Here is a 126,658-nt window from a genome sequence, read left to right as displayed (position 1 = left end):
TATCCTGGTTGGTTGGATTCAAGCTGAAGGGGTCTAGTCCTACATGTTTATAGGGATGGAGTGGAAATGCTTCTAATGGTGAAAAAATGAGCTGGTCACAAAAAACCCATTTCCAGTCCATGGAGTAAAGGAGGCACTTTTAAGGTGAAATTGATCTCATCCAAAGAGGTAATAAAACAGATCAATGAATCATAATGTAGAAGAGCTTGATTCTCTCCGTTGGCTCTAAAAGACGTCTAGACAAATGGGTCAGAAGAACTGAATCCCACTCTTGCTCTGTAAATTAGAGTTCTGAGGAAATTTCTGTGGACAGGCACTCCTCTAAGTTAAGACCCCCAGCATTTACGTTTACTGTTAGAAACAAACACTGCATAATTATTCATCATATTCAACCACTGAACAAATCTTCCCCCGAGAATTCCTTCTTCTTGCCTAAGCACCACACCAGGGATTGTGATGAGAAAGGTGAAAGCTGTGCTGTAAAAGCATTCTTTGTATTCATCACTGGGTTTTGAGAAGGTGGCAAGGTGCAGCATTGAAAGTGTGGTTTGTATGGGATCACCAAAACCTTTATTTTAAACCAAGCTTTATTTTTTCCATGGGAACATATATGGATATTAGTTTCACCAGCCCAAAGAAGCACTTGGTAGTAATGAATCTTGTCCTGAGATTATCTCAGGCCAGCAATGATCAAGCTACAAGACACAGACCATTTAATCCAGACTTTTCCCCCTCCAATAAATTACAAATATTCTGAAGGCTTTTTATGTCTCAACAGTGAATAATTCAGTGGGAGTGTTTGTTAAAAAAAAAATAGTTCAACAACAAAGCATTTTCAGGCCTGCTGAATTTGAAGGGAGAGGGAAAAAATGTACAGGCTAAGCCCTGTTTGCACATTGATAAGACTTCAGAACTCTTGGTTTATTTTATTTTAAAGAGAAAAATCCAACTCTTCTGAAGAATTGAATTGTACAAAATGTAGGAGAGGCACAAAATGACATAAGTCGTAAGTATAAATTTATAAATAGGAATCATCTGGAGGAAAACCGTGGGTCATTTATAAATCTAGAGGTCTATGAAGACTTCTCAGAAGAAAATTATAGATGGAAATCAAGGTGTTTTTTTACTACTGTGGGTCTCTTCCCTGAGTTCAGGAAGCCGTCAAGAATCAGCAGGGCCCACTGCAGAATCCCAGAATAGCTGGAGTGTAGCGTTCTCCAAGCTCAGCCTGTGGCCTTTGGATATGCCTGTGCCTCTTTGGATCCCATGGTGTGTGTCTCTGCTCTGGTGGTTCTGGGTAAAAACAGGATAGTTCTGTTTGATCGCCTTCCTGTGGCCCAGAGGAACTTCTCATGTGAGAGAAGTCCTGTAAACCAGGATCAGAGCACGGTGGAAGTAAGAAGGGATCTGTCACTTTTACGAAAAGGTCCTGGAGCTTGAGTATAGAGAGTACAATTTAGTACAATTTGAGTGAGCAGCTACATGGTACTTAGTTGCTGGCTGGGGTTAAACCACAGCACAGTTGCACATGTATAATCTTTAGGAAGGACTTAGGATTAAGTTTTGAATGAGAACACTCAATAAAATGAGCAGTTGCATAAGGTAGTTCCTTAGATCTCCCAGAAGTTATATCCGCACTGCTGCAATTTTGAACAAATCTCTTTCCAGTGCTGACAGGAATGTAGTTAGACTGAAGTTAGGAAACATTGGGAACCAACAATTTACTGTTTGTTTTGTATTATATGTATCCTGTGCTGAATAAGGAACTCTCTATTTTCTAATGGTTCATTTGCCATTGTGCTATTCTCATAAAATTTTTAATTCTGCAAGAGCACAGAGTTTATAATTCAATGTAATAATAATCCAATATTTTCTTCTCAGTCAGAAGTAGTCTTTTACTACTTATCAGGAATTGTTGTCCACTGACATTGGAAGCTGCATGACTGTCACTTTGCATCACATGTTAGATCCAACAGGTGAAATTTAAAACATTTTTTAAGAGAAAATTATTTTCATTTTCCTTCAGTCAAAGACGGTGCATAGGAAGAGCAGGAACAGAACAACATATGGTTAATAACACTATCTTTGTAAGGGCCTCTTCTCTGAGTTGTGAAAGCAACTGTAGAAAAGCAATTAAAACAGAAGTGGGCATTAACTTGACTTGTGAAATTTAATAAGCTGCTGCCATTTGTACTCCTGACACTGACGGAAGTGTGAGAATAGGATTTGAGGAAGACAGAGCAGATTACTTCAGGGTGTGTGAAGAAGGAGGAATAAATCACTTACAGGATTAACTTTAACCTAGCGCACATGGTTTTGCAACAAGTTATTTTTAATAGTGTGTTCACATCATTACTGGCATGAATATAAAAATATAAAACCTATGACAAAAAAAAGCCCACAAACAATAGGTAGAGGCTGAATATTTTAAAGCTGGCTTTCCTTTTACTTCAGATTTTCTTGAACAGTGTCTATATAAATCAGACACAAGAACACAATCTGACCCTCAGTTATCTCCTTTAATTAACCTTCTTTTATCTGGTAACACTCTTTCTGTGTTGTCTGATTTTCACATTCTGATTTGTGAGAACACAGTTCTTTCAGCAAAGAAGGACAATACCTTTACACTCACATTACCCCACCTTTTACAATTTGTTAGCACTAAAATATCCTAGCCGCTCAGTATTTAAAGAAGATGAGGAAACACACTCAGGTTAACTGTCCAAGCTCATTGAAGCTGAGCCAGAGAATCACAGAGTGAAAAGCAGGGGGAGCTTGAGGAGCACAAGAGAATCTTCCTCATCTGGTGTCTGGTGTAAAGCACTGAGCCCACACAGCACAAAACTGCAGTTTCTGTGCTCACCAGAAGCTGAGACATTGTCCTTGCAGGCAATTTCTCCAGGGAAATTAGCTATAAACTCTAAGATATTTCTCCTATTATATCTCTAAGATATTGTAAACTACATATTTTCAAAGATTTCTTTCTTAGCATGTCCCAGATAGGAAGGCCACCTCCTGACAAATTTCATTAATTGCATGCTCCAAAGCTTGGGGGTGCTAGAGCAGCTCAAAGAAAATATCACTATTATTTTTTTAATATGGTTTAGTTATTTTCTTTTCAGAAACAGTTGAATTGTTGGCTGACCTTTTCCAAAAACTTTGAGCAGGCACCAAGCTTGGAAAATGGCAGGTTAGAGCTGGCAAAGTTATAAACAATGTAAGATGGGGCCTAACTATGGGAAATGCATCCTCATTGATTTTTGGTGTTTTTCTCCTTATGTACCATGTATGGAAAAAAATGAGGTAGAGCAGCCCCTATGCTGTCATGTTTCCCTGTCTGAATCCCAGTGGCAGGGGTTGCCACTGTACCACTGTTGTTGCCGGCCCAGCCTGTGATTGGATGGCATGGGTAGTCCGAGGCAGCGGTGCATGGACCCTGAGAAAGCTCTGGCTATGCTGGACTGTAGGACAGATGCCTTCCCTGGAGGTCCTCAGCCCTTTCCAGTTAAAATCAGGGACCTGCCTGGAGCTGTGCCACAGCTTCCAGCTGACGCAACTGGGTTTCTCCTCCATGGAAATGAGAAGTCCAGGAAGGGGACAGAACCTGGAAGGAATAGGTCTGTTGTCCATATATAGGGTTGGCTGGGTAGTAACTTCTGAGTATCCAGGTCACAGGATCACAGAATCACAGAATCAACCAGGAAAAGACCTCTGAGATCATCAAGTTCAACCCATGACCTAACACCACCCTGTCAACTAGACCATGTCACTAAGTGCCACATCCAGTCTCTTCTTAAATACCTCCAGGGTCAGTGACTCCATCACCTCCCTGGGCAGCCCATTCCAACGCCTGATCACTCTCTCTGTAAAGAATTCTTTCTAATGTGTAACCTAAATCTCCGTTGGCACAGCTTACAACTGTGCCCTCTTGTCCTACTGCTGGTTGCCTGGGAGAAGAGACCAACCCCCACTGTGCCTACAATGTCCTTTCAGGGAGTTGTAGAGAGTGATGAGGTCTCCCCTGAGCCTCCTCTTCTCCAGGCTAAACAACCCCAGCTCCCTCAGCCTCTCCTCACAGGACTTGTGCTCGAGTATCTTCACCAGCCTCATTGCCCCTCTTTAGACCTCTCCAGCACCTCAATGTCCTTCCTGAACTGAGGGCCCAGAACTCAACACAGTACTCAAGGTACGGCCTAACTTGTGCCAAGTATGGGGACAGAATCACTGATCTGGTCCTGCTGGCCACACTAGTCCCAATACAGGCCAGGATGTCATTGGCCTTCTTGGCCACCCGGGTACACTGCTGGCTCATGTTCAGTTTCCTGTTGATTAGAACCCCCAGGTCTCTTTCTGCCTGGCTGCTCTCCAGCCACTCTGTGTCCAGCCTGTAGCGCTGCATGGGGTTGTTGTGGCCAAAGTGCAGCACCCGGCACTTAGTCTTGTTAAACATCATACTATTGGATTCAGCCCAATTATCCAGCCTGTCCAGGTCCCTCTGCAGAGCCCTCCTACCCTCCAACAGATTGACACTCCCCCCCAACTTGGTGTTGTCTGCAAATTTGCTATTGATAGACTCGATCCCCTCATCCAGATCATCAATAAAGATATTAAACAGAACTGGGCCCAACACTGATCCCTGGGGGACACCACTAGTGACCGGCCGCCAACTGGATGCAGCCCCGTTCACCACCACTCTCTGGGCCCGGCCCTCCAGCCAGTTCCTAACCCAGCACAGAGTGCCCCTGTCCAAGCCATGGGCTGCCAGCTTTTTCAGGGGAATGCTGTGGGAGATGGTGTCAAAGGCTTTGCTGAAGTCCAGACAGACACATCCACAGCCTTCCCCTCATCCACCAGGCGGGTCACCTGGTTATAAAAGGAGATCAGGTCGGTCAGACAGGACCTGCCCCTCCTAAACCCGTGCTGGCTGGGTCTGATCCCTTGTCCATCCTGTAGGTGCTGTGTGACTGCACTTAGGATGATCTAGTCCATAACCTTGCTAGTCACTGAGGTCAGGCTGATGGGCCTGTAGTTTCCTGGGTCTTCCTTCATTGTGAGGGTTACTGAGCACTGGCACAAGTTGCCCAGAAAGGTAGTGAAGATACCTATCCTTGTAGATAGATATTCGAAAGCTGTCTGGACTTGATCCTGCACTGCCTGCTGTAGGTGATATTGCTGGAGCTGAACCAGATGACCTCCACAGGTCCCTTCCAACCTCAGCTGTTCTGTGATTCTGTTAAATTCTCTGTCAGCTTCTTTTAAACTGAGGTAGAGAAGTTACCGAGTGAACTGTTTACCATTTGAATGTTGGTAACACATTTCTTTCAGTAACTGGATGCATTTGTGCTTTTAGTGCATTTTCATTTTAACACGGATTTTGTGATTATCGTCACAGTATATAATCACATTCATATTTAAAATTAATAGTCCTTAGTGCTATTTTGTTTTCCATTTCCAATTGTTTACCAGAATTACAAGACTTTAGAATGAAGTTAACATCTTCATGTAATTTCTTGGTCCTCATATTTAGGGCTTTACAACAAAACTCGATGCAGAAGTTGCAATAATTCTAAGATGATAATGCTGTATCACTGATACAAGTTGTTTAGCTTGGACAAGTGCATAAGCCTCATCCAGACCAGGACTGAAATGACCATTTGTGAAGCAGCTGAGAATACTGGCATGTGAACTGCAATCTCAAAGTATATCTTGGAGTATGACCTGTCCCAGTGAGAGGAATGGAACAGGTCATATTTTTCAGAGATGATACTCCAGGCAATCTGCAGATTCATGGACCTATCTTGCATGTAAGCTGTTTATGGGGAACAGACCCTTGTAAACAGTAACTGCCAAAGCATGCATTATAATCCCAACTGAGAGTTTTTGGTTGAGGCCAGAATTGTTCCAAGGATCATTCTAGTAATTTAACAGTTGCCCTCCAGTGCCATTCATGGCATCATCCAAGTAAGCAAAGTAGACACGGCCAAAGTTTGGCAGAATGTATTTATTTTTAATGAAAGACTAGATTCCTCTCAATCTGTCTGAAGCCATTAGCAGCTTCTAAAACAAATTTCATAATCACAAATCAACATATTTTTGTTTGTTATGTTTTCAAAGAGGCAGGACAATTGACAATTTCATAAGTCAAATCAGCAGAATGCAAACAGTGAAAGAGAAATTTTTCCTTGAATGATATATCTGAGCAAGAAGAGTAATTACGGGTGTCTACCATCCCACTCTCAATTTCTGCAGAGCCGCTGAGGCCTCATCTGTTAAACTGATTCCTGGAACCTGGATATCCTCCCTCCCATCTGGCAGGATAACTCCTTGTTGATTTTTGGCCTCTTATCATCTTGTGGAAGTTTGGTTTTCGGAAGATGTGTAAGATCAGCACTTCATTTATTTCTCTAAAGCAAATGTAAACAATTGTCTCAAATAAATGTTCCTTCTCCCGGTGAGACCTGATGGAATGCCTTGTAAGATGAGGACCTTCGTTTCCTGACCTCGCATGAAACGGAGCACAGTTCTGTTTTCACCTTCTCAACTATTTCAACTTTCCTCTTAGTTACTTTGGGTACTTTTAAATCCGTATGGTATTTACAAGTGATGGTGCCAGATACAAGGAGAATTCTGTTCCTGAATTTTGCCCTTAACATTACTATGAAGAATGCTTCCAAAGTGCTGAAATGAGTGTAAAATTACTCTAGGACTGAAAAAAGATCATACATCAATATTTTAAGATTACTTGCTTTTGAAGATTGAGAGGTAACTCTATGCATGTGAAGGTACCTTCATAGAGGTAAAATACTTGGTGCTAACTGACTCTCCAGCCTATCACAAAAATGTGTTAACAAAAACCAGTATCTGGAACTAAAAAACATACAATGTCAATTAAAAAATCACAACTTTTAAACCTGCAGATGACTATCATAGAATAAACTTTCAAAGAGAAGTAGTCAATTCTTTATGGCTTAATGCTTTCCAAGTAAGATTGGCTGCATTTCCAGGGGTTGTAGCTTCAGGTGACTATAATTACCAAGTGCAATACATGAGTAGCCGGGTAAAATGAAGTGGTTTCTTTTAGGTATTCAGATAAGATGAATGAGGTTCTTTCTGGACCTGAAGTGAGTGTGTCTGTGAGAAGCAAGACTAAACCATTACCGGTCTATTAAATCCATTTCTCTTCTGGTTATAAGCATGAGATTATGAAGCTGTACTGCCCATACCAGAAATATTGTTCACTTCTTTCGCCACTCAAGAAATTAAGAAAGAGCCTAGAAACACAGAGCTCTCCAGAACAGTGTGACATGGTAACAATACCCAGCCACTTCCACCTGTCACATGGAGTGTGGATGAGTTTCTTCAGCAGAAGCCAGAGAAAGTTAATAGAGGCACAAAACCACCAACACCACTATCAACACACAGGCTTACCAGCCCAGCCTCTTAGAGTTCAGCTTTTCATATATTGCATTGAATGGTTCAATAAGGTTTGCAGGAATAGTAAAAATAATACAATACTAGACTAATTAAGAAAGTTTACATGATCGAGTAACCAGGTAGACTGTTGCACGCTTATGTTTATATACCTACTTGTAAACTATTGAAAGCGTTTAGTTTAAATAGGGAATTGGTAACAGTAAAGATCCTGTGATGTAGAAGCAGGAAAATCAGTCTCCTTTCACTGTTTATGCTAGAAGCTGATATCCTTGATTATATCTCTAATTGTTTCTTAGTGTATTTTGTTATCCTCACAGTTTGTATTAATTTTTGGCTCAGTTACTACTTGGCATGGTCTAGTAAGAGAACACCACATGCTGCTGTGTTGTAACTTCTGAAAGCCTGGCTGCAGAATCACTATTTGCCAATTTCTACTAACTTTCACTTCTGTCAATATAACAGGCAGTGGATAGACCCTTATGATAGTATAATGCAGAATGAGAATCAGTTGTGTCTGGCAGTTACAGTAAGAATCAGGGTAACGCACCATCTGGATAATGAAAGACACCCAGCATTTAGATTTCTGTCATTACAGCTGAAGATCTGCAGTACAGTGTCTGAAATGCCAGCAGGAACCAGAGGGGAGACACAGGGAAGGTCAGTCATGGATTGAGCAGAGGGCAGTGGCTGCTAAAACTGCATGTAAATGTGAGGAAGGACAGGTGTGTGATGTGGGGCAGAGCATCTGTGTACTGAACACTTGATTAAATATATTTGTGGATTCAAGCAGGATGTTTGAAGTACCTCAAGTATGAAATGCTCAGTGAAGAGTTACCAGGTGACAAGATGTAGCAAAAAAGACTGCTCCCTGAATTGTAAGCTAACACCAAATGCTATGGCTTTTTTTTTTTTAATGTACACATCTATGGTTTTCATATTTTAATCAGTATAGCCTCTCTCTACCATGTACTTATTCTCTGTTATTCTCATGCCTCCTCCCCACCCCTGCAGTTCACTGAGATTACTTGAAAAGACTCCTTTTGACTTCAGACAGGTTAGATGTGGCCTTTTCTTAGATTTCAAGAGATCATTCTACCAGTAATTGACTACCATTTTGTGTCAGATTTCATCAGTACCATTCAAGGGGGGACCCTGGGGATCTGTATTTTCTCATATTGTTTCTTCATAATTTGTTGCTGTCTTGAGTATATGCCTAAGGAGAAAATAGAAGTTTAGCAAGAGAAAGAATGGTTCAATATTTTACGCGGCACTTGGGAGATCTACATTCACTTCTCAGATCTGCCAGAAATGCCCCACGTAGTTTTGAGCAAGTTATTCAGTTACTTTTTCCCTCAGTGCCTGGCTTGTGAAATGGCAATTATGGCACTCCATTTAGTCACGATTCCCTACCTTGTGAGAAGGCTAATGTGTTCAGGACTATCACTTTCTTGAACACTACAGTACTATGAGCTCCTTGCTTAAAATCGACAGCAAGGAACTGAAATGAAGGAAACGTGCATCACCAACCCTGCAAGACCTTGTTGTTAGGAACAGTGCTTTGTGGCTAAACCTGTACATGTGCCTTGGTGCACAAAGCAAGCTGTACCTGTGACGGAGCATTTCCGACTCACAGTCTGTGAGGCTGACACATTCCTGGCATGACCTCAAGCAACATGGGCCACAGTTTTATGACAGCTATTGAAACATAATTATTCTATTTTACTCACAGCAGCATTCTTTTAGGAATGGTTTGTCATTTTTCTTATTTATGTTATAAGCATCATTGGTTGTTCTGATATTTCCCTTTTGTGTGCTTGCAAGCCTGGTACACGAGTAGGGATAATGGAGGGTCCATAATACTCTTTATCTCTGTTTTGACAGGCCGCCCTGACTATTGTACAGGAAGTAGAAGTCTCTATGTTCAGTACTTCAAGCGTTTGATTGCTTCCTTTCTGGAGCTGCTGAGTGTGCCTACCTAAAGGATTGGCTGTAGCTAAGGGATGTGTCAAGCTCACGTGAGCTGTTTAGGTTACTATTTTGTTCACTAAGCTCCTGTTGTGTCTCATGAGGGTGTCCAGTGACATCATCCACCCTGCTGTCCATTTGGGAACTACAAATTGCCCCAGCTCTCACAGAGGTTCTTCTACCCAATACTGATATTCTATGCTCCCTGCAACCATGCTGCAGAGCCCTGTGTAAGGTTCACTGCCCAGTTTCTTTCACTAGTCACTGAGACTTGTAGCAAAGGTGGGGCGAGTGGAAAGGAACAGGAGTGAGTAAACATGTGAACCAAAAATGGCATTTCTGGAGTAGTAGCTCTAAAGTCATATCAACCTCGTAAGCAGATTTTCACTTATGTAAAACAGGGTTGCCAACAGCCAACTCCTGAGGCTTGGGTCAGCTTGGACGCTTGAGCAGAACAGAGTGCTCCTTCCTGCCAAAACTCCTCTTGGGTCACAGTGGTGCAATCTGTGGCTTTCCTCCATCATCTCCCTATCAGCTATGCTCTCCCTTCACAGTGAGCTTATAAGCCTGCTCCAAAGCCAACACAGCTCAACAGCACACTGAGACTTGGCATGGGCTGGGGGAAGAGAAGGATATATAACCTCTTTTTGCAGGTATTCTGACATTTTCTTTGAGTCGTACCTCCTCCATGGCTGGAGACAGGGACTTGCTGGTTGGGAGTACTGGAATCTAACTTGTTTCAGAAAGGTGGCATTTGCCATTCCCCTGAAGATCCACATACATTTGTTCAAGTTAGAAGTATTGTTATTATTAGCTAGAGCTAAAATGAAAATTTATGGCTCTTATTAAGAGAATATAAGATCAACATAATTTTGGAAGAATTAGAGGACAACTCTAGCTGAAGTGCTGACCTACATACAGAACAAACTGAGAACATTTTCACTTGGCATCAGCGACAGGAGAGAAACAACTTTGCCTACATTAAGCCATATGCCAAGTACCATAACTTAAGAAGTTCTACATATTGGCAAGCATACAGAACTCATACACTTTTAAAACTAGCAAATGTCTACTTTCAGCTTTATAGAAATTCTAGAAATGTCTAATTGTGATAACAAGTAGAATATGAATTCAAATGGGCTAACATTAAATTTCTAAAACTAGAATGAGCACTTAAACTAGTACATAGCTAGGAACAACTTAAAATAAATTTTAGTCACTCTTAGAAACACATTCTGAATTCATTTATTATGTATAAAAGTAGCATGTATTTTTACAAATACTCAGGCAATTCAGCATATGAGAAATTGTAAATATGTGTTCCTACATAAATTCCATCAGCCCCACTGAATTTATCTAATTGTTTACTGTTATCAAGTGAGTGGCTGAGGTGACCTGTGGAGTTGTATTGGTTCAGTACGAAGCCATGCATTTTCCTTGCTAGAAGACAGACCTGCATACAGAAATATTTACTTTTCTTGGACAGGCAGAGTCTGGCTGTGCTGTCACCAGTCAGCTGTCTGACCACCTATGTCAGCTGTAGTTTAGTTATTGCACATAGCTAATAGATAGCTTCTAATTGTATTAAGAACTGAATGAGAACTTATCCGCATGCAAGACAGAATATGAACTGGAACCAGCTCATTACTCTGGAATTAAAAGACTATGATAGGAAGCCTATGGGGAAAAAAAATCTGATTTAACCATGACATTCAAATTGAGCACTAAAAAAGACAAACATTTTCCTCTGAAACTAATCGAGCTGCCTCAAAGACAATCTGCACAATTAGGATCTGAAGAGCCTAATTCAGAGTAACTGAACCTTTGATGGCTGAGTTGATGGAACCAGTTTCCCAAGTAGCAGTTTGCTTTGGGTGTTGACCTGCTGACCATTGAGGAGGGATGGAGGCACCCACACTCCTGTCACACACCATATGTGTTTTGGAAACTCCATGAGAAGGGAGAAAAAGATCTTAATTAATTTTCAGATGTGGGATGGAGGCTATTCAGCCATTTGATGGAGATCAAGTGTATTCAGCCTGCTGGGAGGGACTAGTGTCCAAACCCAGACAAGTGTTTCACTATAGTTCAGTGGTGACTGGCACCAGGTTAAATCACTGCCACGGAGGGATTTTTTATAATTTACAAACAATTTTTGAGATTTTTTCCTTTACGAGGGAAAGGACATTAATTTTCCTTTCATTTCATCCTCAGAAGGCTGGCATCTTTCTCAGAATTATATTTTGAAGGAGTTTACCATAAATTACAATATTTTAACTAAAATACTTTGTTTTTCTTAAAACTGGAGGGAAAGGTATTGTTTTTCCCATATGAGCAATGTCCCCAAAAGTGCTGAACATTTCACCTATTCTTTTAATCAGACTTAGGCAGATACCAAGAAAAAATAGCAAGGAAGAAAATAGGTAAGTGTCAGCAACACTAAGCAGAGGCATTATAATTGTCAGTGCTTGTAATGGCTTCTGGAATAGTAGAAACAAGCTGGATCTATTTATCCCCTTTTCTACTCTACTTATTTTATTTTACTTAGACAAATTAATTTTCTATATCTATATTATAATATGATAATTTGAACGGAGAAGATATACTGCTGAAGTGTTAGAGACAACTACAAAGGAGCATAGTAGTGACTGAAGATTTCTTTCCCCATAGGAAAATAAAAAAAAGTTTTTTATTGATATTGTCCCTTTTCTTTTTTCAAGTTTAATGCATATTTTTTCTCAAAATAATTGGAAATAATTTTGCTGCTTCGTTAAGAGTTGAAAGCAAAATATATAAAAATGTCATGCTGATGTATATACATTGTTCTGGCATAGCCTGGGCTGAATGTCCCACTTTTCTCTGAACATGATTAGCATATGCCAAAAAGGTCATGGATGGCCTTACGCAGGATCAGACTGTATAACAACCTTGAGGAGTCTTGCCATGGAGAGATGTCTCCCCATCAGCTTCTTCCCAGCAATAACAAAATGTTAAAATATATCAAGAGTGGTAAACCAAATGTGGAAGAGCAGCCATTTCTGAAATGCCCCCGGTGTTGTGGAAAAAACAGGCAACTGCATTAGATCTGTACCAAAAAATAAGGATAATATAATCTATTCATCATCATCATAACATCTCCAGTAGAACTCATCTGAAAAAGGAGTGTTACATTAGGACACACAACAATGGTACAAGAAGTTTGCCAGGAGATTTAACTGGAAAAATGCCTTTCCATTTTCAGGCACTGCCCGCAATGGCAAGAGCAAAAAGAAATTAAATTCAAAAAACTGAAAAAAAAAAAAGGGGGGGAAAAAACATTTTATCTGGCAGTTCTGCTAGCAGTTGGCTAACATTTTTATGCCATGTAGCTATGTGGTTTCTCTGTTCTGGTAACCCCTGCCTGAGCATGGCCTATATAAAAATGCTTGTTGATCTCATGAGTCATTCCCAGGAGATGGCAAACATGACTAAAAGACTGGAATACAAGACACATGCTACAGTACGAGAACCAAAAGACCTGGAGGGTGATTGAAAAGCTGTCAAGGGATTAACTGTGCAGTGACTGTGCAAGGAAAAGGACATGAAGGAAAGATGCATGATCACAGTACCCTTTTGCTTCTGTTCCCCTCCAAAGCTGCTGCTTGAGTGTGAGGAGTCCATTGCAATCCCACAGAGAGCTGAAAGAAGAGGCAGTTTTCTCACTGGTCCCAAGCCCAACACAAGAAGACCACTAATAGTCCCTCTGGCATATAACTACCATTATCCACTACACACATAATAGTTTGCTTGGCACAGGGTTGACATTGTCTTGCTATTTATGAAATCAATAAAAGCTTTTTTGTTTATTGAACATATGTTCTTGGTTAAAAGGTTTATTGAAGCACACTTGTCCTTCCTAAAACATGTGGATGTCTTTTGGGAGAAACAGGCAAATTTTCACTGTCACAGAAGGTCATGTTCAACTAGAAATACCATAGCATATTAACAACACATGTACAGCAGCTTCGACATTGATAATATGCCATAATAGCTATTAAAGTCCATTAAAAGGGTTGTAGACTTTTTGTGAATTGGTGCATGAAGAGGTACTGTGTCACATTTAATGTCCCTGTACCCTGCTTTTGAAGATATAAATGTCTCCACACACTTGCCCAATAGATGGAGGTACTGACCACTCACCTCTCCTTCTCTACTCTGCTACAAAGAGCTTTCTGCTATTCTGCCACCCAATGAGTAGGCATTTGCCTTTAGAAATGTCTAAACCAAAATATGCATTGGTAACACAAGGCAGAAATTTCTCACATGTTTCAAGCCATGCCCTGACACGTTTCCATTTTTCTTTCCCTATTCTAGAATTCATGGTTATTATTATATATTGGTCTGTAGCTCAGAAGACATTTTTCTCAGATTTCCACTTACTGAGAAGCCTACCACCATGAGAGCAGATAAAATCAAAATAACAGTAGTAGTAACAGACTGTGTAATGTCCACAATATGGGACTGTGGAAAGTGGGGGAGATGCAATACATATGCGACCAAATGAGTTTTGAAACATCTTGCTATCAGAGACTACTCCAGTACTTTGTAAACCATATAGCTTAAAGCATTCAGGGAGAGAAATATGGAAACGTGTTTTTAGGTTCTGTTCAATATTTCAACAGAAGAGAAGCAAATAAAGAGAAAAACTTAGTCAATATAGGTCAATTACGCTTTTAAAAGAGTATGCTTTCATTTAAAACATAAAAAAACCCTAAAGCTGCTTAAATCTAAAAGGCATAAGCTAATATGTCATTCAAAAATTTTAAAATATTCTATTTTATCTAGTTTTTGTTTTATTGAAAAAGAAAAGCCACAAAACTAATCAATTATTAGTATATGTCTACCAGAGGCTGGCTGCTGTATGACATGTCCTATTCTCTTTCTTTCAGTTTTAACACATTTCTGTACTTAAACTCCATCTTATTATCTCCCTCTGATTCTGCACCTTTCCTTTTAGATTAAAAAAAAATTGAATTTTTTTACTTACCCTGAATCTAGCAGTAAAGGGTGATAAGAAGACATTTCATATAGATGTGCTTGTTTGTTTGCTTGGACAGCAGAGATAACATTCTCAGCTATGTTCTTTAAACAGCGTTCCCAACCCAGAATTGTGTAAAAAAGCAGCATACAGGTTGGTATTGAAAATTAATTCTACGTTACCAAGACCAAGTTTTAAAAGCACAGCAACCTATTCTATAGCAAGTTATTGTAGTGAATAACTTCAGTAAGTGTGGGCTGTTTGACTTTATGTTATAAGCTTTTGAAGCTAAAAAAGTACACTAAACATATTAGCGATAAATATATTACCATGGATTTATTAATTTTATAATGTGGATCAGATGGCCAATTATCATTTCATCTTTCTCTATGCAAAACTTAGTAAGAACAAATTGTAGTGGACCTAAGCAGTTGCTTAGCATTTATTTGTTAGCACAATTACATTCAAAGACTTGTCTTCATTTCCTAAAGGCCAAGTTATACATGTGTTCAGCCACAGCATCACTGAATTTCCATTTCTGTCAGTAGTACAGTCAATGGAAACTTCACTATATTCTTGCATTTTTCTGTGTGGAAGAAAGACAAGCAGATTTGGCAGTAAAGGAATGTTGCAGCAGAAAGGTTTACAAGATAGGAGCTGGATAGAAACCAAGACTGTCATTGTACCAAAAAAGTAATCTAAATGGGTTTTATTTTAAATTTAAAATGTGTTTTAAATTTAACTGCAGTTTCAGGCAAGAATTTCTTTGCTTTATGTAACAGTGGCTAGTAGTAGTGAGTTTTACTTTGGAGAATTCAACTTGAATTTACTTTGGGTTTGTGAAGACTTTTTCCTTACCTTAGCACTCTCAGTATGGACAAAAGAGAGTTTCTTTTTAAAAAGCATCAAAGAAATTGTCATTTCTTTACAGACTGGCATCTAGCAGCGACTATTACCAGCCAAACGTTAAGCAAACTTCTCCACCGCACAGAAATTTCATTTTTCTAGTTGCAGCAATTTCTGTGACATGTATGGTAGGATGCCGAAGTAAGGTTTCAGATTTCCTAGTTATAGCAGATGTTAAACATACGATGACTTCGTATCTTTAGGTTTTTTTTTTCTGAAATTACAGAGCTTTTAAAAGTATTTTCTTCTGGATTCTTAGGAAAATCTGAGAAAGTCTGACCTGAGTCCAGCAGGGATACCTGTTTGGGACAAGGCATCTGTGTACTTCAGCTTTGTATTCCTGGAGCAGTGACTCATGAAATACATGTACCTACAACATGCTGGCTCTGGTGAAAACCCTGCAGACTCCCTCCCTGTAAGCTTCTCAGTGGATGCCCAGACCTGAGGTTCAGTGTGTTGATGCGTTGACCACAGCCCCTCATGCTGACCAATGGACACTGGGTACTTATGGATCTGGGAAACCTGGCAGCTGAGTTCTCCTAGACCCATGTAGATTTGCCCTCCTTTCATGAGAATATTTTTAAGTTGATATTCCTTCCCATGTCAGAAGCAAACAGGTTAACCTTCCAAAAATAAATTGCCTCTTTCCAGTCATTGCTATTAAAGAAGTTGGAAAGAGTATAGGAAAGCAACATGCCATAGTGTCAATGGATGTTAGTGAGGAGCGGGTACCAAATCACTTGAGGTGCCTTGGAAAATCCCAGACACTTATGAAATCAAGCAGCTCAGCTGTCATCACACGCTCCAGCAAAGGCTGTACGTTTCTCATTTGCAGGCTCCAGACTGTCTCTTGTTTTAGCATGGGAACAGTGCTGCTTCAAGGAACAACAGCACGTTCCTGGTGCATTACAATGTAAAACTCTTGCTGGTCTGAAAGTGCCTATGGCCTGAAATATGGGGACAACAGATCCCACTGAAGATAGGTTCATACTCTGGCTGTCAAAATGTTTCTCAGGGACTGGGCTTCCTGTTCAAGCTTTTGCTATATTCCCTGTTTTGCATTTTGCCACTCATTTTTTCCATTCTTCCACTCCTAGCTATTTTTCATTAATATCTCTGGTCAGCAGGAACCTACCCTGCTTCAACTTTACAAGAATTTTGACAATTGAAATTCACCCCATCATGTGTGTCAAAGAAAATCCCAACAATTCTTCATCTATTACTAGCTGTGAATTGCTGAGACATCTGACACAAATTATGGATTCAGCTGGCAAGAACAGAAATTTGCTCAATGAAAATTAGTTCCTCACAGAGTCTTTTTCATCCATGTAATATTTATAAATGTAAGTTTGAAGATTGGTAAGAATTCTTTGTTATCACTTATTATCAACAAAAGCTTGATTTCTTCTGCTGTTTTCAAAACAGATGGAAAATTAGTTTCCCTGAATTCTCATTTTTAATGGGATTGTATAAATTCTGATACAAAATTGCAAAATAATAGTACTTGAATGACTTAGATTGAAAGATTACAGCCCAACTCTATCAGTTTATTTTCAGTCTTCCCATTTCCCTTTCATTGTTATATTACATTTTTTTCGTGTTAGAAATGCTGCTACTGGGTGGTTTCTATGTCTATGAGATTCAAAATCCAAGAATTTGTCTTGGAATTGAATTTTTTTTTCACCAGCTCAGAATGTGATCACAGCTGAATCATCCCAGTAATTGGTCTTGTATCTGGTCTTGTATCAGGTTCCAAAGAACTGCAGTTCATCTCCATCTGCAGAGAGATCTATCTTTACTATCTTCATCTCAGGCTGTCTGAACCTGTATTAGTACCCATCTGCCATACTGAGGAACTTTTACTGGGGGTCCATATGACTCTAGGTAGATGGAGTGCAATTACAGATCATCACTGATTTCAGCTCTAGGGTGCCTTCTGCCAACATTTCCTTAGGATGCAAAACCCCATATTTCAAGCTCTTCCAGGTACTGAAACTAGAGTCACAGGTCACTCAGTGTTCTTCCTGACTAGTCTCACTTCCTGGAGCTCCACCTATGCATGGGAACTCACACTTCATTATTTATTTCCTCCAGGATAGCAGAGTAGAAAAGAATGCAAGGCCAGTTTAATATCTTAGGAAATTATACACAGAAATATGTCTCCACAGCAGTTCTCACCCCCGTCTGTGAGTCTGAGACAGCAGACACAGCAAGAGCTGTGATGGAGACCTTGCTGTACTGCAAATCCCCATTTACATGCCCTCTGGATATGCACAAGCTCACTGAAAATAAACACAGTTCTGCAATGCCTGCTTATAACCTCAGGGTCTGACTGTGTCCCACATCTCTTTTTTACTGGCATCTCAGTGTCCCAGTAGTTTGCCCTGGGTTTCCACAGAAGAGTGTGCATCTTGTTCAAACACTGTGCTTTGTGACAGCAAACAACTCTTAACAACACCTTGTAAAGTCTTATGAAAGCTGTACTGTCAGATGCACCTTGTTAGCTGTCCAAAAAACTGTAGCCTTAGGAAGAGACTTGATCCAGCTGCCATAAATATTAATGTAAATGTAGTAGAGGCTGCCACAGTGTACAGCCAGGGTTGCTGAGAGGCCACCTATGCCCAGAGGTGGAGAAATATCAGCATCAACATTTCATAGGTCTGTGCCTTCTCTTCAAGGCAGGATATCATTGTGGTTAGAGGAAACCGTGAAGTACAGGAAGGGTGGAACGCAGATCCATAAGCATAGTGTCTACTGCCATTTTACATGCAGTTTGTATGTCTCTCCCTCTCTCGTGTGCCTGTTTACCCCATTTGTCTTTAATCCATCTGCACCAAACTCCACCCCTCATGCCATCCCTCATGCTTTCACAGCATGAGTTCCCCATCAGCGATAATGTCCTCCTTGTGCACCAGACCAGGTGTTCATCAATACTCTCCCTGCCTGTGTGGGATAAAATCTTTCCACATCATGGCTTGTATGCCAGGGGTCATCATGCAAATGACAGAGGTTGTGGCTGGAACAAAGCATGGTATTTGGTGACACTACTTGCATTTCTCTTTTTCCAACCCACCTCAGTGGTTCTGAGTGCCTACCTTGATGTATGTGGTTATTCTCAAACCTCTTTCAGAAAACAGTTGCATTAAGCACAGACTTAAGAGCTATACATTTTCTTGTTGCTGAAATCATAAGGTTTAAAATTTATTTGCTCAAGCAAATTCTTGTACCAAAATGTCAGTATTATGTTTTAGCCAAAAGCTGGTGCCATGTCTTACCTCAATCTCCAAGACAATTTTCCAACATGTTATTTAAGAGTGAAGGAATTGCTGCATAGATGAAGGTTCAGAGTCCTTTGGCCCTGAACAGCATCTGCTTCTGGGTGCATCAAAGAAACCCTGAAATTGGCACTCCTACCACCCACACAGGGCTTCTTTTGACAAGTGAGATGTGAGAAGTCTGATTTTAAAGGCAAGGCCTAAGGATGCTGCTAACTTCTCCTGTGGTTAATGTTAATGAAAGTGTTTTTCAGATGTGTCCACTCGGTGTCTAACCTGTGTATGAGTTGTGAGTTTTTGGTCTGAGTGAAACCATCTTGGCAGAGGGTTACAGTTCCGAGTTTGGGAGCAGGGAATCAGGGATGCTTTTGCCCTCACCATGCCCTGAGGAGGATATGCTCAGTTGCTTTTTTGGATGAATCTGAAGATGGGATAGGGGTGATATTTGTTTCTGGATTTTGCCTTGTTTTACTTACCTGATGAATGTATTGTGGTGCATATCTCTATAACCAAAGTCTGGTAATTGGAAATTATACAGGTCAAAGAGAATGAGAGCTGCTGTGTGTGTTGGAACCATGATGATGCTGGGGATTAGTGACTATCAACCATTTTAGTTTCAGCAGTTTTTCTGAGGCTTGGTAGTTGATTCTTTTTCAGTCTCTGCAAAAAGTGTTTTGTGAAAAAAGAATGGGTCTCTTCATAGTGCATATTCCAAGAGCTGATGGATTTATGTTTTGTGCCAGAGGTGCACTTGGGTAGACACAGTTACACTGACTGGTTTACTGTGTAGGGAAGGGAAATTTTCCTTAGTTGTGGTGTAGAGCTTGCAGCTCTGGCTTCATTTTATTTCTGTTCAGGAAGTTATTCCAGGTTGTTTTATTGGTGTTTTGAGTTCCTCTTTTGATCAACATAATCTTTTCTTTAATTAATGTTTATCCTTCCATAAGGATAATCTGTTCTTTGGGCAAACTATTTAATGACTTTTTATTCTGGGGGAGTGATTTGAAACGCTCTTAACTAGATGCTACATGGAAAACATTTGGAACTGCATTCTCTCTGCTCAGTAATTTAGCCTTGGCTGAGGTTTGGTAACATTTCCCCCCCCCAGAAAGACAGTGTAACTCACAGCATTTAATGCCATGATCTTTGTGGCCCACTTGACAGGTTTTATTACAATGGTAGATAATTTATTTTCCATCTTTATTGTCTCTAACAGAGCTGTAGATAAAGAGTTTGAACTGGTAGTTCATGGCTCATGTTTTATTTCAAATATTTTCCTCCCATGACTTTCTATGACTCACCCTATATAAAACATGTAAGTTTGGTACTGTTGCAAATTTCTCCTAAAGAGATGTGTTTCTTGTGAGGGATAGTTTCTTCTCCATTTAAGCAGTACTGGGAATTAGAAAATGAATATTAATTTTCAGTAAGCAGCACATGGAAGTTCTGGGATCCACAGAACTAACAAAATCAGCCTTTTGATGTAACCTTAGGTACTACCAAGAGTACAAAATAGCAAAGAACAGTCATATAGGAAGTGTGGTATGACAAAATTTGGAGTAAGTGGTCTGGGCTTGGCTCCTGAGTTCCCAAATTTCTGCACCAGCTCCCTTCTGCTTTGCTCTGGGTTGAAATGTGGGACACAGAGGGCAAGTGGCAGTGTCAAAGCCTTAGCAGATCAGCTCTTCTTAGACCTATATTTTGCAGAATATGTATCCAGTGGTGATTATTCAGATCCCATCAAGACCCTCACAGAATCTCAGCTTTGGACCTGAATGGGTTGGACAGGAGTTGACTCTCTCCAAACTGACCCTTGACTGAAGCAGCTTTGCTCCTGGGATGGCACCCAGTTCTAGTGGTTTGCCACTTGAGTTTCACAAGACCTGTTAGTTTCTTTTTTCAGGCCCTATGAAAGAGACTTTGGGAAAAGTTTTGCCACTTAGTTATCACCAGGCCTTTACCCTGAGGCTTACAGAGAGATAGACAAACCTCTAGGGAATGGGGCAGTGCAGAGTTCTGTCCCATCTCTGGCTGTCATATTTAGGCAAAGAATTTGACAAATAGACTGAAAACTGTGTGGTTTGGCTGTGAACCCTCATCATTCCTCCTTTGTTCTCAGTTGGGTTTTCTCTCAGAGCATTCAGCATTCAACTTTTGCCTAAAACATATGTGGTTCTTCCACCAGTTTGATTTCTGTTGATGGTAGATGTCTTTTTACTATGAGAACTAGGGGTTCTTGGTCTGTATTCCAGGTGCTTTTGGAATAAAGGCTGCATTTGTCTCCTGTGTTCAGTTATTGTATAATGCCTAGGAAATGAGACAGGGCTTGGCCCTCACTGAGTCTCTTTTCAACTGAGTCTTTGTTAGGAATGTTGTGAAATTTCTGGCCTTTCCATTTTGCTTGTTCTCTGCATCTGAGTGAGCAAATGTATCTGAAGCAGGTATCTGAAAAACTTGGAATCAGACGCAAATGAGAGTTTTCACTCCAAAAGATGCAAAGCAAGACCTAAAAATTATTCAGATTATTTAGAAGTTTCCAAGATAAATTTTAGCCTGACCCTGAAGATCTGGTGGAAGTAACTTCAGAATCATGCAATCTCTGCAGACCCACAGAGGGCAAACAAAGTGGTCTAAAGATGATACAATCAAAAATGTAGGGAATAATTTTAAAAAGTGTAGAATGGAGATGGGAAATTATCAACTGACAAAAGGAAATTTTCATTGAAAAGATCTTGATGGAAAAAAATGAACAAACTGTATATGGAAGACAAAGATGATGCATATTGGCTAAGATAGGTTTGTCAAGTATAAATAATGTTAAACTGGTTTGTTTTCCTTCTGCAATAGGGATAACATACGCCCTTTCCTTTGTGGAAAGGGCAAAAGCAAGAGTTTCCACATTCCTTTATTCTAGTCAGGCCTTCCCTAGCACTATTTCATATTAAAATTTAGGGAATCATGGTTTAGATGACTGGTTTTTAGTTTTTTCAAATGTAGAACCATGAGGAACCTCACAATACTCCATAGTAAATTTTAATTACTGAGAATATGCCTATTTCTCCCTGCTACGTTTCAGAAGCCCCTTAAAGGTAGCACATATCAAAGCCTAAAGACAATAGTTTCAAAATCACTGGTTTCCACAAAACTACCACAGGGACAGGGCAAAACTGGTTGTACCTATGACTACAGAGTAGCCCCCAGTCCACTATTAAATGTAAAACATACAGAGGTGGTTTCTCTGGAATCTCACCTAGAGCTGCTGTGCCACTAGGTAATGAGCCAAAAGTACACAGGCCTCTGGAGTCATAAATCATTACTGGGAATGCTAGGAAGCATTCTACAGAAATTATCTGAGAGGATTAATAAGCTAATTGAAGAAGTTGAACTCTGTTCAACACTGTTGTTGAACATATCAACACTGTTCTTCTGCTGGCAATAAATCAAATACTGTACTTGTAAAAGCAAGACTATAGACTGCAATACATAAGAAATGACCATTCTGTTCTACTCAGTGCTGGGTAACTGATGGAGAAAGTCAAGAGAAGAGCAGCACAAATGACTAATGATCTAGAAAATAAAACTTATGAAGGAGGATTGAAGGAACTGGGTTCTCAGACTGAAGGAAAAGAAGACTAAAAAAGTCAGGAAGATCTTTTATGTCCTTAAATACATGTAAGGTTGCTTTACAAAGGAAATTAATAAATTATTTCCCATATTTGCAATGAAAAATAATAGGGTTAAGTTACTGCAAGGGCTATTCAGAATAAACACTAAGGAAATCATTACAATATTAAGGGTTGCAAAGTGTACCCTTTGGGTTCCCCAAGACTGCAGATCTTTGAAACACAAGTCTGTCAGGAAAGGCTCAAGTACACGTGATTCAGCCGTAGGCCAATGGACTGACTGGTCTCAGAAGTCTCTTTACAGCCATTATTTCTAGGAGCCTGTGAAGTTGCTCAGCTTAAGCTAAGCTAATATCTGATAGTGGATTTCAGCCAACCCATGTGGCCAGCTATCTTCAGTTAAAGAGATAGGATAATTTACAATAAGCAATTCTTTATAATACTGATTTATAGTACTATTTCACTTGAAAATTACGTGGATGAGACTATTTATAAATCCAGATTGTAACTGTTATTTGTTTTGCACCTGGGTTATATTTTATTTTTGTCTTAAACTTTTTGTGACTTTGTCCATTTTTACTGTTATAGATCTGCTTGTAAATCATTATGTGCCTTGAAAATGTTGACTGGACTCAAATGGGAATAGTACATCTGAGTAGCTTTTTTAGTCAACAGATTTTGTTGCCTCACTTTTCACACACTTCTGATTGTTTATGTACACACTGAAGAGCACAGACTCCACCATTGATTCCTGAGGGATTAAATGGAAGTCCTTTCTCGATTGAGAAAATTTTGTTTTCTATTATCCAATCAGACACCAATATATAAATTATCTTCCTTCTAACCCCCTGGCAGCTTAACCCTTTTGAAGAGCTTCAAAGGAATCCAAAAGACACATTGTGACTTTTCTCTACACAGTATGGGACCTTTTCTAACATATCACATTTATCTCTGTAACTACTGGTCTTAGCCTGTGCCATGTCCCTGAGTGGAAGTCAGGATTGCTGATCTGTTTCCTGGATTAAAAATTAGTGTCACATCTATCATCATGCATTCCTGTGGCACCACAGCTGAGGTATTATGTCTAGATGGATTATATATCCAAGTAGTAATTTCATGACTCAATATCTGAGTTCTAGCTATATTCAGAACCCTAGTCTGAATACTTTCTGACCCTGCCAACCAGCCATTATTCATGCTGGGACCTCTGAAGTCTCATTTACTCATTCTCTAGTTTTAGGAAATTTCTCTGCCATAAAGGCTAAAGTCCAACACAGTGGACACTAAAGCTTTCCTGCAGCCTTATTGCCATGGCCTGGTTGCCTGTCTTCCTTGCTCATTTTAGTCCTCAGTATCATATTAGTCCCACAGACGTTTGGCTGGTTTCCATTAGGGGAAAATACATCATGCTCAATCTGACAGCTTGAGGGAGGCAAGTGTGCCACAGCTCCATGCCTCAGGTCAAACCAGTAGTGAGATTGAAAATGTATTCCCAGTAGGTATAGGCACACAAAGCACCTCAAGTCACTGAAATCCCTGCCTTTTCCTTCCTTTTTTTCCTCCTCTAAACATCTTATCATAAGTCATGAGCAATTCCAAACAGCTCTTCCAATAACATGTCCTACAGCCCCAGACAGTGACTCTCACAGTTCAAAAGGAGATCTGGAGAGCTGCTTCTGATGACACCTTGTGATGGGTTTCAAGTCTGGACACTGGGGCTGAAGTCCTCTAGGTACCGCCCTGAGAGGAGGCTGGAACCATGGCTCCTTCATTCTTTGGGGATCCTTGATTTGCCCTTGTGCCTCTGTGCTCTTCTGGCTTCTGGAGATGGACCTCTGGGAGGCTGATGGTCCCTGTGATGGGTCTGGGAGAAGCTGGGCAGGGCGTTATATGCCCCCCCACACCCTCTGTCCTCTATGGGTGTGCAAATGAGCTTTCCTTGCATAATCTAATAATTTTCTGCTTCCGATATATTTAAAGATATTTAATATTAGCTTTTGCCTCTGGTCACTTTCTCTCGAAAATCTTTTATCTTGTCCAAACTTATGTATGTTTTCACATTTAATTTGACAGACATCGCCTTTATTCCTTGCTTGAAATAACTTTTTTTTTTTTTTCTGGTAAACTTTTGTTAGCTTCTGCTGCTTAACTACATTGACTTCTTTGGCATATCGGGGTATTTCAGAGTTTTTATTAATTAGAGAGACATATTTATTCTCAATTTTAAAATGGTGTCCTTAAGAAACTTCTGAGATGCCAATAAGCATATTATCCTCAATTTCTTTTAAATTTCTTATCAAACAGCCTCTTCACTTTTTCATAAATCTCTTTTAAAAGTAATAATTAAGTCAATATTGTGGGGTCTGTGTGTGTCTTTGTCTCTTTTGTTCCTGCCAGCAGGCTGGATTTAATACATTATGAGCCTTTGTATGGAGTTCTATGTAAATAGTTACCCACTGAACCACATGCACTGCTGTGCCTTTGCTGCAAGTCCTCTAAGGTCATGGCTACAGCATGACTTTAATCACTTTAATTAGTTTGTGACAACACTGAAGAGGATGGTCTCCCTTTTTCTCCCTACTGCTGCTCCTTCCCTCTGGATCAGGAAACAGAACTCCATAAAACTATGTAACACTTAACAATTCCATTTGAAGCCCACTGCCTTTCACTTTGGGAACAGCGTGTTAAGCAGGGAGTCGAGCCATCTAAAGCTCCAGTTCAGCTCCCTTTCAGGTTTGGCTGGGGCTGAAAGTGCTGCCATGAGCAAAACTTTAAAAACAAGACTTAGGCTCAGCTCTCATCCAGGTTTCTGGTCCCAGCTTACTGCAGACCCATTGGGCAACATGTCCTTTCATTCATCACTTGCCATGCTTAAGCAAGAGGGCCTATAACTGGCTTCTAAAAAAGCCAGTAAAAAAGTAGAGGAGGTTTATCAGGAAGAGGTTCAGCACCTGTTGGAGGAGCAGCCTTTCGCACTCTTCCACAGTTCCAAAGGAAAGGCTTTGGCCTCTGCAGCTGGTAATTTTATTGCAAAGACAAGGAGATTGAAAACAGCACACTTCTTACCAACTTTGGCAAAAGCAGTCGAAAACAACTTCAAAGAAGGACACTCCCCCTCCAGGCTCAGAGTGCAAAACATCCCTTTGTAGGGAGTTAAACCAGACCAATGAAACGGGGGAGAGACATTTTCTTTGATCATTTGTTGCTCAGACAAACTCCTGGGTAACAGTTTCTAGGTTAATTAAATGTTACTTTGTACTGACAACAGCTGAGCTTGTGTTCAGGCCTAAGGATTTTTTTGCATGGCTGAAAGCTTGAACTGCCTCATAGTCATGGCATAAACCACAAGCCTTCCAGCTACGTAACACACAAACACAACAGCAAACAGCAAGGTATGAGACTTGCCTTCTTGGCTTGAGTATTGGTTTTAGGGAATGAGCTTCCCATGTCAAGAACTGGTTATCATCTTCTCAAAACCCATTTCTTTTCTTCAGGGAAAGAAGCATGCATTCAGTTTTCATAAACTTTCCTTTTTTTTTTTTTTTTTCAACTACTCAATGATCAGACTGGCTCAGTCAACTTGCTTTCTCTACAAGAAGGAAGAAATGGGAAGGGAAGAGAAAACAAGTCTTGCCTATTCCTTTTATGATTAAGATTATGTATGGAGGGCTCTGGTTGCTCTGCTACTTTCCTGTTGCTTTCCCATGTCTGTACGTCAAGTCTTGCAAAGCTTAATGATAGTACAAAAATCCTTCTGTTATGGGAAAAGTGTTGTTTCTATGCAGCACTACTTAGCCCATGTGAAATAGTTCCTGTCATAGCACAACAATTAAGACAGAAGTTCAGCTGTTTCTTGGGCAGCCCTCCTCTACCTGTACTTTATTCTGTGCAGTTGTTCCAAAGATTTCAAAAGGTCTCAACCACTGGAATGAACCGAGCCCAAAAATACCCTGTGGTGCTATGTATGTCAAGCCTGACTTTGAATGCTACCTCTTGAAAACTGTTTCTTTCTATAGACAAAAGCTAGAGACACTACAGGTAGCATTAGATGCTGTAATGCAAATACTAATTAATGTTGGGCAGCATCTCCAGACAGACCCAATGCAGCCAGATATGTGGAGGTTTAACTGACAAATGGATGTTGGAGTTCTAATTTCTAATATATGCATGTGGCAAAGCACATGCTAAGTGACCTAGCATATGCAGGGTACTCCTATTCACAGATTTGCCAACTACACATGTCCAAAAATCAAAAATCAGGCTCTTTCTTTGTTTAAAGGGGCTAGTTTTAAAATAATTGCATTTAAAAAAAATGAAAAACCCATGACCTTTCGCTTGTTTGAACCCTTTAATAAAAACCAAATGACAATTCCCAGCTTCTTTTTAGCTCCTGACAGCTAGAATCTGAATTACTACTTTTAATCAATTCTGCGATTGTCCTGTGTCCCCTGGGCTGTGGGAGTCAGGGCTCTAAGAGACCCTCTGGTAGCATGACAATTACAATAAAATGCCTCAGTTCCACAGAGCACACCCTTGGCAGCCAAAAGGAGGTCTGCTTGTGAATTTCCTTCTAAATAGCTGTTGGATTAAATTCTCTTCTGCTTCAGTTATTTACATTCAGAAAATTGTGTGTTTCTCTAGGGATGGGCTCAGGCCTCTCACACCAGCACAGGCAGCCCTGCTTTCAGTCTGACCAGCAAGGGCCACAGGAAAGCCTTACCAAGGTTTGTTCCCACTACAACACAAGATTTCTGCTGTTCTTGCATTTGGGAAGGTACAAACAGCTGACACTGTGGTTTCACACAGGACCTTTTCCAATGGGGCCACTCTCTTTTAAGGTATCTGAGTGCTTTGCAACCCTTTTGAGCTGGTATTTCCAGAGAGACAAACTGCAAGTCAACTTTTAATTCAATGGGGGGGGAATGAAAGCATCCTGATGCTGTGACCACCATGTGTGTTTCTACATAGAGACACTGAGCTCAGGATGTGTATTTCAGTGGAGGTGAAGTGCTGGTAATTTTTACCATAAAGACCATAAAGGTAAAATGTAGGCTGTGTGAGCATGTGGCCAACCTTAATAACTCACACTCAGTTACACAGCACCCCACCTCTGTGAGGTCTCTATCAGGGCAGTTTTATTCCAAGGTAATAATTTTAAGTATCTGTCACAGGACCAGGACCCTTGGGCAGAGACAGTACAAATGCAGCTCTCCAAAGCACAGAAGAGGAGACGAGGCTGGAGGAGGCATAACTCAAAAGGCCAGTCTGTGTTCCCAGAAGTATTCTTGCTTTTTATCCAAAGACTAGAGTGCAATGTGTAAGCAGACCTGCTCTCTGCCCTGAGAGCACTCCCTCATCCCTTGGCTATGGGCTCTTTCTTGCTGATTTTCTCTGATGTGGTTTTGAACATCCTCCAGCTGAAAGCTTAAAAGGTATGTGTCTCATTTCCTGAGCATGTGCTCAAACTGCTAATTTAGAATTTAAGCATTACCACCAATGCCTTTTTTTTGCTTTTAAAGGATGCAATGAACACGTTTGGTTCTGCAAGGCAAGATGCCTTGCACTAGCCCTCAAAAGAGGACCCAGGTTTGGGTGACTGAGGTCTGGAGGAGGGGACTAGCTCCAGACCTTTCCCAATATGTCTCCTGGTGGCAAACTGCAGAGGCTCCCTAACCCACAGTATCCTCTTTAAAGGGTGTCAGACTTTCCCTGTCTGCTGCATCAAAAGTATGAGCTTCAGGTTCTGGCTTCTACGGCAGGAGCCCTGACTGATGCAGCCTTGCAGTCCCTTAACATACTCAGGAATTCAGAGACAGTGGGGCAGGTAAAGTGTGATGGACCATGAATCCACTTTCAGCCCCTCAGATTCACAGACCAGCACTCTGATGGCTTTCCCTCAACATCCAACTTGGAGTGAGGTTTGGCTTTGAACTTTGGAGCTATTACCTCTTGCTGCTAGGGAGTGACAACAGAGCATTTAAAAGGAAATTAAGAGTGGTTTAGAGCCTTCAAAATGATTCAACTGAAATTTAATAGAAATGATGCTTCTGGTATCAGATTCTCCACGATTAAAACACCACCAGAAAAATACACATTTACTGAAATTACACATTTTAATAGACTGCTATTGCATAGCAAGAGTCTGATTAGTTTCTTTTTCAATAAGTCATCTAAGACTTTTCCACTCACTGAAGATGCTAATCTGACTTGGCAGTCTCAAAAGAGAAAGCATGTTTTTAATGCAAAGCAGTCTTGCATAAGGCTTTACTTTCAGGACACTGTTTTTATAGGAAAAAAAATTGCCATTGCTAAGAAAACCTTGTGTATTGTCACACTAAATAACAATCTGCTTGCTGAAGGAATACTAAGTACTCTGTTCCAATATGTAGGACGAAATAATATTTTTACTTTAGTATGAAAAAATTCTCAATCCCTTCATGTTTCAAGGTAAGACTATCATCTTGCCTGTTGCAGATAGAAAGAACTTTTTCTGAACTGACATTAGAAGAATATTTTCTCATTTCAGGACAAATATAAAAGTGGCGTTCCTCCTGAGGTTGAGTATTTGATGAAGGCAAAAGAAGAAGATATAACAAATATACATTTATCTTGTCACAGACAAAGTGTGCTTTAATATCTCAGTATGATATCACATCCAAATAGCATTTCAGATTCCCTGAGCAATGTAACAAGCCAGTCAAGTCGCCAAAAACTTCTAGGGGAATCACCATACAGGTCAGCATGGGAGTGGGATTATGCTCTGAAGATGGTAAAATCTATGTTTATTAAAAATTCCTGGGCAACTCTTTGCTGCAGGACCTCTCCTGCCTTTTTAACTTTTACGAAGCTGATGCCTGCACAAGTAACATTGCTCCATGATCATCTGGACTGATAAAGCCTGGTTTCATGTGGATTCACCTCCCTAACTGAGCCATTCTGCAGATTTTCTAGAGGGTCCCCATCTCCTCCTTCCTCTTCTCCTGTACTGCAGACGTACAGCCCTGCTTTGCATTTTGTGCTCAGCTTTCCCCCACTGCCATCTCCAGGCAATGCCTTTGGCACCCCAAGTCACTGTGGCAGCTGGCAAGAGCTTCAGCCCTTTGCAGCAAGCTGGATGAGTATAAAGTTGCTAGTCCGGTGGGAGAAGCAGCATCAGTGGTTGTACCGAGCCAGGCACGCTCAGATCCAGGATCTTCAACCCTGCTTTTCCATCAGTGACACCCTCCCTCATATCAGGGAACGAGGCAGATACTGATATCATACCTTCCTTCAGCACTAGCCAGAGCCTGTGTGAATTTGTCTGTGAGGGACACTGTGCTTTGTTCACAGGATTCTTTGTCCTTAGAAATATTTCACAACTATGAAAGGAGAAAAATTGCTCATACTATGAGTTCTGTCTGCAAACTCTCTCCCTCTTCTTGGCAGTGGAATTTATTAGTGGTGCTTTGGCACCATCATGCTCTCCTAGGATGAAAAGATCAGTTGTTTTAGTTGTTTCTAATTAATACACAATTTTAAATAAGTTTTCCACATAAATTAGACTTTTACACTCTTCAGTAGTGCCAGATGGACAGAGCCATCTGTCAGAGATTAACACTCACTGAAGGACCACTAGTATTAAAAAAAAAATAATAATGTAACATCCCAGAAAATTTTTGCTTTGTACATTGGTTGAACAAACAATTGCATGTGAAGATGCTCGTTTTCAAAGATCAGCATTTACGACTGCTTGTATAACACTATTGAATTTGAAACAAGAGATTGTTGGATGATTAACCCATTTTTACAGCTTGGAGACATTTCTGAGACATCCTCTGATCTAGGATGATCCTGCAAAAAAATTGGAGAGCTAGAGATGGCATGGCCATCGTACAGCCACGGACAAGTCACAAACAAATCGTGGACTTCTGCGAGAAAGAGTGAAGCCCTGAATAAAGTGTCTTTCCCTTTGAATTGAGAAGAGAAACCTGTATAAAAGTTAGCAAAAACTTTGTTTAGATGATGAGCATTGCCATTACCCTTACAGGTTCCCTCCCGGAGATCTTGTTTGTATTGTTCCTCCTTGCTGTTCCATCACCAGCCAAAGCTTTGCCCCAAGGGAGGACAAGTTGAAGCCTTGCACCTCTCCCCCTTTGCACTAAGGGCTGAAGAAGAGGCTCTTGGGCCACAGCAGCCCACTCTTGGGCCACACTCTTCAGGCCACTGCAGTCACTTTCTGCCTCGGGGACTGTTTTCCCTTTCCAGCCATAGCCCATTTTGCCACCCTGACAGTGGTGCCTGGATGCTTGCAGAAGCTGTCCATCCGGCGAGGAAGCAGCCAAGAGCATGCTGGTGCTGCAGCCAGGAGTAGGAACTTTATCCTCTGTAATAGGGGAAGGCAAAAGGTAAACCCACACGTCTCCAAAAGCTCAGCCTCCCTTTGCAGTGCTAGCAGACCAAGGTCAGAGCTTCCTGGCAGGAACTTGTTAAAGCAGGTTTGGCTTGTTAGGCGCTGAGATCTGCGTAGTCTCTGCATGATGTTACACTTTATGGCCATGGGAGATGAGACTTACTGAACCGCGTTGTCCTTTCCCTTCCTCTGCTTCTGTTACCTTAATCTGTCAATGTCAATAATTACACTGGTTTTTTTTTCTGTTTCCACTGAAGGGGCAAAGCTGTGATTGGACAGCTAACAGAACTGCCATCAAAACACTGAGATTTCAGGGTACTAAAAAAATGAAAGCTATCTAGATTTATCTAAAAAGACCATTTAGATAAATTAAATGTTTTCAAACTGGTTATATCTAATGACACAATACCTACTCCATAGGTATTTCCACCACTGGCAGAAGCTATATCAGAACTGGCTGAGATTACCTGAGAATTTGGGGCGGTGACCAAGGTCACACAAAACTGATCAAGGGTAAATGGAGTGATGAGCTTAATAAAGGGGGGGCAGAGGAGCAAAACAGTTGCAGACCAGCTGGCTGAACCTCAGTGCCCAGAAAAACACTGTAAGAACAAACCAGGCTACTTGCAAACACATGACAGGTACCAAGCAGATGAGTGATGGTAAATGCAGATTAATGAGGAACTAATATTTCAAGCTTTTTAAGGTTCCTTCTGTGAGACAATAGCAGTGGAAACCATCATTCTACACAAGCAACTGATGTGCTTTGACTACAGTAAAGCTTTGACATTTTCTCACATGGTGTGCTTCTAATGGGAGGTGACTTGAGCCAACACGACACCATCATAAGGGCAGCTCAGAATTGTTAGAAAACTTGTTTCTAAGAGTCATTGTCAGTAAATTTCTGGTCAAACTGGAAGGATGCGTTAATCACTGAAGCCAGCCTGTGGTACTACACTGTATCTTCATTAATGGATACTGAGTTCCCAAAGTACAATTATTAAATTTGCAGATGGTGGCTAGGGTAGAAGGGCTTCCAATACACAAGAGATAGCCTAGGAATTCAAAATGATCTAGCCAAACTGGAGAAAAACAGAAGCCAGTTTGATAAGGACAAGAAAAAGTGCAAATCTGGCATGGGTTTCTGGATAAGCAAACATTTGACAAGGCAACACCTGGTTACAACAGTTGTTCTGTTGAATTTAGGTGTTAGCATGTGTCACAGTGACTTGCTGCTGCAGTCAGTGAGCATCATCCTGGGTCACACCATGCAGTGGTAAGATGTGTGAAAACAAGAAGTTACACTCCTCCATGTTTGGCACCAGTCAAGTCTCAGCACAAATGAGTCATTTGGGATGCTACAGTTTGAGGAAGTGTTGTCCAGCAGCCTGGAAGAAAGCAGTAAAAAAACTAGCCATGGTGTAGAAAAGAATGGAGATAATTCAGGTTGTTCCTGCCAGGGAAGAGAAAAATGAGAGGAGATGCAATAAGGTTTTCATAATCAAACCCAGCAGCTACAAAGCAGAAGGGCGAGCTTAACAAGTCTATTGGGATAGGAAAACAAACGGGATAAATTGCAGAGAAGAGAACCTAACACAAGCGCCCCCCCAGTCCCTGGCAGGACCACGCCAGGGGACAGGGGGTCACCTTGGAGAAACATCTGCCACAGGCAATTTAAGTTTGTGCATCTTGAATGAGAGATGGGGTGACAGACCTCCCAAGCGTCACATGATGTAACACCACTATCTCTCCAAATGCCTGCAGGCAAGGAAAGACCCTGATAGATGTGGTGGAGGTCATTAATGTCTTTCTGCTACCAAAAGGAAGTAAAGTATCATAGTTTCTGCTATAAAGATGAGGAAACTTCAAGCACAGATCCTGCTTGGACAAAAGTTTGGCATTTGGTCAAGCATGGAGCTGGGCAAGAAGGCCAGTGCGCTCTCATCCAGAACATGCAACCCTGTCACCAGGATCTGGTGGAGCAATTGCCCAGCTGCAATGACTTTAGATAAAATTAGCAGGGCTCATTTTTGTGTCAATGTTATGTTGCTCAGGGAAATACTTATGAAAAACATTGTGTTTCATTTACAGAATAGTTTAGAAAAAGTTTAATCCCTTTCATGAGGTGTATACATAAGAGAAGCCTGAAGATTTCACTGCATTTCATTTATCTGGAAAACTAATGTATCCCTCTTACTCTCCAAGGGGGTCTTTTTCCCCCCTGCACATTTCTTTCCAGAGTTATACTTTGCAGAAAATGAGGTATTTGCCTGTTATGCCGAAAGGAAGAGGGCAGTTAAAATCAGACTTAATTCTGATTTGTAGATGGGAGGGCTTAAGCTTTGACCTCCCCTAAAAAAATCTCAGGAGGGCAGAAACTGAGAGCTATTCCTAAAATATCCTTACAAAGCATTTTGAAACCTTGTGATGAAAAATACCCCATGGCAGTGACTGTACAAGTACCTAACTGTGCTGTATCAGTGAGACTGCAGCCAGCAGATTTAAGCGATGCAACTATCCCACATCACTTGACACAGTGTCCAGGTGTGATCTTTCCCAAAGGTCAAGAGGGACATTAAAAAACTGGGGGTAGCCCAGAGGGTCTGGGGAGGGGGGGTAAACAGCCCAAAATGGTTATAGGGTTGGAGACCTTGGCATGTGAAGAAAGGCTGAAGGGATTGGATTCATTCAGCCTAGTGAAGTGAGGGCTGAGGGGGATTTCATTCCCGCCTTTCAGTGATAGACATGTAGAGATGGTGAAGGCGCTCTCTTCATGAGGAGTCGCTGTGATGGACAGTTAAGTAGTTTCAGGCCAAATGTTGTCTCCAGACATAAGAACTTCTCCACTGTGAGACTGACTAAAGGCTGGGATCGGAAACCTGGAGGTATAGGGAAATTTCCCTAGATGGAACCCACTGGGCTTTGTTTGGCAATGCCCTAGATCACCTAACCTAAGGCTCTGCTTCCAGCATGCACAGGTACAACTGCTCTCTCTGGCCATGGTCAAGCTGGGCTTTTCCTCAGTTTTTGTTTCTCTCAGTACAGGAAGATGGTGGAGACTCCAAGAGACACTGTCTCTTACCTCTGTTTTACCTTTTCTCCTATGGAGATACAGCTCAGCACTAGCAATAGCTGGCAGCAAAAGGGCATCTTCAGCATCCTGTCAGCTACACCCATGCAAAGCAACTATATACACAATACAGACACAGTAGCTACACTGTCCATTTTGGCAGGCATCTTCCTGTTCCGGGAGGCAGAGCTACACCAGTGCTAGGTCTGCAGTGGCATGTCCTTAGGAAGGACTAGTGATGGCACACGAGGAGGTGCCAAGGCCTCGATGTTCCCTGGTGACAAAAGCAACTCAGCAATGGAAAGTGAAGAATACAAATTCCAAGATTTCTTCCCTGGCCCAACTCTGTTCCAGCTAGAGAGATCGAGGGAGGAGGAGGGGGGGGGGGCAGAAAAAAAGTAGACATTGTCTCTTTTCTATTTTTGTCTTTTCCAGCCCGACTTTTTAGACCCTCACCTTCTGACTTCATTCTGGAATGCTGCTTAAGTATGAAATAAACTGGATCTGGCCGAGATTTCTCTCTCAGATAAAAGAAACTCTAGTCATGGAAAAGCTCATGTGTCAAGGAAATAGAACCTCCTTTTTTAACGAACAAAACAATCTTGTAAAATTAACTGAAAGATCAGATAAACAAAACTTCTGCTTGGGGTTAGAAAGCATGGACATTTGTCTCCAGATACAATTTGAGTGCATCTTCATCTCTGGTTTTGTTCCACTGCACAAGCTGCTAGTACCATCCTCCCACAGCCTCTCCCTAGGTTACAAAAGCTGAGACCTGGCTCCCTCACCACTTTCTTGAGTGGTTCCAAATCTCCTTAACAAGTTTGATATGTCTCCCATCGACTTCAGTGAGAGCTTGATCAGACACAGATATTTTTTCAAGCTTTCAAAAAATAAGTATCTGTGCAGAGGTAGGATGCTCTAAGATACACGGCCCAGTGGGTGCCTCCCCCTCCTCATGGGTGGGAACCCTCCACTTGCCAGGCAAAACCAAAGCACATGGACTAAGGTCTTGGAGTGCAAGGCTGGGAGATGTCACAGAGGATGCTCATATCCCTCCTGCCATCCCCAGCTCAGGCAGGGCAACAGCTCTAGCTACCTTCTTGAGCCCACGCTGCTGAAACCCATCAGACCATCACCATCACCCTTTACATGAGCAGGAGCATGTGCTGAATGCTTCCCAATTGTGATGTCATTTGCAGTGGAGCTTGGGAGAAACCCTTCCTTCCCTTTCCTCACACAGCTTGTAACCCAAACCACCACCCTGTCCTGAACTGAAGAACACCTTTCCTGAAACACCAAACAGACCAAGTGCAGTAATTTGCACAGGACTTGCAAAACACAGACAGATTAAGGCAGAGCAAGTGGGCCTGTGCCCAGAGGCACGGTGGGAGCTGAACCATCACTTCTCTTGGAGCGTTTGGTTACGAGCTTTGTCAATTGAAATATTTGTACGTAACAGATGCTGTTGCCATTTTTCCTGTAGTCTGTGACAGAGGTAACTCAGGAGGTGATGATCTCCAGTGTGACTTATAACAGTTTGCATTTAAAACACAGTATTGTAGAGTCTCCCCAGCAGAGGGACTGCTGGAAAAGCAGCTTTTGGATATGGCCACAAAGCTCAGAACACACTAGAAAACGAAAGGCTGTATCTGATCTTTTAAAAATAGGAGCAGCTGCTACTCCTGGAGGCCAGAGGTGCTGCCGCTTCCGCCGGGACGCTCACTCAGGTCTGTCCCGGTGCCAGTGCGCTCCGACACTGACATCTAGTGCCGGCCAGCCCTACCCCTCCCAGCACGGCTTTTCCCTGTTCCTCACAGAAACATACTTTTTAAAAAAATTTATTGGGGTTTGCGTTTTTTAATTACCCTGAGAATAATTCTGTGGTCTCCATACAGTACAGGTTTACACCTAACACATCTGTTATCCACTTAACTGGAATTATTTTCCCACATAATCCCAGTGCTTTGTAGTTGGCTTGGAAATATGTGAGGTACATGTCAGTAATGCATCCCATTGCCCTGCTGTCCATCTGATGGATGCAACGCTGGGCCCGTACCAAAGCTAAGAGCTTATATAGAATAACTAAGTCAGTTTATTTTAGAACAGCTTGAAAGCACTATTTGGTTACATCTCAGCCCTCTGAACAGAACATTTCTTAAAACGCAGAAATGTGCTTTCTCCCTGAAAGTAGTTCTGATGCCAGTCAGCATTTCCAGACCAGCCATTTACAGCAGACATCTTACTGACAAATTATTTGTAACACAGGCTCTTTGGACTGTGATCATAAAAAAGTAGGTTTTTATCAGTCAAAAAAAAAAAAAAAAAAAGGCATGAATTCCAGCACTGATTCATCGCAGCTGAGCTTAAAGGCTCACTCTTCAAAAATCTTTTATAACAATTGTGGAGACAAATGGAAAGTCATTTAAGTATCAGCTTACAAATCCCAGGGGATGCCCTTCCCTACCTGCCTGCACAGACCAGCAGCTCAGACAAGCCTCTGCAGCCCAGGCACTAAGATGCCAACACTCCACTTTGTGCTGCAAGAGTTCAGAAGAACAATAAACGCCTTTTACCAACAAAGGGACTTCACCCAAGAGCACTACTGTCCTCAGTATCATGAAGCTATGGTCACAGGCTCAGGAAAGTAATTTCTCACTGTTTTAAAATTGACTACAGAAAAAAAATCTGTGTAGTTCAGGTTTTGAGAGTTACTAGTTTGATGTTTAACACAATGTTTTATTCCTCTTGTCATTTAGGTACTTGTCATATACAGACCAGATACCGTATCACTGAAGTCTAAAGTTTCATTACTGACTTCATTCACAGCAGATTTGAGGCCCTGCTAATTCTTTTAATGATATTTAAATACAGCTACTAGAACGAGGATACATTTTTGTTTGAAAAGAGTAATTATATAACTTTGTTTCCACAAGGTTTGAAAAAGGTATCTAGAACTATTTGTAGGGAACACATATTTATATTAGTACCAATGGAGATCACAGGGCTGGGATAATTATTTACTTCTCTTAAATCCACCAAGAACCACATCAACTTAGAAACCTGGGGGGTATGGGCGTTGATCTGTCACCTTTGAGTAAAGGCCAAGACAAAATTATTTATCTTTATAATTTAAAGATTTCAGCAAAGGATTTTCACCCTTGAGTTTCAACAAACTGAGCTACACTTTACAAAATATTCCAGCACTTTTCATCTTGGAAGTAGCAATAACAGGCTGCCCACCACTGCACCTGACTGACAGCTGCACTGGGCAGTATTTGGCAGCATGCAGCTCTCAAACAGGATAGCAGAACAGTTGCTGACATCAAATTTGAAAAGCAACAATTTTCTTCCCCATCTATGACCGTTATCCTCATTCCTCCGCCCTTTCCAAATGATCCAAAGCCTCTACCAACACATCCTCCCACAACTCATGAGAAAACAAATGGACATGCTTTCTCAATTTACAGATAATAGCACCACGGCATTTTCATTCCTGGGGTATAAGCAATGGGAGAGATGTCTCAGACCCCAACAGCAAGGAATGCACGTACTAAATAGGTACGAGAAAGACATGAAGAATTCAGTGCTGAGTTTTCAGCTACTGCTGGAATAAAATAACCACCAAATGACACTAGACATCTGGAAGTTGTCTGTAGTGATAAACTCCTTTCAGAATTAGACAAAATCAAATAAAAAAAATGAAATTAAAAAAAGTTCTAGAGACAAGAGATTTTGCATTACTCAGAATAAAGTAATTTCATCCCCACAGACTAATTTCAAGTCATGTTTTGCAACCATCTATTGAAAAGGCCATGTGGCTGCAGTGTGGGTTCTGATGCTCCAAAAAATCTCACAGCTTTAAGGTGCACTACACTGGATCCTGAAATTCATTTTTCATTCACAGGCTTTTCATTGGCTAGTTTCAAGGGGTAATTTTGGAAAGCTCTTCACTGAAGTAGGAAGGCAAAAGGTCATTTATACAAGGGATTTTAAACATTTCACCATGAACATAAGACTTTGGGCAGTTTTTGAGAGTGGATCAGATGTTAAGTTGGCACACTGAACTCAATCCAAGGAAATAGCAACTGCAAATCATGGTGACTGATACCATTTCAAAGCCAAGCTTCCTTTGATGCAGAGGAGAACATTTTTCCTGCGGGAGTAAGGGGACAATTACAAACGTAAAATGGCAAAGCCCTACCCCAACAACCAAAGTGATATTCAAAAGTACTGGGAGGCTCTGTGTGCAGGAATCAAACAGAACAACCCCCACCCCTATTTCAGCACTTGAAATGTCAATTCAAAATTCCCAAGTAAAGTCTACAGCAACATGCAGAACCCCTCAGACACAGCAATGAGCCCCTGGACTGGGAAACAGGGAGAGCAAGAGCTAGGTCTAAAAATGCGAGGGCAAACTTGGCATTTCTGAAGGCTCTGAGAAAGGAGAACTGCACTGGAGTACATGTGCAGTTCAAAGAACAACATTGAATCAAAGCTACTCAAGTCATGATCTTTAAAATAAATAACAAATATAGCCAGACAAATATAGTCAGGATGAACTGTGGAACGCTGAGTTGGAGCAGCTACACTTAACTTGCTCCACTCCATGAGGGGCTTGTGTTCTTGAACTTGGCTGCAAGCAAGAGGTGGCTCCCAGTGGCTGTAGAAGCATTCACTGTCCCGCAGAGGGATGCTTCCTCCCGCTTCTGCTGATTTAAACACAAAGCCGTGGAAGACCCACTGTTCCATTTCAATATCAAAAACATTATATTGAAGAATTAAGAATTCAGTAGATAGTACTTGGAAAGAACTTTTTAGACAGTATTTACAGAAAAAATCTATAAAGCTCCTTTGTGAACATGAGAACAGAAAAACAACGGAGTATTTTAATCAACATTTTTGCACATTTAACATTTCTCTAAAATGCCAAAATTTTAAAATGAGAATCACGTCCCTGTCTGGGTTTACTGCACCAGAAGTGTGGCTAAAGCTCAGTGATTCTACGCATAGAAGAAATTGCCACAAAAGGGAAGAGGACTGTGAATATTCAATATTGTCTAAACTGAAAATTCTTTGTCCCAACACACTATACTCAAATGTATATTTAAGTGAGAATAAAATGTAGTAAAGTTAAAACAACAGATTTGAGTGAAGATCTATTCAGGAGATTATCTGCTTTTCCTCCTGACACATCTTAAACTAACCAGGAAGTTGACTCCTTCCAAGCTCACCTAAAGGGCAAAAAAAATCTGAGTTCTTTGAAGTCAGGTATTTTCTGCTTTCAAACAAACATGGTTTTTACAACAAATCCTTCTAGGTTAGAGCAGATTCCACAAAGCTTTAAATTTCTGAGTGAGCTTCTGAACTGTCATGCTGGTTATTACTAGTAGGCACAGAAATTCCCATTTTAATTAGAAACTTTATTTTGAAATAGATTACACAGTTTACATGTGAAGTGCTTTCAATATAAGATATTTCATAACATTGTGTTGAGCAAAATGGCTGACCAGTTTCCTTGAAGCTCTTCCAGTTATGTTTTTTTTTTTTTTCATTAAAACTATCTTACAGAATCAAGATGCAACTTAGGCATCTGTATTCAGAAGCTAATTACTATGTTTACCTTAGGGAGAAAATTAAATCTTCTAATTAACTATGTGCTTCAATGATGTTAAGCATTTGGCATAAGACTGAAAGAAACCCGACCCCCAATTAAACTTCAATTCACCAAAGACGTTTAAAAAAAATTCTTCCTGATCAAACTACTTTGTTAATAAGGCACAGTCAGACAAATATTTATAAAGACTGTCTACTAATTCAGTTTTACATGTACAGCCTTCTCACTGGTCTGTCAAAAGTAATCTCAAAGTTGTTTTCCCTGTCTGCTGCTGAGATGTTTCAAGAACAAGGCAGAGCAATAAGGCAACTAAAAGAACCAGCATGCAAAGGAGTTTGGCATTTGGGATGGATTCTGAACATTTTCAAAGTAGTTCATTTTATAAATGGAGCATTCACCTGCTATTATTAAAATGGTGGCCAACTCTGATAAGAAAAAAGAAGTGGTGCAAGCAGAGGGTATTTAAATAGGAATAAACAGGACGTCTGGTATGCTTTCAGCTAAGATCCCACAGGCAGCAATTCCCACAACTTTCAGAGATAACCTAAATTGAATTCTGAAATTCCCCTCTGCCGCTCAGAAAAGCTGAATGTACTACGTTTCTTGACAGCAGGTGAAATATCAGGGAATGAAATCTCCATTTAGATAATGAGCCAATACTGCATCCTACTTTGCATTTCTTATTAGAACAAAAGGAAGTCTTCAGGAATGACAAGTGAAATAATTACATCATTTTTTTGGCTGGAAGAAAGTTCAAGAACCTTTAAGATGTGATAATGTTTAAAAAAAATAAAACTATTTCTATCCACAGTCAAAGAATGAAAAATAAAAATGAAAGATAAAAAGAGAAGTCTGACCTTCCCCTCCCAAATAATCTTTGCAGAATAATTGCTTAAGCTTAGCACTGTATGGTTTCTGTGGCCTCTGAATGCCAGATAGATAATCTAAGAATTATCATTTTCAAGCTACTGTTTGTTTTCAATTTTAAGTAATTCCAAACAAAAATACTGCATCTATTTCACTTCAGTAATCAAACTTAGCATAAAAATCATTAAAAGTATTTCTGATACAAATTTGTATCACATACTAAAAGATATTACTACATAGATAATTGTGAAAAAAATTAAGACCATACAAAAAGTTTTTCAAATTCTTTTGCTGAACTCATAGCGCAGGTTTAAGATAAAAAAAAATCTGTAAATGAAGTAGTCAAGAAATGTTGAATACAAAATACATTCTAAAGTATTTTACAGAATGGCTGAATTATCAAGCACAAGAACTGAGGATAAAGAATGTTAATGACAAGCAGCCACATACAGAACACAAAACAATAAGTTTAAATCAGACTATTTTGGTTTGTGTAGCCCTTTATTAGCAACTAAAATAGAAGATATCTGTTGTACATCACGGGTAGTAACTGACTATACTGGAGTTTTATTATATTCTAATACAGGATAATTTATAAATGCGTTGTTTTCCTTTTTTTTTTTCTTTTATTAAAAAGCTTCCACCCCCTTTTTCCGTTTACAACTTGCAAAACTATTCTGAAAGCAGAGTATATGTGCACAGGTCTGCAAAGAGTGCAAATTTAGGATATGGTAAATGCTTTATATGTTGTATTTGTAAGGACAGTCTACCACCATGCCTTCACAGCCATTATCTCTTCCCCAAAAAACAAAAAAGAAAAAAAAAGGCAAAAAAAAAAAGCACAAAAAGTTCTTATACCAGCCTTCCTTCCATTGTCCTAAACAAGAAAGCATTTTTAAATGAGTTGAAACTAAGGAAGGACTACACCTACTAGAAAAGAACAGAGTTCTATTAGTTTGAGGTTTCAGTATACCCAAAGACCAGGGACTGTATCTTTGTAAGGGCTAGGCTGGGACCCCGTATACAGAGTGTGTGCAGGTGCCATCCCTGAGCATTCAGTGGTTCAGTGGACCATAAGTGCTCCAGCTGCATAACTCACTGAGCTGTCTTGCCAGTTTCGACACTGGCTTGACTGAGCGTAATTCAAAAACGAAAAGCTCATATTCATTCCATTCTTCTGGAGCTCGTTGATAGCCTAAAGAGAGGGGGGGAAATAAAAAGGGGCCATTAAAAAATGGTATCAGTGAAATTACAACATTTTCTAGTTCTCAGTCCTTTCCCCCTGTTTTGGAGGTCCTCATAAGCTCATAATATAAGCACCTCCCCGTAATTTGTGGACCTAACAATTTGTGTGCGTTTTCGTTCAGTGACGCTCCCCCCACTACATTATATACACTCATGCAGTTCTTTGAAGCAATATTATCAACCTTTCATAATAGGTCCCTTAGAAACAATGCTTTCAGTTCCATGGGGAGTTGATACAGAGATGTAATAGAGAAAACCCCAACACTATTAACACTTTTTAGATTGTATTTCTTCCATTAATGAAAAATAATGTACAAGGATAATTTATTAAAGTGTGACAATTGGCAAAAGTGAATAAACAGAATTTAGCTCTGATCCACTGCAAAACTAATCATTATCTGAAGGTAAGAGTTGGCTATATTTGCAGAGTTGTCACAGTACTGAATTTTGCATCCTCAGTATTGATATTGCTCATACAAGCTTCACTTCAAAAGGTTCCTCTGTATGTTCTTCATACAGACTACATTCCCAGTGAATTTTTAAAAAGTTAACATGCTTCCTGTTTCAGATTTGATTTAGAGTAAAAATAAGTGAGATTCAATCAGCAATATGACAAATCTGCAGCACTCCAGCAGTGCTGTAAAGTAGCCGTGGACCAAATTTAGACAACTAAGTTAAGCCAGGTTTATGCCTGCACTGCATCACCAAAGCAGAATACAGTAAATAGAAAGTACCAGTTAATCTGAATTCTAATTGCTGTTAATTTATGAGTTAATGGTGCACTGCACTAATACTTACAGAGGCAATCTCTCACCATATTTGCAAAAGTCAAAAACGTTGCCAGAAATCACAAGGCACTCACAATAGCTAGCTAACAGCAATACAGAATAAATATATACATGTTTGTAAGTACTGGTTTGAAGAGTAAGTATGTACTTTTTCAGGGAGACAGATTTATTTGTTCATTTTTTTAAGGCCAAGAGAAAGTGAATTATTGCATTTCATTGAAATTCAAAAGGAATGTGGTGTACCTCATCTCCCCTAGGGAACTGAAAACTCTCAGCCCTTTTAAGAGCTTACATCTGTCTATATGCAAGACACGGAAATTGGAGACCAAACTGAGAACATTTGGAAAAATAAATTAATTCAAGGTTTGTCATTTTAAAACTAAGGAATGCTGCAGCAATACTGTGTTTTACATTACAATGTAAGCATTTTTCTAAAAGTTACATTCTTCAACAAATCAAAAGTTACTTACATTTAATAACACTCCAATAGGATGTCTTCCACATATTGTATTATGGTATTTCTTCAAGTAATTGCTAAAAGATACAGGATCTAGCTGCTCTATAATGCTCATACCCTGAAAAAGAATTGTTAGCAATAATTACGTAACACATTCATAAGCAGATGTTTATATATCACCTATTTATTACAACAGAACAGTTCAGAAGGAAAAACCCTTTACTTTGTACCAAGGATATCAAGGAAACCTCAGCATGTGAGCTCTAGCTTGCAGTCATCTTGTTTCCATCCCTTGCCAAAATAAGAGTGCAGGAGCTCTTCCAAAGCTGTCCATGATCCACAGATCTGTGAAGCTATCTTTGCAGATACCAGTGAAGCTCATGCTAAAAGAGCTCATTCCGCAGACTAGCTGATCCCCACTCTCCAAGGGTATCCTACTTCCATAGGATTTGGTATAGCTACAACCAGACAAATTTACTACAAGGGCAAAGCAGGAAGAAGTCATGCCTTCATCTCCTCTCCCTGGTAACAGAGCAAGCTCAGGGCCAACCAGTTGCCTGGGACTCCTGTGGGTCCAAAAACCCTGGATAAACTATCAGTAAGCACACATGCAGTTCACACACAGAGCAAATGTAATGTATCCTAGACACATCAGGCATGCAAGGCAATTGTTCTGGGCATGGGCTGGCCATCTGCTCAGAACATAAAAAAGCAGATCCAGAACATCTCTAAAGTACTATGAAGTTGTTGCACCACAAAAATGTAAGAGCCAGGAGATGATGCTTCCACTTTACATGAGAAAGTCACATATATACATCCTTTTCTCCATCCACAGCAAGACCCATGATCCCATGGAGTCACACTAAGAATATCAGCACATGTGTGGAAAACAAAACCTTCCACATACACAAACATCTGCATTCTTAAAAGCAAAAAGAATCCTACAACTCCAGATACAGCCTACTCTTACGCCATCCCACAGAGCAGAACAAACATAATGAAAGTAGTTTAAAGCAAGTCTGAATCAATTATTGTTTGGGTTACATCATGGCTTTGCTATTTTGCCTGTATTAGACTCCATCCTCTTACTTTTTTCCTTCCTCTGAAAATGATGAATTCCCTTCACCAGGTAAATGAGCTCCAGACACTCAGTAATTCAGTAAGACACATAGTTGTGCTGCTTCTGCTGGTAAAAGAGGAAGGTTTTCCTTAGAGACTGGAAAAAAACACACACTTCGCATGGGAACAATGGGAGGTTGATATCAGAAAGGGAGTTAATTTTGCCTAAGATTTCTGCAATTTTCCCAGCCCCTGTCCCTACTTTTGGGAAAATGTGGGTGATAAAAGAAGAAACCACAGTGCAGGAAGCAGTCAGTCTGAAGTCTCTACCTCAAGAGCAAAACCTTCCAAACACTCTGCAAGGGCGTTGGCTGATCTGGCAGATACACTAATTATTTAGACTGGATCACAGCTTACAATGGAGGAGCTGGAGATTCCCATGAGAGTCAGGGAGAATTACAAAACAGCAACCATAACCACCACCTTTGTGTACTTTTAAATAGAAACAGATGCAAGATGAATTCATAGAGAAATAAATTTTATGGAAAAACAAAACCAAATTATGCTGACCAACTGTTGGCAAGAGCTCATGGAGAGAGTGTTTGGACCCCTGGCTGGTAATTACAGCAGTTAATCACTCCAGGTCTACAGAACATGAGTGCCAAAAAACTAACAGTAGGTATTCACTAACTAGCAGTGATCACATAGACACCATTACATTTCTAGAATTTACAAAGCATGTCTTTGAACTACCCATTTACTCGTAAATCGGACGTGTCAATACATACGTTCTGCTAAAGAAAGCAGAACCCAACCTGACTACATACTCAAGTGAAACTAAACATGCATAAGGTGCTTACTCGGATACTGAATAGTTCATGAAAATAAATTTTATCTCTTTGTAAATCCTTTCACAACCTTTTCAAAAAATGAAAATGGCTGCTCAATTGAGAGACTTGTTTTATAGTTGTAAGTCACTGGAACATACTGGGCAGAAGCATTTGAGCATTTGTCTCAAATGAATGGACATGGGTTTATGAGAATGCCTAGTAAGCCTATTTCAGTGCACTATTCAGCACTGCAAAACATTTAGAGCTATGCAGTTCATCCCAGAAAATGCTAACAGAGTTCCATACATTACAGACTGGAGAAAATCCATAGGAAATGGGTATTAACAAATATCCTATAAGCAGTCAGTTGTACTGAACTTTTCAATCTTTTGGATTTAAAAATTGTTGTGGCAGAGAAGCAAAGACTACCAAGCTCATTTCTCAGCCTAAAATGGTGTTGAGGAACAAAGGAAACATTTTTGTCAGGTTGTGTTTTATTTTTCTAAAAAGCAAAATTATGAAGCTACTAATTTTTAGTACTTGTAACAACTCAGCCAGGCATGGCTTAGAACAGAGTTAAAACACGTGACAAAACGCACATGATAAAAATGCAAACACAGTTCTGCAGTTTATCACACGGTTATTAAGGCATCGCATAGCAATTGCATACCTCAGTTACCCAGACACTGTTAATAGCATCTACAATATCATAGCACAGTGCACTTAATATGATTAAAACCAGTTACATTTCTAAATATCATCCCTTAACAGGATCAAGCATCTACATGCTTACACCCAAACCAACACACACAAAACCTCCACCAACCTACAGGCTTATTTCACACTATACTCCACTAATCCTCTGGCTGGTTAAATTAAAGCTTGTTATAAGTCACTTCAGCTGCTTCTTCACACTTAAAAATATAAACTAGTAGCCCTCTAATGGAAGTAGAAACAAACTTGGTCTTAATGCCATCCAGTCCAACCGTCTTTGCATGTGTAGTCACTCAGACTGGAAGATAAACAACCAACGGGAAAATTACTGGCTGGGCACAGCAGAAACACCAGGGATCTGGGAACCCAGGTAGAGAGTCATTGTCTTGCATTATGCTCAGGTTAAGAAGCCTTCCCAGGCTGGAGCACTGTGGAAGGTCCTGGCATACTGCAGCAGCGCTGCAGAAGCCACCGGAATTCAGCAGTTAATTTAGAGCTACCTGAGAAGCCACCAGTGCTGAGCATGGCTCCTGCACAACCACTGCTGGCTGTTCCTGCACAGCTCTCCTCAGTGACTGCACTGTCAGCATTCAGGGTAACAGAATCCTCCCATTGACTCACGTGAGGCATAACATTTCCCATATAAATAATATGCTCATATAAAATGAGCAATCTGGCAGTGAAGATTGAAGAGAGCCGTCTGCATTTTCTGGGTAGTCATAATCAAGAATAATTACTCTTCAACAACATCTTACAAAATACTCCCCCCCTGCCTTTTATCTAAAAAGATGGTACTTAGCAGGTTATGCTGTACAAACTATTGTACACGAGCGGCTCAATAATAACTCTTCGTTTGAGGATTCTTCCCTAAGGTACCCCCCTATTAACCATGAAGTTTATTTACTTCTTGTACTGTCACTTCACAGAGTGCATTGTGGTGACAGTGCTCATATCAACAATTACCATGGAGAAACTGATGTCTGCCTAGTAATATTTACTACTCTGTATTTTTTCATGCTGGAGTCTAATGGCTCTAAGTTAGAATCACAGCAAATAAAATTTCTCACCATGGTTACCAGCTTAGTAAAACTTCAATACCCAAAGTGTTCAGCAGTTTTTATGCACTAGGTGGGAAAATCATTATGCATCTATATGCAAGGTTCAGTCAAATAAGGAAGAGACCACTATCCTTCCACAAGGGCATTTCCAAGGCAAACTGATTTCGTCTTAACCCAGAATGCTTTCCTGCTTACAAAGTGCTCAGCCGACTGCTTTCCTAGCTAGGTCCAATAAAATTAAGCCAATTTTAGTACTATAAAAACACTTTTTCAAACAGTAGACATGATTTTCCATGTCACAAAAAATGTAATTTCCTTTTGGTTGAATAACTACCAAAAGAAAGAGTTGGTGCAGCAATGCCTTTCCTAAAAGTAATTAAATGCCAAAGTCCAGTCTTGAAGCTTTCACCCCAGAAATTAACAAAGGGAAACTAATGTTTGCTAATGCACCGTAATCTGCTCTCCTGCAAAAACATTCAGAGCTGCAAATTCTGGGATTCTGTAGAAAACCACTTGTATTGATAGAGAAAGCCCTCAACTGACTACAAGAATTATTAAAAATGGGATAAACAGAATGAAGGCAAGTTATTTACTGTTCCTATTCCAGCGATGAGTAGTGGAAAACCAAACATTAATATGGATAAACAGAGGAAAAAACTTAAAGAGATCCCTCCAGCAGATAGGATTTATTCCTTCAAGACAAGGAAAAAATTAATATGCCAGGAACAACAACAGTTCTCTCTTCCAACAGATTCTACAGAAATTACATAAATGATGCAAGCAGTTGTAAAATAAATTTTAAGATTATGTATTTCCAAAAGAATTACTTTTATTCTATGCCTTAAGTATAGTCTTGAACATTAACCTTTTTTTAATTTAAAACAAATCCTTGGCTCCTGTGATTGCAAAGGAAACACAACATAATTGGCATCATAACCTTTTTGTATTTAGCATTCCTCTCAGCCTTTCACCAAACACAGAATGAAGTATGGTCTACTTCTCTTTCCCACCACGTATTACAGAGTAAGGGCCAAGGGGAACACTACTACCAAGTATGGTGGTGACTCATTTTCCTGATCAGCGCAATCCCCTACAGCCTTTCCTCCTCAAAATGGATGTTGCTGAAACCATTAGCACAATCACAATGCTGTTTCCACACGCAGGTATCACAGCTATCAAACCTGAACTGCCACAATACTCCATGCATGATTCTCACCGACTCTCAAAAGCATAAGAGGGTATGCGGACAGGAATTATGTGACACTAGGGCATTTCAGGTAGGTGAACATGCATTTATTCTCATAAATTACTCTTACTAGATTATACCCGCAATATAATTGTGTGCAGTCAGTAAAATGGAGGATACTAACTAAAAACGACAGCTAAGTTCTTATTGTGCTAAACAAAGGAAAATGATACATTCAATAAAATAGCTAATCTATAATATTTTTTTAGAGAAATTTCTGAAGTGTTCAAAGAAATGTAATGTACAGGAGAAATTTGTTAGTTAGTTCCACCAAATCTGAAAACTTACCATTTTATCTAGGTGCTCAATGGATCTATAAATTTCTCCTTGGGATTCATCATAGTAACTGTAACGGAACCTCTGACCTTGAAACAAAAATCATGTATAAAATAAAAAAGGGAAAAATTGTAGCTAAAACACTCCCTAGTACTTACTAAATATTTGAAAGTATAATATTAGTAAACTAGTAATCTTCATTTATTTTATACGTTTTAGGTCCACTGAGAAAATTCTAGGGCTATCATCAAGTAGCAGCCCAGAAACAAAGTAAAAAAAAAATACAGGATGGGTAGCTATATTCCTAAAGAGAAACCTACTACGTAGAACTGACACTGCAGTATCATTTATTAATTGCCTGTTATTGCCTTGGAATCCAATTCTATAAATTAAAAAGTAAAGCAACATTTCATTTCTCTATCCTTCTTGGCCAAGTAAACCATGGAGTCAGGCTACTTCTGCTTGCACAACAATACCCACAGTAAATGAAGGTTAAAAGAAAAAATTTATGATAATTCAATGAACAGTTCTAGATGGTTCATTAGCCACAACAGAACCCAGGTCATGATATATACTTCCACCTACTCCACAATTCAAAGATGAGTAAAATATGCACTTAATTATGTAAGTTGACCAAAGATGACAAAGAAAAAAAGAAAGAAGGTCTTTTGTGTAACATATCTTTCTGAAGCAGTCCCTTTTCCAGCTACTATCACACTTAAAAGAAAAATAAAGTGTTAACGGAGGACAGAAGTCAAGGCTTCTGGAGTCTTTTTAGCTCTGCCACCAAGATGAACTGGGATAGCTCTGGTGAGCTGGCATAAATATTCCATCTGCTATCTTACCCAGCAGTAAAACATACAAAACTTATTTCCATCAGAGGAATGTGGCCATGTCCAGTGAATTTTTAGCTAATTAGTTCTGCAAGTTGTTTGAGGTGCTTAGAAGAAGAGTAAAAAGAGCAAGCAACTTCAGACAATTATTACATTGCAACAGTAAAGAGATGCATATAAACCCACAACACCTTCACCATTTATTTCCCCCACTATACTGAAAACACATTATCACATCAATTTTTTTCACCTATCATTCCAGATTTTAAAAAATCCTTTTATTAACCTTACAAAGGCATTTAAGTTTCAAAAATACACGTACAAGAAGTTAAAATGTTCAGTGTTTAAAAAATACATTATTTGAAAATAACTACAAAAGATTCAACATACCATTATCATGAAGAGATATGAAACTTACCCCAATGGCAAAAGTCAGAAGAAACCACAAAGAGGTTACTAGGATCAGCTAGGTATTTACTGAAGAGTTTTCCAAATTCCTGCTCTTTTGACTCACTCAGTGCTCCGACCAACACAGGAATAATAGTAAACTCATCCTTATGGCTTATAAGCAAAAGAAAAAAGGTTGTAGTTCAAGTAACATCTGAAGATTTTTCAGGGCTTGCTAACTGAAAGTGCAGAATGTTTTAAAGGGTCACTATTGATTTGAAGATAGTAATTTGGTAAGGTCATACTAGGATGTTGTTTTAGAACCTCGAAGTACTTAAAACTTCAGAAAACAACACACACCCCCAAATGCAGTATTTAACTTTCCTGCAAAGTGAAAACACCAGGCAAACAAAAAGAAAAGACACAGTGAAATCAGTAGTGAAATAAGAATTAGATTCAGCTTGTATAGATACTGCATGTTGGGTAATTCTCCAAAGTATATGAAACGTATATGAAAATGCTCAAGGTAAGTACCCAGGTGTACACTGATATTCCAGGGAAAATTTAAAATACAATGGAAGAAATAATAAAAATAAAAAGATGTGACCTGTACATGTGGGAACAACCCCCAACACAAATTGACAATTTTTCTCTAATGCTGACAATTTTTATTTCTAATACAGATCTGAAACAGCAGGTGTAAAGAGAACCCTGATTTCAAAATTAGTACTAAAGTTCTAAGTACTAAAGTACTTAAGTACTAAACTTAAAATCCCACAGAAAACACCTATTGGTATTCGAACGTCTTGCAAAGATGCCTTGCAAAAAATGGGGGGGAGGACGGGGGAGGAAACTGGCTATTGAGAAAGAGTTAATGTAGACATGCTTTCATGAATCTATTTTAAATCAATGTAAACCTGTCTATAAGAGGTGTTATAACTTCATCATTCAGGTGTTTGCTCTGCTCACTGTTTCTATTACAGCAACTTATCCTAGTCTCTGACCCTCTCCTTACCAAAATTTTTACTGGAGTGTGGGGGAGTGTAAGCATTATATACCATATAAGGTAGTCTATGCCATAAAATCCATTATTACTTCCTACTGCACTTAATATGTAGTTCAAACATTTAATGCACATAATGCTCATTCTTGTAGAAGTAATTAGCCCGAGTACCTTTCCATGGCTTTAGCAGTATAAGGCAAATGCATTTCAATACTGTGTTCATCTTCATCTGTCTGTAGGGACATACGCTCAAACATTCCAGTCTTCCACAATTCTCCATAAACTGAAATGAATTAAAAGATTAATTTTTACTACTTTATGTTTCTGAAAACTGCTACAAGTGAAAAAGCAAGCTACAGTGCATCTTTATAAGAACACGCCCACTAGAACAAACTACTTGCCTAAGGCTGTCATCACAAACCACTTGTTTCTAAATAAATTCAGGATTAAAATGATATTCAAGTAATTAAGATACAAATGTAATTGATTCAGTTTACAAAATAAGTATGTTAAATCAGTGAACTTGTTAGTATATTGAGAAAAATCTTGTATCATAACTGAAAATCCAAGTAATACAAATAAAACATGTTTGAAAATATACATAAATTTGCCCAGTCATTGAATTCTTATTTTCACAAACAGCACCATCATATATTAAAAAAAATTGATCAGTGAAGCCATTGCTGGATGTGTTACTATTTAACACAATTTATTATTGACCGAATCACGAAATCTAGAGACAGCCAAAACTGGTTAAGTAATCCACATTTGCAAGTTATCTTTTCTATTCTCAAGTGTGCTTGAGAGTATTCGGAGTCATTTCTACATTTTGAAAATTATCCACTGCACAAAAAATTTGAGGTAGGGCTGTGCCTCCTTCTTTAGTCCTTTCATAAAGGAGTTCTACAAAACCCAAAACATTTCTTACCTAAGGAAATTTCTGCAGGCACTATGTAGAAAGCCTGAATTATCTTGCTTAATCACAGTTACGATGAAACACAATATATCTGCGCTAATTAGCCCTTCTGAAAAAGATACTGTATTACACAGGTATACCTTGAAATGCATAAAAGTCAAAATATCAAATTTATCTTCATTGCACCTTTAAGCTTACTTCCAAAGACTGGTATTTCATGGACTAATGATTTTTAAGTTCTGCAGGTACTTTGCAAGTTAAAAAGTCACACGCAATAATGCATGATCCTCTGTTATTCCTCTATCAGAAATCAAACTCGAACCAACTGAAGTACCTTGTTCCAGCCAGAATACTTCATAGAATAATGGAGAAGGTGCTTAGTGAGATATTCTTTGACAGTAACACTTTTTAATTTTTAAAGCTCTTTTAAAGATCACTTGTCAAGAGGCACACACTCAAAATGGAAAAGATAAGCAAAAATTGAGAATTCTTTACTTGTCAGGAGCAAGAGAGATATTATGGTTATAACACGACAATGCCTGCCACAGCCAGGATCTTTCAGAAGTTAGCTTTGGTTGCAGTAAAACCTGATTTGCACTTGTGTGCCACTTAAAGCAAGGAAGTGCTCAACAAGCAAGTCCTCAGCACTGTAGTACCACAGTTAATACTCAAGCCTCAGCAGTCTTCAAGATGTAAGCTTTTTCATGCACTTACTCTTTTGGTCAATTCGGAGATCATACAGAGGTGTCCTGTAAATGTCCACACTGGAAAGTGCACATCGGGAGAGGGGCACGTGATGGGAAGGCCCAAGAATGAAAATTTTTCGGCTGCAACAATTAACACAAAAGCCCACAGTTTAGATAAATGCAATTGTAGAGAGACCTAGCTTAGAGCAACAAGTTTAATAAAAACATAGAAAGCAATACTTTCTCAAGGCTACAACTGTTTTACTCTGCTGTCTGTAAGACCACAAAACAATCCATGGCTCAACCTTGCTCAGTATCTCAGAAATTATCATGAGATCAGTTCAATAATGCTTCCTGTAGCCTTAAATCTCTTAAGCAGGTTATATATCACAGGGCACTCAACAGCTAGAAATCTGTCTAACTGGATTCATTTGGAGGCTGAATGATGTCATACAGCCCCTCACAACAGATTTTTTGAATTCTCTCCTTGGATCAACAGAACCTTCAGCTACACATCATTACACACCACCTTCAACAACTAGAGGAATGTGACCTCAAATGATTATGGGTTTATCATCTATTCAGAGCTTTTCACTTATTTAGTTGATTTGTCTCAGTTCAGATTACACCAAATTAAAGTAATTCTCAAATGCTGTTTTTATCTATCTGTTGCATCAACAACAGGGACTTGGACCTGCACATTCATAGCTTTAGCTGATACTGCAACCTTTCACACGTCATCATGATGTTATTTCATCAAGTCCTCAGTTCCTGGCTCTTGATTAGATGCTTAGGGTCTCCTGCCACAGGACTTACAAGAAAAAAGAAACAAAAAATATAGGAAATTCAGCTTTTCCCATTCAGGATATCATCTTTTTTCTGGTACTGAACTAAAAGGGTGGGAAACATGTAAAGTTGTGGAGTTGTTTTTTTTCCTTTACACATGGAGTGCTATTAGCAAGGTATACTACAATACTATAACTTTCTGCAAAGCTAATGCAAAGAAAATATCCAAACATGCAATAATTCAGCTCAAAGATGAATTCTAAACATTCCATGTGGTAAAACAGCAAATGATCCATAAAGTTCAATTGACTCCATGTCACTGAATGTGGGGAATGCAACTTGTTCTGGAAATTTTAGAGGAACTAGGTTTCTCTAAAACTTATGTCTCACCATAAATTATTTTCACATAGTTTACAACAGTTTAGAAAGAATTAAACCCATTGGCTTTGAAGCATATTACAACATGTTATCTCAGGAAAAACTGATAAACCTAGCCAGTTTTTATTTAGCATTGCAAAACACATACTTTGAGTAAATACTGAAGGTGCATGAAATTTTTGCCATCAAAAAAAAAAATTGCAGTAAGCAGAACATAACAAGAATTATATTCCTTTAACCTAAAATAACTGGATTCATATTTTCAGATGCAGGCACAGACTACAGTAGCATGCTGGGAGGTTTTTTAATTTTTCTTATTTTAAACTTGTTAGAAACAAAAGTCCACCTAAAATTATTGGAATGAGTAACTGTCACTGACTTAAAATATTATATAAACACATGAGTCACTTTCTCCATAGAAGAAGAGAAACCTGGTAGTATTCAGCCCATAATCCTGCACTGAAAAACTAATGCAGAATCATGGTCAAATATTTTAACAGACTTAAAAAACAACCAAAACCTCCCAATGACAACCAAAAAAACCAAAATCAACCCAAAAACTCCAACCCCCCTCCCCCCAAAAAAAAAACAGCTTGGGCTTTTATAAAAGCAGTGGGATGTCAGTAATATACTGTTATTACCTGCAAAAAGGACATCTTTAAGCCCTCCCTTGTTATAGTTACCAGTAATTTCAACAAATTTTTGAAAATACTGCTTTACATTTTCTATTTCAACAATACTATATTTTTTTATTCTGTAACATCCAATTTGAACATGTATGATGTTAAAACCAAAGGGACCCATAAAAGTCTAAAAAAAAGTACAAAATTAAAACCCGAGTACTTCAAGGTGTAAGAATGTAAAAAGAACATTCAGCTTATCAGAGAATTGCAATGGCATTGTCTCCTGCTTTGCAAAGAAAAACTCATACTTACGTGATATTAGGATCCACTTGTTTGTAAGCATGGGCTGCACAAGATCCACAATACGTGTATCCTGCGTGGCTGCAAATCAAGGTGTACAAAATGTTAACAGTGTTAAATATTGCTTAACATCTTAAATATGTTGATATTGCTATTAAATATTAATATCTTGAATATTTTTTGTCCCCAGTAAGCTAGATATAGTAAGAGTGATCTAAAAGCCAACTCCTGAAAAAGCAGGAGAGCACGGCTGTAGTATTGATCACAAAAGTGATAGAAGAACTATCAGTGACCTTAAAGAACGATCAATGGCCATTTGACAGTAAATAAATGTCCAAAACACAGCCCCTTCCATCACTCTTAAAAGACACTGGTGTGCAGAGTGCACAACTGCACATTATCAGAAGCTCATGATAACACAAAGTGTGCAGCCAGAGAACAAGGGAATAGCAAACTGCTGGAGAAGGCTCTTCAAACCACATGGCAGTAACTGAAAACGATGACAGTAGAGGGGTCTGGCAAGGAGAGAACTATATGCTACAGCAGATAAACCAGAGAATAAAAATGCTCTGTCACAGAAGAAGAATACATGAGCAAGAGAGTGAATGGGTACACAGACAGAAGTGGAATGCAGCATGCTAGTTTTTACTGCAAACATGATGCATGATTCATCATTTCCTATCACTCTGGTCTGGGGTCTTTCTTGACCTCTGTTCCTGTTTGCTCTCCAAAATTATTTTTAATTATTCTGACTACTTGTTTTAAATATCACATTCAAATCTTAAGACCCGTTCCCTTCAAAACTGTTAGAAACCAGTGAAAATTCACTTTACACCACTAAAACCATTAATTCCAGAGAACATTCATTTCCAAAGTCCAAGGTCAAGTGGCGCAAAAGAGCTCACAGTCACTCAGCAGTATGCCCGTGCCACATCACCCCCTCGAGCTCATCTAGAGCTGCAACTCCAGGTCAATAGTTACTGCTCATTTTGAGTCGAGTATGTGCAACAACACAACTACAGCCTTCCCAAGTCTTTTTACACAATGATACTGAGAATGATACATACTGCATGTCCTGGGACATACAGGATGTTTGAAGATACAAGTTCCTTGTTCATAGCACAGGATGATTTTATATGTATGTATGCTCACCTGCATCTATATTCATCCACAGAGTTGATATGTGCAGCAAGTTATCCTCAAAATTACCCTGGGATTTTACTTCAACATGACTTAATCCACTCATTCTAAAGAGCTCAGAACTGGCAAGGTATGTCACTTGACAATGTCAAAAGAGCCTGTTGAAAGGTTTGCTCTGCTACAGGCTTCTTCTGTCTTCACAAAAATATTATCAGATATATCCCACTCTACAGGTGGGGGAAAAAAAAAAAGGCATGGCTAATGAAAAACTTTGGTGAGATCTGAGATTACAGGATCTAGCAATGCTGGAAAAAGATCCCAGCTTACATAATCTGCAGCTGAAAGGTCTCTTTCCTGACATTCCTGCAAGAAAGATTAAGGCAGATGTGGGACAATGCCTTCTGGAAATTAAATACTATTATGGAATACTTCAAACATTATATTAACGTGTGCTGGTTTAAAGGTAAACCGGCAGGGGAAATGAACCCAACTCAAAAGAGAGATTATAAATCAGAATAACAATTTAATAAAATAATACAATAAGTACGATTACATAGGCAAACAATTGGTTTTAACCCACAAAACCCAAATGTATAACCCAGCACCCTGGGGCATGAACAGAGTAGTGTTCGTTGGGCCCCCTGAGTCAAAAGTAAAAGGAGAGGGGAAAACCTGTTGGTGAGAGTGCTGTTGCAGTTTGGTTGAGAGTGGTGGTTGCAGTCCGGTTGAAAAGTGGTGGCCACCCTCCTTCTCTGGATCCCACAAGTGGTAAAAAAGTCCCAAGACTCCAAGATTATATATATCCTCAGGTTCAGGCAGGAATGCCCAGTACCTCCCTCAGGGCAGGGAGTTCCACAACGGGTGTGAGAACAGGAGCACCCTCCTATCTCGTAGGCCTCTTAACACCCAGCTTATAGTCTGAGGAGTCAGGCTGCTCTGGGCAGGTGGTGTAAATGGTCTATTGATAACAGTTTCTGGGAAATGGCATGGAAGGCTATAGAATACACAGCTTTGGGTTACACCCATCCAGTGATGAACTGGTCCCAGCAGTTCTAACTAGGAAACAATGCTATGTTAGCACAGGAAAACCATCATATTTAAGGTGCTTTTTCTAGTGTTTTCTTCCAACTCATAATTAATTGAAATGACCAACATACTTTTCTCATTACATCTCACCTATCTTCAGCAAATTGAATTCTCCCTAAGTAGTTCAGACAATCCCTATTTCAGCTCTGGACAAAAAAAAACCCAAACAAAACCAAACTAAAATAACAAACCAACCATTTTGGATAGCTGAATAATATTTCATTACTTTTTGTTTTAAACTTTGCTAAGTTTTGATTTGGGGGGCAAGAGGGGTGCAAGAGTTTTACTTATTTTTTGTGTTGTTGGGTTTTTTTCCTAGTAGGTGTAGCTGTCCTACACTAGAAGTGCACTGAAAGGGCTGTCACCTTTGAATAGCACTCCATTAATACACCTCTTACCCATCTTACTGGATCACAAATGAATATTGTGTCTGGAGTCCATCAGCAAAAGGAAATTAATCATACATCAAAACGTGCACAGATTTCTTCCATTCTCTGGCATATTCAAAATGCTTATTAAAAAACTACACTACATTCCTTTCAGCTAAATACTAGTTTTTACCGATTTTGAAAATCAATCAAAACAAATGAAAAAAAAAGTATTTAACCAATCAAGTGTTAATATATATACTAAAAACAGATTTCAAACTTACGGTGCAATAATGGCTCTTGCAGGTCTTTTTGTGGACTGTACTTGAGAAAGCCACCCTTCTAGTTGTGCATTCAGCTGGGGTCCTGTGAAGAGAACAGGAAATACTGAAGCCACAGAAGAATCTAATATATCTCAAGAATTAATAAGTAAAGTTTAAAAGTCCAGCAGATTTAAAAGTCATCTTAAACATTAAAGGTTGGGTTTAAATGTAAAAATAAGCAAACAGAAAAAACAGCACCCCAAAAACCCCAATGCAACAACAACAAAAAAAAACCAACCCTGCAATGTTGGAGGTTACAGTAGTAAAATTTCAATGTCCTGTTCTAGGAAGTTCATTTACTGCACATCCAAACACACACTTATTGTTTCTTGCTCTGTGGGGACTAACGAACACACCATTTCACCACTAGAAAGGATGGCTGCTGATTTCAAAAGAGATGGTAAACAGATGATTGACTCCTCTGATAACCATATTTGCAGAATTCAGAAGTAAAAGTTAATATGACCCACACCAAGAGAGCCCGATACGGGAAGATGACATAATACAAAGGCCTTACATATCGACATGATAATCAACGGCTACGGTAATAAATTCTTTACTATTATCAAGCAAGTGTAAGAGCAGAATACAAAACACACTGTAACCTGGAAAATCTGTAAATACACAGGAAAAAGCTAAAAGTGAGAAGACGTCACGTTTATACCAACGCCTTAACTTCTGATCAATTAACATATACTACAAGTACATGAACACCTTGGCAACATTAACTTTGATAATTGGTCAATCCAGTATTTAATCTTTTTAAAACTAAATTTAAAATACCTCAAGAAGTGTCAAATATTCTCGATTCAAGCATGACAGGTGATAAAAATGCCTTTAGAAATACAACCAAAAAAAAAACCAACCAAACAAACCACATTTTGATTATTTCCCATCACAAGAAAACTCTCTGATGTGAAGCTTGTCCTGAGCAGGCAAGCCTTGCAAATACAGTGCAACATTCAATATATTAAATAACACAAAACAAGCTTTCAAGTAAAACTCATGCAGCTACTATTGTTAGAAGTAAAATACCATTAACAAAGAGAAAATAGATGTACTTTTTTCAGCAGACACTATGCTTTTGACAAAACTACATGTCAGCAGAATTTATCTGTAAAGTTTGGTCCAGTCAGACACTTCTCTTCTTCCATGCACATTGCAGATTTTCTATCTTCCCCATGCAGGGAAACTACCAGCTTCCAGTAAAAGTAAAAAACAAACTAAGTATCCGAAACAGTTTCACAGATATGTTCCAAACAGTCCCAATCTCAAGCTGACAGCTCTCCAAAAGGCTGGCAAGAACTACAGAGAGCCAGAGCAAAGATGTCAACTTTTGCAGAATCCAATCAGTCACTGACCAGGCATAGCCAAAAAGCCTTCCCTAGAAAACCCGTGGGTGAAGGGTGGGGGTGTCAAAGCCACTGGTTTTTACACAAAACTTAAATCCACATGCTTCCTGAAAAAGGACAACTTCTGTAGTTGTGAAGACTCCTACCTTGTTACATGAAGGTGGACTAACGCAAAACCATTTCCTTAAGCCTTCAATCACACTTTGAATGCCTTAGTTACTGTCTAGAGCTCTAACAAGACAAAAGAGTGACACTGATTAGCCACTTGTCACTCCTGTAATACAGTGATTTTGTGAAATGATGAAATTGTTACAAAAAATCACCACACACCGACTTTGTTCTACTGCTTCTGTTGCTTGGGGAAATTACAAGCAGCAGAGACATACTATAGAGATAAGGATAATGACATCTTAGAAAATGGAGGCTCTTGTGGAAGCTAAGTAAAAATAAAATGATCTCTCTATTTCCATCCTCTTTCTAAGCTACTAGGAGACTAACAAAACAGTACTCTTTTACAGTATTACCACTTTTATGTTATATACTTAAGCGAAGACACAAATCACCTAAAAAATTTTACTTCCTCATTCTCCCAAAATATGTAGAAAGGTAAGATACTTTCCGAATGAAGCTCTTTAGGAGGACACAGCTGGTTTTGGTTTTTTTTTTTTTCCCCCCCTAAACACTTACTACCCAGACTTGAACAAAATATTACTCTGCACCACCTGACCCGATCTCCTCAAAGAAGAGGATCCACAGGCAGCACAACAGCAGAAGGGCCAAAACTTGCCAGGCAAAGGGTGACCCTCTTCCCCAACAGGGCACTGTGCTTGGCCTTCCTCCATCCCTTCTTTAGCAAGGATTTTTGATTAAGGAAGTGGTTAAGGCGACTTGTCTTCAGTTGAGACAAATCAGGTAACCTGCTAAACAGTTTAAAGACAAAGGTCAGAATCTCTGGTAATATCCTGAAATTTCGTGATTGGTCAAATCTGCCCAAAACTTCTGATCTTACAGTGTAGTAGTGGAATAAGATGTCCGGGTTTGCTCAGACTGCTATTACAGGCACACACTCTAACAAAGTAACATTTTCTTTTTAGAGGCTGTAAAATAACAGATATGTATGACTCACGGGATGAAACTTCTGTCAGTACTTGCTTAAGGACCAACTAACAACATCTGCTCTCAGATTTTTTCCCTTTAATACAACTACAAGGTGTCTTTAAATAATTAACTTCAATCTAATGTAAACTTCCAACTTATAGTTATCTGTACTGTTTTAATAAAATACGTAATCAAATCTCTCAGAGAGAGAGAATGAAGAGTACAAAAACCCATCTGACCTTCTAGCTGAAGGGGGGGGTGGAAGAGGGAAATAATCAAACAGCACCCACATGAACTGACAGGAGTGTAGCCTCCCTGCAGGTTCCTATGCTTACAAATACTTTAAGGGGAATACTCTAGAACTGTAATTTTCTTGTTACTAAATTAGCATCAACTTTCTCTTGAAGTGCTCAGAGAAGTTTTTCTTCCAATTTCTCAAACATGAGCATGCTTAAGGCTAAAGTCAAAATATTTGAATTGGATATACAAAATATAAATAAACCCACACTATCACAGCAGCTATGCTCTGCCATATGGAATTGTATTATAGGAGATGAGTAGCTTCTTCACAAAGTGCTCTGTAAGTAAATTTTTGTCATATTTAAATTAAGTTAAACTGGAAAAGTAGTATTTGCAAATAATCATCAAGACAACTGCAGTAAATATCCATCTCCTAAGCTGACCAGCTTGGACAATGTATGGCGTTGCCACCCACATATCCTTTTGCTGTGGTGGTCGGAAGTAGAAGAGGTCCCACCTCCTTGAGCCTCAGGCAGAAGGCCCAGCTTGAGAAAGCTGGTAGGAGAGCAAGAGGGGGTTTAAGACTAACCCAGACAGGACAGAAAACCTTATGGATGCAATTTCTGGATGCAACAATCAATAGACTTTAGCATTAATACTGTAAGATCAGACCTTTTATTGACAACAGGAAGATGAGGCAGCAAAATATGAGCTTTACTGAAGTACATAACATAAAGATCTGCATTTCAATCCTGTGAAGTCAGGTATAAATATAGGCACGTAACTAAAGATTTCTGACACTATTTGGGGATATTTCACATCCTGTTTTATTTTGAAATTATGCCAAATTTTACAATAATTGCAAGCACATACCAAGTCTCCACTAGGCTTATTTTTACAATCAGCATTATCCCATCACAAAGCTCTAGAGTAAGTAAGAAAGAATCCTTCCACGTTAAATGCCTGACACTGTGAATAATAACACAAAGACGTGGTAGTGACATGGTTACGTTCATCACCAATTTACAGCTGTCATGGTCCAGGCTTTGTGGGTTAAGCCAAACGAGCACATTCTTTCCACAGCCAACCTCACCTTATCAATGAGGCTGAAGTGCTTATACGTCAAGACAATATAATGGGAATTTGCTCCTTTTCCGGCAGCCACCATTACTTGTACAAAACATACATTTTAAGACTGGTAGGAAAGACTCCGTGTTTATTCTGAATCCTCAGTCTCAGTGAACACTTTTCTTACTGAAAGAGGATAAGCCTCAACTGAAATTCAGAGCAGCACCAGGGAAAATTGCTCAGGTCTCCCTTGGCTGCATGTGTACAGCACTTGCATCAATCCAAGCAATGCTGGAGCACAATGACAGTAACGCTGCAGTCCCCAGCCTTCACAGTTATACTTGACAGCTTTTACATGTCTCCTCCCCTACAGGACCAAACACCTTTTGCTGAGTCTTCCTCAGCAAAATCTTTTAGCTACCTTTACCAATTGATGAGAGAGTCTACACCTCATAAATGCTTCTAATAAATATTACAGCATATATGCTAAGAAGTAAGTCTTTATTCTTGTAGAGTGTTAGAAAAATCAAAGTAACAATGAAACTCCGGGGGCTGGCATGCAGTTAGTTTAATAACTGGAACAAAGGGAATTCTTCTCTCCACAGTTTTGAAGGGGAATCCAAAATTCAGTTGTTAGTCCTCTATCATGTTTCATATTGGATTTTGCCTAACTAGTTTCTCAGTTAAAAATGCAGAAAGTATAAGGATTTTTTCAAGAACACAAACCTCACTTGCAAAAAAAAAAATCTGTTTCTTAACACAACAAAAGCCAAATCCTTGAATAAAAAACATGTTTTAGCTATGCAAAGACTAGGATTTGTCAGGAATAGAATGTGATTTCCAACAACTCATGCTGATGGGCACATTCTCTAGTGCTAGCATATACTCTCTTCCAGTATTGATAAAATTAGAAATCCGACTACAAGCAAGTCAGAAATTTACCTATGTAAACTAGGACCAGGGAAAAAAAAATTAAGGTACAAATAGAGATTACACTGATGCTACATAAACTCCTATTTATACACATTGTCAGATGGAAATAAAAACACCAGGTAATGCTTGAATGGGGGTAAAAAAACCCTGAAGCTACAACAAAGACATTGAAACAGACATCAAAATCTGCTTGGGTGACAGTTCTTACTTGTATGTCCCAGTTTTCCAACATTCCACTAGCTCTTGAATTTCCTTTAATGAAAGGTAATAGGAAATTAAAAGATCAAACTAAAACATCACTCATTAAGAATATCAACCAACATGCATCTACCTAACTTCTCTAAAAAAACTCAGCAGCCGGGTCATTCGGAGATCCAAACAAATGACCTTTTGTTTCATACATCTGAGAAAGAGATTTTGGCTCCAATACATGCTAAATGTAAATGGAATTTGTGAAAGTATTCACTAAGTGACACTTGCAGGCCTATTTTAATGATACCAGAACTACACCAAATGAAAGCTCTTTTTCAATTCCAACTGTACATTAAAGTTGAATGTACATTCTTTCCATGGAGTGTTTTGATTTTGACTGTATTTAAGTGATTCAGGTAGAAATAATAGCCTAGAAATAGTATTTTGAATTATTCCAGTATATTTTTGCAGCATACAATGCTAAATAATACAGTCTGCATATTAATACTGTGTTCCATGTTTAATTCATGAGAGAGTCAGCAATGACACATCCAGTTTCCCCATAAAATGCCTAGAAAAGTTAAATGACCAAAGGGAGAGAGATATTACATTTGGTATTTAACATTGCAAAGCAAATACTTTATAAATTTGTAAGACACTATGATTAGTTGTTCACAGATTGCAAGGTAAGAACTTAAGTTAACAGCTGTATTTGTAATGCTTCGGCTAATGACACAACATTAAGATTTCATGATCAGTACATTAATTATTCTGCTACTGCAGAAAGCTCCTTTCACTACAGCAGAGATCATAGAATCATTCCAGTTGGAAAAGACCTTTAAGATCATGGAGTCCAACCATAAGCCTAACACTGCCAAGTCTACCACTAAATTATGTCTCATTTCAGTGATCCTCACATGCTTTTCCCATGTTTTTCTGGATCCATTTATCTGTGACCATCTACAAACAACATGGTGATTCACCACTTTTATATTACATTTATGAATGAGCAGTGATGAGTTATTCCAATTTTGGGGAACATGCCAGGGGTTCTTGGCAGACCAGAGGAAAGCACTTTCATAAAGACTCTTTCATGACATAGAGAACATCTTCTTCAACCCCTCGTCTGCATTCATAGTCTAACCACACACCGTCACACACGTTACTCCCTTCTAATCACTTCAGCAGCTGCAGAGATCCAGATCCAAACACTACAGAGAAGGGTTTCTGCTCTAAGTTAAGGTAGGACGCAGACACTGAGGGTCAGCAAACCCAGCAGCAGTGTTTGCCCTCAGAAACTGCGGGCAGCCCGCCTGGCGAATGGCTTACACGCTTTCAGCAACATCATGGCAGAGCAGAAACAGATGTAACTGATGTACACACTTTAATGCTGATGAGAAGTTCCAGCTCATGCCAACAAGCATACAAATGAGGGGATTACATCACTGTTCATTCAAATGGTCTTCAGGGACCCCAAGCCTCAGAAGGTACAAATGAAAAAACATTTCATAATGAAAATATTTCATAATCACACTGCTATTGCACGTTGAAGCTGCCTACCTTGACATCAGAAAGAAAACCAGTATTTGGTACAAAGGTAGCAAAAAAAAGCATTAATGCAGATCTCACTGGGGATTACAAAGGAATAGAAGAGATCGCAAACATGATAAAATAGTGGTCAACTTTGAGGGAAAAGTAACTTCTAAACCAATCATTCATGGCACACAATCTGCATAAGTTCTCCAAAGCATTTACTTTCCAGCTGATCTACCCATCATCATGCAGACCTCTGCCCAAAAGACAAGGCCTAAATATCCCTGGCTGCACGACAGCCAGTCATTCCACAGATCTAGCTTTTCTCGTCCAAACAACGTTAGAAACTCAATCCTTACAAATGGTAGCAACAAGATGTCAGTGTCTACCTCCTTTGGGATTCTTTTACTGACAAGCCAGAGCAGCAGAAAACCCTGAACACAGGTATATCATTAAGTTTAAAGTCTCTTCAAACATCTACTGACCATTTACTTGACTCCTCATTAAAAAAAAAAGAAAAAGCTTTGAAGACAAGAAGTGCAATGGTGTTTCAAGTCGACACAGCAATTACTCTGCCAACTCACTTTTGCACTAATAAGCTTATGGAAATTAAGGTTCTCCTAGTTCAAACAACTTGGCACGGGCTAACACAGTACATCTCTGGCCACTATGGCTTGGTCAGGGAAAACAGAGAAATAAGCCATAACTAAAACAACAACAAACTTGTTTTGTAGGGCAAGTTTCAGATCACGTAGTACTGTTATTCATACACATCCTCTCAATTTGATTTTACTCCTGTGACATGGAAGAGCCTACTAGAAATCTTTGTGTTTTGCTTGTATCAGTGCCATATAATAGCACTGACTGGGGAAAAGTTGAGACAAAAACTCTTATCACACGCTTTCATAAAGAGCAGTACAGTATTCCGTTAGCACTTCCAGGAGCCAGGCGAGGCACGCCAGCTGCCAGCCGCCAGCCAATGAGCCAAGTTAAGCACTTTAATGTGTGACATCTCACTTGTAATGGCATGCTAAACAGGAAAAAAAGATGCACATAGCTAATGTTTATTTCCATTTCAGGAGCGTATGGATTGATTCCCCACAGAACTGCCCAGCACTCACTGAATCTACTCACATTGAAGAGTAAATTAGGATAGAGCATCCACACCCTGTCCTGCAAATAGTCCATGCTCAGGATAGCATGTTATTCCCATCATAGTTCAGCTGCTCTTTTTGTATCTAGGAACGTATCTGTCCTGCATTCAAAGCCCTGGAAAATTATGCCATTTTTGTTTCAAGTTGTCCTTAATCTTCCTCTTCCCCCTGCTGGTCAAAATCAATTTCTCAAGAGGTCTGGACACTAGGTGGTTGAATTAACACAGCAGGAGTGGGACTTTCTTCCAAAAATAAATCTGCATGTAATATTTTTCACTACACAACAGTGTGATTTTCTTTTTAATTTTCTCAACAATCTACATGACAGCAGTGCAACGGGGTGACGTTTTCATTTACTTGGTATGCTTTTATCTCATTTTTACAAGTGTTTTCAGTGGCCACCATGCACCAGGCTGCTAGTCCACAAAAGCAATGATATGTCACAATCCATTTTTAACTTTTTTTAAAAGCAGACATACTGACGTAAATCACAAATGAGGTTGTCTAAACCAGTGGCCTGCTATCAGCAACAGGCATGTCACTATTTCAGTTAGGAAGCTCAGTTGTAAAGCTTCTCATACTCAGTGTTTCTGCTAAACAGGAGGAAGAACAACTGAGCAGGCTTCATTGTTAAGTTTGTTGTCAGGCAAATGCTCCTGAGGTACACGTCTTAAGTTCATTAAAATGCTGCATGGACTGATGTGGAATGAAAATGAACTTCCCCACACCAAGAATTCTAAAGGAGAACGGAAGACAATAATTTTGGTTAAATTCTTCATCCTGAACTCACCTGCAGAAACTTCTTAAGGAACTTGCTTTTTAATTTATTTTTTTTTGTTACAACAGCACACCATGAATGAAGAACACATGGGCAGTTAAATGCTAACACCACTGTGAATTCCATCTTCTACTCCTTGCCACCTTCTCAGCTCCCTTGGGTAGGTAGCAGTGAGCTTTCCTCCCTGGGACCCACCTTTCTATCTAATAACAACAAAGTTGTTTACTTAGATGTAACATTCTAGCATGTGAACATGCCTGGATGTGCATAATTGCACAGCCAGTCTTACCTGCTCTACAGTGTTAATTATCATCATACAAGTAGGTGGTATATTTGTATTAGAATGTAGTGCATGTTTATGTTTTCCAAGGCAGAACCTAAGCAAGGCATATCCCATAGCTGGATAAAGTTGGGGAGCAAGAGTCTAATTTCAACTGAAGCAATTCCTGCCCCATAGAAATGAGCAGCCTCTGAAGACAAGAAGCAGTATTTCTTCTAAACCCTCTTACCTACATTACATTGACCATCCATGAAGAGTAGTAGCTCGGTCTTGGTTGTGGCTTCACCTCTGATACTGCTTCCACTCCTGGACTGCACAGGAGCCAACTAATCCAGTTCAAGGATATCCTCTGGTCACAAAAGCTGGTTTGCATTCTGGTTCCATCATTTTTCTTCCCCCAACAGCCGGCTTTGGCCCTTCTTTCCCAGGGCTGACTTCCACAGCGAGATCTCAGACTTTTTTTTTTCAGCATAGCAATTGGTGCTTCACTTTTCCATCCCCTACCCAATCCAGGATGGCTCAGGTACCAGGCACATCAGGATAAACTGCCACTTAAAAACCTCATCCTCACACAGCCCCTTTAAACTGTAATGATGTAATAATTTTGAATATCCTTCAAAAATCATGTTTCTCAATACCCTTTTAGATAGGGTCATCTTAACTATGAAGCAGGATAAGGGTAGCCAGGGCATCTGCTTGCCCTGTGCAATCAAACTCAGCTCTGCAGAAAGAGAGCAGTTTTGAGGAAACAGGAAGCTTAAATGCTAACTAGTTTATATATAACACAGCAAATCACTTCTGGGCCGAGACAGAAAGCACGAAGAAAGGAGGAGGTAGGAGGACTTGAAAAGACAATCCCCAGAGAATCATGGGAATGCAGTGAAGAACTACCACAATTCAAACTAATCCCTGCCTCAGCTCCATCCTTGAAGCTATGCAGCCTGAAAGCACATGGTAAAATCCACTTTCTTCAAGTAGTACAATCGAGGAGACTGTGTTACAATTTTGACATAGCAGCTGACATGTGAGTTTGGCCTAAAATACAGGAAGATTTTAAGTCTCTGATGAGCACATACCCTCTTGGTCCCCATTTGTTTTCTCTTGAGTTTTGATGTACCCTCCTAAATGGCACACAAAAATTAGCTTTCAAGCAACAATAATGGGTAGTCCTTGTCTTGCTGAACAGACAGAATTCCTGCTCTCACATAGCCATGTAAACAGCAGAAGACAGTTCTATAGCAAGACACATAATATTCTTTTCTTGTTTAAGGAAAAACACATTTCCCAAAACTCTAGCTTATGCAACATCAACCACTTACCCCCACCACAAACATTGCAAGAGTTACAATTTAACTCATAAGTACAGTTGTCATAATTTATTACAACATGATTCAGTTTGTTGTTTTTTTTCATGCAGTGTGTCTGGGCAACCATCCCACATCTCCTCAGTAAGCAAAAGGCCATTGCTTTTCTCCCAAAAGCAATGGGAGAAACATGCTTCTGGATGTCCTATCACAAACAACTAGTACTGGCCAAAATAGTCACACAGACTTACCAGGGTATAGTCTAACAAAATCTAACAAAACAGTCCAACACAGTATCCATGCTCCTTTAATTATTTAAAAAAAAAAAAAATTCTTATTTGAAAGTATCCATCAATAACTTGGCATGAAGTCCAACATCAAACAAACTTCAAAATTTATGTGTAAGGTCATGTAGCCATTCCATATTGCAAATAAGTTTTCTGCATAAATGAAAACATAAATAGCAGAAACAAGCTAGTGTTACCACAAAGCTTCGATGTTTTGGTGTCCTTGCATGTCTTTAAACTTCTGACATGTTTTTTTTTTTGTTTTCGATAAAGAGAGTACCACCTACCTTTCTAGACCATTGGAAAAAAATGTAATTGCAAGCTGTCAACGCTGCACGAAGATTTGAGACCAGTTTTGTAATGGACACAACAATTATGTTTGGAATATTAGGTTCAGAAGGAAAACAATCATCCTCTATTGTCTCGAAACTGCCTAGCCACCATTTGAAGCCCAGCTATTTATCTCACAATTCGCCTCTTCCTGTGTTACCCTCCTCCCTGTATTTCTTTTCTTCTCTTTCAGTTTTTGCCTCATACCTCGTTCATCCATTTGTGGAGGAGAGGGGAAATTGCATCTATTATATATAACCAAGAAAAGTGTATGACTTCTCACATCTAATTCTTCTTAAATGTCATTTTAGGATCCTGAATGCCATGCTTTATTGGGGTTTTTTGTGCCCCTCTGAACTGCTCATTACGACAGCCTCCTGTTCATCTAGGCTCGTTCACCTGCAGTTTTGTAATCATCTTTACTCCCGGGGCCAGTAAAAGAACATCCCTTACAAATCTCCTTACAAACGGCTCTGAAAAGACAGACATGCATCCCTTCCACAACTGCAGTTCTGCCCCAAAACCCAACAAAACTTATTTCCAAACATACGAGCTACCAAGCCATTATTACAGGTTTCTGCCTTTTTTGGGGGGGGGACGCTGAGGGGAGCGGTAGCTCTCCCTCCAAAGCACCGCGTCTTTCTTCCATTCTCCTCCAAGTACCACATGTTTAAATGGACAGAGCCCACTCTGCAATACTGCTTAATAACTTTTCCCTACTGCCAGAGAAAGAGCTCGGGAAGAAAGACAGAAGGTGGTCTTGGACTGCAAGAAGCGAAATAAAATTTCTCTACTTTCACACCTCTTCACCTGCCTTCTAACCGTGCGAAAACACCCCAGACGCGCGGTATTTCCCCACGGGGAAAAAAAAAAAAAATCCAAAAATCCCCATAAGAGCACATGAAAACACTGAGATCCGTCCGTGTGCTCCGACACCAATGGAGCGCAGCACTCGGTGCGAGGCACAGCACAAGGGCTGGGCTCCGGCACCGCCGCCTCACACACGGGGCTGCGGCGAGCCGCGGCTGCCGGGCAGGGCAGGCACACGAGGAGCACCGGGGGGAGGCGACGCAGCCCCGGCCACCACCAAACGCCCGTTTTCCGCCGGGAAGGGCGGCCGGGCCGGGGGGCACGGGGGTGTGCTCGGGGGGCACCGCGGCTCCGCCCGCTCCCAGCCGGTAACCGCGCCCGGCCCCCCCGCCCGCCATGTGCCGGCGGGGGCGGAGCCGGCGGCCCCTCCCCACGCCCGTTACCGGCCACGGCCCCGGCGGCCCCAAAGTGCTGATTCAGCGCCCGCCGCCCGCGCCTCGCTCCCGGTGGCGGTACCTGAGGCCGTGTACCAGCTGCCGGCGTGGCTGGCCTCCCGGCAGAGCACCCGGTTGGACATCTTGGAGCCGGAGCCGCCTATGGTGTTCGGGGGGGACGCTGGGGGACGGGCCCGCCCGCGGCGGCGGCGGCGGCGGCGGCGGCGGCGCTGCTCCCCCTCCTCCCCCGGCACGGCCCGGGCCCCGCGGGCGGAGGCGGCGCTGCCGGAGCGGCGCGGGCCGGGGGCGCGGGGCCGGGCGCGGCCGCGGGGGGGGTCCCGGCGGGGGGACGCGGGGACAGAGCCCGAGGCCGCCGCCGCCAACTCCGCGCCGGCGGGTGGGGGGGCGCGCAGAGAAGGAGGCCGCGGCCGCAGCTGGGTTTGGCCCCGCTCGGCTCCCGTGGACTAAGGGCCGCGCCGGCGCCGCGCCCCCATTGGGCACCAAAGCAAAAGCCTCGCTGCGATTGGCCGCCCGCACCGCGCCGGCTCCGCCCACCGCCTGACGAGCCCGGCACCGCCTCGCGGGGGAGCGGGGCAGGGGGAGGGGCCAGGCGGGAGAGCCGGCCGTGGATTGGGCGGCGCGTTGCCGTGGCGATGGGAGCCGTGCGCGCTGATTGGCGGGCCGTGTCTCCGTGGTGGCGGGGCAGATTCCGGGCGCGGGTCAGGCGAGGGGAGCGCGGGGGGGCCGGGGGGATACCCGGCCAGGCCCGCTGGGTTATCCCGGGATCTCGCGCCTCCGCCGCTTCCCCGGGCCCCGCACGGGCCGTGGGAGCAGTTGGGGCGCTGAGGGCTGCAGGGACAGAGCATCGTTTCCCAAAGGCATCGCTGTCCCCAGGGGGAACAGGGCGTTTGCTGGGCTGAGACTCCCTATTTCTGAATCAGAATCCTTCCCGACGCCTCCTTGCCCGTGCCATGACGCCCGTGGCGCCGTGGCATGGAGCGAGGGCCGCGGGAGTGCAGCCGTATGGAAGTCTCGTGTCCTTCTCAGCCTCATACTTCCTCACCCCTTTATTTTTTTTAATTGGTTTGGTGAATGGACCGCTGCCATGGAGACATCAGGCGTGGCCAGAAATAGCTAACGAGGCAGAACTGGAAAGGGGAGTGTGGCCAGTACTAAAGCGGGGAGGGAAAAAGCGATTTTAGCCGCTGATGTGTGAGATGCGAGCAGGAGGGAGAGGAGCCCCGACGGGAGGGATGAGGGGCCGCAGCCATGAAGGTCTGGAGGCAGAGTGGTGCTTTGTGGGGTGGAACTGTATGGGCCAGGTCGGGAAGGACATCCTTCGCCTGCCTCTTTGTCATGGAATTCTTCAAAAAGTCCTCCAGGCAGTTATAAATGCATGCAAAATACAGAGGGTTTCTTTTGTTTTGGTTTTTTGTTTGTTTGTTTTGTTTTTTGTTTACTTGGATTTGGGTTCGTTTGGTTTTTTTACAGTAAAACAAAGGAAACTAGGGACAAAGGCATTGTTTGCAGTATGTCTTGAAGATAAAAAAAAGGCTCCTGCTTCAGACATAATGGCTGACTTTTTTTATAGATGAGGATCCTCCTCTGCACTCCCAAGCTGCCTCCCAAGGCAGCTGAGGGGCACTAAGGACTGGAGTGTCCAATTAACAATGTTTGTAATAGGTTGTCATGAGGAAATGGGGCCTAACTATCTGAGCAAATGTCTAATGTTTTCACTGCTCTATCTATCCTCACAGTATTCCATTGTTATTTTACAAATAGTGTTTTGAAAAAGGTTAATGTGGATTATAACTGCTGCCTAGACTGGAAGAACTATCCTACCTGACTGTTTTAACAAAAAACTATACTGGCAGTTGTGATACCCATTTATACTTCTCAAACCTTTTACATAAACTTCAGTACTGAGAGTAGTTCCTGAACTGATCCTTCAATAAACTAATCCTTCAATAAAGTTAACTAAATGCAGCAGAGGATAAATTTCACTCCATGGAGAAAAATAAATGTTGTGATCATGTATTTAAAAAATGGGTCATGCCAAGATGTATTCAAGTTTTTGATGCACCACTGTCCCACAGTCCACCAAAAACAGTTTGAGGAGGCTGCTAGGAGGAACATCTTAGGGGAAGTGGAGGTTAAAATTATTTTTAATTATCTGGTATTCCTTTCTTTTATTTAGAAGAAAGCCTTTCATTTTCTCTGAGCATTTTCACTCCAACGAGATTAAAAAATAAGAACTTCTGAGTGGTAATCTAGATGGTTTAATAAGTAAAAATTCTTTATAAGTATTTTCTTCTGGGTTTCCTACCTTTATATAGTGTTTTTTTCTTCTTCAGCCTGCCTTTTAAAATTTCTTAAATATATTTCTTTTCTTGTTGCTGTATAACAGGCTTGATTCCTTTTCTCCTTGTGCTTCCTTTTTAAGCTTCCTTCTCCCTTTCCTCATTAACTTTTTTTTCCTTGTGTGTAGTTTTTTCTCTCCTAGATTAGGTGTAGATTAGGATGAAGTTTTTACTGGATGGAACATGAACATAGCATCCATGTAGATGCAGAGGAACACTACAGCTCGGTGTTAGCAGGTTACAGAAAGCACAGGCTTTTTTTTGCTAATCCTTAAGTACTTTTATGTGCCACAGACACCATGGCAGCCTGGGGAATCCCTGTCCTTCTCTGTTACTGACTAGCACTCTCAATACAGAGCCCAGGGAAGCTGGAGGACATCCTCCTCAGTTTTCTGCATGTTCATGAGAAAGCTTGTCATCCATAGTACTGCAGGAGGAATTTCTGCTGTTTCCACCAGCAAGGGTGAAAATGGGATTTTAATTTGTACCCTATCACTGGTGGACATAATACCATTGAGCAGTGTTTAGTGATTTATGGGTTTATCTGTTTAAATTTCTAACAATCACCTCCCAATCATGAACTGTTTCTGTGTTTCAGGGCTGATGATGTGTTCCCTCAGTAGCAGATAATGTAAATGAAAGAGGCAGAAACAGACGAGCAGTCAGCTCTTCAAGAAGCATTTGGACAATGCTCTCAGGCACATGATGTGATTCTTGGGGATGGTCCTGTGTGGGTCCAGGAGTAGGTAGGTCCCTTCCAACTCAGGATATTCTGTGATTCTGTGAGTTAAGTAGAAGATGGCAGTGCTGGGCTGCCTAGTGCTCGAGATGTGGAGGTATGGAAGGGTTCTAGCCACAGACTGAGAAACTAGGCTGAGCTTTCAGTGCAATGCCGTGAATCATGGGTTAGGTTGGGAGATCCTTCTGCTTCATCCATAATTCTTCCAAGCACTGTTTGTATGGGGAGTAGTAACAGGAGCACTTACCTGTTCAGAGCTGTTAGCTCTGTCATTTTTCTCTGATGTGCAGGGCAGAGCTGACACAATGCATGGACAGTCCCCCACATCTGCATAACCTTGAAGTACAGATCACTGCTACATGTGTGTGTTTCTTGGCAGTTTGTTCCTTACCTGGAAGAAAAACATGAAGGCAAAGGGTGGCAAGAGTGACTCACCAGTTAGCGTGTCCTTAGCATGCAGGGTTTTCCTCAAGTAACCCCCTGTGCCCATCTTGGACGACACATGTTTTCAGCTGGCCCAGCTTTCAAGGGTTGCTCTCTCGGTTTTTGCTCCCATTGTCTTCTTGCACGTGGTTTATTTTGCATTCTTTCCTGTCATGCTTTTCACAATGCCTGCTTCCTGTCGCCCCCCCTTCTCAGGAGGCTGTTCACTGTTACTTTAGGTTTTTTACAAACTGTCATTTTGCATCTGAGGAACCTGCTGTTCCAAGCAGCCCTTCCTTCTGCTGTTAAAAACAGACACCTGCCCCCCCAAACTTCATTGTCCTTACAAGGGAAATATTTCCACTTCCTATATAATGTAATAGCACCTGAGATAATATCAGTGGGTAATTATTCATCTTGTAAATACTTCTCAATCACCCAGCAGCCTTTTATAAATTTAGGCTTGTCTCGGAAAATGAGTCTTGCGCACAATTACAAAGCAAACTTTGAAGAGAGCTAAAAGCACATTGGGAATAGGAACATGACACATTCCTAGTCACTGTTGCACTAGCACTGATGTAAACTGCCCCATAATTATTCATGGCACATTTACATTTGAAGTCCTCACTTAAAACTGTATTTGAATGAGGAACATGAGCAGAAACGGTGCTGATTGTCTTTTTATCATGGTAAAATGCCTGTTTCTGTAACAGCTGGCATTCTGTACTTCTGTGATCTAGGCTATGTAGTCACTCTTAAAATGAATCCTGACTATGAAATAGAATAGGAAACACAAGCTAAGGCTCGGCTAAGAATAATTTGTTATGTAATTAGTACAATGATAAGAATATATCAAAACCTGTACTCTCTCAAGCGTGGTAGGCATAGGGATTCTTCTCATATTTCCTTTCCAGCCTACTGGTTTCAACTGCTTGTATCTCTCAGAATTTCTCAGATTTTTCATTTGTTTGAAAGCAGCTGTTTTATTTCCAGAAAGTCTGTTGGGGAGAGAGAAGTTCTTTTGATCAGACTGCATTTACAATAGTGACAACACTTCAATAAAATGGATAGCTCAAAGACATGTACTGACTTTGGAGAAAGTCCTTGATAAACTGGAGATGCAAAAAAAAAAAAAAGATTTGGCAAGTCAAACTGTATTTTTAGGTGGTAAGAGGCTTCAGAATATGAGGATGTAGAATCCTTTGATCAGAATTGCTTTTAGTGGGAAATTCTTTCTTCTGTCACTGTTCCCTTCAAGGTAAGAGATAAATGTTCTCGGTAGAAGCAGTTAAAAAGGCAGATTTCAAAATACTCCATATGACTCATATATAATTCTTTCACAGTTACTAAATAGTAACTTCTGGATATCAGAGATCTAAAATAGTCATCTTGCATGGTATGCTCTGGTATAAACCAGGCATTCCATTTTATTTTCTCCTCAATTTTACTGCTATTTAGACCATCTACTGACTCACCTAGGGTAGTGTGGAGAAATAAAAAAAAATAATTGTTCAAAACCCAAGAGATAATGGCTTTCAGCTACTTAGCAGTGGCCTGTCATACATCTGAAGTTGCCATTTTCAAATATTTCTTTAAGCTTTTTCTCTACATCTATTTTTACTCCCAAGTTAAATACATTTATCTTGAAGCCTTCAGAGCTGCTGTTTCCTGTGGAAAAATAGTACTTCCTTGTTTCTGGATTCAGTTGGGATAGCAAGCATCTGTCAAGTCTCTTCACAGAATTTTCATTGGTTTCTAGTGGGGAACATTTAAAAGAAGTAAATGCTTTGAAAATTTGGACTTTATCATTACTTTTGTAATGATTACTGAGAACTGGACTATTCAGGTGTGATCTGCTTATTCAGATAGTAACTTAGTACTTGTTCCTGTTACAGAGTATTCCCTATGCAGCAGATCTCAACTGGTGAAGCCAGTTTAACAAATAAAGGAAAATGGTTGCACTTTTCTTGTTGACTTGTCATACCTTTGCAGGAAGGTATGACAATTCTTAGGACTGGTGAGTTCACTGCTGCTAGTGACATTTAAACTTATTTTCTCAGAGAAGGCTGCCCAGAAAAGCTGCTGTAGTAAAATCTTCTAACATCATCCCCTTGTGAACATGGCTTTTTCGTTCTTTTGAATTAAATCTCTAGACTGGGTGGGAAAACAACAGCAGATGACATGATGTACCATGATACCAGCAGCTGAGTAGATGGCATGCTGCTGGCAGGGGCAGCTTGCCTTAGGACTGGTACTGATGCTTTGAGATTCTAGGTTGATGCAAGAGTTGTGTAGAAAGACAGAGTATTTCAAATTTTGTGCAGCTGCTTGACAAGTGTTACTGTAAGGTGAGAAGTCCTATTTCTTTGTATTCTGAATTCAGGTATGATGATATAAGAAAATTGCTCTGTCAAGGGAGGATTAATAGTGGAACTGCTTCTTTTTGTATGGTCTTGCACAAATTCTCAACATAGAAACTGGGGAGCAGCATAGATTCCCCCTGCTTTTAACAATTCTTTAACAGTCTTGCGAAGTTGTTATTTATGAAAGCTTGGAATGCCACTTTAGCAATAAAAATAGCAGTACCAAGTCTTTATGGTGTCTCCTTGTCTTCACTTAAATGTTATTACTCATTCCAGAAAGTCAAATCACTGTTGTTAAAATCCTTTCAGTATCTTTTAAAGTGTCATGGTTTGATGGAGACTGTGTTCACCACAATGCAATAGAATTAGTAATCTCACTCCACGATTTTGGTACATTTTCCAAAATAAAGCTTTTTAGGCTCGATTTTGGGTTTACAGACCTCTTCCAGCTTTTACTTGTTCCCCAATTTTACTGCTTTTAGACTGCACTAATTCAGTGTTTCCCTGTTAGCATACTAATATATACGTAAAATAGTGAGAGCCTTCCTATTAGGAGTAATGACGAGACCTCAGTCCCAGCAAGTTTGTAGACAACTGAAAAGTTAATTTTTTTCCTCTGAAGAATCTTTCTTCTGGCCACTCTTACACCCATGTATCTAAGGTATTAAAGAAGAAAAGCTCTGTTAAAAAAAAAAATCTTCAGATTACCATAGGAAAGTCAACTACATGTCAGAGAACTAAGGAAAATAATTCTTATTATACTGCAAATACAGTGTGTATCTACAAACTGTTACAGGAACAAGTCAAATGAGAGAGCCAAGTCTCTCTCGTGTGAATTTATGCATAATTACAAAAAAATATGCAGCCTTTCATAGCACATGGAGAAAAACCAACCCTTGCAGCAAAGACTTTAATTTAAAGGGTTTAACTGCTTGCTATATTAAAGCAATTAGCTAAGAAACATTGAATGGAAATGATAATGGTAAGATGGCAATATTAGAAATATTTTAATAAAAATTTAGGATTTTGATTAATTTAACTACTCTTGGAGGCCAAGTTCGCCATTTCTGTGACTGTCAAAAAAAATGTTTATTCTCCCAGTCTGTGAAAAACAGGGCTATGCATAATCTGGATTCCAGTATCCAGTGCTAGTGAACAACATTATGTATGGTCCCTGTTAGAAGTGTCAAAAAACAAAAATGGGAATTCGGAGGGCTGTCAATAACCTAATGAGTCAATTCTACAGTCATAATCTTATTTTCAGAGCTTTTATACTATTATTTGACAAAATAGTGTTTTCTGTCTTAATTCTATCATTTTCTTCTGATCCTGTCTTCTGCTGCAACTTATTATATTGTATCCTAAGGTTTGTGGCCTTTAGCTCTACTGAGATTACAGGACAAATAAACAAAGGGTCAGAAAAAGAGGTTATGAAAACATTTGAGAAGACCAAACAAAACCAAAAGACATTAGTAAATCCAAGGGGAAAAAATAAATCAGATTACTTGGTATTTTACCACTTAGATTAGGATTACCCTGGACATCAGAAAAAGACATCCAGACTCTTCAGCCAGAGGATGTTTGGTTACTGGAACAGGCTCCCCAGTGAAGTGGTCACAGCACCAAGCCTGTGAGAATACAGGGAGCATCTGGATGATGCTCTTAATCATATGATTTAGATGGTCCTGTGAGCAGGAGGGAGTTAGACTTGATGATCCTTATGGGTCCATCCCAACTTGATGATTCCATCTTTGACAGAGAAAAATCACTCCAGCTGGGAGTAGCAGCACAGAGAACTGAATTACAGAACCTTTATAAGTTACTTCAGACTTTATTCTGTGTTTCAGCTAAATCCAGCACACCAGTCACAGGAGATCAATGACAAATGCTGAGCAGCACATCTCACTAATGCAAATATGTGAAATGCTGGCCACTGTCTGTAGGTGATCTATTCAGCTGCTGGATCTAATTGTTTGTTTTAACTAAACCCATTTCCTGGTGTTCTGAAGTAAGTCCTCTCCTCCCTACTTAATCAATACTTCCTCAAAAGAAATTCTAATTGTTCTTCATTTGTTTGCTTTCTGTTTAGGCATGTTGCGTGTGGCAGGATGCTACATAAAAATCCAATTAAGTTATATACATTTTCACCCATGTGATTCTCATCACAAATTGTTCCCCATTTTTTCCATGCCCTCAGGTGACGTAGCCCCATGGAATTATTCAGACTTTCATCCAGCAGTGCAGTTTCAGTACTTTATTTTGAAAGTCTCTTAATACCTAGTTTAAGACAAGAGAACAAATTAAATGTAAAGTGTTCTTTATTAAATAACTCAAAAGGTAAAGCAAACTGTGCAGTTAAGAAAGACAACAATGTGGCCAAAGGATTTTTACAGCAGAAAACAAACAGCGGCGTATGAGCATTTCAGTCTAGCAGCCAAACTGTCCTCATTTTTGTGGAGCTAATTTCGGTCTTCAAATTGTGACTTGTTTTTTAAAAGATATGCTGCTAGAAATTCAATGGGATTTGGCGGTCTGTAAAGAAAAAAAAGCAAATCAAAAGCAATTATTTTTTGTTATATGAAATTAGGTAGCTGAAGAACTAATCACCATCCCTTAAAAGAAACATAACTCCTCCCAAACACTTACAAGCATTGATTTAGGGATGACTGACTACCTAGAGTGACTCTGAATTTCCAGTTTATGTCTAATGAGAAAGTTTTTAAAAAGCGGTCTTAGTCTCTGTTAGTTCAATATTACTAAATTGCTATGGTTATATATCTAAAACTAGGGTATAGTCTGTAAGTATAAATACGGTATGTTCACGATTAGATGTGACATGCATTTGCCTATTTCTTTGACTCATGCTATATAAAGTAAAACTGAATCTGTCAGTGCCTTTTTGCTTCATTTTCTTCAAGCGGTTATCGTGTAGCTTTGTGGATTAAAGTTGTTTTCATGGTTTCTGGCAACCAAAATGAACACAACAAAACTTTAAGTTTAAGAAGTGCTGTAACTTGCAAGTAGTCAATAATAAACACTTCTGATCACTGGCCTTAGTTTGTAATTTTTTTTAAAAAAAAAAGCTCCTCCAGCTACAGTGCATGTATCCTGCTAATCTGGATTTTGTCCACAGAATAAATGACAAACTTAATTTTTCCACACTGGGTCAGACAAAAGGTCTGGCAGTGAGCAAATACACCTATAAAGAAGCATAAAAAATGGAAGAAATGCACAGAGATATTTTTCTGGACCACCCTTTTGGCTCCCAAGCATGTACCAATTTCTGAGCTACCACCCTTAACAGTCCGGGTGGATTCCTCTACAGCTTTGACCAGTTGCCTCTTGAGCACAAATAAAACCTTAATGTCCTCAACCTAAGGCAAAAAAAATTATGTAGCTTAATTATGTGACCTGTGAAGGATCAGCTCCTTTTGTTCATTATAAATTTGCTACCTGTTTCACTTTATTGCATTATTGTATCAGAAGAGATAATGGTCCATCCCAACTCATCATCTCTACACTGTTGTGATTTAACAGATTCCTAATATATTCTCCCAGAGAAGTCTCTTTTCTAGATATCATCTGTTCAAGTCACTCTGTAGACAGATAGTATTCCTTCTGACCACCTTGTCACTCTTCTTATTTTTTCCCATTCTACCAGAACACAGGAGAGTTGGAATTACACATAATATTAAAAATACAAGAACATTATAAATTTAAATAATGACATAATGCTTGTTTTTTACCCCTTCAATTTCTAAGTACTACTATTCAGAATTTATTTTTTACTAGAGCAGTGCATTGACATATATATGTAAGAGCTTAAAGATATGTTTTCATACGGGTAATTGTCAACTCAGAATCTAACATTTTGTCACTAGCATTTGTCACTACCCTCCTAGGTCTAAAATTTTTTGTTATTTGGATTCAATCTTTTGCTTTTTGCCATAGTTTCAATTTTTCATCGCAGTCTTGAGGGTTTTATGAAATTCCTGTGCAATTAATTGCAATTCATCAACTTAAAAAAAACCCCAAACAAACAACAGAAACCAAAACACCTATACCCGGTCTGTAAAACTCAGTCTCATTAACAAATTTTATCAGCCTCTTCTTCAAATTGTTATAAATTATACTTTCCATGATTCTAGTGTTGATCTTATTTCACCATGAAAATTCACTATTTACTTCTACCCTCTATTTTGTCCACTGAGTTCTACATCCTTATAAAGACTTTTCCTTTAATCCCACAGCAACTAACTCTCTTTAAAAGCTTTTAGTGAATGGCTGTGTGAGAAACTTTTTGGATATTTAAACAGACTGTATCATCTGCATTCCTCTTTACATGTTCTTCAATAAACTCTAAGACACTTACAACACCCGACAAAAAATTGTGTTGACTCCTCCCAATTACTGGCTCACTATCCTGCATAATTTCTACTGAATTCCAGGCGTAGCCAACAGACGGAATGGGCTGTTCCCTGAATATTTTTATATTCCTTAGAAAAAGAACTTGGCATCCATTAGTTACTTTCCATTTTGAATTTAATCAGAAGATTATACAGCAGAGCTGATAGCTCAGTTTTCTCCCTCCCGAGGGGTTATTATGCTCCACTGAACAGCCAATTTGACCTGCCAGTTTGATACTGTTGGATTTTATACCTACACATTCCCCAACCTCTTCTATCAGTGGTCCAGTTTCACTCACGTGATGAGTCCCCATAAAAAAAGCTTCTTCCATAATGAAGATTTAAATAAATAAGAAAAAAAAAAGAATAAAGGAAAAAGCTAGCCTGTAACACAAGTATCCAGAGTTTAAGTGTGGGGTACGCACCTCACAGGTGTTTTATACTGAGTGTGCAGCAGAACTCCCACAGATGTCAGCTGAAGATCTGCACACTGCTCAGGTGTAGACACAAGGTGGACCTTCCTAGGTGCCTGATTTTGCCTAATTAGCTGTCTGAACCCTGCAGTTCAAATTCACAACTCCTTTTGAAGTTAAGACACTGCTGATGGTTGTTCTGACTGTAGGTGCCATGATGCCTTTATGGTCATCCATATCAGCTTTTGATTTTGTTATTTCAGTGAAACTGAGTGATGGTCACATGCAGTTCTACTTGCCACTAGCAAGGATACACTAAAAGGCTCAAAATTATTTTGGCTAAGATGAACAGCTGTTTGCTGTTATTGAAGGATACCCTTCTGCATTGACTGGTAAGAGATTTGGGGCACCTCGACAGCGTAATCTTCACTCAGAGGATAAACTATCAGTTTGCTTCTTGCTGTGTTGACAGTGCAGGGTCAGCCTGACTTCTTGGAAAGCATTTTAATCTCCAACAAAGACGCATGTCAGGCCTGATTTGTCTTGCTTTCTTTCAAACGGCAAGAACTCTTTATAATTTCACACTACAAAAATCTTCAGAACCAGAACAACTTCTTGCCTTACTTTTATAAGGTGAATTACGTGATAAAATTAGTAACAAAAATAACCCCATTTTTCCCTCCAAAACTTTTGCAGTAGCACACCTCATTGGGGGATCATGAATTAAATGAATAACTCTTATCGTGCCATATGCACCCAATAAGCATGATAAGCACCTCACTGGGGAACACATCCTGCACAGCCAATCACAGTAATTTATCGGTTCATAAACCTGTTGTAACAACGTTCTTACAACTACCAGGACAACGTGTGCAACTACCAGAACCATGTGCCTGAAAGGTGACGTACCGCCCAAGTTTGAGACCTACATTTTGCCAAGAACAGAAGGAACACTGAAGCATCTTACCTCTCTTTTGCAAGAACAGCAAGTCCCTGTAGCAAGATAGGTACAACTGTCTGATCCAAGTAGGCACGTGTGGGTAACGACTGAAGATCAACCTTCTGCTTTGATGTTTTCTCTGCATTTAGTTTCTCGTTTTCTACTATCCTCTGAAGTAGAAAGAAAAAGTGAGTCCACATTGATAACAGCAGCCACATCTACTTTGGAAGTACAAAATACCCATCTCTATGCAATTCACTGGCAATAACTTCTTTACATCTTCTAAGAAAATTTAAGTGCGTATTTTTCCTTGCACAAAAACCTAATCCAGAGGAGCCTTCTGTTAAATTCTTATGTCTTGGGGAAACAATGTTAGGAAGTCGACAGTTTTCTAAAACAGAAGACATCCAATCTGTGTAATTATTGTTTCTGCTTTTGCATTCACAGATTTGAATTCTACACCACTAAGACACAAATGACTGCTAACAAGAGCAGTTTCAATTACATGGTTCCTGTATGCAAATTACATGGTTCCTGTATGCATGTGCTTCTTATACAAAATGCTAAAAGCACAAGAAATTCAGGTGAAGTCTGACAAAGGGGACTCTGCTAAAGTTGAATACTTTGAGACCATGCTCTATTCAAGTACTGATGGACACATTAAAGAAAATGCTTCCATGTGCTTTTTAGTCAAAAATCATCTTACACCATTAACTGTAGTTAAAAAATGATACCCTACCACTGCCAGGAAACCAAATGTATTCGACGCAAAGTACATGAATTTACCGATACAGGACCAACATATCTGGGGAGACAAGTCATAAAAGATGTTTAAGAATAGTTTCTGCAAAAGCTTAGCACAGAGCAGGACCTTATAATGGAGGGAGACTGAAGGCTTTTGAAGGAATAATGCCACAGAGGTAGGATGGGACTGTCCTGCTCTACTCTGTGCTGGTGCAGTCTCACCTGTAATATTGTGTGCAGTTTTGGACACCACAATATAAGAAAAATATAAAGCTATTAGAGAGCATCCAAAGGAGGGCTACTAAGATGGTGAAGAGTCTAGAGGGGAAGACATATGAGGAGCAGCTTGGAGGAGGAAGAGCATATGAGGAGGTCACTTGGTCTGTTCAGTCTGGAAGAGACTGAGGGGAGACCTCATTGCAGTCTACAACTTCCTCACATGGCAAAGCAGAGGGGCAGACACCAATGTCCTCTCTGGTGAATGGCACGAAGCTGTGATAGGGAAGGGTTAGATTTCACCCAGCAATGAATCAGGCTGAGCAATGAATCAGGCTCCCCAGAGAAGTGGTCACAGCCTCAAACCTGACAAAGTCCAAGAAGTGTTTTGACAATGCCCTCCGGCATATGATGTGATTCTTGTGACTGTCCTGTGCGGGATCAGGAGCTATACTTTGATGAGTCTTGTGGGTTTCTTCCACCTCAGAATACCCTGTGATTCTATTACTCTAATCCACACTGTTACCAACAGCAAGAGAATGGACTGTATCTGCTCCTTCTCAGCATAAGTAATTAAAGATAGCTTGGATTATTCTGATGCAATTTGTCTATTGACAAGAATATGAAAAGAATCTTTCCCTTTGATACTTCCATAGAAATACCATAAACTCCTTCTATTCCCCTCCCTGTAATAAAAGTCCAGATGGCTTTTTTTGCAGCATAATAGATTATACAAATGTATATATATCATAGATAGCGACAGAATAGATAATGATCATAAGATACTTAAAAACCCACCATCTCATTAAAAGGTGCATTATTTACTTCAGAACCATTTAGTACAATGGAAGCAATATAACAGAAAATATATACAGCCATTTATGCAAGGGACAGGTATCTATTGGCTTGATTTCCAGCTAACTTTCTTGGGAACATTACAATTGCTGAAGTCAGACTCAAGACTCAGTGTTTTTTCCCTTGATCAGGAATGTGACTTCCACTGTACTTTACAACAACAACAGCTTTGTTACCTCTACATTTTCAGTGAGACCGTATTCGGAATGCGGATTTTCTGGAACCTGTAAAATAACAGATGGTCAGCAAAGAGAAAATGCTCCTTTTATTCACGTAGCATTATACACATAAAATATTGCAATACCTGTGGCTGTCCCTCCATAATCTGTTCTCCCTCCATGATTTGAAAACTGGAATTTGCTGGACGTGCAGAAAATCTTGGAAAGCAATAAAAACACCGGTTAGCAGGTGAGATGGAGCCCAGTGTGAGTTAAGCGATACTACATCACTTGGTTACTAATGGTTACTAAGGTACAATTACGAGAGTGCAGAGAGAATTCCTCTGCGCTCCCCCCGCGCCAAACTTGAACGCGTTTTTCCCACACGCAGAGCCGAGAAGTGCCTTAAGGTTCGGGGCAGGTCCCCCGAACAGAGCGGTACCAGGACTAGGAAACACAGCATTCATCCCCGCGGGAAGCCGGAGACACCCCTTATCCTCCGTCCGTCCGTCCGTCCCACCCTGCCCGCCACAGCGCCGCGAGACCCCCCGTGGGCAGGGCCGGGCTGGGGCTCCGCCGCACCTCAGGCCACGTACGGCCGCCGCCCCCGGCCGTGCCTCAGGCGCCCCGCGGGGGAAAGGTGGCCTCGCCGCTCGGCTCTCACCGGCAGTCGGTTCGGGCTCTCACCGGCAGTCAGCGGGACTCCGGGATCGGCGGGACAGCAGGAGCGGCTCCGCAGCAACCGCGGCCGCCGTCGCGAGTTGTTCTGACGTCAGTGAAGCGGCCGCGCCGCCACCGCCCCCCGGCGCATTGCGCGTGCGCGGGGTGGGGAAAGCGGGGCGGGAGCTCGGGAAGGGCGGTCATTCCTGGGCGTCTTGTGGGGTGTTTGCGCCTCTGAGCAAACCTTTGAGAAACGCTGGTGCTTGGGGGCTTTGTGCTACAGAACTGTGCTCATCGTCAGCGCGGTTTGATGTCTGAGGAGCTCCCTGAGGTGGTCACGAAAAATAACTGTGCTAAAGTTAATGTGGAACTGAGAGGGGGGATTTGTTAGTGGCATAACCTTCCAGAGCTGTGTAGAATGCGGTTTTCACAGCGATGACTGTTGGCCGTTAATTTTCTCTCTGTAAACAAAAACGCGGCTGCTCAGCTTTGTCCAAGTATCGGCTTTAAGCATCCTGTCCCGACTGGAAACTGTCGGAAAATGAAAGAATCCGTTGCTTCTGTAGTTGTTGCGCTGTTAACAAATAGTACCGATGCTAGAACATCTGTACCGGATTTCTTTGTTTTTATTAGGAATTAAATCTGAGGAACAACTTCTTTACATTGAGGGTGACAGAACTCTGAAACAGGCTGCCCAGGAAGGTCGTGGAGTCTCTCTCTCTGGAGACATTACAAACCCACCTGGATGCGTTCTTGTATCACCGGCTCTAGGTGACCTTGTCTTGGCAGGGACATTGGACTAGATGATCTCCAGAAGCCCCTTCAAACCCTAACAATTCTGTGATACTGTGATCTCTTTGGCAACATGGTTTGTGCTAGAGGATTAAAAAGGCCTTAAGAATCTTTTTATTTTTGACTTGATGAAGTAGTTATATTCCTGTAGTCTTTTTTCTTTTCCTTTTGAGAAAACCATTTTTGTTGTTGTTTTATAAAAATAGGTCTGGTTTTTTTCTGTCCTTCCTGCAGTAATGACAATGTATATGAGTGACTTACCTGATGCCATATTTTCACTAGATTGTGCTCTGATATAGTAATCTAATAATGGTAATGATTAAGTATGTGTACATCAGTGAACTTGAAACAACCATATTTGCAGAACTGACAATGTTACCAGTGTGATAAGCAGGCTTAAAAATTTGTGTGTGGTCAGTCACAGATTTGATACTCAACTGAAATATTTGGAATTATAGCAGAACTGCATACTGTCTTTGCGTCAATTTTAGTACCTAGTGCTGGCAAACTTAGCTAATGAGGAGGTGAGGTGAAAACACAGAAGGCAAAACATTTGAGGGTTTTTTCTAAAACTTAAAACAGGAATACAAAGAAATTCTTAATGTGAAGAGGTATAAGCTTTTCTGTCCATTTTGAGGCTCTCTCGTAATTTTTCATGCGGTTCTAGCAATGACATTTTTGAGAATTGCATTTAGAATACTTGAAAAATCCTTGTACCCTTAGCCTAGTTTCCACATTTATGTATTCTCTATTATATTCAGGTTTTGTGGTGATATCGTGTTGGGAGTGAGAAAAGGTTTCCTACCTTAACCTTTTGTGCAATGGTAAGTTGTGGTGTCAGGTTAGTTGCATCTTTCTAATTCCTATGACTGTAGTGTTTGCCTGCTGTAATTCTAAAACCTTTAGCTGAGATACCAGATTGAGGACTCATGTACTACAGGAGGTACAATCTTCAGAGCAAAGTCAAATCAGGTGGATGAGCTGATCCAACAGTTGTCCACTCCAGGAAATGAGGTTTCACTTCTTCATGCACCCCTTGCTGATGTCCATCACCCCTTGCTGAGCCAGAACATTTCACTAAGCCAGAAGAAAGCCGTCCAATGGACTGATGCGGTTTAAGATTTGTTTGTTGGGTTTTGTTGGGTTTTTTTCAAACTAGCATTAATCTTATGCCAGATTATTAATTAGAATATCTCACAGACAAGACCAAAGACTGCTAGAGCCAGTTTAATGTAGGAGGGTAGGGAGATTCAACTTGCAGATCGCTCAAATATTTCATAGCCACAATAGTGAACTGATTCTCTAGGTTTTCTCACAATTCCTGACTGGTGTCTGCTTCTGAAGCTGTGTTTTTGGTTTAACATGATGTTATTCCCCTAACAGGTGCGCTCCTTTATTGCCGTGATACATTCACGTGATTTACAAAGGTGTCATTCTAAATTTTTTTTTAAAGTAAAAATAACTGAATAGATTGACCAGTCAGGATTGACTGAGGTACATGGTCTTCTATTGTCATGCAATCTGTCCTTGTTAATAAACTTATTTCTTCACTAGTTTTTTGATTTTGATCAGGAGTGGGATGATACTTTAGATAGTAATGAGATAATAAAGACAGTAGTTCAGTAATGTGTTGTCATGGGGCTTATTTCACTTCCATTTTTGAATGCTACTTAGTATTAACTCGGCTTGAAGCTTCTGGAATTTCTTTGATATTCCAAAATTTGTTAAGCCTTTATATTGGCAAATGAGATTTTTTTTTTTTTAAAGGATAGTTAAGCATACTGAAAAAAAAAAGATACTGAACTTTGTTCAGTCATAAGTGGACTGGAAAATACTTCAGTAATATTTTCATAATAGTAGTACGTCATCCTTCTTACCAAGTACAGGAGAAAAATACTTGATGTACATTACCACATTTTCAAATTAGACAGAGACAGGTTCACTATCTCTGTCTAGTAATGGTTCTAGGTCATGAATAGTTATTTTATATTTTAATAAAATTCTGTGTTTTATACAGTAAGAAAATAATCAGTTCTGTCATTAAAACAGATCACACAGTCATTTAAGAAAATCAATACACATTACCAAGGGAACTAGAAGTAACTATACAAGGCATAAGCAAACAAGAAAAAAACAGTAGTTTTATAGTAATTTTGGAAACATAAATAATCATAATAAATAAAACATGGCAGACAGCAGTGATTTCAATTTGGCATGGCCTTTTAATTAACACACAGCACCAACTGCAATTTCTTGCTATAAACTGGGGAAACTTGCTTGTGCACTGAATTATGTGTCTACTGTTTGGGGACTCTCTGGGCTACTGTGTGCAGTTCAGAGGTGTAGGAGAGAGATGATCTGTCATAATTAACATCAGGAGCTCAGTATTTTGTTTGTAGAACAGAGTGTGTGACAAAGCAAAACAACAGGAAAAAAGATCAACCAATGGGCAAGGCAACCAAAAGGAGAGGAAGACTGAAGCATAGAGGAAGGGCCTTGCTACACTGTTGAATATAGCAGTAGGCACAGAACACGGGAATGCTGTTGTGTGGGTGCCTCCCCTTGTTTCCTAGACCAAAGGTACCAAAGCATTTTTAAGCTTTGAAATAACCGAAAGAGTAGAGAGCTGGAGGATCTGTCTCATTAGTGGAGACACAAATAAATAAATATTATAGCTGGGCAAATAATTGACAAACAAGGACAACCGGGTGATCACTTTTTGTAACGAGGGTGGTAATAGAGTTCAGATTTTTTTTTTCTTCCCAGGACGATGTATCTATAATGTATACTGAATTACATTAGCTCCCTCTATGTGAGCAGACAGCCTGTCATTTCCATTACAGAGATGCGGAGCAGACAAAGCACGGGAGGACGCTCTCCCGGGGGCAATTCCAGGCGGCGAAAGCACGGACACCGCCAGTGAGTGGCTGCCACACGTCCCTCCGTGCGAGGGAATTCCCCGGGCCCTCCTCGTGTGCCTCTAGCAATGACTCCCGGCGGGAGCGACGCCAGAGATCCGCGCTGCATTGTGCCTGCGGGGCGGCTCACGACTCCAGTCAGAATAATTAATCCTATTAAATTATTCATCCTCCGTCCGCTCAGTGTGTTTCCATGTGCCGACATCTAACGGCCTCGGCCACGGCTGGAGCAGCCTTCATTCTCTCCAGGCACAGCGCTGGAAAGCCCCGCCCCGCTCCCGGCCGGGGCCGCCCGCATCCCTCTCTCCCTCCCTCTTTCCCTCCATCCCTCCCCCTGGGGCGGCCGAAAGGGGCGTTGCCGCCGCCATCGCCATCGCCATGGCCGGTTGTTGTCAGTCCGTGGCAGCGGGTTATGGCGACGGCGGTGAATGAATTCTCCAGGCGGCCGAGGGAAGAAGAAGGGCTCAGCCGGCTCCAGCTCCGCGCCTCCGGCCGCCGGCGCCTTTCCCTCCTCGCCGCCCGGGCCGGCGCCCCCCGTGCCGCCGGCGGGGGCGGCGACGGCAGCGGCGTCCCCGCACAAGCGGAACCTGTACTACTTCTCGTACCCGCTGTTCGCCGCCTTCGCCCTGCTCCGCTTCGTCGCCTTCCAGCTCGGGCTGCTCTTCGCCTGGCTCTGCGAGCGCCTCTCCCGCGGCGCCCTCATGGCCGCCAAGGGCAGCAGGGCCGGGGCCGGCGACGCGCCCGAGCCCGGCGGGGCGCCCGAGACGGTGCGGGCGTGTCACAAGCGGGCCTTCGAGTGCATCTCCATGGCGCTGCGCATCGACGAGGACGAGACAGGTAGGGAGGGAGGGGAGCGCCCGCGGCTTCTCCAGGGTGCGGGGGGTGGGCGGGCAGGGCCTTCGCGTCCTGTGCTGGGGAACCGCTTTCCCCTGAGGACAAACAAAACCCGCTGGTGTGATGGATGCGGCCTGCGGGGGGGTCAGTGCGGGAGGGAGCGGGGAGTGTGCCGTGCCCGCTGCCCGCCCGTGCCCGCATGCGGTGGCCGATGCTTTGGCCCCGGCAGGTGCAGGTTGGATCAAAAAGCTGCGGCTCGGGCTCGTTCCCCACGCAATGCAGGCCCTTGTATTTCGCCCCAATAAAGTTTTTGCTGCGGAGGTCTGGGTGAAGCGGTTAAAAACTGGGGCGAAAGACAGGGTACGTGACTAACAAGCCTTGGGTTTCAGCAAGCCCGCCGGACAACAAAAGCACCAAGGACAATAATAAGGGTGCATCCTTTAATACACTACCTGACAAATGATACAAGTGCTGAAGCAAGTCTTCAGGAAACTTGACCCCCAAAATGCCCATTTGGAGTTGTCTTGACTTTTAAAGAAAGAAATACTTATTTTTATTTTGACAGGGTTTTTTTTGGTTTTTTTTTTTATGTTTTGCTTAAGCTGTTTGACACACTCTTGAAAAACCTAAAAACCTATCACAGTGTGACCAGAGGATCTTAAGGAAGATGTTTAGGGTTCGGGTAAATAAAACACAGGAGTGAGGTACTTGTTTTTATGTTTTGTGTTTCTGTTTTTGTTTTTTTTTTTTTTGTCTGGAGCATTAAAAAACCAAAAACATTTGCTACTGCATTTGATTTAGCCATTTACTTTAAACACAGCAGCACAGTTCTGTCAGCAGCCAAAAGGCAGGCCTTTAGGGGCATGCTGTGCTGTTTTTTAAAATTCTCTGGAAACATTGGAATACCTTATTCTACACTTTTAAGGTGAGCTTTAGTGAAACTGCTGTCTTAGAGGAGGACATTAAAAATAGAGGAGTAGGCCTTCAATAGAAGCTACATGCTGAGAGCACCATAAAAGCGAGGGATGTGTCTTGCTTTGCGTTGACAATTTGGGAGTGGCAGTGGCAAGCTCTGGGAGAGAAAAAAAACCCTACCATGTGCAGTAAGATTAGTTCAGAACAGATGTACAGTGAGAGAGCACTGAGGGTCATAGGAGCAAAGCATGAAAGAAGGTGAGGTAACTTAAAGCTTCAGTGTTGTTGATGATTGCTCTGTGAGGAGTAGCCAAGTCTTATATTATCAGGTACCTGTTCCACTGTTGTGACCTATAACTGTCGGTGGTTTGGAGGTTAAGCCCTTAAATATCAATTTTAATCCCGGACTTGCTCTGTAGATACCTTTAGATTTATCGTATATGAATTAGCTGCACAGGTCATACATCTAATAAGATCATTTTTGCTGCTAATGGGAGCAGTTGCACAGCTGTTACAGCCCTGCAATTGCAGTATACATTTCACTGAGAAAGAACTCACTTTGCTTTAATGCATAGATTTGCTATTTCCTTATCTGTTTTTGCAGGAATATACGTCTATCTTTGATTTATTTTTTTTTTAATGTGTAAATAAGCTTTTTAAAGCTTCCACCAGAAAACCATATGTTAGGCATAGTGTGTGAAATGGTTGGAATTTCTGAATTGTCTAACGTCCTGTTAGTTATGTGGTGTTTTTGCTGTTGTGGAAGCTATGCAGACTTCAGTAATTTTGATAGCACTTCTGGTAATTTTTTGTGCTTCTGAATTATTGTGGCAGTTATTCTTGTTTTGATATTTTCACAATCAAGCTTAATATCTTTTCCTGGGACTGAGAAGGTACATGTGTTGGGTTGACCCCTGCCCTCAGCTAAGCATCCATACAGCTGCTTGTTTCCTCTCCTCACTGGGACAGGGAAGAGCATAGGAGGAGCAAAAGTTAGAAAAAAAAGTGAGAAAACTTACTGAGCAATGGCTGCCTTGGAAGACAGCCCCCATCCAGTTATTCACCTACACAAGATTTTATTGATGAGGATTATATTGTCTGATACAGAATATTCCTTAGGCCAGTTTGTGTCAGTCATCCTGCCAGTGTCCCCTCCCAGCTTCTTGTGCACCTCCAACCTACTCACTGGGAATCTAGTGTGGGAAAAGGGAAACCTTGAGGTTATGTTGTTCCAGCAATACCCAAACCAGTTCTCTGTTATCAACACTGTGTTAGTCACAAATCCAAAACACAGCAGCGTTTGGACTGTCTGTAGAAAATTATCTCCATTCCAGCCAGACTCAATACAGCTGATCAGCGACTTCCAAGAAATGTGACATTTATGGTATTTTTAATGTCAGAATCACTGAAAACTAGTAAAGCATTCTGTGTGGAGTTGGAGCACAAATTTTGCAAACAGCTTGCTGTGGTATAGTGCTTTTAAAACTTTGTCCATTTATAAGCTGGAAGTGAAATTTTAATGACCTTGGCATGTTTGCAGCAGATACTCAGAATAGCAAAGGAAGTCAGGCAATAGCAGAGGAGGCTGGGATCATGGCAAATTTGATTTCTATTCGCTATAATCAGCATTAGATTTACACTGCAGTCAAAAATGTTTCTATGGGTGATGGGGAGAAGAAGCTTAAAGTAAAAAAAAGGCTAAAAAGAAGATCGAAGTCACTCAGCTTCAATGATTTGATTTCTCTAGGTTTGTCCTTAACAGTCAGGATATATGAGGTGGTGAAGAAAGGGCAGTAATAAAATGATTCCCAGGGTGTGCAATGTTCGTGACTGTAGGAAGGTGCTCCTGTGCTTTCTGTTGGTAAGAAGAACAAAGAATGAAATTACCTGCACAGGGAATCTTGCTAAATGTTATTATTATAAGATTTTGCTTCTGGAGAGGAGCAAGAGAAAACTCTGAAGAGGATTCTAGAAATGTACTGAAATATTTTTACAAAATAAATTTACTAAAAAGTAGGTTTGACACTGAAGTCATCAAAAGATTTGAGTGTGGAACCAACACAATCAGTGGTAACTGGCACTTAGGAATAGTTTTGTGAAATGTAATGTCATCTGAAACTAGAGTAATGATATCTGAAGGTTTCATTGTAGGCATTTTTGGTTTTTTCTACCGCTTGCAGCTGATCAGGTTTAACTTGTAATACAGAATGTGCTATATTCCTCTGTGGAAAGGCATGCTTAGTGTGACATAACTACCTTGCAAAAGTGTGTTTCCATATGCAGGCAAATATCTTTTAATGCAGAGTATTTATGGAAGGGGAGCAATATGGAGTAGATATTAATAGGTCTTCAGTGGTTTACTTGCTGTTATGGTGTCACGTAGCATAGGTTAGGCATAGCCATGTTCATGGTTGTATTTGCTGTAATACCCATTGAGGATGTGGCTGGTACAGAGGCGTACTCTTAATTCTACTTGCATTGTACTTTGTGTTAAAGTTGACACACACCTGCAGTACAGCAGTTTCATAATAGGATAAACAAAGAAATACCCTTATGGCAAAAGAGCCGCTCTATACGAAAGTTAACCAGAGGAGAAGTGTCTCATCTCACTCATGTAGTGTCTTAGACTTGTTGCTTTTCTTCTTGAGCTTCTATGCTTTTAGTGTTACTTTGGTATTGATATAATCTATCACTGGATGGTTAAGAAGTCCATCTCTATTTGCTGTTCCAGAAACAAAACCTGTTAATTTCACCATTTCTGTTGTGAATGAATTTGTATAGGTGAGATTTTTACCTTGTTTTGTTTGGTTGGTTGGTTGGTTTTTAAGGGGATTTATCTTTTTAAGGCAGATGAAGAATTATTCTTAAAACAGGCAAAAGTGATTTGAGGCTGGTGTAGTACCTGTTTTTAATAGAAAATCTTACTTGAAACTTAAGTAGATATAAAGTTGACAGTGTCCCTTTAAGAGTTTCTTTAAATCATAGGATTTTGTTAAAATATCTCTTCCTTCCTCTTACTTGTTTTATGCAGCATTATATGGAACCATTCCTAAGCTTTAATTCATTACAGAAAATAATGGGTTCACTTCCTTTTTAAGCAGGACAAAAGGAACAAGCTGTTGAATGGTATAAGAAAGGAATTGAAGAACTGGAAAAAGGAATAGCTGTCTTAGTAATTGGTCAAGGTAAGCCAGTTTTGAGTTTTGTGGAACAGATTTGGGTTTATGAGTTCTTCAAAGTGAGAAATCAATATTGCTAAATATGGTAGGTGCTAGGAATGGTCTGCTGTATGAATTAATTCATAAGAGTGTTTCTTATTCTTGTTTTAACCGTAGGTGAACGCTGGTCCATTTCTCTGTTCTATGTCTATAACACACGCAAATTTTGTTCCAAATATTTTCAGACTCTCCAAAATCATAAGCAGTTCATGAAAATCCTAAAGTAAAACACTTGATTTCTTATATAATGGGAGTGCTGAAACACTGAGTTCTGATTTGATTTGCCAAAGTTGACAGTTCATGTTCTCACTTATGCAGAATTTTATATTCCCTTCAGTATAACTTAAAAACAAACCCCCCGATTTGGAATGGTCTGATATTGTGTTTCTGAGTAGCTTAGGCCAAAGTAGCTGAACATTTCCAACAACAAAAAAAGCCATCTCTATATATGGAACCATTTTAACCTGTAGTGCAGAAGCAGGTATGTACCATAGAGAAACAGATGTAGTGAAGGACTTGCTAAGAATTTTCCTCAAAATAATACTGTAATTATAATAATAACTCAAATCACCTGCCCCAACCCCAAACCTGTAAGTGCTTTTGCAGACTGCTATTTTATTCCTGAGCTATGTTTAGAAGTGTATGGTGACGTTACTTACAGGGCAGTACCAGTGGCATTTGATACAACCTGTGTAAATTGCACAGTTTAAAAAAAAACTGACTTGGACAGACAGTATTTCTTAGGAAGTAGTGACATTAATGTCTAATTCTATGTGTTTTGAAATGTAAAGGGACACAGTCAACTGAATTAAAATCTGTTAATTTTGCCAAAGTGAGATCTTTTTAATTGTACTTGCCTCTCAGTCACTTTTCAAGCTTTGTAAAAATCTTTTTTTATTTGACTTCTCATCAGAGAAATGCAGCGACAAAAAACATATATTAGGTCAGCATGAAATGTTAGACTAGATGCAAAGCAAATGTTTGGGTTACCACAGCTCTATGAGCAGTACTGTGAAGCAGATAGAGTCAACTAACTTTAAATTCTTGATTAAACAGGAAGCTTTAGAATTTTTTTCTTTAGTTTTGTAACAAAGTTCCTTAGCGGAGGGAATAGATTAGGGGTGGGAGGAAGAGGAGGGAAGACTGGGTATCAGTATTTTAGCACTTAAAGTTTATTTGCCAAATTGTGTTTTAACGTTGATTTTTCTTTGTAAGGTGATCAGTGTGAACGGGCTCGACGTCTCCAGTCTAAAATGATGACAAATTTGGCAATGGCCAAGGATCGCTTGCAGCTTTTAGGTACCAGTTACAATTCATGACTTTGGAAAGTTTGTAATTATTTGCACAACTTCATGTAATGCATTCTTCTAAAATATTACTTTGATTTTTAAAGGGAAGGAGTCATTATCTGTGTAGGGTCTCTTTAGTTTTTAGTTTAGAGTAAGTGCTGTTGATGCATTTTAAAAATGGAATTTCAGGTATAAAAGTAACTGGAAAGTCTTTGTCATAGTATGCTTGACTCATAAAGTCAGGAAGTCTTGTTCAACTCTTGTTGAAATTCAGGATTTTTGCATTGGAACTGTAGTAAAACTTGAAATATTGATGATCATGAGTGCCAAGTGTGCCTCCTGTAAGTGTAACTACTTCATCTTCTGTTAATTTTACTGTCACTTAACACAACATTTTGCCTTGCTATTTATATATAATAGTAATTCTTTAGCATTGTGTAGACCATAAGGTTGTGAATCGCTAATTCCCTTAATTTTTTTTCTAGTAGTGTTCTATTTTAAGACTAGCAGGTAAGGTGCTTTTCAGAAGCATGGTGTTGTATAGTTTTAACTTTATTAAAATTAGGCACTCTATATCAGCTCTTAATGGACAGAGTAAAACAAGCAGGATTGGAAATTGCATCTTACTGTGCCTGATAAACAGGCACAGATCCCCCTGTCAAGCAACAAACCCACAATTTTGTGCAGTGCATCCTCTAAACTGAAAACTTGGGAAATGCTTTCAGTTCAGTCAGTAAAATGGAGATAAAGATGATTTTTTTAAATTGCTTTCTATGGGTGAACTAACAAATGTATGTCAGTTTAACTTGCATATCTGCAGCTTTAATCTTGCACTGTGTTGTTTGGTGCTCTACTAAGTCATTTTCCTAGGATCATATAGAGCAGACAGGAAAGTTCGTGTTCTTTTCTCCTCTTATGCTTTGTGACTGTAGTCCTAACTGGTGATTGACAGGGAAGTTGTGACAACCACAAGAAACTGAGTCTCTTTTGTTTCCCTTGAGTTCCTGGTGTCCTTAGAACTTTTTGTAAAAAGTTGAAGGGAAATGGGGTTAAAGAGGCACATGGCTTCTGTGCTCTAATATGGGTGTTTGTTGGTGCAACCTTGGTATGTGCAAAAAAGATATTTTCTACTTCTCAGGGTAAAAGGCTGACTTCTAGAGGTAATATAAACTAGGGAACAATAGACAGAAAGTGATTACATGCTAACAGTCTTTGATAAAATATGGCTTGTTGCAAACATCCTAGTTGCAAGTAACTAGAATTTCTTTTAAAAAATTTGAAACTTGAAGTAACAGTTCTTTGAAACTTGAAGTAACAGTGTCTGTATTTTGTGGGTATTGCTTCATCATTGCTTGTGTTATCACTTGCTGTGATCTGACTGAAAAGAAAAAAGGGTAAACATCACAAAAACCCCTAAAGTTGAAGTACGTTGATCCGGACATGTTATCACACGCTATTTGTTTGCTTCATTGAGAGTGCAGATTGAAAGGTAGACAGATAGAACAGTGTTTATTCCATAAGTTGATGTAAAATATTATTTTATTTTTACTTTTATATTATTAGAGATTTAGTACTTTGTTCTGCCTAGGTTCTTGTTTGGTTTGCACTGAGGATCTGCTTCAAACAATGTACCTGAGAGCAAAATTTGGATAAAAAAGAGTGAGTGAAATCATGTGCCCTTTAGGAAGGAAAAAGATGTGGTTTGGAGAGATATTTTAGTGGATTTAATTCACTGCGAGTTTGATCATTGCGGATCTATTTGAGTAGTATTTTTATACCATCTAACCAACTTTCAAGTATTTGACAGCATCTCTTTTTATTACTTTCTATGTAATTTTACATGGAGTCTTTGGAAATTTAAGGTCATTTAGAGTTTAATTGCCTGTGCAGTTCTAAACATAGCTTTTAGCCTTTTACTTATAGTAACAGATATTTGGAATTTTTAAGTGGCATAGAGAACCTTTTGTAGTTGAACTAAACATGAGGCTCTTGAAGCTCTTAAGGTTCATAAAGTGATTTTTCTTATGAATTCAACTCATAAGGTGAGAGAGTAAGTGTTTTCCTCTAGCCACGTGGAATTTCTCCATTTCTTGAGGCAAAATAGGCAAGTCCCTTATTGCATTAGCAGACAGGATAAAACAAACTTAAAGTAGACAATAATATGAAATATTTCATCCCGCCTGCTAGACAGAGTCTGCTTAACTGAAATGCCATCCAGTCAATCAAGTTACATTGGTAATACATAGAAACTGAAAATTAAATCATACGGATTATAACTGCCCATTGGAAGTGCTCAGTGTCTTCATCTTTTTTTGAAGCGTGTTTGTACACCAGCACAAGTTTAAGTTGCAAGACCCCACTGACAGGAGTGTGATATCTGATCACACACGTGTGTTATCACCATGTGTCATCACACCACTAGTGCCTTTTAATGTTGCGAGAGGGTGGAGCTACTTACCTTGGTTGATGGGTTTTCTATTTTGAGCCCTGTTTTCATTTTGAGTCTAAATTTCTGTATCTTACTCTGTTTGAAGCTGTAATGTGACACAGTCTGGAAGCTGAAGTTGCTACTGGTGTGTTTCAGAGCACCTCAAGGTGACTTGGTTGCTTTGTCAGTGCACTGACAGTACTGGGTGATGCCAGCTGTCAGGGGACTTCCAAGTTCTACCATTTGCATTGGTGGCAGCCCCCATTTTTGACATGGTTTTGGGTGTGTTAGTTGTGTGCTTACTCAGATGAGTGGCTAAATCTTGCTCTGATGGTCTTCACAGACCTGATCTCTCCTGGATAACTTATCACTCATGTTATTCATTATATTTGATATATTTAGAATGACAGGAGGATATTTGTTTTCTGCAGTCAGATATACAGAACTCAGCAGTTTGTTGTTCCTAAAGATAGAGAACCACAATGTCCAGTGCAGTACTGTTCTCTTCTAATGCTATTTGTATGTTTTACCTATTTGTGTTCTCTGTTTCAGAGAGACTTTCCGAAGGGTGACAGACTTTTGTCACCACAAGTGCCTTTGTGTGTACTATGCATAGCTTCAGTATTTTGATTGAAGGGTGCACATGGCACATAATTCAAATATCTTTCATCAGAATCCTCTTTGGAGGATACTGATACTCCTCAATGCTGCCCTTGTATACATAGGGGCTTCAATGGACACCTTTTGGGGTCCTCCACTGTCTCGGAGGCAATGGTGTTTTTTGCTTCAGGCTTGTGTTATAGGATGACTTTTTTTTTTTTTTTATTAGAAATTACTTACCTTGAACTCAAGGTCTGGTGTTGTCTAACTAAGACAATGGCTGCAGTGCTGTTTATTTGGTAGGTTTGTGTCAGCATTGTATCATCAAGGAGAAATAATGAATGAGATTCTGTAAACTTTTTTTTTCAATGTCTGGAGGCAGAGGGAGAAAGCTTTTACGTGGAAGGTGATGGTGTCCTGTTAATTCCCTGGAATAATATTTAATAGCCTAATTTATCTTTGATATTCTATAGGACCTTAGAGCTACACTGTCACTAAAGAAAAATGATATGGGGTTTTTTTTTGATTTTATATGCAATACCAAAATTACATGTTAATATGTAGTGTGATGAGAAGACAGTGCATGAACTGAAACTGGACAACACTTGGATTACACTTTTTTTTTTTTCGTTGGAGTTCTGGAGTTCCTGAATATGTAGAACTAGCTGAGCTGTTGATAATTGTAGGAAAACCTCAGTGTCAAATTATAGCTTTGAAGCAAATAGCATTTCCTGAATTCTTGCCCAGGCCAGTTGTTACAGTCCCCCACTAGAAAGCTTTTTTTTTTAAAATGCAGATACGTTCTCCAAAACATAACTGATTATCTAGTATCTTAGAAAGTTTTTTAATACTAATTGTGCTTCATAAGCTTCTGTTTGAACTGTCCATTCTGATTGCATGCACCAGGCAGGGAGTAGACCATTCTGCTGTCTCCTTTGGTAGTGCTGCATCCACTAAAATGGTGCACTGTCTTTGCAGTCAGTTGTACTTAAAGGACTTTCCTTACACCTCTATGGAGGAAAGGTTGTTAGGGTAACTTCTTGGAAGTTGCAAAGCTTGTGGTTGTTTGTAGGCCATTCTTGTGTGACTAATATTTTTTGTTTTACTGTGCCTGACTCTTCAATGCTTTCAATTTAAAACAAAGCTAAACCTTGGTGCACGTGCTAATCTTGAACTTAAGCTTTTTGCATTTGCCTGTGGCTTCTAAGTTTTCACCTAAACCTTATCTTGTTCCATCTGAATATTATTATTAAGCCTCATTATTATGAGGTGTAAATATATTATTCAGGGAAACAAAACAGTGAATGATCAGGAGCAGGAAGAAGAAAGGAATGAAGCAGAAAAACTGGAGAAAGATCTGTAACAGATAAAGAAGCATAAAGAAGGAAGTGCTCATGCTTCTTGTTTGTATGATCTACAAGCAATGATCTGCAATGGCAATTCTTCCTTCAGTCAGGACATTTATTATCTTGAGTGTGCACGTTTTCGGTGGAATTTGTCTGCTTTTGCAGTATGTGCTTTTATGTTGCCAGAGGACATTGCTCTTCTACTTGGCCATCTCTTTTCCTGCAGCTTCTTGGTACTGTTATCTTTTGGGGGTGAGCAGAAAAAAAAAGGGGAAGGGAAAAAGAGCTTGGCAACGTATGCCTTGCATCCTTACAAACCATGTCTTGATTTTAAAACCAGAGGATTTTTGTGAAATAAAGGTGGGAGAGGCAGTAAAGTGCCCCAAAAATAAGGTCTAGAGGTTTTAAACTGCAGTGGGAAAAGCAGGAGTGGTAGCTGAGCTGCAGAGAACAAGTAGTCCTTAATTATTTTTTTGTGTTCTTTTCAGCCTTACACCTCTTTTACTTATGGTTTGGCTGGTGTTCATTCTTCTCAGAGTTAATTTCTTTCTCCTTAATCTTTAACTTTATAAGTGTTGTATTCAGATGTTTCTTTGGTTAATATTCCTAAAGACTACAGTTTGCATGACAGTTTTATTGACATAATTTCTAAGCAGTTATATTTCTAAATAGAGATCCTAAAAGATATAATTGTAATGTATATATGTTGTTTTGCTTGAAGTTTGAGGTTTCTGTAAAATGTTTACTGGCTGTTACTACTTAAGTGAAACATTTAATATGCAAGGAGGTGATGACTCCTTGCAGTTGGTCAAAAGTAACACCTTGGGGAGGACTTTGAGAAATGGGTTATCAACACAAATATTTAGTAAATAGATTCAATCATGAACTTGGCTTTGGAAAAGTAACCACAATCAGTAGACATGGAAAGATTGTTGTATTTAACTCAGCCATAAATGGTGAGTTTTAAAGCTGTTTTCAGTCATGCTCTCACTAACAGAATTTTCTTACAAGTTTGCTAAACGTTGTAGAATAGTTAGAAATATTCCTTTTATCTTTAACTATAACAAAGCCAAACTTGACGTTTGTGTGTTCAACATACATAAATTTTCTTGGTTCATTTTTGGTTTTTGTTTGTTTATTTTATCCTTTTTCCTCCCTCCCCCTCTGTCTACTATGTAGAGAAGCTGCAGGCAGTTTTGCAAATTTCCAAGCCGCAAATGGAGGTCTATAATGACAGTACTAACCTGGCATGCCGCAATGGACATCTCCAGTCAGGTGGGTTTGGTTTTACCAGCACCTATTGAGGGGATGTCTCTCAGTTTCTGATGTATTACAGGGAAAAATAATGCAATGCTGTGTTCTGGTCCCACTAACTTTAAAGAAAAATTGTTTATATTTCTGGTTTTAAAAGCTTTGTATAAAATACATCCCGTCCTTTCCATGGCTTTGACAACACTGTTTTATTTTGTAGTATTCAGTTCTCTTACAATGACTGTCTTAGAATTCAAAACTATTTACTAAAACAACATTTTTGAAAATATTTCTCATGTTATATTTTTCAAGGAATTAATTTAAACCTGTTTTAGGAAGTGCCAACGTTGGATATGTAGGTTATATATTGTGCCTACATAGATAGTTCTTCCTTTATGATATTGTGAATGTGCATTTGCAGTAAGCTACTTTAAATTTCAGGGTTTTTTACACTGAGAAAGTGATACACAGTTAAAACCGGGGGGGACCACAACAGCTCTTGTGTTTTGTCAAAGAACGTTGTTTAAATCCTTTCCCAGGAGACTCAACCAGGTATACTAAAATAGCAGAAGTAAACTTGCTTCTCCATACAGAAGGAGTAAAGCTACTGTGAGGTTTGTGAATTGCTTTCGGTGAGTGTTTTAAGCCAGCAGTAAGCTCTTGTCATAACTGTGATTTCAACTGGTAATTCATACAGCAGACTACAATGAGGTTAAATAAAATAGAGAGCTAACAAGCATCGGAATTCATAAGGCTTGTCTAACTGAGTCAAGAGCAGTATTCAGTTTTTAAAGTAAGAAAACTGAAACTTAGTGTATACCACATGCTTTTCTTCTGTTTGGTTTTTGTTGTTGTCTTTTTTTTTTTTTTTTAGATCTTTTTCTAGTTCTGAAGTCATCTTACTCTTTGGTTTTATTCTTTCCAAGGTATAAGAAGTTAAAGTACTGTGTCATGTTAGGCACCTTTACATTACTGTATGTGTGGTATTTTTGTTTAACTGCATTTGTGAAAAAAGTGTAGTTAAAATGGCTCGTCGGTGTAAGTTCTTAGGTACATGGATGTTGACAACTCTCTACCTTAAATGATCCAGAACAACTCTTGTCTTTTTAGCAGGCTGGCTAGAGACTGAATGAACAAGTACATACATAGACACACAAAAGTTGATAACATATTCTATTTAATATGAACAGCTTTTTCTTTAAACTCTTTTTGTAATATTTTATTGTACCTTTGTCTCAGTGTGTCTCAGAATTGGATACTGCAGGAGAAGGTTAGATTGAACTTTCACTCTTAAAACTGTTATTTTACTTAATGTGTTAGTAACAAAGCATAGAATATTCATAGGCATCTACTGGAAATGAAGAAATATTTTGCCAGTTCTTTGGCAGGCATTTGTATTCACAGAAGTTACTGTAGCAGAAGGTGGTCACTGTTGGTAAACTTGTGGAAAGTGATATGAGTCAATTTACCCACTTGGAGTCATACTCCAGGTGAGTTAGAGAAGATGAACCACTTTTGCAAAACTGTGAAGGAAACGGTAGTGAAATGACTGCAAAGAGCCATGGCCTTCTGGGAATGCATTTTTCTGAGTCTTCTCACTTTCTGAAAAGGAGTGTGGGCTAGCAGAGGTCGTGTACCAAACTCCATGGGATCTGAGGAGGGACAGAAGGGCTCAAGAGCAGGTCATAAAAAAAAAATTAGGTACCAGACGTCTACTGATTACTGATTTCAAGAGGCTTGTTCCATTTCCATTTGCCAAAGGTAGACTTTAGATTTATAACTTGTGGAAGTCAGATCATTACCTAAAGTACTGAACTTTTCACACAGCTGTGGGTCCCTGACAGTACCATGAAAGTCCACCTATTAACAGTTGTCTGAATGTCTTAATTGGCTGGTGCCTGTGCTGTTGTGCTTGCTTTTGTGTCTCTCTTTTTGGGGTGTGGGAGGAGGGAACCTTGCTTGTAAGAACGTGCTGGTACTACACTTTTTTCTTAAAAGTAGTATATTGATTGTGCTTCAATGTGCTAATCATTTTGCTGTTGTTCTTCCTTTATACATGGAAAATGGTATTTTCACACAGGTAGCTTCAATAATTCAAAACCACAAACTAGATGACAAATTCTTAGGAAGCTGTACAAAATCAGTTTGCAGGCTACTTCAGATAAGAGAACTGCTGTTATTGAGAAAGTAGAGGTACTTCAGAGGTACTGAGCAGCAGGGCACTGGCATAGACTTAGTTTTCTGTCTACATAAAGTATTACCTGTGCTGTTGCCTAAAAACATGAGCTTTTTAAAAGTCTAGGATTTTATGAAGTGTGAAACATGGTCATTCTTAGTTTTAATATCAAGGAAATGCCTTTTTGCCAGTTCTTTGGTCTAAAATTGCTTTGCTTTCTTTCATTTGCCTTTACAGGCCAAAGTCTTTACAGATGTTGATTTTAAATGGGCTTGGAAAGGAGATTGTGCCAGTCTTGCCAAAGGCAGAGTTTGAGTTTTATGGACTCATTTACTGGGCATACAGTACTGATAGTATTACAGTAATCCCAGTGTACCATTTTACATTTAACATGTAAATCTCAGCAGGATGTATGATCAGAGAATGCATTAAGTTTCTCTTATGTACTACAACATGAACACTGTGCAGCTAGCTAGTATTTTACCTCAGTTTTCACATGAAGGATTTGCTGGCTAGTCTTTAATAGTAGACATATATTGACAATGTTTATCCAAGTGCAAAAGTTCTACTAATACTGAATTTTTAAGGAGTTTCCCAAGTAGAAGAAAAAGTAGCAATAAAGTCATTTTTAATACTATAATTTGGCAACAGCAGATCTGACTGGTAAGACTCTGTCAGTTCAAAAAGAAGAATAGCTGTCTTTCTGACCTGGGCAGCTGTACTACCATTTAAAATATGGAACGTGTCCTTCTTAGTTGCTGAAGCTTTCTGTTAGGTAGCTTTTATTACTTGACTCTACCTATTTGAAAAATCTGAATAGAATATTTGAAAGAATTGCTGTTTTGAGGGCTATTGTGAATGCTGATCCTGATGATGAGTCTTGCAATTGCTGCAAGTTTAAAGCAGTTAAAGATTTTTTTTTTTTTTAATAATTACTTAGATAAAGTTACAGACAATTCTAGACTGGAGAAGTTTTTTTTCTCCCAGTGTGGGGTCCACAGACCATGTACAATAACTCCTCTTAGTCACTTTAGATTGGTTATCAATAGGCATATGTAAAGAATTTCTGAGGAATATTTGCTGATGATATTTAAGGTGTCAAAACTAAAGGCTGGAAATTGTTCTGCAATACTGGAATTGCTGTTGCTAATTTTAATTAAAACTTTCTCTTGGATGCTTAAAAAGTTATAGACTAGTAGAAACTTCTTTATTAAGATCTGCTTTAATCTAGTTTAAATGCACAAAATAAAATATAATTGGTTCACTTTTTAGAAATATAAAGCATGTTGTTATATTTTTTAAATAAATGAGTTACAGCTGCATGTTTTTCAGATTGGTTTTGTATTTCCAGGCACTTAGTATAATCAAACTTCTTTTAAAATTGTTCAAACATATCCATACTTTATTTTATCTTTAAAAACAGTTTAATATAATAAATATATTATGTAATTTTAACATTTCTCTTTGGAAGGGAGTCTGAAATTGGCACCTATGTCTGCAGCTTAACAAAATTTAACCAATAGAAAACCCCAGACAAAATTTTGTTACTTGCTTGTTTGTAATTTGTTTGTGTTGTGTATATATTTGGATGGCAGATTAAAATCTCAGGGATGCTTTCAGGACCAGACAGCTATTATGTCTGTGTAATCCAGTGGTGTTAACTTGGAGCTTTAAAGTAAATTCTGTCCAGAATTAGAGAGTAACATCAAACTGATCAAGCCCCTATTACTATCCTGTAAGTATATATGAAATAGACAATTGAACTGCTGAGTGTTTCAAATACGCTTGAAAAAATACCATTGAACATTCTTTGCCATTAGAACTTACTTCAGGCACTTCATTATTGTTTTAAACAAAACAGTGAAACATTTGGCAAAAGGCTGCTGGAGATATTGTGAAGGTTTTGAGGTCACTTGCTCTGTATTTTCAGTCTTTCAGTAGGCGACAAATACAAATGGGTAAGGAATGTGTTTTGGGGCTTTTGCATTTGTTACAGCAAAATCTATATCTTGCATAATGAAACAGTGAGAGATATCTGACAAGTGACGTGCACTTAAACACTTCACACCTTAGAAACAGGGAAACTTTAGATAGTAATTCTGAAAAATTTGATCACATTTTTATTTGTTGGTTCAATGACAATTTGTATATAAAATGAAGTTTCCCTCTGGAGTTGATACTGAACAAACAATTATGTTCAAGAGCTGTTCATCAGTGCTTCTTTGTGTGCTACCCATCAGGACTGACCACAAAACATATGTAAACTTAGTAGTCTTCAGTCCTGGAGGTACAGCTACAGTAAATCATAATTTGTGTTTAAACCTTTCTCTTTTCCCCTCTTTCTCCCCTTGTATTTCCTGCTTCCTGAAATACTCTTTACGTGTGCAGTTTTATGATCCTCAAAATTGCAGTGTCTGTGTATTATTCTCAATAGGAGGGTGTAATTCTGGGAAAGTGTGATAACTGAGCAACTGGTTGGGGTGAAGGAGATGGAGAAAAACTACTTTGGCTTTTTGAAGCCTTTCCATGTTGACTTTAAGCCAGCTGTGCAAATAAGGTTGAGGGGAAAAAAACAAAACAAAACTGAGTGCCACCTTTTGATTAAATTGGGCCAGTCAAAGTTTTGAGTAGCTAGATGTTTTAATAGATTCATATGCTGCTTTTTGAACTTTAAAGTTACTAAAGAGTTTTTGACTTGGAAATTCCTGTGTAGGAATGACTAAGTAAATTTAAGCAGCTCTGGAGCTGTGTGTGATTTAATCAGTAGCCAGTTTTGGTGGTTTTTCTTGTTTTGTTTTGGGTGTTTTTTTGTTTTCTTTTTTCAAGAAATATCTTACAGGGAAATATAGTTAATTCTATGCTTCAAGTTCCCTTGTTTTTTGCATATTGATATATCTGCATTGTTTACGATGACCCCTGTAGAATTTCTTTAACTCTAAAAAGGAGTAGATTTGTGATGGAACAAAGGCTTTAGAAACCTTTTAGCCAGGTAGTTAAGGATACCTGCAGGCTGCGTAGAGATTTGCTCCTGGTAGTATGTTTAAAGAGGCTGAGAACATGGTAGTAGTTAATTGATCCTTCCATGATACTGTTTCACTAAAGTATTCTATGAATTTTTTAAGCACAGCATTAAAAATTACAACCCTTTTTACTTAAAGCGTTTTTCACTGAATTGCAATGTTATGTTAAAAATACTTCAGTCATTAATTTCCTTAAAAATCAGAGGTTTTTGGCCTGTTCCTTAAAACAGATCAAATTGAGTTGCAGATTTCTAAAAACTTTGTGAAGAAACTTGTAGCTGAAATCCATCTTGAGCTTCCTTACCTCTGAAACCATATTTCTCTTATCTAATCAAAAGGTTCCTTAGTCCTTTAAAAAGGATATAAAATAAGACAGTATTTACAGTTTTCATTGCAGACAACAGTACTGTACTAGACAGTTTCCAGTAGTGTATTCCCACTACAAGAAGTCTCCCACCTAATGCTCTTCTCTAATCATTAACCAGCCTGACCAACCTGCCTGCTTGCTGTAGCATGTTCTAATCTTAGTCTCTGATTTGATGTTTTACACTTGCTGTTTCTGTGCTAAAAAACTTCTTTTTATCTTGAATCCCATATGGAGAATGTAGAAATCAAGTGCTATTTTGTTTAGACCAAAATGGCCTCTTGTAGTGTGATGGCTTGGGGCCAATATTTTTAGTTTTTCTCTGTTACCTGAATTGAGACTTCACTGCTTCATCCTTGAGGTGAATTAGTAGTGTGAATGGAATGTTTGGTGGTGTTAAAATCAATGGTATAATATATTTTAAGACTTAATTTTAAATGTAGGAAGGTAAGCTGCTTCAGAGCTGTCCATTTAGAATTTACTTACCCCTTGAGTGAAAGAAAGTTGTAAGAAAAAACACCTGACAGTTGCTTGCAGGTGTAACTATTTCAGTATTCCCAATTTAAAATGCCTCTGTGTGTAAAGTCTGGATAGTGTTAGCTGGAATCCAAAGTAAGAAGCCTGCTAACATTACTAAAGGAATGAATGCTCTGAATCTAAATGCTTGAAATTTGGGGATGATTATAATGATAATTTTAGGAGTTCTTTGGAGAGAAGGCGGCAGAACACAAGCCAGAAGACTTTGCATTGTAAGGGATAGATGGCGTTCATCTCTTGATAAAAGGACTCAGTTATCTCTGGCTTTTCTAAGATGGCTAACTAGTGTTCATTTTGAGAGCTCCTAAAATTTCAAATCTTAACTTTAGGTGAAAGCAGCAGTTAATATCCCCCTAAAAGTACTAAATCTCTTTAGAAATGTGCATTATTCTTCTATAAAACTGTATTACATGTTTCAATAATTCTGTCTTCAAGTTAGAGTTGATGGTAAAAATATGACTGCAGCAAATGTTCTTATTACATTGGTTTTCTTTATAGAAAGTGGAGCAGTTCCAAAAAAGAAGGATCCCTTAACACATACAAGTAATTCGCTTCCTCGTTCAAAAACTGTTGCAAAAACCGGATCCACAGGCCTTTCAGGTCACCACAGAACGCCCAGCTACAGTGGGATATCATCATCATCTGTGTCTAGACCAGCACCCAATTCTGCAGCTTCAACTCACAAGGTATGGTGAGGATAAACACAGGAGTATACTACTGAAAAATGAATGTAAGTTCCAGAACGAACAGTGGATTTAATGCCTTTATTGCAGTGTCGTAGCAGCAGGAAGTTTTGAAAAAAAACCTGAAACCCCTGCATTTTTTGACCAAGCCTCTTGAGCTAGGCTGCAGAGTGGATTTCAGAAATTGGGGGACATTGAGTGGGTGCATGGGCAAATGGATTTTAAATTTAATCACAGTAATAAATAATACTTGTTTTTAAAATTGCATAGGAAACAGAGTGAAGGCTATCTAGGGGGAAAATAAATAGCAATATGTAAAGATAGTGGGAAAAAACATCATTCCAGAACTACAGATTTTTCCCTCTGTGAGTTCCTACTCTTCTAAAGCATTCATGCATGCACAGGTTGTATTGAAAAGCAAGTTATGGTTAGGTTGTGACTTAAACAGAAAAATATGTCCTATCCTAAGAATACAGAAAAATACAGCGTTTCGGTTGACCCATCTTTTTCCCTTCCATCCTTATCACCCTTCCACCCCCATTACTCCTACAGTAAAGTAAAATAAAAAGCAGAATGGACTGAACATAAAAGTGGTTAAAATGTTATTGCTACTACAATATGAAAGCTTTTAAGTGACCTGTTATTAAAATATGACAGCAGTAGAAATTCTTGCTCATAGTATGGAGGATCTGAAGTGGTTTGTAATGCTTATTTCTAGAATATGCTGAGGGACAATACTGTAGTTAAATATAATGAATTATCAAACAAAAAAAACCCAAACCAAAGACTCCTCACCACTGCAGCCTAAGGTGTTCTACCCATGGCTGAATGTGATAATATGATTTGTAGCAAAATACAGCATCAGAATATCTGATATTTGTTAATGTATTATGTTCTACTGGAGTGAAAGAAATATAGAAGTTGTTTTGTTAACACTGTGCTTTTAAAGTATTGATCTGTTTTTTTTGTTTGGTTTTTTCCTTCCCCCTCTCCAGGCTGCTCCTAAAAACAGCAGAACAAATAAGCCTTCTACTCCTACCCCTGCTCCTCGAAAAAAGAAAGACATGAAGATATTTAGAAATGTGGACAGTAATCTTGCTAATCTTATCCTAAATGAAGTTGTTGATAGGTAAGTCTGAAGAAAATTAGGCTTTTCAATGCAGAAAATCAGTTTTTCATTCAGTACAGTCTTGGTCCACTTGGAATGAAATTAGTGCCTCTAGTTTGTTGAGAGGTTTTGGGAGGATTGTTTGGGGTATATTTTTTTTGTTGTTACTTTGGCAAAAGGATGAAACATTCAATTCAGAAATACATCTCTTTTTAAATGCTTAGCAATGTAAGTTGTAGGTTTTCTTAGAAGAGTTGTGTATAAATAGTCAAGCGCATTAAATTAGTCAGCTGCAGCTGAAAAAGAGTATCTCATTGTTAGACTAATTAGTATTCCATTTCTTTGTTAGTGGGCCAGCTGTCAAATTTGATGATATCGCAGGGCAGGAATTGGCTAAACAAGCTTTGCAAGAAATCGTTATCCTTCCTTCTCTTAGACCTGAGGTAAGCAACTGGGTGTTGTTATCAATCTGTGACAGGATGAAAGAAATGTATTGTGCTTCACACATGAAGTGGTGATTCTTGAATCCTGTCTTTACTGATCATGATTGCTATCAGTAGCTGTGGGGTGATAGCCATCTTGGAAAAGGAGAATGTAGGATTGATGTGTTAAAATACTATCATAAAATTCCTTGTCTTCTGGTTAGTCAATGCTGGAGAAAGGGACTGAGGCAAGAGCTTAAAAAGAAAACAAAACTTCAAGCCAAAACCAAACCAGCAAACCACAACCCCCTAAAAAAACCCAACAAAACCGCACAAAACAAACAAACAACAAGAACAAACAGAGAAAAATCCTCACAGTTTGTGAGGCTGAGTTTTCCAGATAGCTGTAACTCTGTGTCCAGCCCTATATGGCCATGTAAAGGACAAAGACCTGAATTGGAAGACTGAAACAGATGAGATTTGTATAAGCAAATTAGGTCATGGCACTATCTGATTGGAAAAATGTTATATTGTTACTGTGGTCATCCTCTCTGTGAGCATGTTGGTTAGACACTCTGAATAGTTTATTCTAGCAGGAGAGGATGCAAGGAAGTGTAGTGAACAAGCAAGTACGCTGAAGTACATAACATTTGAGAGCAGATTTCCTCTTTATTTGGCAGTGTGGAAATTGGTCATTTAGGCTTTTATTGATCATAGGTGGTACCTCAACTACTGTTACTGCCTAGATTCAGGCCTGGTCTATATACTACTGGAGTTTTCTAAGTTACTTTAAAAAAATCAAATTGGTCATTTTCTAGAGCAGGGCTTGCTAAAAGTGGCATGACTTTTGCAGAAGTTGTGTGCGGTCATTTTCTGTGGTGCTCTGGTGAGGCCCCACCTGCAGTACTGTGTCCAGCTCTGGGGTCCCCAGCAGAGAAAGGACATTGGCCTGTTGGAGTGAGTCCAGAGGAGGAACACCAAGATGATCAGAGGGATGGAGCACCTCTCCTATGAGGAAAGGCTGAGAGAATAGGGATTATTAAGCTTGGAGAGAGGGGGCTCTAGGGTAACCTTATTACAGCATTTCAGTACCTGAAGGAGACCTACAAGAAAACGAGGGGAGCTGTTTAAAAGGGCAGGTAGTGACAGGACAAGGGAGAAAGGCTTCAAGCTAAGAGTAGGCTTAGATTTGGATATTAAGAAGAAATTTTTCACTGTGAGGGTAGTGAGGTGCTGGAACGTGTTGCACAGAGAAATTGTGGATGCTCCATCCCTGGAAGCATTCAAGCCAGGTTGGAAGGGGCAGCCTGGTCTATTGAGAGGTGTCTCTGCCCATGGCAGGAGAGTTGGAAGTAGATGATCTTTAGGTCCCTTCCAACCCAAACCACTCTATGAGTCTATGATTATTGAAGCAAAATTGCTTTTTGTTTTATACTTTTTGTTTGCTTCTGGGTCTCATTTGTCACAATGACAGGTGACTGGAGTTGCTCTGGCTTTCCTCTTTCCCTTAGCAGCTTCTGGTTTTGAAGCATCACAGGAAAGAAACCCTAAACCTGACATAGCATCACAGAAATATTAAGCTTAAGGAAAACTTTGGCAATAAATGTGCATGCTCTGATGTTGTTATGCAGAAGGAAAATGTCGTTGTACCACCTCTGTTATTAAAGTGCTATAGTATGTTAAGTTTGTTGTTTGGTAACACTGATAAATGAGCTGGGTGGGTAGGACTTTGAGATGTGAGGCTGGGAGTAGTTATGGCTCTTTTCCAGTAACAGGTGGTATTTTCAATAAGGTCGTCTTCGTATTACTATAGCTGGCCTGACCTCGGTGTAGGTTGAGATGTAATAGGGGCAGAGAATCCTGTGAATTTTTAAACTTTCCTTGGAAGAAGAGAGGTTGGTTTTATTCCTTGTAAATGAACATAGTAGATGTAGCAAGTATAGGGGGATATTTAGTAAATTAACCCTAGTTAAGTTTTAACTTTAATGAGTTTTGAACTCAAATTCATGTTTAACAAGCCAATTAATGGTATTTTTGTAGGAGAGCAAGAGTTGAGGTGCATAAACAGAAAATACAGGCTGCAGTCATTTCAGCAGTAAGATGCTAGTGGAATGGTAGCAATTAGTTCAGACCATGATTAGTCGGTTAACAAAACCTGAAAAGCTTAATGTGTCTTGGTGATAAATGGCAGCTGCAGCTGAACTGCGTAGGTGATGATCAAGGTGAGGAAGTTACAGATTTGGTCTGGGCTACGTGAACTTCCAAAGAATGATTTCAAACAAAAGGAATCAGACAGAAAATGCACACGGTGGTATGCAGCATGGAAAGCAGAAACACTGGAGCGTTCACTTAGTGAATAGCCGGGTAACCACTTTTAGTGATCAGAGTCAAGCACAAACAAAATGCTGTGGATGATGAAATAACAGAGAAAATGCATGTTAGTCATGGTAGAAATACAACACTGGTAATGGAGCTATTTGTTTTTGTGGATATTGTGGAAAGAAATGCCTCCTGACAGAGCTATTTAGACACGGGATGTATATACGAGAGATTCCCTACTTTTCCTTTTACTTGTTTGGTGGAATTATTAGAACCTGGAAGGGACGGGTGAGTGTGAGACTAGAAAAGGAACTCTGAAACTTTTGAGGAAAGGGGTAAAGACAAAGTGCTGGAGAAGACAGGCAACAATAATAACTAAAAGATATGTACTCTATGAGAATTTTTACACTTGCTTGCTGTGCTGATACATATGATTGGTGCTATTTTATAGTGTAGGAAAGATGAAGCCAGTGCAAAGTGAGAGGGAGGAGGTGACTATCAGTAGCACATAGAGGGAGTAGGTGGTTGTTAAGTAATATTCTAAATAGTTTCGTTGAAAGCTTGTCTTCTCAAGTTTCATTTAATAAAAAAAAGAAAGATGAAGGAGTTCTTCCATATGGAGTTTGTAGGAACATTGCTTTAGGTCTCCTACTACACACCTGTATTACCTCCTTTGTAAATGGAATTGATGCTTTAAACTTGATAGGCTAGTCTGTCTTGTGGACAGTGTTTTAAACTACTTTCACAGTGCATCCATGCGCAGAACAATCGTAATGTAATTTAACTGTTGTGTGGGAAACAATAGTGGCGTGCATTAGGTCAAGTTAGTAACAGAGAGCATAGCTCTCTGGAAGCCTGTACTGTTGTGGCACTGCTACTGTTAAAAGCACTGCACCAATGAGCCATTCCTCAGTCTTAGACCATTTTCTTACAAAGGCAAAGCCACATTTTATTTAAGTCTTTGAAGATAACTTACAATGATGTACTTTTCAGTTGTTTACAGGTCTAAGAGCTCCTGCACGTGGTTTATTGCTGTTTGGCCCACCAGGAAATGGGAAGACAATGTTGGTGAGAAAATTACTTTATGCATGAGTTGGTGGGCTTAAAATGTAACCAGGAAGGGTGGCTTTCAGTTTGGCTTGTGTATATTGTATATATACTGTATATTCTTGAGTATGTATTATGGTGTCATTTTATAGACAAAAATGCAAAATTGTTCTTAACAGTGAATTTTATGGAGAAATACGTTTTGAAAATGGGGAGGGAGCACAGTAGCAAGAAAGGGGATTGTCTCACGCACTGATATGCAAAGAGTGTAAGGGCTGTTGAACTGTCTGGCTGCAGCTTGTTTTCTCAGCCTGATGTACTAGATTTGGGGACCTGGAGTGAAATGGCTGTGCATCAGCCAGGGAGCATTGAGTGTCCTGATGCAGCTGAGCTGGGCGCTTTGTCCTGCATCACATGGCATGGCTGCAGCTGCATACTCTCTTTGCTGGCACTGAAGCTGGATCAGCTCTGAAGTGCAGGAGTGTGAATGTTGAGGAGCCCACTTGGGCTCATCTGTTGTGTTTTGCATATTGGAACATAATTGCTGATCACTAAAATTAAACTGTATAACCAGACAATCATAATTACTTGAATATGGTGAAACTGTTGAAGAAGGTAGTCTGAATGAGCATTCTGACTGAACTGATTGTATTTCAGGAAAGCTAGTTTTTGTATAGATAGGATAAGGAGGAAAAAAAAAACCACCATAACTTTTAATGTGATTTGATCCAACTGCTGCCTTAAATTACCACCCGAGTGGTAAAGTTGATTCAAATGTCTACTCAGGATAAATTTAAAGGAGTTGGGGACTTGTATTCTTTAGTAAGCAAGTTGTACTTGGCTATGGAATAAATGTAATTAGAGAAGTCTAAGGGAGTCTGGAAACTTCTCTAGTGGTTTGCCTTATTTGTAAGTGGCCTGTACAGAAGTTTTCTGTACCATTTACAAGCTGTTCTCTTTGAAAAAATAGGGTTTTTCAAAACCATCAATCAGGCCATGAATGCTTGCTGCAGAAGGAGAGAACTATCTTCAGTGTGATGTTTCAAAAAGTACTTTTTTTTCCCCCTCCTCCTAGGCCAAGGCAGTTGCTGCAGAATCAAATGCTACTTTCTTTAATATAAGTGCAGCGAGCCTAACTTCAAAATACGTAAGTAGCAGCTGTAAATTATAGTGATCTGAAAACACACATGCTGTAATTTGGGCTTGAGAAAGCTATAGATGTCTGAGTCCTTGGTGACCTGTTAGCCTGTAGTGAGCATAGTTTTTAAAAAGTGACTTGTGATGTAAAAAATTTCAGTTTGTGCTTGTGATAAATTAATGTCAACGGTTTTTGCACTTTAGGATGTCTGACTGTCCTGTAGATGAGTGTTTATGGAATATTTTTTCTTTAAAAAGTAAGTGGGTCCCAGCTCCCTTTAACTCTCTTAATTTAGACACCAAAATTTCTTGACAGTTAGCTGAATTGTGATCATAAGTGAAGTTGTAATGTTTCTTTTAAGACCTATGCAATACTGAACTAGTGATAATCTGAGTGTGTATAAATGGACTGAGTGTGACTGGCTATCAGCAAGATTTTCTGTAGGCTGCTTGTATATGTGTCTTGTAGTAAAAACTTTCTAAACTCCCTCCAAAACCAATTTATTATTGTTTTAGGTTGGCGAAGGGGAGAAACTGGTGCGTGCTCTATTTGCTGTAGCCAGAGAACTTCAACCTTCTATAATTTTTATTGGTAAGAGCTTAAATGTTGACTTTTGTTTATTTTCTTAAATAATCTTATTAAATTGGAATAGTTGGGTAAATTTCTTCTGGGTAATTCTGCACTGCAGGACAAGTATCTCAGATGTGACCTTGTGGTTTATCAGTTGTTCCATAATAGAGGATGTTAAATTACTGTTATGTTATTTAATTGGTGTTAATAGTGCGAAGAAATGCCCTCAGAACCACAAATACCGTGCTGACTCTGTATACAGAGTAAGTCCATTTATGTATTAAACTTCAAACATGAAAATGGGTTTTGCTTGTCCTCCATTGCAGTTTTTCAGTAAGACTTTTTTTCCTCTCCTCTGTGCTTGGTATTACATATTCAAAGGACAACACATTACACAAGCTGTCTCCTAAGAAATAAAGATCTGATCTCTTATGGAGCCCTGTGTTAGCAAGAGAACTTAGGCAAATATGAAGACTTTGATGTTGTATCCTTAATTAAGATGTATTTCTTTGTTTTTTAGATGAAGTTGATAGCCTTTTGTGTGAAAGACGAGAAGGTGAACATGATGCTAGCAGGCGTTTAAAAACAGAATTTTTAATAGCATTTGATGGTGTAAGTATTTAGTCTTGGGTATTGTTTGATTTAGCTGAATTGGCTGATGTAGTGGGTGCCAGTACAAGCTATAGATCAAGTACAAAAGATTTGGCTGCTGGGGGCTTAGCTCTGTCTCCCTCCTTTTTTCAGTTGCTGTTAATCTTTTACCTTCTTACTGTGGTATTCTGGAAAACTCAATCTGAAGTTTAAGGTAGTAATCTAGACATGAGCTGAAATAATGAGTTGAAGAATGATGCACACAGGAGAAAGGATAACAAATGGCAATAATAAAGGAGCTGTGAGGACAAATGTTCTTACGGAGCAGGCGGGACATTTGAGGGTTAGGGAGAGTTGAGCGTTTTTCTTGGCATTGTGAGCTAGAGAAGACAGGGTACAGTAAGAATATATTAAATAGCATGTATGCATTATCCAGAAAGAAGAATTGGGCTTCAGAGTGGCACACACACGTATGAGTATCAGAATATTTTTCTGTCACACAGCACTGTTTTCTGGTATTGAATAAATTTAGTTTATGTTCCATTAGCGCAGTGGAATATTGCTTCAGTGATGAAGCAATAGTAATGAGGTACAGGAGGAGAAGATAACTATATGGAGAGACAACAAGATTGGGAAAAACTCCAAACCTGATGAATCAGGACAATGTGACAATGACATGCAGAAATGATAACAGACACACACACAGTTTTCTCTTAGAATGAAAAGGACAAATAAACATAAATATTAAGTTAGCAGACTTTGCATTACGGTGTAACTATATCATACAATATTTTTGTGGAACCTTTTGAACTTGGCAAGGTAGCAGTGAACTTAAGTCTATGAAGAATTGGACACCAGGTGAATAATGTGTCTGACACCCAGAAGTTTTCTCCAAGTTGTGGAAGCTATAAGTCTCCCTCTTACTGGGTATAAAATCAAGTCTTGCAATTTAGTGGATTGGGAGGGAAATTGGTTGTATCTTTCTGCTATTGAATAGCTTCTCATTTTGATTCCCAGATTCTTGTGAGACCTGTGTTAGATGAATCTCTGATCTGGTGTAGTGGTTCCAGCTATACTTTAAAGTTTTGATTCTCTCTCTGTAGGCTTCAAAACACTGTTTGGTGTTAAAACTAAGACAGTAGAAAGTCTCTGGCTTTTAAAACATAATTATCTCTGGATGACTAAACTTTTGAGTGCCTTTTATAGTCTCAGGTTTCTCCAGCAAGACTTGTCAAGCAATATGACTTGGGCATAGTATCATAGTGTCCCATGTTTACATTATTTTTTCTTTTTCTTTTTTTTTTTCCTCTCTCTTTTCTCTCTCCTCTTTTCTGTCTTCTCTCTCTGTCTCTCTCTCTCTGTCTCTCTCTCTCTGTCTCTTCTCTCTCTCTTTATCTCTTCTCCCTTTCTTTTCCCTCTTGTTTTTTTCTTTTTTTTTTCCTTTTTTTCTTTTTTCTAGTTTGCCTTTACATTTATCTGAGAATATTTTAAAGATAACTTAATGGGGGGAAAAAAGCACATGTATTAAGATCCCATCAGTGTGATGAATACATTGCAAGTCTCCAATTGCTTTTATTTTATTACTACTTACAGTAAACTGTGTAAACTGAAATCTGTCTTGCCTTCCTACATTATACAGGTACAGTCTTCTGGAGAGGACAGAATACTTGTGATGGGAGCAACAAACAGGCCTCAGGAGCTTGATGATGCTGTCCTCAGGTATCAAAATGTCTCTTACTTTTTTTGAATATAGTAATATGATGTTCATTATGAAGAACAGGTTTTGCTACTTAGTGTCTCGGTGAAGTTTTGGAATAAGTAGAAGCAAGGTGAAATTATTTAACCTCTCAGAGATGCTTTATTCTTCTGTTTTGGGATACATCTGCACAGTCATGATGGCCTTGAATTGAAACAGCAGTACCTGTTGAGATCAAGTCAGTGCTTTTTAAATTTCTTGCGTATGTGTTGCTCTTTTATTACTTGGATCTTAATGGCAAAGTGAAGGAAAAAAAATTGACTGGCGAAATCCAGTATTCCTTCTCTGAATATTGGACTTCTGATGTCCCATGCAATTACAGATCTTCCTGTAGATTTGCCTTAGGACTTTTTGCTAAAAGCAGTCATACTTTATTCTCTTTTCATTCTTGATTGAGGAAAATAGATATGTCAGCACTGTCTGTTCAAATGATTCCAAAGACTTTTTGTGTACAATGAAGAGATGCTTCATTTTGTTACTGGTAGTCACTGGTATTTCTACCTTTAGAGTGTTTCCTCTCTGGGAGGAGTCTTACAACTTGAAATAAGAGTAGGGTGACGCCAGTGGCTTGTGCATATCTTTTGTTTGGTTGTTGGTGTTGTTTTTTTTAAAATCTGTGGTTCTAAGCTTTACAATTTGATAATGGAAGTTAAATTTTTGACAGTTACCAAACCAAATGTTAGATCTGTATGTGCCAAAAGTTATGAAAGTGTGTGTTTGTGTGTATGTATATGTATGGAGGGTTTTTTGTTTGTTTTTTCTCCCAGACGATTCACCAAACGGGTATATGTATCTTTACCAAATGAAGAAGTAAGTATTGTTTTCCATTCCTATTTCTCATTTTCAGATCAATTTTAATAAAAAAATACTATAAGATATATTTATAAGCAATTAGCTTGCCCTCGTGGGTGATTACAGTTCTGTGAATTAACCTCTGGCCCAGCTTGACCATATATGCACTGTGCTTTAATTCTGGCAACTATTTTAAGTGTTTGCTTTTTGGTTTTTTAAACTCATGCTAGTAGCAAATCTGGTAGTAGCTACTCAGTATGTCTTGGTTAGTGAGGCGTTGCTTACTTACTGGCAGGCATGGACAAGTCTGAAGTGGGACTTGCAGGAGCACAGTTGGTTGGCTGGAGGAGAGTGTTTATTGCAAAAGATTAAAGTAATTTTCTTAATGTTTTTCACCTCAACAACAGATCAGGACTTTTGATGAGGATTCTTATGTGTTATTCTTGGAGTAGTTAGACCCTTGATCTTGTTATTATCCAGTCCCTGTCTCTCCTCCTGAAGAGATGATAGTGTACAGTCTAATCACAAAAGCACTAAAGGCAAGTTTAAACTGGTGAAGCACAAAAGTCAAACCGACAAACATGTAATTTTGTTCTTGCAACACAATTTTAAGTGTACCGTGAAAATGGGTTTTACATCTGATAATTGTATCTTCTTTTAGACAAGATTGATTTTACTAAAAAACCTTCTAAGTAAGCAAGGAAGTCCACTGACCCAAAAAGAGTTGGCTCAACTAGCTAGGTAAGTATTTTGTAGTTATACTGAATAAATATACTCATCAGACTGTTTTATTAATTCCTGAGGTAAATTAATTTTATTAATTACTGAGGTAAATCATCAGATAGCGACAACATGAATTACATGCATTTTGGGAAGATGGTTTCCTGTCAAGCTGTATGAAAGTGCATATATATGTATGTATGTATACACACACACCCAGTCAGGTTTCTGGTGTTGAAACATGCTCATGAGTGGTTTCCTTCAAGGAGGAGGAGGAGGCTGCTTCTCCACCCGTCCCCCAGGCAGTCCAGCTCTCCTCCCTGATGCAAACAGGCAGGACCAATTTTGCACTTGGCATGCATTTCAAATCAGAACTAACTTTTCTGTGGTGGTCCATTGCTAGGTTTGTTGAATGTATTACCAACATAGCAGAGCAAGCACTGGATAGTTTTAGATTCTTTTCACTTTCATATTTGATTGGGAAAATGTGAGTTAAATGCCCTTCCTGTTGTGAAACTGAGTTGGCTTATGTTTTTCATCATTAAGATTGACACTACGGCTTTTAGTTACCTAAATCTAATAATAGGTATGAAAGAAGTTAGACTAAAAAGCAGGTAGAGCACCTAGGGCAAGAAAGAATCAAAACAGAGTGCGAGATAGCAAAAATATACAAGTGGATGTACTTTAGTCTTTGTTCCTGTTTGTGGTAGTACACAGGACATGAGTACAGTCTTGTATGTAGCATTTGTCAGCCTCTTAGTAATATTACAAAGGTTGATGTGTAATCCAACTGAACATATTCTCTCTGTACTTGAAGGTTGCTAGCTCAGGCCTCATTTAGGCTGCAGTAATAACTAACTGGAGGACAAAGACAGTGTCTTGTATTCTAACTGCAAATTTATGAACTACATTACAAATGCAGCTTAAGTACACCTTTTTTTTAAAGGGTTTAGAGAAAATATAAAAGAGGAGGGTCCTGCCTGCTTTGTTTTCCATCTTTCTTTGTTTTGAAAGAAATAGGTATTTAACCTCCTTCGTGATTTTGTGTTCCTTTGCTCCTCTGCAACTTTTTCTATAAACTATAACAGACTTAATGATCTTCATAAGACTAAACTCTTGTTGCTGCAGCTAGCCGCTGCTCTACAAGGGTGGGGGTTTTTTTGTTTTGAATTTTTCCTTTAGGTAACCTGTACTACTACTTTTCATTTATGTTGGCATGATGTATTGGTGGCTTCCTGGTTTAGTGGAGACCTTTATTCTGCAAAGTATTTAATCGGTTAACTTGGATATTAAATACAATTCTGGAAAAGCTCCCACAGAGATTGGCTCCTTGGATTGAATATTTTTACCCCCTACCTTGTAGTTCTGAGGATTTGGATGATTTGTATGACTGCCAGTTTTATAATAAAAACAAAAAACCAAACCCCAGTAGATATCAGAATTTATCCTCCTTTCAGTTCACTTCATATCACATCATATTTAATGTGTGGTATTGGGTTCTCTCATTGTGCTGATCAGGCTGAAAGAGTACAGAACAGTTGAGGTTTGGTTTGATATTAATTTGACAAATGTTGATAAACTAGTGGTAGGGAGTTCTCATAACAGAAATAGTAAATGTGCTTGAGATTAGTTTTTATCTACAAATCCAAGCTGGTTGCTACCTTTTTGCTTTTTCTAGAATGTTATTTGGGACTTGAAGTACTTTAAATTTAATCTAGGAAAGACTTAAATATAGATCACTTAACTAAAATTCACTTCTGATTTATTTACTTGAAAAATAACATCAAAGTAATACTACTTCTGAGTAGGTAACATTTTAATTACCTGCAATTATATTTATACAGTTTAAAGCAGGTGTTTATTTTTTTCTTTTCTCCTCCTTTCCCCCACTTTTTACTTTAACAAAGAATGACAGATGGATACTCTGGAAGTGACCTAACTGCATTAGCAAAGGATGCAGCCCTGGGCCCCATTCGAGGTAAGCTGTATATATTTTTATTTATGTTTTGAACAACTTATTGCCCTGACATTAGAGATATTTTCTTACATCTTTATAATTCTTAAACTTCTGAAATTAAACTTTTCACATTGGATTTTAGTCTAGTTTTCATAATAGCATCTTTATAAGACTTCCCTTACACAAAACTCTTCAGTATCTCACCATGTGAAACAGACCATTCTTGTCTCTTAGGAGGAAAGCAGGGTGAAGTGTTTCTTGAAGGTTTATGGGACTTTTAACTAGTATGTCTTTCTGAGGTTGGTGTCAGTTCTATCTAAATTATTACTTGAATAGCAGTCTCTGATTGCATTATTTGTCTTGATTAAGGGCGCAAATCTCTTTCAACTTTAAAGGAAGGAAAACTGAAACAAGCAATTTTGTGAGGTTCTTTTTACATACAGTTTGAATGGCATAGCTGCTTTTATTTTTCAGTCTTCTTAAAGTGGAATTGTGATCCAGATGATAGTTGTGACTCAAATAGAGTTTTAAGTATTTGTTCTTCATCTGACATTTCCAACTTTGAAAAAAACAATTTTAATGCGGATGGGTTTGTCCAACATTCCCTCTCTGTGTTCTCTCTGTTCCACTAGCTAGTTATTATGTGTCCAGTAGCCACATCTGAAGGGGCTGATTTTGTTTAGTGGAGATCAGTAGTGGGGCTTTTTTGAAGAAAAGATTGTGAAGATTTGATATTAGCTTTCTGTTTGCAGCCATTGCATCCTACCCGACAGAAAGGTACTAAAGGCAGGCAGAGCAGAAGGATTCTGTAATATCAGTTCTGTAATATTATGTGTTATTGCAACCCTCTTAAATCATAGCTGGGGAGGAGAGGTCTGTGCATGTTTTGTGGGTGTGTTTGTTTTCTTATTCTTTTAATTTAGTCAAAAATCCTATAGCATGCAGTTTTGCCAGTGCACTATCTTTTTGAAAGCAGCTGTTGGAAAGTAATGTTTTCTACACATTTTCTTTCAGCTGTTGAGATTGTAAGGTACATCTTCCAAAATCCTGCATAATAACTGGAAACAGAATTGCATTAAATGGCTCTTATAAGAGACATCATATCTCCTAAGAATTTGAATATATTTATTTAGAGTGGTGGAATTAATAGTGTATGCATTTAGGTATGCAGGCTTTACTTTGCTGATAACTCACTTCACACTAAAGTCCATTTTGAGAAGAGACCATGAAATGTTTTGCTACGTCTTTCTTCCACCTGCTCCTGGCTTCCATATAAAACAATTTATTTTTTAAATGTTTTTCAATGTCAGCCTTGCCAGTCCTGCCTAGATTAATTTTCTTGCACCCTCAGAGCAAAATGTTTGCTGTAATATGTTGATACCATAACAGCATTGCAAGTAAAGGAGAAAAAAAAAACGGTAAAATGGTGAATGATATGGGAAGGATTAGATCCCACAAGGGCAGCATAGGGCAGGACACACTCTAGTATGCCCTGCCTGATTTTATTTGTGTTCTTGGCTGACTGTTTCCTGAAACTGAGTAGGGAGTAGGGCAGTTCTGGGTACCAGGAATGATAGGGGGGAAGGTAAGCTCTGTTAGCTCATGTGCTGTTTCCCATACTTTAGGAAGAAGGAGTAATTCTGCTACTGCTTTGTACTGCATCTGCAGTGGCTGAGTGGGGGAGCAGCCTGGTTGGGGAGCTGATAAATGGGGAAGAAGGAGTCAAAAACACCATGTACCTTTCTGTACAGGAGATTATGTTGAGGCAGAAAGGTATAATATTTACCTGCAGGGTTTTTTTCCAGATTAAAAGTGCTTTTAACATGTTTTATTTGTCAGAAGTGATGAAAGTTGTTCTTACGAAACTCACTGATCTTTTATTTTTACAGAATTAAAACCTGAACAGGTGAAGAACATGTCTGCCAGTGAGGTAAGCTGTACCAGCAGCTGTGTTTTCATGTTTTCACCTCTGAATAAAAGTGCATGCTCACTAGAAACTTTTAAGATCCCTTTTTTTTTTTACACATAGTATCATACAAAATACCTAAGATAATTTTGGGGATTATTCTCATTTTTGATCACTTCTTCATTAAAGAAAATTCTGTAGAAATAGTGATTGAATACAAGATTTGTCCTCAGATGTTTGAGGACATCTGTGTTGTTTGTTGGTTATCAGGCTTAAGAGCATCTCTTTTTCTGATAGCAAGTCTTTATTGATATCCATTTCAACTGACTGTCCTGTCTTTTCCTTCACACTGAACTGCAGTGTCTGTTACCTGTTAGATGCTGTCAGAGGCCTGGCTTTTATTTTCTCACAGTGTTACTCCCCCAGAACATTCTCAGAAGTATTATGTCAAATTGTTTCTACTCACTCCACCCCATATGTTCATAAAGCAGGTTAACTTAAGGAGAAGAGTGATTTTAGAACAGATTTGTATGTGTATATGTATAATACTTACATTCATTCACATGGAATGTGAACATCATAAAGAAAAATAATTAAGCTTGTGACCATCGGTAAACATCAAAAGAAAAGGTAGAGGTTGGTCCTGTGTACTAAAGTTTCTGTTGAAGTGTGTGTGCAAATCACAATTAAGTAGAGAAAAATGCAGCAAAACTTAATTTCTCAGTTGCTTTTTGTGTTTGGCTTGAGGTCGCAGCTAAGGCTATGAAAAGCAGAAAGGATTTGTTGCAAGAACTTGACAACATCTGTGTTAATTTGTTGTGCTGCCCTCATATGTAGGAGCTCACATCACCTGGTCAAACAGGGAGTAATATCACAGTCTCATGAGCTATTAAATAATAAGACAGATGTTACTATTACCCAGGGAAATAAAATGGTAAATGCTGGTAGTCTTAAATTACAAGACTCTTGCACCAGGTCATAGAATCATAGAACACTCCAGGTTGGAAGGGGCCTTTAAAGACCTTCTGGTCCAACTTTTTGTGGGAAAGAGAATCCAGATGAGATTATTTAGCACCCTGTCCAATCACATCTTCAGAACCTCCAGCAGTGGGGACTCTGCCACATCCCTGGGGAGGCTGTTCCAGTGAATGACTCTTCTCACTGTAAAAATTTCTGTCTTACATCAAGATGCTTTGTTAGAAGTGAATACTAAAGTACTTGTTGAACAAACCAAAGTACATAGACCATTTATGATCCTGATGTCTTTCATTTTCTGTTTAGATGAGAAATATCAAACTATCAGATTTCACTGAGTCTTTGAAGAAGATAAAGCGCAGTTTGAGCCCTCAGACGCTGGAAGCATATATTCGCTGGAACAAGGACTTTGGAGATACCACAGTGTGAAACACTACTTGATGTGAAACAAAGTGCTGCCTGGCAAGCAGTTGGTGCAGACTACTGGGAAGCAGCCAGAGTTTACAGGACTTTACAGATATTTAAGTATCTGCATTGAAACTTGAGATTAAGAAAAAATTATACGATGTGAAATGTTTTCATCGAAGCCTCCTTGCCATTTAGTGAGGATTTACACACTGTAAGTAAGAGCACAATAGGACTTGAGATAAGATTCCTAGCAATCTGATTATGGTTTGAACAATAATATATGTATATGGTTTCAGTTGCAAGGCTCTGATGATGTTGATCATTGGAAGACCTTTTCCCTATGTTGTGTGTGTGACTTTTTGTTTTTAATTTTACCATGACATTGGTGAACAATTAACATGGAACAGTGATGTTCAATTGGAGGTTTGTAAACTTTGGTTCAGTTTTTGACTTTTTTATCCTTAATGTGCCAAATAAAACAATTTCCCTGTGCAGATAGAAAGAACAGCATTGGGGAATTATGATTATTAAAATGTAAAAAGCAGCTGGTCTGTTATTATTTGTCTTTTTGTTTCATTGTAATGTGACTGTATTGTTCACAGAACAGTTTTAAAGAAGACCTTTGATAGCAGAACAGCAAAACCACCCAACCCTTTAAAACCAATTCAAACTGTCTTTAAAGAAAAAAAACTAAATAAAAGAATAGACTAAGATATTCATTTACTGGCAGTATTTTCTCTTAATGCATTTTGTAACGCTTCCATTGGTAGAATGTTAGCTTATGCTTATAGTGTACAACTTGAGCCCAGCTGATGTTTGAGAGAGTGATGCTAATTGTCAGATTTCAGAAATGATGTGTTTCTACTCTGTATTTGGTCTGTTTATGATAATTGAAAGTAAAATTTCCATTGTGATAATTTTTTTAATCTCCACATGTAAGCATTAAAATATGAGGCTACATGTTTAATACATGGCACACCTTAATGTTTTTATAGCTTTCATATGTTTAGGTTTATATATTAAAGTATGAAACACTCAACTGATCTGCTTTTTTAAAGAGAAACTGCATCTTTGTACAAATACTTGTTTTTATTATATAAATGACAAGCTATTAAAAAAACAAACTCTGAAGTGATAGCGTTTAAATACTGTAATAAAGGAAAGCATCTTTGCCTTTACTTCTAAAGGCCCAACATCTTGTTTACAAATTCTACATGGATTAAACACAGATATTTGCAAGGCAGAACACTAGTTCCTTGTTAAAGCAGGTTTGTGGGTTGTTTTTTGTTTGGTTGATTTTGGGTTTTTCTACAACTCTCAATAGTGATATTACAAAAATGCATATTGTTTACTGTTGTTTTAATTAAAATGAATTACAAGTGTTCTTTGCTTTTGGTCTTAACAGAAAATTTGTTTTTAATTTTTCATTTAACTTATTTTTTGGAACTGCGCACCTAAAAGTTGACTTTAAATAATATATTATATGTATATATGAAAAAAACCCTAGCTGATAGATGCAGTATTAGTAGAGGACTCTGTGCTCACTGTGTGGTATTGAGTACTAAATAAGCAGAAATTGTTGAACTTCTGAAATGCACAATGCAATATGTTTGGGATTCTGTTTTTGGTTTTTTTTAACCAGAGATGCTTTTAACTGATCTTAAGGTTAAAAGCAATCAAATGAGAGAAGATTGTGTTACACTAGTATGCCTTTTGAAGTAGTCTAACCAAACCACTTCTAGCCTTCTAAGAATAGGACTCTCTCAAATGTATGTCTGACATGAATGAAACATGTGACTTCTGATCCCCTGATTCACTTTTCTGGAGAACTGAGAAATGCTAAAAGATTTTGGACTCTTAAATCTCATGTCTTGCTTTGCCTTAGTTCTGCCTTCAGTAGACTATCTGTGTTGTTGGAGATTCCTGGCTGACTTGATCCACACTTATAATAGACTTCATAGTGCTAAGCATGACTCTTACTATTGTATTAGCGTCTGCCAAATAGCTACAGCTAAGAAAGACCCTTGGTTGTTCTATTCCTAAAGCTTTTGTAACCTTTCCTTGAGATCCTTTGCAAATGAGAACTTTGACAGCTACTTTGGTTTTGAGTGTTCCTAAATGATTGTTACAAACCTCTTGTTTTCCTCCACTTAATTTTGAGGGATATACTGGTTATTTATTTCAAATACATACTTATTGGCATGTGATGGGTACCTGAAATGTTGAGGTAGAAGCTCCCATCTGCTAAAGTAGCACCACTATGCAGCACAAAGGGTCAGAATCACAAGCTGCTACTTCAGAAAGAAAAGCCCTTTCACTGCTTTGTGCAACCAGTTCAGGTCAAGAGAGTCTGTGCACTACTTTTTGGTTGTCTATTATGACCTGATTTCTGCTTAATGGGTAAACTACAGCTCTATAAATTAGTGCTGGAACACAGTAAAAAGAACAAAACTTTGTTCTGTAACATCAAATTGCTCCACAGCTGCTGGATTCTTAGCCCATGACCAAGTGCTGTTTAGTTCATAAATCTCCTTTAAATGTCTTGTCTTACGCTATTTTCTGAATAGTGTCTTTTAAGAATAATTCTGTTCCTCTTAAGGCATTATCTTGCATCTTCTTTCTCGTTTTACATGTCCCATCTCAGTGATTTTGTCTTTGTGTTGGATTAACTGTGTATAAGAGCAGATCTGAGTAAAACAACCAACAAAAAAAACTACTAAACACCCCTCTCCCCCCATACCCCCCGCCCAAACCTCAAATTACCTGTATTTCCCAAGTCTGTAGTACATATATAGAACTTTGCATCTATATTTTCCATAAAATCAAGTTCTGTTCTAATACAGTATCTTGAATTCAGATACACAGGACAGCAGCTTGGGTGCTTTTAACCTTTGCAAAGACTAGTATTACATTAGCTGTCTAAACTGTCTTTTCCTTTTTTTTTTCTTTTTTTTTTGGTGAATCTGCCTACTGCTAATGAGTGACTTGACCCACTTTTTTGAGGTGATTAGGAAGCAGCTTGTCTGGCTTTCTGCAACTGTGTTTTACTGACCTTAAGTGTAGCAGTTACTGGAGGGAGAAAAAAAAGCCCCAACCAATCCAAGCTCCTAGTGTTTTTTAGCAACTTTCTTTATACATCTTTCTCCTTCTATTAAACAGGTTCCTGCTTTTATTAAGGAGGAGCAGCACCTTTTGTCTTTCTCCATGTTGGAAGAATAATGTCTCCTCAGACTGCAGGTTGCTACTTTTATTGGCATAACAGGAGGGAAAAACTCAAGCACTGTAGAATGCTCTTTCTACTTAAAATGACAATTCTTTGTGTTATGATGTCCCCATTACTAATGTTGACTTTTCTGTAGACTACACCAAACAACCAGGTTGTGTCCTTATGGCTAAGACAAACCAACACAGAATATTAAATTAGGGTATTTATGCACATATAAGTCTCTCTGTCCTGTTAATTTCTTAGACTTTACAGGGTTTAGTGTATTAGAAATAGGCATTCTGTTCCTGAGACATTTACCTGACTCTACTTTGGACAGTCAGTTGCTAATATAGTTCTGTTGAATATGGCCCTGCAACTTACTTTAAGTACATAATAAACGTGATAGTAACACTTTAAAATGGAGAAGAATGGGATCTCTAAACTGACGAGTGTTGTCACTGCATTAATTAGAGGCCATTGCTGGTTTCACTGTTAGATTCTCTCAAATGTTTTTAAAATGACAGTTTTTATACATATAACTCAATTAACCTTACCTTCTGGTGTAGAATAAATAGTATTTTTTCTATTCTAAACAAACGGGTTTAGAATAAATTGCTTGGCATTGCTGTCAAGTCCATCTTGTGAAATTTAAGTGCTTTTTGCTGGGAATATTGAAGTCAGATATGCTGGCAGATTTAACTGAGACATCTGTTCTGCAACTGGAAAGCAGCATGCTCCTTAGAGTTTCCTTAATCACCTATGGTGAGACTTCATGCCCTAGATTTTCACAGTGTTTTCCTACCCAAGACATGGATAATGCATAGCTGTGCCTAAGACCTGCTTCTCCAACTACTCCAGCGCTTCAGTGATGCTTCTGCATGTGGCAGCTTTGGGAGGTGTCCAGCCCTACTGCATCTTAAGCTGATTTTCATCCATTGTCTGTGGCAGCCTCAAGCTTTTGTGATGTTTTTAGTTGTTGGGGACTTCTACCAGATATCGAAAATGGAATGAAGAGTAGCAAGCAGGTAGTGAACGCAAGTAATTATCTCAGTCATTGTGCTAATTACAGGCAGTTACATTATTATTTTCTCTTGAGCTGCTGTTTAGCGTTGAAGAATGTTGTCTTACCGACCTGTGTGTATTTTCATGTTAAGGATGATCTGCAGACATCCTAAGAAATGAACAATTGATGAGTTATTTTATTCTAGAATCTTTTTCTTTCATTATAATTTTCAATATTTTTTCTTATAAATATTGTAACTATAGTTCCACAGGACAAGGAAGTTAAGCTGTCACTTCCAGAAAATACAAAATCATTTTGTGAAGTATGGGGAAATGTGTATTCTGTTTTTCCTTTGTTAACTGTCTTATAGTGGAAACTTCTTACCTTGTCAATAACTACCTCCTGAGTTTGGCAATAATTGACAAGATATACACTCCTCCAATGGATTCAATATATTGGCTAAACACTTCTTCAGAGGCTGATCTTTTGATTTGCAAATGTTTGACGTTATTTCTGGAAACTATGGTGATCAACCTTGTTTTGCTGTAAGACTTTCCTTGCCTTCATGAGATGCACTTCTTAAAATCCTTTCTTCGGAGAAGTGGCTTTGAGGATAAAAGGTCAGCGTTCTTTGTAGTTGGTTAATACAGGCATGTTCTCAAAGATGCCAGGAGTAGCCTTTCAGGCAGGTTTTTTTACCATTAGAAGTGGGGAATAAAGTACTTTATCTAACAGTCGCACACCCATCAAAGGGACTGGGAACACAGAAACCGTTTATACCACATGATTCAAATTTTTACTCATGTGAAGGGCTAGTCAGTATTTTTCAGAAATATGTATTAAAGTGACAAAAACCAAAGGTGGAGACAAAACAGCATACCCCACCCCCATTAAGTATATTGGATGACTCCAGTCTGGGATGGGGTTAATATTTGTATTTTGTTGTTTTGAAGCACTTTTATTTTATTGTTCTTTTAAGAATGTTTTCTGAAATGTTGGAACACCATTTTACTAATAAGCAGTGTAAAAAAGCATGATGAGCAGTCACATAGCTTTAGCTTCACAATAAAATGTTGCATTTGTCCTGTTCTTACTGTTTTCTTGTCTGTTTTTCAGATAAAATGTCCCAAACTAAGAGCATTTTCATTAAACCTGAAGCCCATTAAATTGCTGCTGGTTTTAAAAAAAAAAATTAAAAAATCAGATGTCGTATACCAGATGATGGAACAATAAATGTGTAAATAAATCAATTTCTAAAGGACTTAACTCAGGTTCTTAAAACTAATGTAAACAGAAGTGCTACTTCCTAAATAAATGTGCTGAACTTGAAAGTGTGTGCTTATCCTAGTCTTGCCTAGATCGTAGTAAAAACCAGGAGGTTTCACATAACTGATTCTAGTGGTCATGGTGAAGTCCTGAAAAATTTGGAGCCAATTTTCTTGGCTTCAAAATGACACCTTTTCTTTTGCTTGGGTGAGAGTGCTGCTGTTAATTTTGAGTTAACAATCTAAATTCTACACTTATCCCCATTTCCTTACTGCTTGTAATTCCACAGTCTTGAGGCTGTGTCTGGACTGCTAGGAACTACTGGGGTGTTACATTTTTACATCCCAAAGATAAGATGAATCAAACTTT

General features: G+C 39.3%; 3 protein-coding genes and 2 long non-coding RNA genes across 12 annotated transcripts; 3 read left to right on the top strand and 2 right to left on the bottom strand.

Annotated features, from left to right (window-relative positions):
* Positions 1-40,645: 40,645 nt before the first annotated feature.
* MEMO1 (mediator of cell motility 1) lies at positions 40,646-68,719 on the bottom strand. Of its 2 annotated transcripts, XM_064648618.1 has the most exons (9): positions 68,541-68,719; positions 56,627-56,708; positions 53,761-53,829; positions 51,690-51,802; positions 50,231-50,342; positions 49,088-49,230; positions 47,849-47,925; positions 42,667-42,771; positions 40,646-41,358 (listed from the first exon to the last, which is right to left on the bottom strand). In XM_064648618.1, the coding sequence occupies exons 1-9, from the start codon at positions 68,599-68,601 to the stop codon at positions 41,227-41,229; spliced, it is 894 nt and encodes a 297-aa protein (XP_064504688.1). In that variant the 5' UTR covers positions 68,602-68,719; the 3' UTR covers positions 40,646-41,226. The 2 variants fall into 2 exon arrangements, with proteins under 2 accessions (XP_064504688.1, XP_064504689.1); XM_064648619.1 differs by lacking the exons at positions 49,088-49,230; positions 56,627-56,708; positions 68,541-68,719.
* A 486-nt stretch (positions 68,720-69,205) lies between these two features.
* Positions 69,206-77,395, top strand: LOC135411272 (uncharacterized). The gene is made up of 2 exons (XR_010429073.1): positions 69,206-71,564; positions 76,191-77,395. It is a non-coding gene; the product is annotated as an uncharacterized LOC135411272 (long non-coding RNA).
* DPY30 (dpy-30 histone methyltransferase complex regulatory subunit) lies at positions 76,644-82,867 on the bottom strand. 3 transcript variants are annotated; one of them, XM_064648620.1, is made up of 5 exons: positions 82,740-82,867; positions 82,222-82,294; positions 82,094-82,141; positions 80,130-80,272; positions 76,644-76,875 (listed from the first exon to the last, which is right to left on the bottom strand). In XM_064648620.1, exons 2-5 carry the CDS (start codon positions 82,255-82,257, stop codon positions 76,803-76,805), a joined length of 300 nt encoding a protein of 99 aa, XP_064504690.1. In that variant the 5' UTR covers positions 82,258-82,294; positions 82,740-82,867; the 3' UTR covers positions 76,644-76,802. The 3 variants fall into 3 exon arrangements, with proteins under 3 accessions (XP_064504690.1, XP_064504692.1, XP_064504691.1); XM_064648622.1 differs by having other exon boundaries at positions 82,763-82,847; XM_064648621.1 differs by lacking the exon at positions 82,740-82,867 and adding an exon at positions 82,658-82,677.
* A 79-nt stretch (positions 82,868-82,946) lies between these two features.
* LOC135411270 (uncharacterized) lies at positions 82,947-85,275 on the top strand. The gene is made up of 3 exons (XR_010429071.1): positions 82,947-83,232; positions 83,369-84,351; positions 84,434-85,275. It is a non-coding gene; the product is annotated as an uncharacterized LOC135411270 (long non-coding RNA).
* A 1,502-nt stretch (positions 85,276-86,777) lies between these two features.
* SPAST (spastin) lies at positions 86,778-126,112 on the top strand. Of its 5 annotated transcripts, none has more exons than XM_064648607.1 (17): positions 86,778-87,282; positions 91,293-91,379; positions 92,628-92,711; positions 98,255-98,350; positions 104,922-105,109; positions 106,102-106,235; positions 106,564-106,657; positions 109,949-110,023; positions 111,078-111,149; positions 111,656-111,731; positions 112,231-112,322; positions 113,941-114,020; positions 114,825-114,867; positions 115,511-115,590; positions 117,477-117,547; positions 119,416-119,456; positions 120,714-126,112. In XM_064648607.1, the coding sequence occupies exons 1-17, from the start codon at positions 86,874-86,876 to the stop codon at positions 120,834-120,836; spliced, it is 1,845 nt and encodes a 614-aa protein (XP_064504677.1). In that variant the 5' UTR covers positions 86,778-86,873; the 3' UTR covers positions 120,837-126,112. The 5 variants fall into 5 exon arrangements, with proteins under 5 accessions (XP_064504677.1, XP_064504680.1, XP_064504679.1 ...); XM_064648608.1 differs by having other exon boundaries at positions 86,783-87,282; positions 91,296-91,379; XM_064648610.1 differs by lacking the exon at positions 98,255-98,350 and having other exon boundaries at positions 86,782-87,282; positions 91,296-91,379.
* The last annotated feature ends 546 nt before the right edge of the window (positions 126,113-126,658 follow it).

This window comes from Pseudopipra pipra, chromosome 3 (assembly GCF_036250125.1).
Source record: "Pseudopipra pipra isolate bDixPip1 chromosome 3, bDixPip1.hap1, whole genome shotgun sequence".
NCBI classification, from domain to species: domain Eukaryota; kingdom Metazoa; phylum Chordata; class Aves; order Passeriformes; family Pipridae; genus Pseudopipra; species Pseudopipra pipra.
This window is presented reverse-complemented; position numbering and strand designations above follow the sequence as displayed.

What these genes read in the sequence shown, in the direction of transcription:
- DPY30 (XM_064648620.1), bottom strand. Translation starts at nt 82,257, where the DNA reads ATGGAGGGAGAACAGATTATGGAGGGACAGCCACAG. An exon ending in TTATGGAGGGACAGCCACAG is followed by an intron (nt 82,142 to 82,221) that starts GTATTGCAATAT and finishes GTTATTTTACAG; the next exon opens with GTTCCAGAAAATCCGCATTC. An exon ending in GTCTCACTGAAAATGTAGAG is followed by an intron (nt 80,273 to 82,093) that starts GTAACAAAGCTG and finishes TTTCTACTTCAG; the next exon opens with AGGATAGTAGAAAACGAGAA.
- MEMO1 (XM_064648618.1), bottom strand. Translation starts at nt 68,601, where the DNA reads ATGTCCAACCGGGTGCTCTGCCGGGAGGCCAGCCACGCCGGCAGCTGG. An exon ending in CAAGTGGATCCTAATATCAC is followed by an intron (nt 51,803 to 53,760) that starts GTAAGTATGAGT and finishes TAATTGTTGCAG; the next exon opens with CCGAAAAATTTTCATTCTTG. An exon ending in ACTGCTAAAGCCATGGAAAG is followed by an intron (nt 49,231 to 50,230) that starts GTACTCGGGCTA and finishes TTTGCTTATAAG; the next exon opens with CCATAAGGATGAGTTTACTA.
- SPAST (XM_064648607.1), top strand. Translation starts at nt 86,874, where the DNA reads ATGAATTCTCCAGGCGGCCGAGGGAAGAAGAAGGGCTCAGCCGGCTCC. An exon ending in CGAGCCTAACTTCAAAATAC is followed by an intron (nt 111,150 to 111,655) that starts GTAAGTAGCAGC and finishes TTATTGTTTTAG; the next exon opens with GTTGGCGAAGGGGAGAAACT. An exon ending in TTTTAATAGCATTTGATGGT is followed by an intron (nt 112,323 to 113,940) that starts GTAAGTATTTAG and finishes TACATTATACAG; the next exon opens with GTACAGTCTTCTGGAGAGGA.